This window comes from Myxine glutinosa, chromosome 9 (assembly GCF_964187855.1).
Source record: "Myxine glutinosa chromosome 9, kmMyxGlut1.1, whole genome shotgun sequence".
Classification (NCBI taxonomy): Eukaryota; Metazoa; Chordata; class Myxini; order Myxiniformes; family Myxinidae; genus Myxine; species Myxine glutinosa.
In genome coordinates, this window is record NC_136269.1 from 56,656,078 (window position 1) to 56,779,353 (window position 123,276).

The 123,276-nt window shown below is 42.5% G+C and overlaps 1 protein-coding gene across 6 annotated transcripts; it reads right to left on the reverse strand.

The window, feature by feature from the left end:
- Positions 1-29,713: 29,713 nt before the first annotated feature.
- On the reverse strand, positions 29,714-117,420 carry LOC144893616 (uncharacterized). Of its 6 annotated transcripts, none has more exons than XM_078784356.1 (6): positions 117,303-117,365; positions 115,674-115,720; positions 68,762-68,905; positions 60,616-60,687; positions 36,300-36,543; positions 29,714-31,141 (listed from the first exon to the last, which is right to left on the reverse strand). In XM_078784356.1, exons 3-6 carry the CDS (start codon positions 68,762-68,764, stop codon positions 31,107-31,109), a joined length of 354 nt encoding a protein of 117 aa, XP_078640482.1. In that variant the 5' UTR covers positions 68,765-68,905; positions 115,674-115,720; positions 117,303-117,365; the 3' UTR covers positions 29,714-31,106. The 6 variants fall into 6 exon arrangements, with proteins under 6 accessions (XP_078640482.1, XP_078640483.1, XP_078640484.1 ...); XM_078784357.1 differs by having other exon boundaries at positions 117,290-117,360; XM_078784358.1 differs by having other exon boundaries at positions 117,253-117,340.
- Positions 117,421-123,276: the final 5,856 nt, after the last annotated feature.

The window sequence follows — 123,276 nt, forward strand, 5'->3', positions numbered from 1 at the left end:
AACAGAGGTGCCCTGCCCCAGAACCTGGGGTCCATCAAGTGGTACTTGGCCGCAGAACAGCGGTCCATAAAGTGGTACATCAACGCAATGCATGCTGGTTCTGAGAATCTCGTGCGCACAATGGCCACCTCACGCACGCTCCCCTCGGCGCCCAATGGCGCACAGGTCCTCAAGTGGGAGACAAAAGGGGGGAAGACAAATGAGCGAGGGGTAAGGTCACAAGGGTACACGTCAATAAAGGCAATGCAGGGTGAAGTGCGTACGGAGAGCGAAGTGAGAAAAACTCGTCCCTAACGTACGTCACCCCCCCTGTCACCTACACTACCCTTGCCCTTACCCCATATTTACAACAATTTACACTTTTACAAATTCGTCACTACGTCTTGTCTCCCCATATTTCCTCTATACCAAATTTGTCACCACAATCCCTCTAACCAAAATTTGCCATCACCCAATTCATCATCAATCCTCATAAGGAGGAAGAGCTGGAACATCAAGCACAATGTCACACCCACGTCATGATGCGTCTCACATTCCAAACATTTGCACAGTAAAAAATAATCAAAACATGGCATGGTGTGGAGTTACCTCATCTCAGGTGAGTGGATGCAGATGGTGCGAGGAGATCCTTCATCCTAACTATCCTCTAAATGATTTTAACACACTTTACACTACCCGGGGTCTCTCCCTGCCAATCCATTGGCCACTTACACTATGGGTTCTAAAAACCAATTCCCATTGACCAAACTGTGGTGCTTCTCAATTTGGGGTCTCACTCCCCCGATTCATCTCCCGGTGCCCTCGCACAATTTCTGGGCTGCGACGTGTAGCTCTCCCAGCAGGTCTACCCGCCTGCACACCTCCACCACTGCAGTTGCCACCCGAGCTTACCTAGCTCCTCACCCTAACCTATCTAGCTGGGGAAGGCCCCTCCTGGCTCTGTCACCCCACTCGGTGCCCTCTGGCACTGGGCTACCCGGGTCCGTCCTCCGGATCCTCGGGCCCCATCCACAACAACTCTACCGGCTCCCAGAGCCCACCTGCGGCCTCACCTGGCCGACATCCTCACAGTGGTGGAGTGCCCAAACCAACTACACACACTAACAGGCTACACGCCCAGCCATTTCCACAACACTAATGCACCCATCCAAATACCATTCTTCCACCCGCACCACAGATGCCAATATCCAACCACAATTTACCTATACCCTCTACCTAACACTTACACTACCCGCCCCGGGTATTCGTGATGGGGGTCCACTCTTCCCCCATCCACACCTTCGCACCACGCACACCACTCCACAATTTCCATCATACTCACTCCAAGACCATCCATTCCAATACTCCATACCATTTATTCCATACACCCGTTCTCCATTCACCTGTCGTTGCACAACTGTGCAATCATACCTGGTGCCACCTGCACCCTCCTTTCTTCCTGGACCATTTGGTCATCACAATACACATCACCATCACTCACTCATACACTGCTCCATCCACCTGTCCAGTTGCACACCTGTGCAATCACACCTGTTCAATCACACCTGTTCAATCCTCACACACACGGCATCATCTCATCTACCTGTTACCCTGCTAACTTAGTGCTCCCCGTCTTCCCTTTAAACTAAGCACATACCACGTCATTATAATCCACACTAATCTACCTGCATCCCCACTACAGGTATCCTTGTCACTAACTAATCTTAATGTTGCCTAATGTCATCTTCTAGGGCCCTACACACAATATCCTAACCCACCCGGGCTAGTTTTCACTGCCATCAACCCCATAAGCTAGTGCTCCTTTGCCCCCCCCCCCCCTCTGTGAGGGATGGTGGATTGGCCATCCCACCACATCGGGGAGGTCCCACTATCAATTTTGCTCACCAAATTTCAACCAATCAAAAATTTTGCCAATCATCTAACTATCACTGTACCATCATCAATTTTTGCTTTTTTCTAATTTCGGGGCCAAAACACTATCCTCATCACCCGTCTACTTATTAGATCCTCTCGGTGCGCCAATTCCCTTCTAAAGCTCGGCTTCGTACAGCCGAGCAATGAATGCGGGTTGTTTTGTGCCAGCGGCTGGATACGTCCCGCATTCGGGGCAGGGACGGGGGCTTACCCGGGCCGAGATCCCACACACCACCTCGGCGTGGAGCCATCCAATGTCCTGATCTCGACCTGCCGGCACGTCTCAACAAAAAGTGGTCGCCATGACGACCCTTCCTATCGGGCTGCCCGTTCCGCCTAGTGGAGCACGGACGCGGCCGTTCCAAGCGAGGCCCAGCGTGGATCGCGTACGGCGGTCCTTTCGAACCCGCCGTGGCTCGGATCCCCGCTGGTTCTCGCGGCACGCGAAGCCCGGCACGCACCGAGGGCCCGATTCGGCTATAAGTCGCTCTAACCGCTAACCCGGTTACCGTCGATGCCTCACCTGCATGCTTACACGCATACGCTACCCCTTTCTTGCCCATACATCCAGCTGTTCCCATGCTCCTCGTCGTACCTTCTCTAACACACCCAGGTACACTCATTCCACTCACAGACTTGGTCACACACCTGACCACCGAACACTTTGGCACACATTCGTTGTTCGCACACCTCACCAACACACCTCTTCGCACCCCTTCCTCGGTCACCTCCTTTGTGACAATCACAGGTGTGCTCTCCCTCGCACACCCAACCACGTGCCTCACTACCACCTCAAGTGTGCATTCCCACACACGCTCTACCATTCCAGGTGTGCATCCTTCCATGCCAGGTGTATATCCTCGCTCACCTGTCACAACTAACTCACGCTCCGTGCCACTCTCACTACTCTCACCTCCACTCTCGGTCGCGCACTCACCCTTACTCTCGACAGCGCACTCTTTCCTCATGCACCTGTCCGTTACACACCTTTCTCGCGCACACTCTCCCGTTACACCCTCTGTAACACTCACCACAGGTGTGCATTCTTCCTTACTTTTGACAGCGCACTCTTTCCCCATGCACCCGTCCGTTACACACCTTTCTCGCGCATCCTCTTGCGCACACTCTTTCGTTACTTCCTCCGTAACACTTACCACACCGCGCTTCCATGTACTCCCTCGCACACGCGCTTCGACCAACTCACTCTTGACGGCACACTCTCCCGTTGCATCCTGTGTAACACTCCTCACTACGCGTTTCCATGTGCTCCCTCGCACATGCGCTACGACCGACTCACTCTCGACAGCACACTCACTCCTTGGCGTGCACTTTTTCCTCACACACCCCATGGTCGGACATTCTCGCACACCTCGTTTTTCGCACACCAGACCTGTCGCACACTTCACCAACGGCCTCTCACGAACACCCGGGTCCACAACAACCCCCAAGCCGACTGAAGCTCCCCTCACATCATGTACATTTCCGATTATATCGCCACTCACCTTGGCACCTCTTCGTCGCACCTCCTCTGCCACCTGCAAACTCTTTATTTGGTTAGTGAGCAGCACATCATGAGTTGAGCACCGACCTTGTACATATTCCATTACTTCCTCCTTTATCTCCCTCTTAGTTTCTGTCCGTCCCTTCTTAATTTCACTCACCTCTTCTTCCACTTCCTCTAATTTTTGCTTCACCTCTTTTATTTCCCGGTGCGTCTCCTCAAGTTCGTCCTCTAAGGCTACCGTGACCGTCTCTATGTGCATCCTCACCTGCCGGTCCTTTGTCTCCATTACCTCTGTCACCTCGTCCAACCTCATTGTCAGTCCCTCACGTACCATCTGACATTGCCTCTGTGTCGCTATCAAGTCATTTTTAATTTCTTTTTGTGTCGCCTTTAACCCTCCTAGTACTGCAGTGTTCCTTTGAACCTGCTCCACTAACTCCGTCTGTCCCTCTGTCAGCTGTTCCACCTCCTCCGTCAGATCTTCTATTCCCCCTTGTAACCTCGCCGTTCCATTTCTCACCTCTTTCTCTATACGCTTCTCACCTCGCTTTACCTCCTCGCGTAGCCCCGAAACCTCCTCACTTACACCTCGTCGTATCTCCTCTTTCATCTCCTCCCTCTCTTTTGTAGATGCTACCCTCATCTGTCCCAATTCATCCCTCTGAGCATCCAGTTTACTTTCTAACCCGATTTGCACCTCCTCTATCTGGTTCCCCATTCGTTTGATTTCCCGGGCAGATTGTTCCCCTATTTCCCGCAATTTGTCTTCCATCCTATTTTCTAACCGCATTAACCCATTTTTCACCCCCTCTAACTGATTCTCCTGGGCAGCCATTCTATTTTCCACCCCCGTTAACCCCTTCTTTACCTCTTTTATCCCGTTGTCTAACCCCTCAAATGTAGCTTCTAGCCGTTCTCCCATTTCTCCCATTTTGCCCCCCAATCGCTCACTATTAGCCCTTGCTTCGTCCCTCATTTTGTCCATAAGGGCCCCGATTTGTAGCAACAAAAGGTCCGAATCCAACGGCGGCGCTGCTACTGTCGCGGGCGCAGTCGCCGTGGCCATGTGCGAGGCGCCATTTTGCGCGCCCGTAACCTCATGCGCGAGAGCACCATTTTGTGCGCCTGATACCCCCTCAACCACCTCCTCCATATACATTACCCCGAGGTCCTGGGTTACTCCTAACCCCTCCTCTAGCTCACCCACCGGCATCCGATCGCCTTGATTGTCCATGGCGCGATCTCCAAATTCGGGTTTTATAAAACAACAAAATTTCGGCAGCTCGTAATTTTGACCAAATTTTTTCTAGACGTTTTTAAAATTTGGTTCGGCCTCGTATCCCACTCCTAGACACCAATTGTTACGGGTCGCGGACAAGATGTTACTTTGGGCCGAGCGGATGGTCAACCGCGACCGTTACAGGATCCCCGATTGGCCCGACTCCCCCAACGTTGACCAGATCGCGCCACAGATATTCAATTTGGAAACGTCTAAAGCGACCGAAAGAGAAGGAAGAGAGAAGAAGACAGAGTACGGAGGAATAACAGGATTTATTATACACACAAGCAAAAAGAAGGAGCGATCAAAGTTATTTACAAGCAATGGATGGAAGAAGCAGTCACACAGTGAATCGTTAGCTTATCTATGCAGTTTACTTAACCCCAGGACAACGATTAAGACAGACGACGTTCACACTTACATGGGGGAAATTGCAGGCAGGAATGGCGGAGGTGGGTTGCTGGAGAGGGAGGCAGGGTCAGGTCCCTGCAACCGGCAGGGCTGGAGGTAGCAGCTCCCAATTCTTCGCGTTTTTGGCGGGAAAACCCTCGGTCGCGTCGACGCTGCTGATGCTGTGGACGTCACGCGCTGGCTCGGTCACACCTGCTCCTCTCCTTCTGGTGGAGCCGTCTCCCTCCTCTCAGCGCGTCTCTCCAAAGCTTGTTTCATCTCCAAGTACCTCTCCTTTTTGGTTTGGAGCGTCTCTCATCTCTCATCTCACAGCTCACAGCTCATCTCACAGCTCATCTCTCCTCTCATCTCTCCTCTCATCTCTCCCGAAGCAGTCCCTTCCAGTCGCTTTTATTACTCGGGTCGGAATCAAGCCGCCGGCTGCGAGGGCACACCTACCGGGTCGCTCACCGCGGTGCTGGTTGGCTGTTAGGGCTGTCCGATTCCCCCTTTGTTCATGACGACGTGCCACGCCTGTGAGTTGGCGGCTCCTACCCCCCTCTTCTCCGAGATTAGCACATGGGCAATGGCGGCTTGCGGGATTGAACACCACTCGCACCGCTTTTGAAAGGAACTTTGGAGAGCGGAGATGATTGGGGAAATTGAAAGGGGCCTACGCTTATTTCGTTTGATACAATGCAGAGTCAATCTAGGGGGAAACACATATTTAGCCTACATAGAATAAGGAAATAAGCTATTTAAAAAGATATATCGTGGCTGTCTGTAGGTTCATGGAATTAACTAGGGGGACGTCTTTCGATCTTATTTACTCTACGAGGGTCAGTTAAAACACAGCAAACCAGTTCTCACATTCTTTACACTTTCCAAATTCGTTACAATATATATATATATATATATATATATATATATATATATATATATATATATATATACTGTTGCGGTTTTGAGAACCCACACTCGTGTAAATATGACATTATTAAATGGTTTAAGGTAGCACCCCTAGTTAGTCCACAAGCAAGGCCACCATAGGACTTCAGTTATTTCATTAATATGTGTATTAGATAAGGCCGTGTTTCCAATAGTTGAATCTGCGTTGTGTCAATCAAATAAGAAGTAGGCCCCATTCCGTTCAGTTTGCAACCTCCGTCCCCAAGCGATGCTATTACGTGCCCCTACAGTCAGTGCCCTATGGCTCTCCCAATTTACTTTGCGCCTTTGTTAGCAGCGTTCGCTGCCTTAGCGCTCACTCACCGCCACCATAAGCCACGCAGTGAGGCCCGGAAAAAGGGGGCGGAACGCCAAGAAGAAGGTGTGGCCACGTCATCCAGCCGTCAAAGGTGGAGCCGGTAAACCCTAACCAGCCAACCAGGGCCGAAGTGACATCGCCGACAGGCGTGGCTTTGGGCTGGCGGTGCGATCGCTTGGTTGGCTTATATAAGCGAGCGCAAAGCCCTTTCATGGGACTGGTCAGAGGCTCGCTTGTTGGAGAGGACTTGTTGGAGGCGCGCGCGTTGTAAGAGGGCTTGCGCGGAGAAGGCTTGGTGTGCATTACAGGAGACTCATGCGCCGGCGTTTGTTAAAGAGGACGTGTTGGAAGGGTGGCTTGGAGAAGGACTGAGAAGAAGAAGGGCACGCTTGTTAAAGAGGACATTGGGGAGAGAGAGGGCGTTTGGCACAAGTGTGCACATATTACATACGCAGGACACCAGCTTCCCCCCACTATATAACTGTCCGGTCGCGTTCAACTATACGCGGAGCTGCCTGCCAGGTTTCGCTCACTGGACCGGAGCCTGCACCCCATCGCCGGACCCTCTACCTGTTCCATCAACCATCTACAATCCCCGTGTGAGTGTGTATGTTTGTCCTGGGTATTAAGGATAAGACTGTTTTAAGACTGCCCTGTGTGCTGCTTCTTCCTCTTCCTATCTTGTATATTTCTTTCATTTCCTCTTCTCCTTCTTGTACAGATTGTAAATAAATTACTTGTTCTTCCTGGTTTTCCTTTTATCCGATCGCATTCGTCTTTTCTTCCATTGGGTAAATGTGGCACGATAGGAACCGCTTATAATCGGGTTTAGTCCCATTGTTAACGGCTCGGATCGCGGATCGCTGTCCGCTCGGCGTTTCCACCAATATCCGTGGTTCGAGCGGGAGTTATTTCCTCGTTTCCGGTCGGCGTTAGTAATTAGGTAGTAGTGAACCCCTCGGCCTAACAAACCCTACCTAACGCCGCGCCGGGAAGGACGTTATAACTTCCAGGACTCGGGTCGGCCAGATAAAAAGACAAGGGGATTAACCCCCCCTTGATAAGGGAGAGCTGACGACAGAGATCCACAACAATACATATAAAATGGGGGAAAATCTCTCTGTCTCTCTGTCTCTCTCTCTGTCTTTGTTTGTATGTGTTCTATGCACGGCCACATTTTTAGGATAAGGCATTCAATTAAAACATTTATAGCTGGTATACCACTTCACCCATGATTTCATCATTATCATGCATTTGTTCCCCATTGGGAGTACTTTACAATGTGCCAAGTTTCAAACTTTTCCATTCAGCGGTTTCAGAGAATTTTTTTAACTATTTGCGTTTAATCCAAGATGGCTGCCATACCACGTGACCTATGGCATCACAATTATCATAAAAACATTCCACATGAGAGTCACTCCCACCATGAAAGTTTTGCCTCAATCGGACATATGGTTGCTGAGAAAAACGAGGTTTAACCCGTACGGACGGACAACCCGAAAACATAATGCCTCCGGCTACCTTCGGGGGTGGAGGCATCAAAAAACTATTAGATCTGACAAGCTACTAGAAGAGAAGCTAAAGAAACAAGTTGAAGCTGATGTTGACAAAACTTCTGTATTTCGCACAGCGTACAAACTTTTTTTGTATACATAGTCGAGGGTCGTGGAAGAGCTCGTACTACTTGCCAAGATGAATAAGCCATACTCCGACAACAACGTTCTGATTCAACTTCAGTAACAAAATGATGTTGACATCAGAATCACTTTACACTCCAGATACACTGCAGTTAACATAAATGACCACAAGAGTTGGTTTTTTTTGTATACAAAGTCGAGGCTCGTGAAGAGCCAGCACATACTGTAGAACATATAATAAAGGGAACAGGAGACAAGAGAGGGAAAGAAAGGGAAGTACAACAACAGTGGAGAACAGGGACATCAGGAGATCTGTGGAAGGGAGAGAGCTGGGGCGGAGTACAAGGCATAAACAAGATGGACACGATTAGGACTTTCAGGAAAGAAAACGCAATTTGAAGGAAAGGAGGTAGATTTGGGGTGGATTAACAGGGGTAGAAAAGATCAAGGTTTTGGATGGGGGAAGATAAGAGATGGTGGTGAACAGCTGTTTTAAAGACCTGGAGGGAGGAGTGGGATTGAAGGGAGTGAGAGAGTTTGTTCCAGAGGCGGGAGTAAAGAGGAATGAAGGAGTGAAGGTGAGCAGAGAGTATTGATTTTGGTAGTTTCACCAGAAGAGGGTTACTGGCAGATTTTGTGCGACCTGTAGGAATATTTGGGGTACAGAGCACAGAGAGATGGGGGAGCAAGGCCGGAGAGGAGTCGGTAGAAGACAGAAAGACCACCAAACTGCCTGCGGTGAGTGAGTGAAAGGCCCTCAGAATCAGCTTCATCACCGGAGATTCCAATGATTCTGAATGTTTTCGATTCGACAGATGAGAAAAAAAACTGTCCAACACAGTTACAAACAAGGTGAAATTCAGTGCATTAACAGATGAAACAACCACTCAGTAAAAAAATCAGCGAAAGTACCAATCAGCAGAAATCATCACAACAGGTTTGCTGAGCTGCCTGCACAAGTAGGGACTAGGGGAAGACTTCATACAAGATAACCTCCTTGCCTTCACATGTGATGGGGCAAGTGTAATGATGAGAAGGAAATCTGGAGTTGCAGCCCCATCATCAGCAGATGCACCCGAACATTACTGTTGGGCACTGCCATAACCACAGACTGGAGCTGGTAGTCGGAGATGCCATAAAATAAGTGAATAGTATCAAATCATTTTAAATGATTTCTGGACATTCTCGACTCATTTCATGGCCAGTCACCAAAAATCATCGTGAATTAGCAGAAAAAGCAAAAGAGTTGAAAGTCCATCTTCTGAAGATTGGAAGGGTGCTTGACGTTCCCTGAGCTGCCAATAACTTCCGTACCATTAAAACAAATTAGAACTCTCACAGAGCACTCGCTCCACATCCACTTGTCTACTGCATCACAGGATGCAACTGGAGATGCCAAGGAAAGGTCAAAATACAAGGGGCAAATGATTCAGCTCGGTCCCTAGGATCAAAAGAGTTTCTGTGTGATCTTAGTCTAATGTATGATGTGAGGGAAGACATATCAGCTCTGTCTGCAACTTTCCAGACAGCAAAAATGACCTTGCCAAAGGCTGACAATCTGATGAAACGTACCAGCTGGTAGCTTTCTTCCATGAAAGAACAAACAGGAAACAAATTGGAAGAAGCCCTGAATATTGCAGGGAAACTGGATTTCAATTTCATTCCATTGCTTTCAAACCCACCGAGTGTCTGACATGGCCAGAATAGTAGAGTGCATACCTTCGCCAGGCATACCTCTTGTATCCATCCCAGTGATAGGCTGCATCCGGATTCGGATCTTCACCAAAATCTTTTATTATAATACAGCAAACGTATATGGTTCGCTGTGTATGTTTGTATGTTTATATGCGACGAAAACGTCTTCTTCTTCAAATAAAATTACCACCCTCTTAATTAACCCTCTTAATTGCGTTAAGACTGCTGAGACCCCTCAGACCTTTGACAACCCTTTAATTCCCCCAAGACCCTTCAGACCACTAAGACCCCTGAAGACCCAAAATACCTTGAAGACCCCCAAAGACCCAAAACACCCCGAAGACCCAAAACACCTCGAAGACCCAAAACACCCCGAAGACCCAAAACACCCCGAAGACCCAAAACACCCCGAACACCCAAAATACCATGAAGACCCAAAAGACCCCGAAGACCCAAAAATCCCCTGAAGACCCCACAGACCCAAAAGACACCGAAGACCCTTAAGACCCAAAAGCCTCTGAAGACACCAAAGACCCAAAAGAACCTTAAGACCCAAAAGCCTCTGAAGACACCAAAGACCCAAAAGACCCTGAAGACCCAAAAACATCTCAAAGACTCAAAATACCCTTAAAGGACCAGAGGATCCAAAAACCCTGAAGACCCTAATGGCCCTGAGACCCAAAACACCATGAAGACCCAAAAGACACCGAAATGGTCAAAGATGCCTACCCCTCTGAAAGGACGTGTGGTGAGGCGCGCAGAGCGCGCTGATTCACGCTAGTATAACTAATTAATCTTTGTCAAACACCCGACCTGTCCATCAAGTTCCGTTCGAATTTGTCCTCCACCATGTGAGATATCTTGTTCACAAACACACAGGGGTGAAAACAACCTCAGTTGACCTTCGGTGGTAGAGGTAATAAATTAATCGGTGGGTATAAATAAAAGTGAGTAGTAATAGGTATACGCATGTGAAAAAATAAAAATGGTAACAGAAGAAAGGAATGATACAAGGAATAGGTGTATTAAACATAGGGGCAATACACCTGGTGCTCACCTGATAGAATAAACAGTATACTGCCCTGACTAAAGGTATTTAAAACCAATTTCAAAGGTTGCTAGAAGACAGGGAAGCAAGTAGAATCATACTAACATAATCATAAGACTTTAAACAAACAAACAAAAAAATACCTATTTTGGGGAGCAATCCCCTCCCTCCACCCCTCCCACCCCGTATACCTCAATTCCGTATTCACCCCGTATACCGTAGAACCCAATTTTTCCAATACCTTGAACAAACATTGGTACATCACGGATGATGAAGGTTGTGGTGAAGTTTCATCAAAATTGTGTGTGTAGGTTCTGAGAAAAAAGCAAATACCTATTTTTGGGGGCAAGGCCCCCGTAAACCTCCAAAGGCGCAGATTTTTAAAATGCCGTGAACAAACTTCAGTACATTACGGATTGTGAAGGTTGTGGTCAAGTTTAATCGAAATTGTGTGTGCAGTTTCAGAGAAAAAAAGCAAACACCTATTTTGGGGGGCAACCCCCCCCCCCCCCCACCCCGTAAATACCCGAAAGGGGCAGATTTTTTAAATGTCGTGAACAAACTTTAGTCACAACACAACAAATATTATTTGTGCCAAATTTGGTCGCAATCCCATCAGCGGTTTCGGAGAAGAAGTTTCAAGTGTTTGACGGACTGACGAACGGACAAACAACGTGCCATCGCATAAGCTCCCCTGAATTTCGTTCCAGGTGAGGTAAAAATAAGAATATCAGTGGAAGGCATTGCACAGGAGGTTCAGTAATAGCGTGTGGGTGGGGAAATTAAAAATAAAGGAAGACGTGTTGTTGCTGAAGAATATATTTGGTATTTTAGGATACAAAAGGGAAGAGGAGAGGGATGAGGTGTTACTAAAAAAAGGAGGGTGTTACTGTACTGAGCGATTGACTCAAACGAAGTGCATATCAAAGAGTGAGACAGGCAGAAGATATAGCTTGTGGAAATGATAAATGCTGACAAAGAAGATATTTGGAGAAGTGCAGATTATGAATCATATATATATATATATATTTTTATTTTTTTTATTTTTTTTAAATAGGCAGAAATTAAATTCCTGCGTGGGGCTAGTGTGAAAAATTCTGACTCAACCCGGGACTCGAACCAGGGACCTCCATCACTTACGCGGTGACAGTCCACTGTGCTATTGAGCCAACGGAATCTCCTCAGAAATTTTCCACACTTAACACTGTGAGCTTTATAATGGCCGATGTCTTACGTGTCTGCTGGGCAGACCCCAGATGTGAGTGCATGTATATGTATGTGTAATGTGTATGCAAGCATATGTAGAAGTGCATTGGAGATTAACTCCTCTACAGTTTTTAATAAATGGGAATTAAATTCCTGCGTGGGGCTCAGTGTGAAAAACTCTGACTCAACATGGGACTCCGAACCAAGGACCTCCATTCTTGCATGCATTACTGTACTGAGCGATTGACTCAAACGAAGTGCATGTCGAAGAGTGAGACAGAGAGAAGATATAGCTTGTGGAAATGATAAATGCTGACAAAGAAGCTATTTGGAGAAGGGTAGATGAAGAATCATATATATATTGCATACAAGATGAATGAAAAACAGCAAGAAGAGGAAGGGGAAAGTGGAGATGAAACAGAAAAAGAACAAACCAACCGACAACTAACAAACAAAAAGAGGTGATGGAGAGGGGGAAATCAAAATAACCAGGAAAAGGCAGTGCTGGGGAATAAGGTCATTTGGGGTGGGAGAGATCATGAGTATGGACGGGGGATAACTCGAGGTAGTGGTGAACAGCTGTCCTGATTCCCTGGAGGGGAAGAATGGGACTGAATTTTGGGGACGTTGGTTCCACAGGTGAGAGAAAAGAGGAACAAAAATGAGTGAAGGTGAGCATTGAGCCTGGATTTTGGGAGTTTACCAAGAACAGGATTACTGGCAGACCGTGTGCGCTCCACAGAAACCTGGGAGGGACAAAGCCAAGAGAACTGAGGAAGCAATACCCAAATTAAGGAGGCGGTAGAATACACAAGGAGGCCACCAACTCGTCCGCGATGCAAAATTATCATTTAGGAACGCTCCATGTCGTCTTTTCTGTTTCCACCACAAATCACTGTGGTCACATTGGCATTTCAGCAGACATTGTCACCTGGTGGTGCTAATCTCCTCTCCAGGTGCGGTTAGAACCGGAATTTGGAACTTGGCTAGATACAAGCAACAACTGACTCATTTATAGAGGCCTGGTGAACAGATGAAGCCAAATAGAGTATGTTACAAATAGATGGATGCAGACAAAAACTGTTGTGATGTAAGCAGAGGAGTTTAGAATAAAGGTTAGGTCATACAAACAGGTATAACTTGCTATCCTTGACATTTTTATTTCCTCCATCAACATGATGATACACGAAACAACAGTTTTACCTGCCTATGTGAGCTCGCTTTCATTCTTAACTCTTCTGTTTCCATCATGCAGATTGCATGTTTCATCCATCAACACAATGGTGTCACCCATCAAATGCTCATACATCTTCCGCCACCAGCCCGACCCACACAACCTTTGAATATAATGATGATACCCCTGTCTTGTAACTGCGACTTGCTTTTCCCGATGTGAAAATTCATTGCATTGATCAAGCTACGAGTTCAAAATAGTCATCCATTAAAAAGTTGGGCAAAAAGAAATGCCTAATGCTTAAAAAGTGGGGGACTATTGTTCTTATTATTTATAACATGAACATGATGTACAACAGAAAAGGAATACGGCGAAGGGTACTTTTCTTCATTTTCCTCCAGATGTATTTGCAAGCAGGAGATACAAAGGAATTTTATACCAGACCCGGAGGTGTAACAGTTAGACTCATAAGAGCATCTGCTCTGGGTTGGGGAGGTCAGTGGTTCGAACCCTGGCCGAGTCATAGCAAAGACTTTAAAACAAGAAGGCGCTTCAATTTATATGGTGTTCAAGTATATAATTCAATTTATATAAAATAAAAGTTTTAAAGGCTGGAGAAAAAAAAGAAAAAAAAAACTTTTTCGGAAGTTCACCACTGTTGATGCAACGTCTTTTACAGCACCTTATTCAACAATTTGTTCTTCGTGTCTGTTGTTTGTGTCCTTTATAACATCCATGAAAACGAAGTTTCCTGTTTCGAATGATTTTCAATTATATTTGATTGCCAGACTGACTGACTAAAAATAATTACCTTTAGCACAACAGTAGAGAACAGGGACATCGGGAGATGTGTGGGAGGGAGAGGGATTGGGGGGAGGAGGCGTGGGAAGGGGGAGGGGGGTGGGAGAAGTATAAAACACAAGGACTTCCAGGAAAGAAGTTGGTATTTCAAAAAAGTGGATTTGGGGTGAAAATAGCGGGGGTAGAAAAGATCAAGGTTTTGGATGGGGGAAGATAAGAGATGGTGGTGAACAGCTGTTTTAAAGACCTGGAGGAAGGAGTGGGATTGAAGAGAGTGAGGGAGTTTGTTCCAGAGGCGGGAGAAAAGGGGAACGAAAGAGTGAAGTTGAGCAGAGAGTCTTGATTTTGGCAGTTTAACCATAAGAGGGTTGCAGGCAGATCTTGTACGACCTGTAGGAATATTTGGGGGACAGAGCCCAGAGAGAGCTGGGGGAGCAAGGCCGGAGAGGAGTCGGTAGAAGACGGAAAGACCACCAACCTGCCTGCGGTGAGTAAGTGAAAGGCCCTCGGAGATCGCTTCATCACGGAAGATTCCAATGTTTCTCAACGCTTTGGTTTCAACAGCGTGAAGACGAGCTAGGTTTGAGGCAGGAGCACCAGCCCAGAGGGGAGAGCAGTACTCCATTGAGCTGCGGATGAAAGCCTTGTATGTGGTGAGAAGCTCAGGTGTGCCAAGGAAGGACTTCGCACGACGGAGGATGCCCAGTAGGCGACTGGCTTTGGAGGCCAGATTTGAAATGTGGTTTTCCCAGGAAATATCATGGCAGATAGTGAGACCCAAAAGCTTGAGTGACAGAACTTCTTCGAGAGGATTATTCAGAAAGTGGATGGGAGGGTTGTCCAGTCGGTCTTTTTGGAGAGACATCGCAAGAGTGCGAGATTTGTCGAGATTAGAAGACATGTTCCACTTGTTTGCCCAGTCTGTGATTTTGTCCAGGTCTGCAGAGAGTGAGGAGGCTGCAGACTGCCGATCTGAGGGATGAGGAATGGAGCGGCAGAGAGTGGAGTCATCAGCAAAGAGATAGAGAGGATTTTCAAGACAGTCAGAGAGATCATTGATGAAGACCAGAAAAAGCACATGGCCCAGAACACTGCCTTGGGGAACTCCAGCCTGAACAGGAAGAAGAGATGAGAGAAACCCATTCAGGGCCACACGTTGACTGCGACTCGAGAGGAAGTCCGCCAGCCATGCATGGAGATTTCAATGGATACCAAAGGAGGAGAGTTTGGTGAGCAGAGCGGGGTGCCAGACCGTATCGAAGGCACGTGATATGTCAAGGGAGACAGCTCTAATTTCCTGTTTGTCATTGAGGACCTCCATCCATTGTTGAGACAGCAGAAGCAGCATGTCCAGAGTAGAGTGACGTGGTCTGAAACCAAATTGATGATCAGAGATCAAGCCATTGGAGAAGAGGAAAGATTTCATATCCGAAACAGGTAGTCCATGATCAAACAGGTAGTCCATACTCTTCCATGATCTCCACCAACTCCACATAACTCTGCAGCTCGGCGTTGCTTCCTTCCCGGTTCAACAGCTGTTAGAAATATCCTTCCCACACCTTCAGTACTGCGCCCCTCTCTGTCACTAGCCTCCACCACCATCCTTAATTACCCAACCTCTCCTCCTCCTCCCCCCCACCCCCCCATCATGTCCTTGCTACTTGCTATGCTCATCCCTGTCAAGAGTCAATTTATAGATAATCTTCCTCCCACCTCCTCTTCCAAATAATTCCTTAGTGTATCCACAGCTCTCCTTGCTGCTTTCTTCTTCTGCGCACACAGGTGAAGCAACCCCGCATCCGGCTGTCTCCCTCTATCCTTGATCTTCTCTATCCTTGATCTTCTCTATCCTCTTCCAAACCTCCTCCTTTTCACCAACTACCTTTTCTACCTCCTCAAACCGCAATACCTAGTTATATCCCTTGATGATGCACCCTTTCCCGAAATCCTTCCACACAAAACTTTTGCAATTCCCCCAAGCATCTCTCCATACTTCTTCCACTCCTCCAAACCTTCCACTTCTTCGCTAAGTATAAATGAAATAAGGCATATAAGGGTATCCTAAATATAGTGTATTCTACTAAATAATATGGTGTATTAAATAAAATAGTGCATCCTACTATATTAAACAAGAGCGAGAATTGCTTTTCAATACATGTCCCATACTGATGTGATATTTTATCCCCATCCCCATCCACTCCTTATCCCCATCCCCATCCTGTGATGTAAGTCCAAGAGAGCATAACTCTGTGAAAAATTGACGAAATGCCCTGAAACTCAAACTAGTTCTGTAACTTGTCATAATAAAGCTATGTACCACGTTTCAGTTGAATACGTTAATGGGTATGGGGAAAAAGTGTGAAAAACCACAGGTGGGATGTACAGAGAGCAAACCCTCTGGTGAAACCAGAAGGGAATTAATAAAGTTGTATGTATGTGCGCATGTATGTACATCTGAAAATAATACAAAAAATAAACAGGGTTGTTCCAATCACCACCAAATTTTGCATAAGTGTTGGTAGTAGCCAGAGAAAACACCCCCCTCCTCCTTTAAGAGCAATGTTTCGAAGCAAGCGTGCTTCCAGGTTCTTTCGTTTCGTAAAAGTCGAGCAATCATCGCTTTGGAGTTGAATTGCTTAACCCCACTTTTCACTTCACGTGTTGGGTAAAGAGGAAGAAAAAATGGAGGTGGTCAGTAATCCTGGATTTTGGGAACTTAGCCAGGTCCGGATTACTGGAAGAAGACGTGTGTCCTGCCGCAGATAGGAAGGGTCGGAGGGCTGAGAGAACAGAGGGAGCTAGGCCGAAGGAAAGATTAAAAGATCACCAATCGATCTGCAATGTGAGAGCAACATGACTTGTGCTTCTACCTGATCATCATGGAGATGCCAACAATGTTGAGATTTTTAGATTCGAAACAAACCAGCGTGATAGATGTGATGTGGGGGAGCCATCCCGTAGGGGAGATAAGTACTCCATTGATCTAGGCCAGCCCATAGGACTCTCCTCGTACAAGTTGTGAATAGTTCTGATTCTTCAAGGAATGACTTGGAACAATGGAGGATGCCCAGTGCCAGATAGCTGTCTTTGGAGACAAACTTTGATATGTCGTCAGCCTGGGAGCTGTGAGGATGATTGATGGAGCCAAGACATGCAGGAGACTGAACCTCTTCCTCTGCCTGACCGTGGAAATAGATAAGTAAATTCACTTGATAATCCTTGTGGAACAACAGGGTGAGACTGAGATTTTCCAGGATTGAAGGACATGTTCTATTTACCAGACCAGCATCTATCTATAATTCCAGTAATCTCTGTACGTTTGTACGTTTGTCTGTCTGTGACCGCTGTTTCTCGACAACCACGGGTCCGATATACTTTTAACTTGCCAGGTATATTGCTGGGGACCCGAGGATGTGCCTTTTCAAGGTTTCATATTAATCGGACAATTACTTACCGAGCTATGTCCAAAAAACGATTCAACCAATCAGAGAGCAGCGAACGATCGCGTGTGCCGGCGTTGCGAATGGACCAAACCATTCCATGTAAATAGAGGGGGGGGGGGGTTCTGTGGTCGTTGCGAATGGACGAAACCATTTCATGTAAATAGAGGGGGGGGGGATTGTCACTGTACTCGCAAGCCGTTCGCCGTTCGCTTTGGCGTTGCGAATGGACCAAACCATTTCATGTAAATAGAGGGGGGGGATATAATTTTAGATAGATATATAGTACGGGCATATATATAGTACGGGCATGCCCTAGTTTCATCAATTCCAGATCAGCAGTTAGTGATGCAGCTGCCACATTCCTGTCAGTGGGATGGGGATACTATACGGCATAATGTCAAGTCCCATGCAAAGAGGAAGAGGGGGTTCTCTACAACATCAGAGGTCGTTTTTGTAGACAGCCTTGTATGCCGCAGAGAGCTTGGCAAGCAGAACAGGATGCCAGATGGTGTTGAATGCCTGAGATTTGTCCAGGGAGATGGTCTTGACCTCTTGCTTGAGACTAAGAGCCTCTGACCATTGTTGGGAGAGAAGTTAAAGTATATTCAAAGTTGAGATGTTGGGACAGAATCCAAACTGATGGTTAGGCATCATGCGGATTTAAAAAAAACCAGGGATGATGTCAGAATCAATGATGGATTCCATTACTTTGCATATAATTAGAAGTATGTTTACTGGCCTGCAGTTGAGAGGATCTATGTTTGCACTCTCTGTGTGAATGGGAGTGGTTTATGATCTTACAGGTACAGTGCATTCAGAAAGTATTCAGACCCCTTCACTTTTTTCACATTTTATGTTGCAGCCTTATGCTGAAATCGTTTAAATTCATTTTTTCCCTCATCAATCTACACTCAATACCCCATAATGACAAAGAGAAAACAGGATTTTAGAAAGTTTTGCAAATTTATTAAAAAGAAAAAACTGAAATATCACATTTACATAAGTATTCATACCCTTTGCTATGACACTTGAAATTTAGCTCAGGTGCCTCCCATTTCTCTTGATCATCTTTGAGATGTTTCTCCACCTTGATTGGAGTCCACCTGTGGTAAATTCAATTGATTCGACATGATTTGGAAAGGCACACACCTGTCTATATCAGGTCTCACAGCTGACAATGCATATCAGAGCAAAAACCAAGCCATGAGGTCGAAGGAACTGCATGCAGAGCTCAGACAGGATTGTGTCGAGGTACAGATCTGGGGAAGCCAATAAAAAAAATCACTGCTGCATTGAAGGTTCCCAAGAGCACAGTGGCCTCCATAATTCTTAAATGGAAGAAGTTTGGAACAACCAGGACTCTTCCTAGAGCTGGCCGCCCGGCCAAACTGAGCAATCGGGGGAGAAGGGCCTTGGTAAGAGAGGTGACCAAGAACCCGATGGTCACTCTGGCTGAGCTCCAGAGATCCTGTGTGGAGATGGGAGAAACTTCCAGAAGGACAACCATCACTGCAACACTCCACCCATCTGGGCTTTATGGCAGAGTGGCCAGGCGGAAGCCAAAAAGTTCAATCTTGGTTTCATCAAACCACAAAATCTTGTTTCTCACAGTCTGAGAGTCCTTTAGGTGCTTTTTTGCAAACTCCAAGCGGGCTTTCATGTGTCTTTCACTGAGGAGAGGCTTCCGTCTGGCCACTCTGCCATAAAGCCCAGATCGGTGGAGTGTTGCAGTGATGGTTGTCCTTCTGGAAGTTTCTCCCATCTCCACACAGGATCTCTGGAGCTCAGCCAGATTGACCATTGGGTTCTTGGTCACCTCTCTTACCAAGGCCCTTCTCCCCGATTCCTCTGTTTGGCCAGGCGGCCAGCTCTCGGAAGAGTCCTGGTTGTTCCAAACTTCTTCCATTTAATAATTATGGAGGCCACTGGGCTCTAGGGAACCTTCAATGCAGCAGAAATTTTTTTGTAGGCTTCCCCAGATCTGTGCCTCGACACAATCCTGTGTCTGAGCTCTGCAGGCAGTTCCTTCGACCTCATCGCTTGGTTTTTGCTCTGATATGCATTGCCAGCTGTAAGACCTAATATAGACAGGTGTGTGCCTTTCCAAATCATGTCCAATCAATTGAATTTACCACAGGTGGACTCCAATCAAGGTGGAGAAACATCTCAAAGATGATCAAGAGAAATGGGAGGCACCTGAGCTAAATTTCAAGTGTCATAGCAAAGGGTCTGAATACTTATGTAAATGTGATATTTCAGTTTTTTCTTTTTAATAAATTTGTAAAACTTTCTAAAATCGTGTTTTCTCTTTGTCATTATCGGGTATTGAGTGTAGATTGATGAGGGGAAAAATGAATTTAAACGATTTCAGCATAAGGCTGCAACATAACAAAATGTGAAAAAAGTGAAGGGGTCTGAATACTTTCGGAAATTTTTTTTTTTTTTTTTTTTTTTTTTTTGTATACAAGATCGAGGCTCGTGAAAGAGCGAACATTAATCACACAGAAAGACAAACAGACACACAAAACAAATAACATCGGGAGCGGTAGACAAGATGGGGAGAGAGGGGGAAGGACACAAACACAACATTTGAGAGCAGGGACCGAGAGACATGGAGACATCGAGAGAACTGTGGGAGGGAGAGGGCTTTGGGGGGGGAGGCATGGGAAGGGGGGGGGGGGTGGGAGAGGTATAAAACATATGGACACTGCCAAGACTTCCAGGAAAGAAGTTGGAATTTCAAACAAGGTGGATCTGGGACAGGCAATGCACTGTAAAAAGGCAATGGTGAAGGACAGGCTGAAGAAAGCAGAGGAGAAGCAAGAGCAGCAGAAGAGGATTTGCGAATAAAGGCACCGATGACATGTTGGCCCTCCACCAATGCCAGGTTAAGGCTAGACTGAACCTTTTCTACCTTTCTCAGGTATGTTAGACAGAGTCCGGTAAATAGTGGGTACAAGGGGTAAGGTGAGAACAGAGGAGGATGGGCTTGGCACAAGAGATTTGAAGAAAAATACTGAGTTTGAGAGTTTTAGTGACTCGTCTCCAGCTTCCGGTGAGGCTGTTTGCGGTGAGGGAGTGGATGTGGATGGGGGGCACATACCAGAGACAGACATAACAATGAGCCACCTGGAACTTAAGGAAAGAGATTATTTGGAGTGTTTGTCCTTCAGATTAGCAAGATTGTTTTCTGCCTTTCCCGAGGATGGACACACACTTGTGATCTATTCAGTGACCGAAAGTTCCCCTTCGGCGGATAAGCTTTCCAAGTTGAGAAAGCAAGCTGGTTGACCACAACCCTCTCGCCACAGGATGCAGTGTACCACGGCTGATAGCATAGCTGCACACGCAATAAAGCAGAGAGAGAACGCTTTGTGAAAGTATTCCCATATTGGATCACTGGATCAGTATCAGATGGAGCAGAAATGGAAGCCCAGTCCTTTTGTCAGGTGGCAAACTTCAGCCCCTGCCAGTTTGCCTGTGTGAAGGCAGATTCTGCAATGTTGAGGTCACTCTCTCACAATAGGCAGATTGATACATGTTTTGTTAAGAATCTCAAATATATTCTCCCGATGCTCAAACTAAACCTTCCACGACTCAAACCTTTTCAATCACCCTCTCTTTACTCCTTTGTTATCCCACTGTGTTTTATCTTTTATTCTTCCTTATTTTACTCCCCTCTCCCCCCCAATTTTTCTTTCACTCTGTTTCATGATACCCGAGCCCCCCCCCACCCCCACACCCCATCCCCCTCTCCTGTCTGCTTTCTCACTTCCCTCCCTTCTCTTACCCACATTCACCCTTCCTAATTCCTCAATCCACTTTGACTCCTCCCTGCTCCACTTCCTGTCAACAACCCTTTAAAATTGCATGTCAGGAAAGAAAACTAAACATAGGGGCAATACCCCTGGCAGAATAAACAGTACACTGCACTGACTAAAGGTATTTTAAACAAATGCAATGGTTGATAGAAGACAGGGCAGCATGTAGAATCATACTAACATAATCATAAGACTTTAACTAACCAACCAAACAATAAAAAAATACCTATTTTGGGGGGCAACCCCTCCCTCCCCCAACGCCGTTGAGCAAATACCTCATCAGACCCCAATTTTTCTAATGCCTTGAACAAACATTGGTACATCACGGGTGATGAAGGCTGTGGTGAAGTTTCATCGAAATTGCGTGTGTAGTTTTTGAGAAGAAAGCAAAAATCTATTGTGGGGGGCAACCTCCTTCCTCCCCCCGTAGACGCCCAAAGGGGCAGATTTTTTTAAATGCCGTGAACAAACTTTGGTACATCACGGGTGGTGAAGGTTGTGGTCAAGTTTCACTGGAATTGTACGTGTAGTTTCAGAGAAAAAGTAAATAGCTATTTTGGGAGGTCAAACCCGCACCCACTTTGACCCCCGGTAAACCCCCTTAGATCCCAATTTTTTTTAATGCTGTTAATAAAATTTAGTCACAACACAACAAGTATAATTTGTGCCAAGTTTGGTCACAATCCTTTGAGCGGTTTCGGAGAAGAAGTTGCAAGTGTTTACGGACAACGCGCCATCGCAAAAGCTCCCCATGAACTGGTGAGCTAAAAAAAATCCTGCAAATCCATTCTATATAAACAGATATTTCATAAAAACTTTAATTTCTAATTGCTTTCACTGTCTTTGTTGAATATGTGCATGAGTATTGTCGTGTCCCCGGGGTTAAGGTCCCAAGAGGACGAATGACCAAAACGAGCTTAACTCTGAGGCGTATACCCAACTTGGTGGTATTATCTTTTCGCGCACGCGGGAAGGTTTGAGGCCTTATATGATCGGAACACACGCAGGGGTTAATCCGAACCCACAAACACAAAGACGGGACAGCAAAATCCACAATACAAGGAAAGTAAAATTCGACAAATAATGATTTAATGAATATAAATGCAGGTAACAATGAGAGGTGAGGTAAAAACTAAAATTCCTAATCGAGACGTCTCCACTCAGACTTGGATACAACAAGGGGAAAACGAAAGTAAAATAAAATAAATAATGTTTTGGTAATCAGCTGCCACTCAGCTTTGCGTCACCAAATGGCTGGTAAGGCTTGCCAGTCGCTTGTCGCCTCCAAACCACCGCGCGGGAAATGCACAAAATGGCACGGAGTGCGCTCTTCGATGTCCAGAGGAAACACGGCGTGGATCCAGTCCACCGCAGACGTCGATCCTGTGCCTTGTAGTTCAGACTGTCCCAAACCGCTGTTTCTCACCAGCCCTTTCCCAAGGGCGCACATGAACCAAACACCACATGCCAGCGGCCAATCCGGAAAAAGGATGAAATGCGACTACCTCCAACCAGTGCCAGGACAGAGAGAGACCAAGATGGCGAGACCGGATTCTCTTTTCCTGCTCTCCCGAATGTTCCACAATGACGTCACACTCTCTGTCCATTCAACGAGTGCTACTCAATCGCAAAGGCCGGGGTGTGGCCTCCCCATTACGATTCGTCGGGGGGCAGAGTCTAATCTCTTTTTGGGAATATTCGGATGACGGCGAAGGCCGTGAGACGGGGCTTGAATGACACGATCGGCAAATGTGCCGGGTGTTGGTTAGCCCTGGTGGTGTTGTGAGTGAATGAGTCAATTTACAGTGCGATCGTTGTAGTTGTAATGGCGGCCATTTTTGATGCAATAGCAACGAAGGGAAAATCACAGGGCAATTATACACTGGGGTTTATCCTTCAGCCCTACCTAATTAGCATAGCTCCACCCCTCGCATGGAGACACATATACGATCTTAATCTAAACAGATTCCCTACTTAGTTACATCGAGGTGGGCTTCTTCTTCACGTCACTCGGAGCTTTCTAATTTATGCGATTCTATCTCGGCCAAGGTAGACAACTCTTGTATGGTGCTGTTCTCTATTGCGTTCTCATCTTGTGTAATACTGCGCATTGTTATTTGCATATTCTGTATCTATTATCTTATTCTAATATCTACCATCGCTTTCTTTGTCTTGCAGATTGATTGTTCATCGTTGTTGCTAATAAACCTGCATTCAATTGATACATCCTTGTTTATGAACAATCAACTCATCTGAAGATGCCTGCTGCAGTCTGCCCCTTCCCGAGCTGTGTCTACGTTACTGACAGCACTGACAATGCCGTTGCTGCTATCCAGCTTTCCATCCACGCCATGACTCACACGTCCATTGCACCAGCAAAACCGGACAAAGTCAGCCGTCCTCGTATCCAAACCGGCGGTACCAGCGAAGATTGGCAATATTTCACCAGAAGATGGGATGGTTACAAGGCAGCGACCCAGATAATCGGCAATGATGTTCGCGTTCAACTCCTTGAATGTTGTGATGATAACCTACGACGTGACCTCCACCGCAGCAACCCACGCATTGAAATCAAGGACGAGGCAGCTATACTACAAGCCATTCGGTCCCTTGCTGTCCGAGAGGAGAATACCATGGTGTCTCGCGTAAACCTCCACAACATGCGACAGGACCGAGAAGAACCAATTCGTACCTACGCAGCCCGTCTGGCTGGTCAAGCTGAGATCTGCAAGTTTTCTGTTGTATGCTCATGCAATCCCCCTACTGATGTCAACTACACCAAGGACATGGTTCGCGATGTCCTATGTCGGGGACTCGCCGATCAAGATATACAACAGGACATTCTCGGCGATCAAAATCAGAACATGAGCTTGGAGGAAGTTCTCATTTTCGTCGAGGCCAAGGAAGCAGGGAAACGTTCCCAGAATGCCTTGCTCGATAGTGAAGGCGCTCATGGCGCAAGCCAATACAAAAACTGGAAGAACAAAAGAGCCCTGATCACTACCGACAAGCAGGCGGCCATTTGTAGTTATTGCGGCAAAACTGGTCATGGCAAACAGCCGAACATCGACCAAAGGCGTCAATTCTGCAATGCCTACGGGAAAACATGCAGTAAATGCGCCACTCGCGGCCATTTTGCACATGTCTGCCGGGGAGGCACGAAAAAGGCGGACAACAAACCTACGGACAAATCAATGGATGCTCATGATGTGGAAGAAAGCAGCCAGGTCCACGATCTCCTCTGCTCTGTCACGGAACGAGAAACGGCCATTTGGAAGCCGCAAAATAAAAGGGCCATGGCCACCTTGTCAACTCCACTACACCTCGACCACCATATATTTGACCACCTCTCTGGCTGGACCAAGAAGAAGTCTCAACCACAGCCGTACATAAAACTCATAGCACGGATCGATAAGGAATCTTATGACCATTTCGGCCAGCCACTGTCATCCCGACCAAAATCGGCCAGGCTCCAGGCCATGGCCGACACTGGCTGTCAAAGCTGCCTCACAGGACTTAATATTTTCCACAAACTCGGGCTGCGTAATGAAGACCTGTTACCTGTCAACCTGAAGATGAATGCTGTTAACAGTGGAAGGGTCCGGATTATCGGCGCCATGCTCCTACACCTGTCTGGTCGCACAGCCAATGGCGACATTATTGAAACCCGACAAATCTGCTACATCTCACCTGACACACGGAACATGTATCTCAGTCGTGAAGCATGCGTCGATCTAGGCCTCGTGTCTAGTAGCTTCCCAACCATTGGCGAATCCAACACAGTTGGTGCTGCAGTGGCAGCAGTTATCGATGCAAATTGTAACTGCCCGGAAAGATCGCTTCCCCCTACACTGCCTACATCTATCCCATTTCCGGCCACTGACGAGAACCGAGAGAGGCTGGAGAAATGGCTACTGGAGTACTACAAAAGCAGCACATTCAATGTCTGCGAACACCAGCCACTACCCCACATGGAAGGTCCGCCTCTCACACTGATGGTTGACCCCGAGGCAACACCAAAAGCGGTGCACACCCCAGTGCCTGTCCCCTTACACTGGCAGGCAGAAGTCAAAGCTGGTATCGATCGTGACATCAGGTTAGGGGTTCTGGAACCGGTGCCAATTGGTGAACCAGTGACATGGTGCAGCAGAATGGTCGTCTGTCCAAAGAAGGATGGGACCCCACGGAGGACAGTTGATCTGCAACCACTGAATGCGCACTGCACACGTGAGACCCACCACACCCAGTCACCCTTCCATCAAGCAATGGCGGTGCCACATAACACCAAAAAGACGGTAACAGACGCCTGGAATGGCTATCACAGCGTTCCAATCAGAGAATGTGACCGCCATCTGACAACGTTCATCACACCATGGGGCCGATACCGTTACTGCACCACTCCCCAAGGTTACATCGCTTCAGGTGATGGATACTCCAGACGATTTGACGAAATTGTATCGGACTTCAAAAACAAGTCCAAATGTATTGATGATACCATCATGTGGAGCGACACATTGGAAGAGAGCTTTTTTCAGGCATGCAACTGGCTCGACCTGTGCGGCCGTAATGGGATTACGCAAAATCCGACGAAATTCCATTTTGGTCAGGACACGGTCGAATTCGCTGGATTCGAGATCACCATGGACAGTGTACGACCATGCCAAAGGTATCTCCAAGCGATACAGGACTTCCCCACACCAAAAACAATTACTGACATTCGCTCCTGGTTTGGGCTAGTCAATCAGGTAACATACTGCTTCAGCATGACCGAGAGGATGCGACCTTTTCGGGACCTCCTAAAACCATGCACCCCCTTCTACTGGGATGCAACACTACAATCCTTATTCGAAGAATCAAAACGACTCATCATATCTGAAGTCGCAAATGGGGTCCGGATCTTTGACAAGGAACGGACAACATGTCTCGCAACTGACTGGTCGAAGGATGGGATTGGCTTCTGGCTCCTCCAAAAACACTGCAGATGCCCTGGTGAAACCCCACAGTGCTGCCCCGATGGCTGGAAAATCACCCTTGCTGGAGGCCGCTTCACCCATGCAGCGGAGTCGCGCTATGCTCCGATAGAGGGTGAAGCTCTAGCAGTGGCGGACAGCCTGGAAAAAGTAAAGTATTTTGTGTTGGGATGCAAGAACCTGATTATTGCCGTCGATCACAAGCCCTTAATCAAGCTTCTTGGTGACAGACGATTAGAGGACATCCATAACACGCGGCTTGCCAACTTGAAAGAAAGGACCCTAGCATATCGTTTCCGAATTATCCACATCCCGGGAAAACGACACTGCGTACCAGATGCGATTTCACGACATCCGTCGGGTGCCAGACCATCGGAACGACTGCCACTGGTGGATGACATTTCCTCCATTATGGATGTGGCCACATCGACTACACTAAGACAGCACACCTTGACTGGGCTGTGGACCACAGATGACGACACTGGCATGGAAATGGCTATTTCTATGGCAGCCATCAAGACACTCGATTCTGTGCGGTCCGTCACTTGGGACGATGTTCGGGACGAAACAGCAAGTGACACTCAGATGCTGCAGTTACTCAATTCTATTGAGCAGGGTCTACCTGCCAGTCGGGACGATTTCCCTGTGTCCATTTTGGAATACTTTCCCTTCCGTGAACACCTCTACACTATTGATGGCATAGTGGTCTACAAGGGGAGGATTATCATCCCACCGAAGCTACGGAAGCTTGTCCTTGAGAATCTTCATGCTGCTCACCAAGGAGTCACGGCTATGACCACCCGGGCCAGCAGCTCGATCTTTTGGCCTGGAATCACTCCCCAGATTCATGAGATGCGCGATCGCTGCTCACACTGCAATCGGATGGCCCCATCACAACCAAGCGCTCCACCTACAGCCTCAGCTGAACCTGCCTACCCTTTCCAGTACGTTTGTTCAGATTACTTTCATCACAAGGGTCGGAGTTATTTGGTCACCGTTGATCGTTACTCTAATTGGCCAATCATTCAGCTAACAACTGGCGGGGCACAAGGCCTAGTGAAATGTCTGCGGTCGAACTTCGCCACTTATGGTATCCCCGACGAATTGGCATCTGACTGTGGGCCAGAATTCACGGCACATGACACCCAAGACTTCTTGCGTCGGTGGGGCGTTAACCATCGGTTGTCATCCACTGCCTTCCCACACAGCAACTGTCGTGCCGAGATCGCAGTCAAAACATCGAAAAGATTGATCACCGATAACACTGGTTCCAATGGTGAACTAGACACTGATCGGTTCCAACGTGCAATACTCCAGTACCGGAATGCACCGGATCAGGACACTAGGTTGTCTCCAGCCATGATCATCTTCAAGAGGCCAGTCAAGGACTTCATACCCATCATCCCAGGCAGATACTTGCCATCGGACACCTGGCGGGAAACACGCAACAATCGTGAGGAAGCTTTGCGCATTCGGCATGCCAGGGAGATCGAAAGACTCTCTGAACACACGACAAAACTACCTCCACTGGCCATCGGGGACCATGTCCGGATCCAGAACCAGACCGGCCTGGAACCACGAAAATGGGACCGGACCGGCACCGTGATCGAGGTAAAACAATTCGATCAATACGTTGTCAAGGTGGATGGCTCCGGAAGAATCACTCTCCGGAATCGTAAGTTCCTGCGACGTTTTACGCCTTTCAGCATGACAACTCCCACTACGACTGGCAAAAGTGGCATGCTGCCAACCGTTATGCCAAGTGTTATGCCAATCGTACCGAAATACTTAATGTCTGGTACCCAACCCATCGCCGCTCCAAGAGTCTGTCTCAATCCTGTTACCACTCCCCAGAAGGGTGAACCCCAACATGTCATTGCGCCGGGCTTACCTTCACAGACACTCCGCTCCACCACCGCGATGACACCACCCGCGAGAGTCGCTAACCAACCACATGTGCAGACCACCGCCACACCTCCACGGTCACTGCCTATTTCTGCCCCCTTGACGGTTCGGGTGATGATGGACCAGCTGGAGGGGACTCCGGCGTCGGACAGGGCGATAGTGAACCACCCACCGGAGACTCCCACAATGGACCAGGAAACTACGAACTGCCCTCAGAGGACTCCGACGATTGATCGGGTGGTGACGGGCCGCCCGAAGCGAATTATCAAACCACCAGCCCGATTCAATTCAGTAGAATATCAATTATAAACTCATGTGATCCTTTTTCTCGGTCTCCAGTTTCGTTCTATTCTGTGTCACAATTGAACGTTTTTGGGAAAGGGAGATAGACAACTCTTGTATGGTGCTGTTCTCTATTGCGTTCTCATCTTGTGTAATACTGCGCATTGTTATTTGCATATTCTGTATCTATTATCTTATTCTAATATCTACCATCGCTTTCTTTGTCTTGCAGATTGATTGTTCATCGTTGTTGCTAATAAACCTGCATTCAATTGATACATCCTTGTTTACAAGGTATTTCATCCATACCCCAAAAACATAACAGTAGGCTATGTATATTAACTCCAACATGTGTTGATTCTGTATGCTGCCGTCGTGCCACTGTGAGCTGCCAATGTAATGGGATCAGATTAGACATGGGAAAGAAAAGATGTGCTTTATGCATGACTGATCCCTTCATGGTTTTTAAGTTATCCCTTTTTTTTTCTTATCAAACATAACCTCCACTATGGGGGAATGATGGGATAGTAGTGTGACACGCATGCTAAGGGTCAAATGGCTCCAATTATTTGCAATTCCTTTTGAAATCTGCAATAAATAAGTGCATCCATTGCTAGGAAGTCCATTTGGAAGAAAATTACCGTGGGGGTGGGTAGAACAGGTCGAGTTTGATTTCCCAGGACATTAGTCATTGTATTTATTGCAATACATGAGCCTGGTGTTGGCTTAACGGTTAAGGTGGCTGGCTTAGGATCTTCGGGTCTGGAGTTGGAGCCCCTGCCGTGCCCTTAAATAACACCAGGTTGGTTGACTGAACCCGTCATCCTTCTGAGATTGGCAAAATGCGCACCAGCTTACTGGAAACGGGGCACTGCATCAGCGGCACGGTCACGCCCCCAGCAATGATGCAACCAGCAGCCCAGACTGCATAAAAAAAAAAAATAATTGCAATACATGTTAATTATATAATTTATGTAAGTTAAACACAACATTGGACCAGAAAAGCTCCTGCATGAGCCTTTGGGATACGTGTATGTGGTGCTCTTCAATTAAAACTGTAATTTGTCATTTGTTACAGAAGTTTGAGTTAAAGCAACCAAAAAAGTAAAACATTACAGTCTTATGCCATAAATAATAGATAGAAACACCTTCTCCTTGTGTTCCTCATAATGGAAAATTAAGTCCTAGTTAATGGCTTCAATTCAACAGCCAAACAAGTATACACAGCCGCACTAGAAATCAGTGACAGAAATCATGCTCTAAAGGTTTAATGAAATATTATATTATATTATATATATATATATATATATATATATATATATATATACTGTATATACTATAATTCTCCTTTATCCTGATAAAGCCTCAGCCATTAAAATCTTTCATTACAAATCATTTTAATTCTGACTGAGCCTTATACAAGGAAGAAAAATATACATTAATAACATCACATCAAACTTCCTCCACCCACACAGAATAAAATGTGACTTGTCGTACATTTAATTTGCATTAAAATGAAGGAGAAGAAGAGCAGGTAGGAAACATTTATAGCAGTGATGTGTAGCAAATATCAACATTTTGGCAACTTGATTAAAATCGAAGACCGTTCCAGGAAAAAACTTTAAAAAAAGAGATAAAAGAAGAAGAAGTTAATGAATCATGGAAAAATCTGATATACAATATTGTTGTTTTCGCAAACATGTTTGGTACGTAGTATGCGGATGTATATGACTGTGCAGGATAACAGGGAAATGCGTGCAGAATTACATGTGCTCATCTAGTTCGTGCTTGTCATAAAACTGCTGTTTTGCCTTGAATCCACAGCCTTCTCACATCAGCGGCAGTGTGTAGTGCGTAGGACAGGTACAAATCTCGCCACATGTACATGGGCGGGCGAGGAGGAAGAGTGTGAGAAATCGGGAAGGCTACCCCCCTCTTGTTATTGGGCCTCGGGGGCACACCGGAGTCCCCTGCTCAACCCCACCTGGATTCTAAGGTTCACTAAGGCAAAAAGGAAAGCCTGCATCTCAGGTTTCACGTTTGTGCTGATGATCCACAAGCGGATCTGCGGTTCCAATCATCTTCACTGTGACATGAGGCATAAATTTCCAGTAAAACAGAGAATGATTAAGGGGCATATGAGGCTGGGGAATTAGAGAGGGCTGGTATAAAAGACAAGTATGGAGTACAAATGAAGAAAGATTAAAGTAGAGGGAAGTAGAAGGAAACCAAATGCACACAGTAAGAGTCGTGGCCTAGAATCGAGCCCAAATGCTAATGTAGAAAGCATGTGTGCTGGGATGTCGAGCGAACTCGGGTGCCGAGGAGGTGCCAGCCGGCCGGTGGTGTGTGTTGGTGATCTAATCAAAAGATTTTGCAATTTTTATTCAAGAATGATCAAATACGAAAGCATTTCAAACTGAACCAACGTGGAACCTTGTGCTCATCGTCGGGCAGCCTGCCTGTGCAGCATGCCTATAGTCTTCGGGTTTTTCCAACACCATTTGCAGGAAAAGACAAAGCATGTTAGTCTCATCACCCCTAAAGTGTTATCCCGGCTGTCACCAGCTTCCCACTCAACTGGCCACGGGAAAATGCGGTAATAGGTATCGGGTGACGAAATGAAAAGGGGGCAGGAAAAATGAGTGTGTTGGAGGCAGGGGGAGGTAACAACAACCAGATTGGCACGATGATTCCTGGAGGAAAACCTAGGTGCAGAGATTGGCATGGAAAAAAGATAGCGGCTGAGAGTCGACTTCTCGGCAGACGATCAATATTGCGGCTGGGCTGGGTGTTGACTCCGCTCTGCAGGAATAAACAGGAATCAGCTGGTAAAGTTAACCCAGGTTTGTGAAGTGTGCCTTATCAGGTGAGAGTCTGTTAAAAAAGCTTTAATCAACGCAATTCGCACAATCGACCAATAATGCACTCCCTCTGTTTTCACTACAATTTATTTCAGCTTTGCAACTGACTGTGCAATGAAACTGAACAGAGAAATGCAAGTATCACAAGTATCAAAATTTGTAAAAGATCATTTACTTTGACAACAAAGGCTGCACATCAGTCGACACTGGCAGGTTACCTGGGTCACTGATTGCCACACATCTCAGAGGGACCAAGATGTAATGGAAACAAGTACAAAAAGTTTTAATTAAAACAAAAGCCGCGTCGATGTTACACAATGCCTAGATGCAGCTGTGCCTATAACGTCGATGTTATAGGCACAGGACATTCCTATTGATTCGATTACTTGATGTTATTTTTGTGCAAAGTGAAAATATATCTCGGCAATTTCCCGTGTGTGGCGACGAATTTTTAATATATCTCGGCATTTTCCCGTCTGTTATTTCAGGCGGTGTATGACTGACCATGCCGCGATTTGAAAAAAATATATCTCGGCAATTTCCCTTGTGTGGCGACACGTGAACGAAGCTATGATCCTCTCTCCACATTATTGTGACGACGTATAAATGAAATATTTCATCGTGACGATTGTCATCAAATGGACGAATTTTTTATATATCTCGGCATTTTCCCGTCTGTTATTTCGGGCGGTGTATGACTGACCATGCCGCGATTTAAACAAAATATATATATATCTCGGCATTTTCCCGTCTCTTATTTCGGGCGGTGTATGACTGACCATGCCGCGATTTAAAAAAAAATATCTCAATGGACTTGAAGTTACAGGCCTTTGAGAATTCATTTCGTTCTATAAAGGGCAACTTTCATCGGATTTTCTTCCCGTTTTTTTTCAACCGAGTCTAAAACTATGTTAGCGACTGTGAAAAATGAAATGATATATCGAATTTGATTTGAAATAAAACTGTGTGAGAGAGGAAGACACCACGGGCCTACAAAACAGGCCTCAAAGCTATGCGAGTTAATAAAATGGTGGATATTTGTTTATATGAAGGCTCTCCCAGAATGGGTGGAGCTATGGTTCCCAGAATGGGTGGAGCTTTGAGGTTTTGTCTTCTCTGCAAGAACAATAAGAACAAGAAGAAGAAGAAGAACAACAACAACAACAGCAGAGGGCACTCTATGAGCAGCGTCTGCGACGCGGCTAAAAAGATGACTCACTGTAATTCGATGACGTCTGACAAATCCGTCACCACATCTTGTGGCTAGATACACTAGTCGAGGGATGCTACCGTCACTAAAAAGTAACTGAGATGTGCAACTGAGAAAAAAAATGCAGACTAAGCAAATAATGTGCTCATCAGTTTGGCAGGCCTTCTACAGTATACATATATGTGGATGGAATCAACAACCTTGATTTGAGGTATGCTAACCTCCATGGTTGGCATACCTCGATCAACATTCTGTTGATTCCATCAATTGGCATACTTATCCGTTGACACAAACCGACACCACTTGACGTTTTCCTTCCAAAAGGGTTAGTGTTGAAAAATATTCCATGAGATCTTTAATAGACAACACAAACGGGACAGCTGGCTAATACGAACACAGACGGGCTCAAGATAATTTCGGAAAAACCACCGTTGTCACATATCAGATGGTAGTTTCAGTCACTTCAATTATGCCAGGTATCAAACCCAAAATCAGACTCCAAGGCTGACCTGTGCAACAATTGATATATCCTTGCACTCTTCGGAACAAGACAATTGGTTTAAAAAGTCAAACAAGACGTACGATATATTCGCGATGCAATGCTTTGCCCATTCATTTGGCTAATTAATGTTGTCAAAGAATATTTTTAATCTCCCAGAATAACCTCGACACCCTTCTTCACCTTTCATTCTGGGGATGTGAAGAGCGTGCGTCACAGTTGAATGTGCATCATAGTCATGTGAATGGACACAAACTGTCATTTAGTCTTTAGCCCATCCCCTGCACAGCGAGAGACAGGGTTTTGCAATCACGCGGTGCACACACGTCTATCATCTATCCAGGGCATGAATGTTTTACCATTTGAGCGTTTGACATGAAATAATAATAAATTAAAAAAAAACTTTCTTATGAGAACTAGCGTGGATTGGCTGTCTATGCTCGCCTCACCACACCACACGTTGCTGCAGGGGCACAGGCTTGTTTAAACTGAGGATAATGACCTGACTGAACTCAAGTTGCTGTGTTGTCATGATTTACACCAATCATACAACTTAGTGGTCAGGGTGCTGGCTTGGGATCCTAGGATCCTGGGTTTGAATCCCGGTCGATCGCTGAATTAACACCAGGGGGGTTGACTCAGCCTGTCATCCTTCTGAGGTCGGCAAATTGAGTACCAGCTTGCTGGGATGAATGATCCCGGTGTGTACCCCGATTTAGAATAGGTACACCGTATCCCTGCGCATCGTAAGAGGCGCCCAAGGGTTGGCGTCAGGAAGGACATCCGGCCATAAAAACATTGCCTCAAACAGGGAACCATGATTGTCATGGGGCCCGCAAGGCCAACCCCCGCTTTAGCGGGGAAAAATGGCCTCAAAACGATCATTCATTCATATTTCATTCATTCATTCATTCATTCATACAACAAGAACAACAACAGGCATTTTAAGGCCATTTTCCCTGCAAGAGCGGGGGTTAGCCTTGCGGTCCTCCTGCCAATCTTCTCCATTTTGCCCTATTTTCTGCATCTCTCCTTGTTAACCCCTTTGCCCGCATTTATTCTTCCACCACCTTTAGCCAAATCTTTCTCGGTCTTCCCCGTCCTCTACTTCCTTCTACATTCATTTCCATCACTCTTCTCAACCAGTCCCTTTCATCCTTCCTCAACACATGACCAAACCATCTCAACCTGTTTCTCTTCACAGCATCTATCACAGGCTCTATTCCCATCATCTTTCACAATTCATCATTTGTCTTCCTCTTTCATAATACACAATACAATTACACAATTACAATACATAATACAATTTACACCAATCATAATACAAACAATTATTTTGCACAAATTTAATTGTAATATTGGTAATATTATTTACGGTATTTGTAATTTATTTGTAATTTGAAAAGGTCCAAGTCGTTTAAATCTCGAAATGGTCAAGCGTCCAAGCTGGTCTAATGGGTCTGAAGCATCTTACAGGTCTTCATGGTCTTTAATGGTCTTCGGGGTCTTTTTGGTCTTCGGGTTATTTTGGGTCTTGGTGATTTTAAGGGTCTTCAAAGTTCTAAGGGGTATCAGCAGTCTAAAGGGTCAATATGTATTTTCCATCAGTACGTAATTAATAGACAGGATGCAACGGGCATTCAAACAGCACGTAATTAATAGATATATAATCACACAGCTTCACAGACCATGTTTTTCGGTTTTATATATATGTATTTGAAGAAGAGGAGAATGTTATGGTCACATACATACATCTATAATTCACTATCTATAATTCCAGTAATCTCTGTGTGTTTGTTTGTACGTTTGTACGTTGTAACGTTTGTACGTTTGTTTGTCTGTGACCGCTGTTTCTCGACAACCACGGGTCCGATATACTTTAAACTTGCCAGGTATATTGCTGGGACCCGAGGATGTGCCTTTTCAAGGTTTCATATTAATCGGACAATTACTTACCGAGCTATGTCCAAAAAACGATTCAACCAATCAGAGAGCAGCGAGCTATCGCGTGTGCCGAACGTGGCGGACACACTCTGCCTCGGATGGCACATTTGAGAGCGTATTCATTTATTTCACGTTTGCAAACTATGTTGGCGCTATGTTGGCGTTAAACTATGTTTTAAAACTAATAAAAACCCCGGGGGGATTGTCACTGTACTCGCAAGCCGTTCGCCGTTCGCTTTGGCGTTGCGAATGGACCAAAACATTTCATGCACCAAACCATTTCATGTAAAGCGTTCGCCGTTCGCTTTGGCGTTGCGAATGGACCAAAACATTTCATGGGCCAAACCATTTCATGTAAATAGAGGGGGGGATATAATTTTAGATATAGATATAGTACGGGCATGCCCTAGTACATACAAAAACATATACAGATACGTTTGCTCCATTATAATAAGATATGGCGAAGACTAATTAATAAAATGTAATTTTATTATGTATATATATATATATATATATATTTTTTTTTTTTTATTTATTTATTTTTTTTTTTTTTAGCTGTTGTTTTCATCAAGTGAGTACAAAGCGGGCACGGAGGGGCTTCGAAGGCTTCGAATTTTGAAATGCTTTCTAGTTTTATTTTTATGTATAATTTATGGAATGCTCAGATTCACTGTGGAACTGTTTTGAAATGTAAACTGCAGTTATTTATTTCCTTTAAAATTTAACACATTATTTAATTGTTTTTCCCCTACAGTGTCTTACGGCTCACTTTGAAACGTGTATAAAAATGACATGGCAAGGAATGGACATTCGGGGGCACTTGAACTTCTGTGTAACCAATGGTCTGTAAAACTGACTCCCTGTGTTTATTGTGTTATGCCCCTCCCTCTAATCTTTCAAGAGCGCTGCCCATCATCACTCAGTTCTCCTATACCCACCCCTGCTTTCCTATACTCTGGCTGATGCCAACTTTCAAGCTCCTCCCTCTTGCCTCGTTCCTTTCTGCCACTCATACATTCCTTGGTGGATGTTTTTGTCTCTTCGTTCTCCTTTGATCCTATATATCTGTGAACCTGCTGTTCTCAGTCATTTTGCGCTACCATGAGCAAAGATATCTGTGGGTTATAAATATATTGGGAAATAATGAACAGATCAAAAAAGTACAAGTGATTTTAACCTGAAATAACAGGATCAGGAGTTAAGTGCTCAAATGTCAGATGGAAAACAAGCAAAGCTGAACCTTTTAAACCAAATACCATTTATGGCATTTGGGCAGGGTGGCAGGGAGAAATTGCACTTGCATACTGACAATGATATGACTCATTACTCTTGACCCACTGTGTTTGAAATCAAACTTGGAGCACCTGGTCATTTTTCAATATAAGCCCCAACTCGGATGGACATGGCACTTAATATAAGAGTAACGGCAAGTTACTTTGTACACACCGCAGTGAGCTCCTTCACTCGTGGCAGCCGCACCATCTCCGGCCTCACATGAAGCTGGAGGTGGTGGAGGCCAACGAAGCTCTCCGCTCTCCGCATCTGCCAGCTCCGGTTCCACCACAATGGCAGGGGTTGGTGGAGCAGCTACTTCAGCTGGCCAACGCAGCTCCCCACTCTCTACCTCACCAATGTCTGGCTCCACAGTAATGGCCGGAAGCCGAGAAGCATCAAGTTCGCATGGGGCACACTGTGAGGAACACAAGAAGTTGGCATAGAAAACACAAGGGCAGACACAAGAGGAATAGTGAAGGCATAAAAGGAAAATACTCTTTGCATTTTTATCAAGATAAACTCCCTCATATTCAAGAACTGCAAAGAGGTTTTTCCAGTCTCATATCATTTACAGGGTTATATACTCAAAGCTACAAGTATCCCTTCCCTTGCTTATCAAAATAAAAGCAGATGCTGCTCAAAGTGTGAGACAGTTCATTGTCATTTGTAACATCACAAAGCCTCGTTCAATGTCAAGGCTACCCGTCTGTTCTCTGTCCATGAAACTCGCATTTCTTTATTAATTAGCTGTTTATTAAGTGCAATACACCTACCCAGGAAGAAAATTCAAAACTTTGGTGGAATGAGTGTATTCTAACAAGTTTGGAGAACAGCTTACAGCCCCAAGCTGAAACTATCCCCAGTGACTTCCTTTGATATTTTCTCATTACCGTAGGATTGCGGTACTGCTGGGTGGCTCAACTCTAGAAACTACATGAAACGCAATATTAAAAAACTGCCCACCAACGCATTGCACATTGCAATGAATGCTAAACCAGTATGAACAAAAAAGGATGGAGAGAAATGTTTACGGATCAAAACCGTAAAAACCAAAATGCCAAGTTGTACAGTTTGGACTAGTGCTGTGAGCTGTGAGTTATCATTTTATTAATGAGACATATACATGCGGAAAAGTAGAACATTTAACAACATCAAAACAGGGGTAGACATTAACTTTCAAACTCGGTTGTCCCTCGGGAAATATTTCACACGTCTGATTCGCAGTATTTACGATGTGTCTGTAATTTTGGCGACTCTGTAACAATATATCTTAACTAATGCTGTTCATATGGCGATGCTTTGTTAATGCAGACTTCCATGTGAATTTATTGCTTAGCTTACTTATGAACAAATCTTGAGAAAAAAATTACTTTTACTTTTCAAAAAACAGCTTTGCATTGTACGCAACAGAGTTCAACCAATGAAAGTATCCTCCATGTGTGTGTATACGAGCCAAAATACCTGTGAGATATATGGTGCATTCCACGTTATGTTAACGTGTAACATCAAGTGTGCCATGTCTGCTGTCATCGTCGCATGGCATAACGCATATGCTTGAATGTTGCAAACTGTAGCAGTATTAAATGTAATAAATGTGTTCACTACGAAATAGTCAGCAATTCAAGATTGACTATTTTATACATTTTTCAAGAAGTTCAAGAGCTCTTCTTCATCCTGACCATTTGCATCTGCTGCATCACAAACAGACGTGGATTTTCGTGATCTCTGTCCCCTTGTCCACCACAGCTGTATAGCTCATTTTGCATCCACGGCTGCTACATTGACACCTTCCATGGATGATGTACACAGGTGATTCATGTCAGTTGTCAGAGATGATCTCCAGACTTGACACACTTAACAGCAGAAGTCCCTCCTCAAAATCGAATGGCTGATGATATTGGTAGGGTTAAAATAAAATGAATGAATGAATGATCGTTTTAAGGCCATTTTCCCCGCTGGAGCGGGGGGTAGCCTTGCGGGCCCCATGACAATCATGGTTCCCTGTTTGAGGCAATATTTTTTATGACCGGATGCCCTTCCTGACGCCAACCCTTGGTCGCCTCTTCGATGCGCAGGGATACGGTGTACCTATTCTAAACCGGGGTACACACCGGATCATTCATCCCAGCAAGCTGGTACTCAATTTGCCGACATCGGAAGGATGACAGGCTGAGTCAACCCCCCTGGCGTTAATTCAGCGATCGACCGGGATTCAAACCCAGGATCCTAGGATCCCAAGCCAGCACCCTAACCGCTAAGACGACACCAGGTTAAAATAATGTCTATAAACCCTTAACGAGGTTTTGAATGTTTTCGGAAAGGCACAGCTCTGAGCATCGAGCTATTTGGTGAGATGTACTCGCTCACATTGGCTGCTTTCACTTTAAGTGTTGAAGACAGCATTTCGTTTAGATTTCTGGCTTTTTAGGCTGCTAATTGGCTTGTTGCAGATCATATATATGCATGATACGTTTTTACCAGAAATATATAATGGTGCACAATTTTGTCCGAACAGAAATTTCACTTGTGGCATTTGGGCAGGATCGCAGATAATTGATGTTGAGCCAAAGAAAAAAGAAATGATTGTTAACAATTTAAAGATTTGCTCTGCAGTTTCCAACCAGAGTTCTCCATAAAAGCCAACAACTTACATTCAGCGACTTTACAAATCACCACATGGTGTTTTGATGGAAAAATGAAACTATAAAAGGGGGTATTCAAATGGTTCTCGGAAAGAGATACCTACAATAGTCCAATCAACACCATAAAAAAAGGAATTTTAATGTGAAAGTACAAATAAAATTGGAAAGAAAAATACCTAGAAAAGGCAAAAAAATCTCCATCTCTGTCTGTCTCTGTCTCTCTCTCTCTCTCTCTCTCTGTGTTCTATGCACAGCCACTTCTTTTAAGTTACAAACTCTAAACTCGGGCTACAAATACAACTTTGTATTGGGGGGGGGGGGGGTAACATAGGCTATGTGGCTGTGGCCTCAAGCGGGGGTGTGAGGTGTGAGGGTGAGGGGGCATACATTCTCCATGTAAATGTGTCCCGAGTAGCACTACCTAGTGGTGGCGTAGAGTATTACAATTCCATTTTTTACCTGGGCAAGCTGAGGCTAAAGCACTTTTCACACGAATAAATCAATTTTGCTAAGCAGGATGACTAATTGGGCCATCAGCGAAGCAACGGGTAGGCTCCACTGGTTATATAATGAAAAAAATAAAAAAATGTTGGATTTTCTTGGGCTATTAGTATCTCGTTAATAAAACATTATGAATACCCCTTGTACATTACCCCCAGAGAAATAAGATGAGGAAATAGGATGAGAAAAGAGGAAGATAAATAAATAGTACAATTGACAATGATTATCAAAGAGGAAGGTGACCATTTCCAAACATTTTTACTTACAAATAACAATGACTTTTGGAAGAGTTCAAAAGAAAATATAGCAACACACATATATATATATATATATATATATATATATATATATATATATATATATATATATATATATATATATATATATATATATCTATATATATCTATATATATCTATATATATCTATATATATATATATATATATATATATATATATATATATATATATATATATATACATACACATATATAAATATACATATATATATATACATATGGAAATTATATATATATACACATACACATATATAAATATACATATATATATACATATGGAAATTATATATATATATACACTACCGGTCAAAAGTTTTAGAACACCTCAATTTTTCCAGTTTTTATTGAAATTTATGCAGTTTAATGTCTCAATGTACTCTGAAATTAAGCATAGAACAAATAGACAATTGGAGAAAAAAAAGAAATCATAGAATCATTTTGTTTAACAAAATTTAACTTAAAATTTTGACTCAGCAAAGTAGCCACCTTTTGCAGATATAACCGCCGAACACACTCGTGGCATTCTTTCTACAATGGAAATCAAATATTGTTCGGGAAGTTCTTCCCAACACTGTTGCAGAAGTTCCCACAAATGTGTTGCACTTGTAGGTTGCTTTGCTTTCACCCTTCTGTCCAGTTCATCCCAAACCAGCTCGATGGGGTTTACGTCTGGAGACTGTGCTGGCCATTCCATGATTTGAAGCCTACCGTCTTCTTCTTTTCCTCGAAGGTAGTTTTGACATCGCCTGGAGGTGTGTTTAGGGTCATTATCTTGTTGTAGGATGAACGCCTGACCAACTAGGCGTATACCAGAGGGTATTGCATGGCGCTGCAAAATGCTGTGCTAGCCCTTTTGGTTCAGGGTGCCAGTCACTCTGTGCAAGTCGCCGACTCTGGATCCAGCAAAAGAGCCCCAGACCATCATGCTTCCTCCTCCATGTTTGACAGTTGGTGTCACACACTGAGGAACCATCCTTTCGCCTACTCGACGGCGTACAAAAACCCTCCATGATGAACCAAAGATTTCAAATTTTGATTCATCGGTCCATAAGACCTTCTTCGTCTTCAGTCGTCCACTGGCGGTGCTTCATGGCCCAGGCAAGCCTCTTTTTCTTATTTTGCCATCTTAGCAATGGCTTTCTTACTGCCACTCGACCTGTCAAACCTGCAGCTCGAAATCTGCTCTTCACAGTTGAAACTGAGACTTGCTTACTTCAACCAGTGTTAAGCTGTGCTTGAAGCTGTTGTCCTGTGAGCCGCCTATCACGCAAGCTGTTGACTCTCAGAAACTTGTGTTCTGATTCTGTTGTGGCTTTGGGTCTGCCAGACCTCTTCCTGTCAGAGTTTCCTCCAGTTTCCAATATACTACTTCCTGCAGTGCAATATTGTCCAAATAATGCTTCAGAGGGTGTAATAACAGTCTGTTCCAATACTGCTTTTATACACACAGGGGGTTTGTAATCAAGTAATCAGCAGAGGTTGCGACACCTGTAGGAATTGTTTGCATCAACTTTCAAGGCTTAATTTACTTACATTGCTGAAGAACAGCTGTAAGTTGTTAACCCATTACTTGTTCCTTGAAGAAGGCCTTTTTTTTTTTTTTTTACAATATAACTGTGCAATTTACATTAAATTCCCGTTTTTGCTAGCCCAAACTTCTTTTTTTACCTCGAGCAGTTTACTGCTTACCTTTGTACCATTTCAGGTTACTCACTGGACATTAAACTGTGTAAATTTCAATAAAAACTGGAAGATTGAGGTGTTATAAAACTTTTGACTGGTAGTGTATATATATAATATATGTATATATAATATATATATATATTATATATATATATATATATATATATACACAAAGAATTAAGTTAAGCACCCCAACACAACGAATTAAGGTAAGCACCCCCTAATATATATTCTTTGTGTATATGTATACATTGGCATATATTCTAAGGTATGTGAGATCAAATAATGATTGGTATGACATTAGCAATTATCCATTGATGAAATTGAGTGATCAAAGTGAAAAAAAGTGATTGGTTGAGTCAGTGATCCGATCACGTGGGTCCTACACACGTTATTGACGCAAAGATCGCTAGAGGTCTTCTCAGAACAATGACTGTACGTTAGAAAACATAAACGTCATCCACACTGTCCGTGATGGACCTATAGCTCCATACTTAAATTGAGGTGAAAATATGCCTAAAATTCCCAAAAAATTTCACCTTAAATTATTCAGAATAAAATATTGAAAACGGCATGATTGTTATGTTTTTATGTGACCATAATATCACTTCTCCAGAAAATATAGCAATATCATGGGTATATTACACTGTTTGGACGACAACAAACTTGTAATGTGCGAGGTTGTAAAAAAACGGGGGGGGTGCTTAACTTAATTCTTTGTGTATATATATATACTGAAACGCAAAAGAAACTTACCACCTTTGAAACCTTTAAATATCAACAATAACACTGCGTGTAGTAAATGGGTGAACTTATTTGTGGACAATAGTGTCCTCGCTGTCAGACAAAACGGTCACGGATGGTCACTTGAACCTTCAATGGTCACTTCATAGCACAGCTGTTGAACAGCCGTTTTGACTGTCAGTGATTAGCCAAGGGGTATGGGATGATTTTAATGAGCTGCACGTGATGTCTTAATATTGGCTTTAAAAAGGCCAGTGCAAAATGGGCATTTTGACCGAAAGATTTGACCATTTTGACCAACTTAAAAAAGACCGAAAACACAAAAGAAACTTACCACCTTTGAAACCTTTAAATCTCAACAATAACACTGCGTATAGTAAATGTGTGAACTTATTTGTGGACAATAGTGTCGTCACTGTCAGACAAAACGGTCACGGATGGTCACTTGAACCTTCAATGGTCACTTCATAGCACAGCTGTTGAACAGCCGTTTTGACTGTCAGTGATTAGCCAAGGGGTACGGGATGATTTTAATGAGCTGCACGTGATGTCTTGATATTGGCTTTAAAAAGGCCAGTGCAAAATGGGCATTTTGACTGAAAAATTTGACCATTTTGACCATTTTGACCAACTTCAAAAAGGCTGAAAACGCAAAAGAAACTTACCACTTGTTTGAAATGTAATAAAATTGTAACAGTTCAAAATAAAACAAACCAACAATTGCTAATTGAAACATTGGCATTTTATTGATGACATGTCAAGTTTTTGACCAAGATACACCATCTCATCAGTTTGTTCTGCAGTACAGAACAGCACAGGGTGCAATGTCAGTCCCCTTTCAATAGCGTGTATGGCCACCATTGTTTTGGATACAGGCAGTGCATCGTCGGCGTATACTGCCTACCAGTCTTTGGATGGATTGCTGCTGGATTCTGTCCCACTCAGTCCTCAATGTCTGAAGCAGCTCTGCCCGTGTCCTGGCCCTGCCAACTACGCGTCTCCCAAGCTCATCCCACAGGTGCTCTATGGGATTCAGGTCAGGGGAGAGCGCAGGCCACTGCATGGTGTTAATGTTCTCGCCTTGGAGAAATGCAGTGGTAAAGCGAGCAGCATGGGGACGAGCGTTGTCATGCTGAAAGGTTCTCAGTTCTGGGTGGTCTAGCAGGAATGGCAGCAGATGAGGTCGCAGGATGTTATCCACATACCGCTGGGCGTTAAGATTCCCATCCACAACCACCAGTGGCATCCTGCACCGGCCTGATATGGCGGCCCACACCATCACACTTGGGCCACCCCACCTATTGGCTTGACGCACGCAACAATCGGCATATCGCTCGCCAGTTCTTCTCCAGACACGCTCACGCCCATCAGGACTGTCCACACAGAACCTTGACTCATCGCTGAAAGCGACCTCGTTCCACTGCGCCAAGGTCCACCGCTGATGCTGCTGGCACCATCTCTGACGGTTGCGGCGATGGGCAACCGTCATCACGGGGCCTCTGTGTGGTCTTCTGGCAGTCAGACCATAGTCATGCAGTCGTCTTCGTGCAGTATCATTGGACATCCGTGGGTTTGCACGCCCCGGAGTTTCTGCCGCAGTGCGGGATGCTGGACGGAATTGATCCCGCAGGTGACTTCGGACCATCTGCCTGTCCTGCCTTGCAGTGGTGACTCTTGGCCTCCCTGATCGAGGTCTGTCATCTGCAGAGTTGTGGAGGGTGTCTCTGTCCACCAGAGCCGATATCGCCTGGTGTGAACAGCCAAGGCGACATGCCACCTCACGGTAGCTCAGTCCGCCTTGCAGCATGCCCAGGGCACGCTGCCGTTGATCCCTTGACAATCATGGCATGTTGATTGAAATGCCCATTTTGCACTGGCCTTTTTAAAGCCAATATCAAGACATCACGTGCAGCTCATTAAAATCATCCCGTACCCCTTGGCTAATCACTGACAGTCAAAACGGCTGTTCAACAGCTGTGCTATGAAGTGACCATTGAAGGTTCAAGTGACCATCCGTGACCGTTTTGTCTGACAGTGAGGACACTATTGTCCACAAATAAGTTCACACATTTACTACACGCAGTGTTATTGTTGATATTTAAAGGTTTCAAAGGTGGTAAGTTTCTTTTGCATTTCAGTATATATATATATATATATATATATATATATATATATATATATATATATATATATATATATATATATATATATATATATATATATATATACACTAGCCGAAAGCACCCGGCGTTGGCCGGGTTCTTTTTGAATGAATTTACGACTATAATTCAGCTTTTACTCGCGGCGGTAGAAGATTGACTACTATAATTCAGCTCAGCTTTTAATTGCGAAATTGGCCCAGCCCGGCCAAGGCGGCCTCGACCGGCCTTGCCACTGAGCCTATAACCTTCCCGGGGCCCGTCCCGACATTTTTAGATCTTTTTGAATGAATTTACTACTATAATTCAGCTTTTACTCGCGGCCGTAGAAGATTGACTTCTATAATTCAGCTCAGCTTTTAATTGCGAAATGGGCCGAGCCCGGCCGAGGCGGCCTCGACTGGCATCGCCACCGAGCCTAAAACCTTCGCAGGGTCCGTCCCGACATTTTTTGTGTCAGAGGTTTCCTCGACGGAAGCCTCTCCTCAGTGAAAGACACATGAAAGCCCGCTTAGAGTTTGCCAAAAAGCACCTAAAGGACTCTCAGATTGTGAGAAACAAGATTCTGTGGTCTGATGAAACCAAGATTGTACTGTTTGGCTTCCATCTGGCCACTCTGCCATAAAGCCCAGATCGGTGGAGCGTTGCAGTGATTGGTTGTCCTTCTGGAAGTTTCTCTCATCTCCACACAGGATCTCTGGAGCTCAGCCAGAGTGACCATCGGGTTCTTGGTCACCTCTTACCAAGGCCCTTCTCCCCCGATTGCTCAGTTTGGCTGGGCGGCCAGCTCTAGGAAGAGTCCTGGTTGTTCCAAACTTCTTCCATTAAGAATTATGGAGGCCACTGTGCTCTTGGGAACCTTTAATGCAGCAGAGATTTTTTTGTAGGCTTCCCCAGATCTGTGCCTCGACACAATCCTGTCTCTGAGCTCTACAGGCAGTTCCTTCGACCTCATGGCTTGGTTTTTGCTCTGATATGCATTGTCAGCTGTGAGACCTGATATAGACAGGTGTGTGCCTTTCCAAATCATGTCCAATCAATTGAATTTACCACAGGTGAACTCCAATCAAGGTGTAGAAACATCTCAAAGATGATCAAGAGAAATGGAAGGCACCTGAGCTAAATTTCAAGTGTCATAGCAAAGGGTATGAATACTTATGTCAATGTGATATTTCAGTTTTTTCTTTTTAATACATTTGCAAAACTTTCTAAAATCCTGTTTTCTCTTTGTCATTATGGGGTATTGAGTGCAGATTGATGACAGAAAAAATGAATTTAAACGATTTCAGCATAAGGCTGCAACATAACAAAATGTGAAAAAAGTGAAGGGGTCTGAATACTTTCTGAATGCACTATATATGTATATATACATATCTATATACATATATATATATATATATATATATATATATATATATATATACACATCTATATACATATATATATATGTGTATATATATATATACACAATATATATACAGTATATATATAATACATATCTATATATATATATATATATATATAATATATAATATATATATAATATATATAATATATATAATATATATATAAATCTATAATATGTAATATATATATATATATATATATATATATATATATAATATAATATAATATTATATATATATATATATATATATATATATATATATACACATTTATTTATTTATTTATTTATTTATATATTACATGGAGGCATGAAAAGTTGTCACACTCAGAATTACTTGAACAATGATTTATATCAAGTAGGAGCTGGAAGATAGTTGCCGTAAAGGTGCGTGGCTCCCAATTTCAACGCTTTATTTGGCAGTTCATTCCATCTTCATATTGTTCAAGGAAAAAAGGCATACAGTACGTCTTCAAGTTATAGTAACAGAGCTCGATGATAAATTTGTTTCGTAAAAATTTCCATTAAAAAATCAACTTTGATATTATGTGGTATTATGTGTAGATCAATGAAAAAAAAAATCTCAATTTAATTCATTTTAAATTCAGGCTGCAAGGCAACAAAATGTGAAAAAGTCAAGGGGTGTGAATGCTTTCTGAAGGTATTGTGTGTGATCAGATGAGAATGCCAAAGAGGTCAACCCACAGTGACACAATTCAATATCACTTTAAACTGTAGAAATTGATTTTTATTTATAAATGTCAACCTTTTGTGAAATATCAATGCATGTATTACTCATCCACCCTGAAGACAATGTAAGGATTATAAAACTATTTTAAAACTAGAACGGCACTCAGTAGAGAGCATACCTCCACCTGGTTGGCCATATCACTCAATGGTGAAGAATCACTTAAAAAAATTAAATAATCATATCCGAATCCATATTCAGATCTTCACCAAAATCTAATATACAGTCACGTGAAAAAGTAAGTACACCCCATGTAAAGTTTTGACTTTTTCAACATATTTCAACATACAGCTATTTGATCTTCATTTCAACAATATTGATAGATAAAGGTGATATAATATAACAAATATCATGAAACATTTACATTTTGTAGTCCACTGTATAATTTAAATAAACATAAATGCAAATTTCGCAAGTGGAAAAAGTAAGTACACCCCGACATTTATCACTACTTCAAATATGTAAAATTAGAATCATGTGCACCAGCTCAGGTGCAAATGATTAGAACATCGTTAGAGAGGATCTTGGAGGAACCTGTCTTATTTAAACCTCAGACATTTAGTTTGGTTTGCTCTTTGTTGTTGAAGTGTTCGGCGTCACCATGCCTCGATAAAAAGAGCTCTCTGAGGCCTTCAGAAAGAAGGTTATAGATGCCTAAGAGTCTGGGAAGGGATTTAAAAAGATCTCCAAACAATTTGAAATCAATCATTCGACTGTCCGGAAGATCATCTACAAGTGGAGAAGATTCCAAACAACTGCCAACTTGTTCAGGCCAGGCCGCCCCAGCAAGTTCAGCCCGAGAGCAGACCGCAAGATGCTGAAAGAAGTCTCTAAGAACCCCAGAATGTCATCACGGGACCTACAGGTAGCTCTTGCCACTGTTGATGTCAAAGTGCACGAGTCTACCATTAGAAAGAGGCTGCACAAATTTGATCTACATGGGAGGTGTGCCAGGAGGAATCCTTTGCTCTCCAGAAAGAACATCAGGGCAAGACTAAAGTTTGCCAATGAACACGTAGGCAAAGACCAGCACTTCTGGAACAATGTGCTCTGGACAGATGAGTCAAAGGTAGAGCTATTTGGCCAAAGTACCAGAAGACATATTTGGTGAAAACCAAAGACAGCATTTGACCACAAGAACGTGATACCAACTGTAAAGCATGGTGGTGGAAATATTATGGTTTGGGGCAGCTTTGCTGCATCAGGGCCTGGGCAGCTCACCATTATAGAATCCACTATGAATTCTTCATTGTACCAGAGGGTGCTTGAGGATAATGTGAGGCCATCTGTCGGAAAGTTGAAGCTCAACCGAAGGTGGACCTTGCAACATGACAATGACCCTAAACATACCAGTAAATCCACCAAGGAATGGCTGAAAAGAAAGAAATGGAGGGTTCTGGAATGGCCAAGTCAAAGCCCGAATCTAAATCCCATCGAGATGTTGTGGGGGGATTTGAAACGAGCTGTGCATGCAATAAACCCCTCGAACATCGCACTGCTGAAAGAATTCTGCATGGAGGAGTGGGCAAAAATTTCTCCCAGTCGATGTCAGAGACTGGTAGACAGTTCTAAGAAATGCCTACTTGAGGTTGTTTCGGCCAAAGGGAGCAATACCACCTATTAGAGTCAAGGGTGTACTTACTTTTTCCACATGCGAAATTTGCATTTATGTTTATTTAAATTATACAATGGACTACAAAATGTAAATGTTTCCTGATATTTGTTATATTATATCACCTTTATCTATCAATATTGTTGAAATGAATATCAAATAGCTGTATGTTGAAATATGTTGAAAAAGTCAAAACTTTACATGGGGTGTACTTACTTTTTCACTTGACTGTATTTGTCCTTGTCAGACACCCAAGCGGTCCACCAGGTTTCGTCCAAATCCGTCCATAACTTTTTGAGATATCCTGCTATGTATCGTTTTTGGCCCTATCTCCCAATGGTGAAGAATCACTGAAATAATTCTATTAGCCGCATCCGGATCTTCACCAAAATCTAATCATTTCGTCCTTGTGACTTACGCTACATCTCTGCCAAATTTCATCCGAATCCGTCCACAACTTTTTGAGATATTTTGTTCACAAACAAACAAACAAACGGACAGGCAAACAGACAGACAGGGGTGAAAACATAACCTCCATCCACCTTTGGTGGCGGAGGTAAAAATGAACAATAAAACACACACGAGCATTGTGAGGTACACTTATGTTTCCCGACGCCTTTGGTCTTGCATGAGATAAATGTGGAAGTACATGCATGCACACACACGAGTGTAATGGTTTCCTTTCATAAAGGAAGATGGCTCTTCACATGAAACATGAACATTACCTGGTAAATTTGTTTAAAGTGTAGAAGCTGCTGCCCAAACAACAACCACAGTCTAAGTAGTGTAAGCCAACTGTCCACTGCAGGATACACTGCTTAGAGTGTGGTTGTTGATATCAGTTTACACTGCTTTCAGTGTGGTTGCATGCAATGTAGATAGGTCTGCAGGAAGTGTAACCTGATATCAAGGAGTCTCCAACAAGATTAGATCACCTGCTAACCACAGTCCAGGCATGAATTTGGAATTTGTTCAGAGTGCACGTGACAGTTCACCTACTCTTCATGAAAGATGCCCCTTAAGGCTGGCAGACGGGGAAACCCAGTTTAACAATTATTTGGGGAAGGGCGCACACATTGAGGCTTTGCCCTGCATGTGAAACACCAGAATGTCAGTTTATAGCTGGGCCAACTTTCAAACCCCGCAAGACAGGTCAGAGGCGAGTGTGCGTACCTCTTGGCTATCCTGCAAGCCCATGGTGCCTGAAAACGCCAGGTATTGACCATGGAATCATTTCGTATTGCACTAGCAGAAAAAAAAACCACGCTGCTCCAATGTGTGGGTGAAGCTTTTACATCATTAGTTTCGGTTGATGAGTAAAAAAATTTTTACATCAAAAGCTCAAGCAAAAGTAAGCCACAGTTTGCGCACAAAAAGGAAATCCAATAATTCTGCATTCACATGCACTCATCAATTTTTTAATGTCTTCAGAGATTGCTTATGTTGAATGCAAAATTCACTTATATATTGTTCTCCATGATGAAAGCATCCCATCTCTTCAACAAGAACTGCAGGTGGCGAGTACTGTACCTCAAACAACAAACAACAGGTATTTTAAGGCAATTTTCCTTGCAAGAGCGGGGTTTAGCCTTGCGGTCCCCATGACAATCTTCTCCATTTTGCCCTATTTTCTGCATCTCCCCTTGTTAACCCCCTTGCCCGCACTTCTTCTTCGACCATCTTTAGCCAAGTCTTTCTCGGTCTTCCCCGTCCTCTACTTCCTTCTACATTCATTTCCATCACTCTTCTCAAGCAGTCACTTTCATCCTTCCTCAACACATGACCAAACCATCTCAACCTGTTCCTCTTCACAACATCAATCACAGGCTGTATTCCCATCATCTTTCGCAATTCATCATTTGTCTTCCTCTCTCTCAACGATACTCCACACATCCACCAAACCATTCGCATTTCCACCCTTTCCAGCCTGTGTTGCTGCTCTATGTTCATTACCCATGTCTTGCTCCCATAAATCATAACACTTCTCACACATGCAGCATACACCTTTCCCATCAGCTTCAACGACACTCCCCTCCTCGTCAGCACGCCACTCAGTTCCCGAAACTTCTTCCATGCACATCTCACTCCAGCAACCGTTGCCGAGTCTGATCCACCTTCTCTATTCAGCATGTCTCCGAGGTAGCAAAATGTTTTCACACCTTCCAGCTTCACGCTGTCTCCAAGATCCAACTCAATATTTCCTCCATCTGCAGCTCCCTCTGTGCACACCTTACACTTGAATGTAGCTGCCACACTGGTTAATGACGCTCTCAAACCACTACATTTTTTATGAACCCATTCAGCGCACATTGTACATTGAATGGAGTTCACTCCGACACCCTTCCTGCACACAGCACACGGCCACTTCCCAGTTCTTTCCACCTCACCACATGCTTTACAACTTGCCATCACCTTCGTTTTTCCGATATTCACCTTCAGACCTTTTGTCTCCATACATTCCTTCCACTTGTTCATCTTCTCCTTCAGTCCATCCATACTTTCTGCAATCAACACCAGATCATCTGCATACAACAACTCCCACGGTAAACTCTCCTTTACGTTCCGAGCCAGCACCTCCATCACAGATACAAATAGTAGTGGACTTAGTACCGACCCCTGATGCACTCCCACCTTCACCTCAAGCTCACCACTGTTCCCGTCCTTTGTCCTTACAGCTGTGCGCGCTCTTTTGTACATTGCCATCACTGTACCTCAAACACGTAGAAAAAATGATTTGGGCAAATTAATGCATAGGTTAGCTACCAATCACTCTTGGTGGAGTTGAGAACTGGAATTGAAAATGATAATAGGAAAAGTTGACAAATTTTTTTCAAATTGATGCAGATCTTTCAAACACCGCAACCCCTCCACCACCCAATCTCCATCTCATCTCATCCCCTGTTAATTTCCTCACCTAATTTATTGTAATAAAATCTCAAACTTACGCCTAATACTATACAACGACTGTAATACTTTTAACAACCCAAATTATCCCCACCTTCTTGTGGGGTCATCTTGGGAAAGATTTTGGCCCAAGTCTTTCATGGACGGGCTGGCCAGGCCCGACATTCAACTAAAGGTGGCAGAAAATAGATATTTGGCCAGGGTACTGGCGAATTATTATTAGATATTTATTTTTTATTAGATATTAGATATTTTTTATTAGATATTAATTATTTATTATTTGGAAATTAGATATTTGGCCAGGGTGCTGGCGATTTATTATTAGATATTTATTTTTATTAGATATTTGATATTTATTATTAGATATTAGATATTTATTATTTATTATTTGGAAATTAGATATTTGGCCAGGGTGCTGGTGATTTATTATTAGATATTTATTTTTATTAGATATTAGATATTTATTATTAGATATTAGATATTTAATATTTATTATTTGGAAATTAGATATTTGGTCAGGGTGCTGGTGATTTATTATTAGATATTTATTTTTATTAGATATTTATTATTAGATATTAGATATTTATTATTTATTATTTGGAAATTAGATATTTGGCCAGGGTGCTGGCGATTTATTATTAGATATTTATTTTTTATTAGATATTAGATATTTATTGTTAGATATTTATTATTTATTATTTTTTGAAATTAGATATTTGACCAGGGTACTAGCGAATTATTATTAGATATTTATTTTTTATTATATATTAGATATTTATTATTAGATATTAGATATTTATTATTTGGAAATTAGATATTTGGCCAGGGTACTGGCGATTTATTATTAGATATTTATTATTCATTAGATATTAGATATTTATTATTAGATATTTATTATTTGGAAATTAGATATTTGGCCAGGGTGCTGGCGATTTATTATTAGATATTTATTTTTATTAGATATTAGATATTTATTATTAGATATTAGATATTTAATATTTATTATTTGGAAATTTGATATTTGGCCAGGGTGCTGGCAATTTATGATTAGATATTTATTTTTATTAGATATTTATTATTAGATATTAGATATTTATTATTTGGAAATTAGATATTTGGCCAGCGTGCTGGCGAATTATTATTAGATATTAATTTTTTTATTAGATATTAGATATTTATTATTTATTATTTGGAAATTAGATATTTGGCCAGGGTACTGGTGAATTATTATTAGATATTTATTTTTTATTAGATATTAGATATTTATTATTAGATATTAGATATTTATTATTTGGAAATTAGATATTTGGCCAGGGTACTGGCGATTTATTATTACATATTTATTTTTATTAGATATTAGATATTTATTATTAGATATTAGATATTTATTATTTGGAAATTAGATATTTGGCCAGGGTACTGGTGATTTATTATTAGATATTTATTATTTATTAGATATTAGATATTTATTATTAGATATTTATTATTTGGAAATTAGATATTTGGCCAGGGTGCTGGTGATTTATTATTAGATATTTATTTTTATTAGATATTACCTATTTATTATTAGATATTAGATATTTATTATTTATTATTTGGAAATTAGATATTTGGCCAGGGTACTGGCGATTTATTATTAGATATTTATTTTTATTAGATATTAGATATTTATTATTAGATATTAGATATTTATTATTTGGAAATTGGATATTTGGCCAGGGTACTGACGATTTATTATTAGATATTTATTTTTATTAGATATTTATTATTAGATATTAGATATTTATTATTTGGAAATTATATATTTGGCCAGGGTGCTGGCAATTTATTATTAGATATTAATTTTTTTATTAGATATTAGATATTTATTATTAGATATTATATATATATTATTTATTATTTGGAAATTAGATATTTGGCCAGGGTACTGGCGATGTATTATTAGATATTTATTATTTATTATTTATTAGATATTTATTATTAGATATTAGATATTTATTATTTGGAAATTAGATATTTGGCCAGGGTGCTGGCGATTTATTATTAGATATTTATTTTTATTAGATATTAGATATTTATTATTAGATATTAGATATTTATTATTTCTTATTTGGAAATTATATATTTGACCAGGGTCCAGGCTGGTGATTTGGGGGTATTTAACGTCCACCAACAACCGGTGATGGCAGACGGGTCCCACTGGCTTAACGCACCTCCGACAGACGGGGCACACATTGATTCATCGCCCTGCACGTGAAACACCGGGATGACATTTTATAGTTGGGTCGGGATTCAAACACAAGATAGGCAACTCAAAGGTGAGTGAGCACATCTCTAAGCTATCCTGGAAAGCTTTATAAAATCTCAATGCTGTACTATAAAATGCAAAATTAAATTCCTGATCACTTTGCTGATCTTCTTGTGCTATCTCTATTTGACACTTTTTAAATCTCCAATGGCATTTATAGCAAATGCCAAAACAGCATGGCAAGTGGCAGTGATAGAAATGGTATGTGAGCCTATTCCCAACAATCACTTATTCTTCAATCTCAAATGCTAAATGAGGAAACAAACGTGTTCAACAGTTAAGAAAATATCAACCAACGTAAAAATTGTGAATCTCAGTAGATCTGAAAAATGCCAAATAGTCCATGAGTTATAACCAGAAAATCCAAATATTGGTACCATCTTGAAGGGAAAAACATGGCGTTTTATTTTAATCACATGACATCTGTAGGTGACAAAAACACGATACTGGCCATGTTAGAGTGGCAGCTGCGTGGCCAGAAAAAAAAAAAGTGGGTAAATCCAAGTCAGCATCCAAAAACCTGTGAAAACTTCACTCTTTCATTCCTCTTTTCTCCCATCTCTGGAACAAACTCCCTCACTCTCTTCAATCCCACTCATCCCTCCAGGTCTTTAAAACAGCTGTTCACCACCATCTCTTATCTTCTCCCATCCAAAACCTTGATATTTTATACCTACACCTGTTAAGGGGTTGCTATCTTTATCAAAAACTCTCTTCCTCACTCGCCCTGCACTGCACTCTCTCCACCTCACCCCCAGGAATACCTCTGGCTACGGCTTCCCCTTCGCTCCCACCTCTTGTTCATATGTGTGTTGTACCGTCCACCAAACAGTGATGACTCCATCTACATCTCGCTGTCTGATGATATGGACCAACTTCTATCTACTCATCCCAACTCTCTCTTCCTCATATGTGGTGATTTCAACTGTCATCATGCCAGTTGGCTGGGTGTGGGTACCTCTCTCACCAGCCATGGCTCCTCAGCAAAGGACTTCTGCGACTCACTGGGACTGACACAATCTGTCAATTTCCCGACCCGGATCTCAGTCAACGGAACATCTTCTCTTCTGGACTTGGTTATGACTAACTTCCCTGAAAATGTCTGCTGCTCTTCTTCTGCTCCGATCGGATCATCTGATCATGTCCTTGTTAAAGTGGACATCTCTCTGACCATCCTCAGGGAGCCTGCTCAGCGTCGACGACTCTGGCATTTCACTCAGGCCAACTGGCACGGTCTTCAAGCAGCCATCAATCATCTGGACTGGTCTCCCATCTCTACCACCTCTGACATCAACTCATCCTGGGAATTCTTCCAAAGTAAATTGCTCTCTCTCATGCACAGATTTATCCCATCTCGTCTTCAGTTGTCATACCCTTCCTCCCGTCCATGGTACACGGAATCTTGTGGTGAGGCTGTTGCCCAGAAACAACTTGCCTTCGTCTCCTGGAAAGCAAATCCAACGGAAGGAAATCTCATTTCCTTTCACAAAGCCCGAAACAAGTGTGTGTCCACCCTCAGGAGAGCCAGGAAACAATATCTCTCCGTTCTCAAGACCGAACTCTCTTATCTGTCTCCCTCTTCCAAATCCTGGTGGCATCTGGTAAAATCAGTTTCTGGTGTTTGTTCCCCCTCCATCCCCTCCCTTACCTCAAACGGCTACACAGCTGACTCCGCACGTGAAAAAGCTGAATGCCTCAACTCTGTGTTTGCCTCTAAATCTTGTGTCCCAAACCCATCCCTCTCTGTACCCACCATACCCAGTCGTACCCTGCTGCTCCTGGACTCCGTGTCCTTTCCTCCTGACAAGGTGGAAAAGTTTCTGTCAACCCTCGACTCTGATTCTGCAACTGGACCCGACGGCATCAGCCCACGGGTCCTAAAATCCTGCTCTGCTGCTCTATCTCACCCTCTCTCTGTTCTCTTCACCCTCTCTTTTGCTCAAGGTCAACTGCCATCTGCTTGGAAATCAGCCAACATCACCGCTTTGCACAAAAAAGGTGCAAAAACAGATCCTAGCAACTACAGACCAATCAGCCTTCTCCCAATTATCAGCAAAGTCATGGAATCCATCATTGCTTCGGATATGAAATCTTTCCTCTTCTCCAATGGCTTGATCTCTGATCATCAATTTGGTTTCAGACCAGGTCACTCTACTCTGGACATGCTGCTTCTGCTGTCTCAACAATGGATGGAGGTCCTCAATGCCAAACAGTAAATTAGAGCTGTCTCCCTCGACATATCACGTGCCTTCGACACGGTCTGGCACCCCGCCCTGCTCACCAAACTCTCCTCCTTTGGTATCCATGGAAATCTCCACGCATGGCTGGCGGACTTCCTCTCTAGTCGTCGTCAACGTGTGGCCCTGAATGGGTTTCTCTCATCTCCTCTTCCTGTTCAGGCTGGAGTTCCCCAAGGCAGTGTTCTGGGCCCCGTGCTTTTTCTGGTCTTCATCAATGATCTCTCTGACTCTCTCGAAAATCCTCTCTATCTCTTTGCTGATGACTCCACTCTCTGCCGCTCCATTCCTCTTCCCTCAGATCGGCAGTCTGCTGCCTCCTCACTCTCTGAAGACCTGGACAAAATCACAGACTGGTCAAACAAGTGGAACATGTCTTTCAATCCTGACAAATCTCACACTCTTACTATGTCTCTCCGAAAAGATCGACTGGACAACCCTCCCATCTACTTTCTCAACAATCCTCTCCAAGAAGTTCTGTCGCTCAAGATTTTGGGTCTCACTATCTGCCATGATCTTTCTTGGGAAAACCACATTTCCAAGCTGGCCTCCAAAGCCAGTCGCCGACTGGGCATCCTCCGTCGTGCAAAGTCCTTCCTCGGCACACCTGAGCTCCTCACCACATACAAGGCTTTCATCCGCAGCTCAATGGAATACTGTTCTCCCCTATGGGCCGGTGCTCCTGCCTCACACCTAGCTCGGCTTCACGCTGTTGAAACCAAAGCTTTCAGAATTATTGGAATCTCCCGCGATGAAGCTATCTCTGAGGGCCTTTCACTCACTCACCGCAGGCAGGTAGGTGGTCTTTCTGTCTTCTACCGACTCCTCTCCGGCCTTGCACCCCCAGCTCTCTCTGTGCTCTGTCCCCCAAATATTCCTACAGGTCGCACAAGATCTGCCAGCAACCCTCTGATGGTTAAACTGCCGAAATCTCGGCTCTCTGCTCACCTTCACTCTTTCATTCCTCTTTTCTCCCGCCTCTGGAACAAACTCCCTCACTCCCTTCAATCCCACTCCTCCCTCCAGGTCTTTAAAACAGCTGTTCACCACCATCTCTTATCTTCCCCCATCCAAAACCTTGATCTTTTCTACCCCCGCTAATTCACCCCAGATCCACCTTGTTTGAAATTCCAACTTCTTTCCTGGAAGTCCTGGCAGTGTCCATATGTTTTATACCTCTCCCACCGCCCCCTTCCCACGCCCCCCCCCCCCCCCCAAAGCCCTCGCCCTCTCTCAGATCTCTCGATGTCTCCATGTCTCTCGGTCCCTGCTCTCAAATGTTGTGTTTGTGTCCTTCCCCCTCTCTCCCCATCTTGTCTACCGCTCCCTATGTTATATGTTTTATGTGTCGGTTTGTCTTTCTGTGTGATTAATGTTCGCTCTCTCACGAGCCTCGATCTTGTATACAAAAAAAAAAAAAAAAAGTCACTCCAGAGCCACTTTTCTGAAATATTGACTTCTTTCCTTGAAGTCTTAGCAGTGTCCATGTGTTTTTCTTTTACCTCTCCCACCCCCACCCCCCTTCCCACGCCTCCTCCCCCCAAGCCCTCTCCCTCCCACAGATCTCTCGATGTCCCTGCTCTCAAATGTTGTACTTGTATGCTTCCACCTGTCTCCCCATCTTGTCTCCCGCTCCCTTTATTTCGTCTTATGTGTCCGTTTGTTGTTTTTTGTCATTAATGTTCGCTTTTTCACGAGCCTCGATCTTGTATACAACAACAACAACAACAAAAAGTAAATCTTCACCATTGGGAGATAGGGCTAAAACCAACATATAGCAAGATATCTCAAAAAGTTTTGGACGGATTTGGACGAAACTTAGTGGACAGATTGGGTGTGTGACAAGGACAAATATATTCGATTTTGGTGAATATCCGGATCCAGATCCAGCTAGTAGAATTTTTAAAGTGATTCTTCACCATCGGTAGATAGGGCCAAAAACGATACATAGCAGGATATCTCAAAAAGTTGTGGGCGAATGATTTTGATTAAATGTGATTCTGTATTGTGATTTTCTGGTCTACTCTAGGATATAAAGCGTAAACTGTTCACCTGGTGGAGGTATGATCTCTACTGAGCGCCGTCCTAGTTTGGCCTATGTTTTCACATCCCCTATCATGACCAATGTCAAAATGCTGGGTTTTGCCCCCCGCTCCCCTCCTTGCCCCAACAATTTGGTCGTTTCTCGAGGTTCATGAAATCTATGCACATTGATAACCCCGCATCTCAGGGGTGTATTGTTCAAATTTAATCAAACTTGACATGTTGCTTCATGAAGTGTAATATCCAGATGAAGTATAGAGAGAATGTCAAGTTCACATTTTGTGTAATTATGCAATCTAATTAGCATACTACAAAATATGGTAATTCCTGTTTTCCTCATCTTGATATTAGTGAATAATGAACTACGTCAAATAAATTAGTTATCAAGCATGTTGAACTAACAATTACACATTATATTGAGAAAATATGGCTAGCCTGGAAGTTCATAATCAAACAACAGGCCTCAAGCAATAGCAAATTGATGGTGGAGACTCATGATTATTTGGTTATGAAGAAACTTTTCAGGTTCATTTCATTGACGTTGATTCATTTCAAATTGATTTAGGCCTGTGATTTGATTTCATTTGTTTTCTTCTGCTTCCCTCACTTATCTCTTTTGATGAACGTTCTGTAGATGTCTGGTGATGACGTCCAAGGAGAACCTCAATGTCACGTGGCTAGTAAGGTAAAGTTCATCAGGTTTGCGTGCTACATCATGCAGATTCAGTGTGGCACCTTCACCTTCCTGTTACGTACTCAACATCAAATTGAGAGATTGAAAAAGCTTAAAGAGATTCATGATTGGCTTTCCCAGCCTTCGGGTTCTAATCTGCGAATGGGAGAAGTCTGCGAACCGATTCCAAATGAATGCTCAGATGACCATGGCTATCATTGAGACTGCCATCGGAATAGATGATAAGGTATTGCACAAATGTAAAATCCTGAAATTAGGTTACCTGTGCAAGCACTATGTATACGTCTGTGATCACATGACTTGGCACATCCTTTCCAACGTTGATCATCGTGGATGTAAATTAAAGAGTAAGCTAGAGAAGCATGGTGTCTATGGAAACAAGCTGACATTTCGCAAACTGGACTACAAACGGAGGCTTCAGAGCTTCTATTGTGCAGCTCAAGTATCAGTGTTTTTTTTTGTTTTTTTTCAAAAAGTCAAAGTTTTCAAAAAGAAAGTTTTCAAAAAGTTTTTCAAACTCAAAGTTTACAAAAAAAAAAAAAAAAAGCATCAGTGTTGATGAAGCCTTTTCTTCTTGCAGAAACACGCTGTACAAATTATAGCGCAAGTAGATTCTTGAACTCAGACATCCTCTTGATTGAAAAATACTGCACTGAATTTTCAATGTTTGCGATGTATGTCCATGTTCTCTGCTGTTGTACTTGTGTGCTTCCCTCTCTCTCCCCATCTTGTCTCCCGCTCCCTTTATTGTATGTTTTGTGTGTCCGTTTGTCTTTTTTGTGATTGATGTTAGCTCTTACACGAGCCTCGATCTTGTAAAAAAAAACAAAAAAAAAACATTTGTTTTTTAAAAGCTGTCCTTCCCCTTCCCTTGATGTCACTCACAGTTCTACTCTGCTGTTGTTACTTCCCCCTTTCCATGTTGTTCCCTTCCCTTCTGCTCTAGCTTTTCCGCAAGCCTTGATCATGTACACAAAAGAAGGGAAAAAAAGCAGTTATATAACAGGAGTCATTACAATTAGGTGGTCATATGTCTGACGGGATGGTGCATTGGTTAGTGCACTTGCCTTGGAGCTGTTTGATTCGAGTCTGGGTTTGATTTCTGACCGGACGACAACCCGTGGTATTGGTGTTGTTTCATGGTTAGGTTGTTGGATCACAAAGTGTGTAGTCGCTTGAAGGGATGTTAAGCTGAGTATTCCATCTCCTTGTTGGATATAAAATATCCCACGTATCATTTATTTAGCGAAGTGTTTAGCGACGAAGAGGGGAGTTATCACAGGCATTCTCAACAAATTGCAAATACCTGCCACCTTTAGTGGAATCTGAAGCCTGGCCAACCAGATGGTGAAAAACTTGGGCCAAAAACTTTCCATGGCTAATCCAATAGGAATGTGAAAAAAACTGGAGGCATTAAAGAAGTACTAATAGGAGGATATAGGGTGGTCAAATTCAACAGTCTCTCTTTGTTCCGTGTCGCATCAAGTTGGGCTCTGTGGCTCTTAGCACGCACACTTGGCCGCAGTCTTTCATGAACTGGTCCGTCAGGATTGAGGTTTGAATCAAGCTGGTGGGAATTTGAAATTCCACCATGGTCCAGGTGATACCTTGCTGCCTGTTGTCGAAAGAGGCCAACATCTACCAACTAGAACGCCACTCAGTAGTGTTCTAGTTGGTAGATGCGCCACGTTCTAGTTGGTAGATGCGTAGAACGCCACCCAAAAAAATTTCCCCAAAAAATTCCTGGATCCGGAATAATATCCTGAGCTTCACCAAAAACTAATCAATTCTTCCTTATCCCAAGGGCAATCATCCCACCAACTTTCATCCAAATCCGTTCAGAACTTTTCCAGATATCTTGTCCACAAACACACGAACACACACACACACACGGACACGAGTGAATGCATTACTCCCTGGCGGGAGTAACTAATGCTAAATGAAGGACCCTCAGCATGAGGTCATCTTGAGAGGTGATGCGCTTTGTGATGCAATGCCCTGCCTGCAAAGCACCAGCCAGACAGTTTCTAGTCAAGTTGGGAACCCAGCGCAGACAAGACAACTCAAAAGTGCGCGCACTATTTCCGCACCATCTCGTCTGACCGGTAAAGACGACACTCAAAACTTACAAAGAATCTAGATATTGCCTGAAATTCTCGTCAAAAATATTATTATTCTAATTATTCTTGTGAAATATGCCATTGGATTATTTTTGCCATCCATGAGTTAGAGCACAGCAAGTGAAACAGTTAAAAACAAAAATGAAAAGCCATGGAATTAATGGAATCAAGCTAAAGTCGATAAAGTAAGGCAGCATGTTTTTACTCCTTCGACATAAACCATTCAATGTCACATACAACACGACAAATAAGTACTGCACACAGATCCCCCAATATTAAATTGTCATTGTTTTTGTATATGGCAATCTGTGCTTTTATTGCCATTTTGATTTCATATCTTCCCCCTAACCACCATCTCTCAGTCATGCTGCTCCATTCAACCAAGCAAACCTGAAAGGGCTGTCTTCCCTGCAGAGAAGAATCTTCCATTCCAACTCTGGGCCCGTCAGCGACACCTGCAATCTGCCAATATAAAAACAGCCAGGACAACATGTTCAGCCAGTTTAAATGGGAAATCGAGGTCAAATAGAGGTCATACTATTCCGCATCAAGTTGTTCCACGTATGAAATATAATTACTGTATTACAAGACGTGGCTCTTGGTCATGGTGTGGGAAGTTAAAGATTACAAGACGTGGTTAAAGATTACAATTACAAGACGTGGCTCTTGGTCATGGTGTGGGAAGTTAAATACAATATTTTCACCTGAAGTATAGACTCAAACTACCGAAAAGTAAAAAAAAACAAAAAAAAACCTTGCCTTTTGATGTCTATCATCAAGGTGTACTTTTCTTTTTGATCTATTTTTCACTTCCTGAAATTTATGGCATGCGCTTCTGTGACCCATCCGAGAAGCAAATATAAATATGACAGTTTTTTAAATTTATTTTGTATATAGTCGAGAGACTCGTGGATGGTTCGGCTGTATGCGACGTGATTTGTGCCTCACTGCTCCACCAGATAAGGAGGTATAAATCAGTATTAAACAGACTAGGTTTGCATGGCCATAGGTAAACAATTATTAGTCTACCAGCCAAATCTGAATTCAGCATCCTTGCACAAGTGGCCGAGTATAAAAATGCCAATGATGCCAGCTGTTGTCGGGGTCTATGTGGGCCATCACCAGGGTGGATGTGGGGTCTCAAAGTGGTGCAATTATTTCTTACAGAACCGTTTCCAAGGTCACCACCAAAGATTAATACATTTGTTCTAACTTAGAACTTTCTTAATATAGAAGCTAGAAACACAGTTCTGCTGTTGAATGAAAGGTCTGATCATCCACTACACAACGATGTCCTTTATTGCTATTGTGCAGATAATTTGCATACAATTAAGACGTCACAAACATGCAAAATAGTCTTTAAAAATTTTTCCACGTTTTATATATACAAGAATATTATTTCTTTTTTTATAATCTAGATATATGATTATTTTTGATAATCTAGATATATTTGCTACTCAATGACACTATAATGTGCTGCAAAGATAAACCAAAAAATGCACTGCGATTATATAAAATCATACTAAAATACGCAACTTGGTGTCTGTCTGTCTGTCTGATGATTTTTTGACCGCGATACATTCCGTCGTTACTTATCCAATCTCAACCAAACTTGACAGGATGACTAAGGGTTGCACAATGAAGGTTGTAGCGCATTCATTTGCTCCCCTCCCCAAGGGGGTTTTCTCCCCCGAGCGGGTTTTCCCCACCATTGCCGTCAATGGGGTTGCACGTTGAGGTGTATATCCATGTTAAGTTAGCTTTATCATGGCGTTTTTTCCAAGGCCGCTTCTAATAACAAAACAAATGATAATAGCATAATATTAATGTTATTACAAAACAATATTAATAGCCGGCGAAGCCGGTGTTGTCAATAAACGAGTACGTATTATGTTGAAAACCTGATTATGCCTTGGCTCGAGAATCCGAAGCGCAGTGGGCGCAGCCATCTTGCGGAGGCGGAAGTATGCATAACAAATTTAAAACGTTCATTAGGAGTTTCTTTCACCCGTCGTCGTTTGATTCACAATCTTATGCACCTCCGATGTATTAATAAAATAATTTAAGACAAACATCGGCCCGCACGGGCCTGGTTATCTTCAACAAAACGCGTCACCAAACACCGGACCCAATGAGAGTCGAGCATTTGCAAAAATATTTCTAAAATGAAAGCGCTCACTGGATGGAGTGCTGGAGACAGCCATCGACCGGATGCGGAAGTTTGCATAAAACAATTGCGAAAAAGTTCAATAGGAGTTTGTTTCACCCGTCGTTCTTTGATTCACAATCTCATGAAACCTCTAATTAGTAATTAAAATACGTTAAGACCAACCTCATTATCTTCAACGAAAATCGTCATCAAACACCAGAACCAATTATTATTACGCGTTTCGGACGGTGAAAACGGCGTCAAATATTCTAAAATTGACGAAGAATTATTTTTTAGAAATCTCACGGCCGTACGGGATAGTTTTTCACGGCCAGAAATATGGTATAAGCGGTTTACATATTTAGTTTAGAAATACGGATAGTTTTTCACGGCCGGAAATATCCGAAGTTGAGATGGAATTCACCGAATTAATCACTGCAAGCTAACGTCTTCTGGTGGACGAAGCTGCCGTGCCCGGAGAGTCAGAGAACCAGCCCTGGCGCCTGACAGTGACTGAAGTTAGAAGACTACACACTTACTGTGAAAACGTATGTTAAGCCCAGTTAAAAATAGACCTTAAGCTAGCACATCGTATAGTTACTTCCTTAAGCTTCTTGTGACATTTATTGTATTGTATGCAGGTATTGCCATTGGGGAGGACTGTCTGCTCTTCTCTTTTACCAAGTCTTACCAGGTATGGTACCTACTACACCTACCTACTACCAACTACCTACCTACCTACTACCAACTACCTAACCTACTGATGCTATGGTGATGGGTAAAATAGTGGCAAGAGGTATGCAGGTATTGGGGAGGACTGTCTGCTCTTCTCTTTTACCAAGTCTTACCATGTATGGTACCTACTACACCTACCTACTACCAACTACCTACCTACCTACCTACTACCAACTACCTAACCTACTGATGCCATGGTGATGGGTAAAATAGTGGCAAGAGGTATGCAGGTATTGGGGAGGACTGTCTGCTGTTCTCTTTTACCAAGTCTTACCAGGTACGGTACCTACTACACCTACCTACTACCAACTACCTACCTACTACCAACTACCTACCTACCTACTACCAACTACCTAACCTACTGATGCCATGGTGATGGGTAAAATAGTGGCAAGAGGTTTTGGCTTCGCCGGCTCATTGCGGCTTTGCAGTCGGTACTAGTACCAATAATATCCCACCTCCCCAAAGGGTTTTTCCTCCTGGAACAAACGTAGATTTAACGTTTATAAATAGCTTATCATGCCGTTTTCATGGGAGCAACGGCCCAATGGCCTCTACCTGCAGTAAAAAAAAATTATAAACCACAAACACATTATTAGCTTTTTAAAGAGTCACTAATGCTGTTTATGACACTAAATAAAGAAATTTGGAGGAATCTCACCACCCGTGAGGTAAGTTTTACTTACAGAACTGAGTGAAGATGTACTGTACTCTATATACACCACAAGGGTTGGGTTAATAACATGGCTCTTCCTGCCACTAACGTGGTGCTTTTTGAAAAAAACTTTTGAAACTCGGTCCTGCTGTTAAACACGAAACTGAAAGGGAGGAAGCCCAGGTTGTGCTCATTTGCCAAGCAGCTAGCTAGCACTTGCCAAGCCAGCCATTTCTTAACGGTTTTGAATGGAGTGCTTGCTCGAATGCTTAAACCACTTGGCGATCTCTCCACAAGAAACTTGGTAAATGAACACACACCCAATGTTCTTGAGACCCGACCATAGATCGACTGTAATCTATATACCCCAAAGAGGAATGACCCTTCCTGCCGCTCCCGTAGTGAGCGAGTGTACTCGTGTAAAAAAAAAAATTTAAGGACTATTTTGCATGTTTGTGACATCATAATTGAATGCAAATTAGCTCCACAATAGCAGTAAAGGACACCATTGTGTAGACGAGGGTCTGACATTTCATTCAACACCAGAATTGTGTTTCTAGCTTCTATGATCATAATAAAGTTCGATGAGTTAGAACGAATTTAGTATTTTTGGTGGTTACCATGGAAACGGTTCTGTAAAGGATTATTGCACCACTTTCAGACCCTACATCCACCCTGGTGATGGTCCACATAGACTCCCCTAACAGCTGGTACCATTGGCATTTTTCTACCCGACCACTTGTGCTAACTCCTTAAAATAGGCCTCTTTTCAGATTTGGCTGGTACACAATATGTGGTGTGTCATCTTGATGAGCTCATAACAAGAGCGAAACCACTGTTGACATCTCCACTGTCTTTAGTTGAGACCTTTAAATCCTCTGTCTTTAAAATAGACTCGAGTGCGCTCTGCTGAAGCCATGCAGGTCAGAGGCAAAGTGGGACACGTGCACATGGCGTGTAAAGCGGTAATGCATTTATCGGGTCAGAAGGGTTCCATTTTGGTTTATAAATACAGGCGATGTCCCTTGACCTCTGACGGGACTCGATGTATATATATATATATATATATATATATATATATATATATATATATATATATATATATATATATATATACATATATATATATATATATATATATATATATATATATATATATATATATATATATACATATATATATGACGATTCTTTTTCACATCATGATGATGTATATGGCTGCCGAAGCAGTTTCCTGGCTATTGGGCGCAATCCTGGACAGGTCGCCACTCCGATACAGGATACTCGAATTGCTAATTCATCCCAGTAAGCTGGTACTCATTTTGCCAATTTGAAAGAATAACAGTTTGAGTCAGAATGACAGGCTTTAACTCAAGGCCCTAGGATCTTAAGCCAGCCACATTAACCGTTAAGTCAACACCAGGCTTACAGCTAATTCATTGGCTATAACTATTCAACACTTGTCAATTAAGGCAAAAAATCAATAAAACAGGGCGAAATAAACATCAAACTGAGAAAAGGTTAGAACGAGTGGCAAGGTGCTAAAAATATGTCACAAAACAGCCCGAGGGCCACGTTCCCATAGTTTCCATGGTTTGAAGACTTCATAAATGCCAACGTGGGCATGAACAATGGTATCCAGAACAAATTCTCCACTTGGACAATGCATTCATCCAGCTTGTGCTGGATGAGGTGTTCTGGATAATAAAGATGATGCTTTATTTCCAACATATTTGATTATGAAAACACTTATTGATTATGTGTATACAGTCGTGGCCAAAAATATTGGCACCCTTGCACTTTTTTCAAATAACTCACAATTTTCTCTAAAAATATGCTGAAATTGACAAAAGTATTTGGCCTCCACAATTCTTGATTTCACTGTTAATATTACAGAACCTTTCTTTTTGATTCAGAACTCATATCCTTTTAAATCAGAAAATAAAAAGAAATGGATTGACAAAATTATTGACACCCTCGACTTAAGATTTGGTAGCACAACCTTTGGACAAAATAACTGCAGTGAAGTGCTTCCTATAGCCATGAATGAGCTTCCGACACCTCTCTACTAGCAGTTTGGCCCACTCTTCTTGTGCAAACTGCTCCAGTTCTCCCACATTTAAAGTGTGCCTTCTCCCAACTGCTGTTTTCAGAACTCCACAGGTGTTCAATGGGATTTAGATCTGGACTCATTGCTGATCACTTCAGAACAGTCCAGTGTTTGGTCTTGAACCATTCCTGGGTGCTTTTTGAAGTGTGTTTGGGGTCATTGTCCTGCTGCAAGATCCATGACCTTCGATGGAGATGCAGCTTTCTGACACTAGGTTGAACATTCTGCTCCAAAATGCCTTGATAATCTCCTGATTTCATGATGCCATGCACACATGCAAGGCACCCAGTGGCAGAGGCAGCACAGTAACCCCAAAACGTCACTGAACTTCCTCCATTTTGACTGTAGGGAAAGTGTTCTTTTCTTTGAAGGCTTCATTTTGTTTTCTGTAAACATAGAGATGATGTGCTTTACCAAAAAGCTCGAATTTGGTCTCATCTGTCAACAGGACATTCCCCCAAAAGGATTTTGGCTTGTTCAGGTGTGTTTTGGCAAACTCCAGTCAGGCTTTCTCAGCAGTGGGGTCCTCCTAGTTCTCCTGTCATAGAACCCCCTTTCATTGAGTTGGCGACCGATGGTGCGAGTTGAAATTGTTGTACCTTGTGTCTGAAGGACAACTTGAATCTGTTTGGAAATTGATTGAGGTGATTTATCCAATGATTGAGGTGATTGAAAGGACACTCCTTCGCTGCAATCGTCGATCAAGTTTTCTCTTGCGGCCACATCGAGGGAGGTTGGCTACAGTGCCAGGGGCCTGAAACTTCCTGATAACATTGCGTGCTGTGGACACAGGAACATCGAGGTCTCTGGAGATGGACTTGTAGCCTTGAGATTGTCCATGCTTGGCTACAATCTTGTGTCTGATCTCCTCAGACAATTCTCTGGTTTTCTTTCTTTGCTCCATGCTCATTGCGATACACACAGTGAAACAAAATAGCAAAATGACTCTTTTTCTCCATTCAAACTGGTTGAATGAGTGATTTTTATATTGCAGGCACCTGCAACACACCACAGGTGAGTTCAATTCCAAAGTAAAGGAGAATCACCTGCTTGAAATCTAATTATTTCTAACAACTTCTAAAAGGTGCCAATAATATTATCCGGACCATTTTAAGATTTATGTGTGGAAAAGCTAAGATTTCGTAATATTTTCAGATTTTTTGTTTTGTTCCACTGCAAACGAAAGAAATACATATGTGGATGCCAAAAGATTTTTTTATTTCAACAATTTTCTGGAAGAAATGGCGCATTATTTGAAAAAAGTGCAAGGGTGCCAATATTTTTGGCCACGACAGTATGTTTAGCTGTTTTAAGTGCACAGCTCTTCTTTCTTTAGAATGTCTATTTACAGACAGCACAGTTCTTCAAACGGCATTGTGTTGCGAAAAATATTCTATCCATATACTTTTAAAGACATTCAAGGACGACGGAGGCAACCTTCATTATTTAGTGCAAATGGTGAAATCAAATTGCTATGTGTGGTTCGTTTTCGTGAAAAAAATGTTGTCTTTGTTAAAAGTAGCACCTGAAGGTTACGTGTGCACCTGCCTTTTTATCATCCCACTGATGGGCTCATCGAGCAAGATGGATGGTCAAAAAGTGATTGGAATGAGGTACTCACACGAGTCCAAGAAATGGCAATGTTTGTATTTTTCAATTTACACGTGTATTAATTAGCAATAAATTATTAAAAAGTTACTTTATTTATAGATATGTCTCGGTATACTTTTTGACCTTTCGTGAACTATTGTGAGTATTTCGTTCAAATAAATAACCTTTTCAACGCTCTACGTAGGAAAGTGAGATGACATAATATTTTGCAGAACAACTGCCTTGACCCTTCTTCGGTGATGGGCCCAGTTGGCGAAGTGCCCATGTTCTCAAATCCTGCTCTGCCGATCTTGCTGCCTCTCTACCTGTCAGTCCTCTTTGGCCGCATCCCCTCTGCATGGACGTCAGCAAACAACAATCATATCCACAAAAATGGTGCATAAACAAACCCTACCAACTATAAGCCAGTGAGGTTGCGTGCCATCGTTGCTTCTGATGTCAAGTCCATCCTGTTTTTAAAACAACCTGATCTTTGACCATCACTTTAGATGCTGTCCCAGGCGCTCAACTCTGAATGTTTCTGTTGCTCTCACATCATTGGCTGGAGGCCCTCAATATCAAACAAGAGGTTAGGACCTTTTCCCTGGACATATCACAGGTGTTCGACGCAGTGGCATCCTGCTTTGCTTGCCAATCTCGCTGCCTGGGGCATGGAAGGGCATCTTCATTACTGGATTTCTGACTTCCTCCTTTCATATGCAGTCTATGTATTACCATCAATGGAAACCTCTTTTTTCTCTCCTAATGGAGGATGGAGTTCTCCAAGGCAGTGTTTTGGGTCCAGTCTTATTCCGGATCGATACAAATGACCTCTTGATGCTCTGGAAAATCCTCTCTTCCCTTGTATAGACAACTGCACATTGCATCATGCAATGCGCCCATCCCCAACAGCGGCTGCGTCCGTCTGTCTTTGTTTCTTTCTTTCTTTCTTTCTTTCTCTTTCTCTTTCTCTTTCTCTTTCTCTTTCTCTTTCTCTTTCTCTCTCTCTCTCTCTCTCTCTCTCTCTCTCTCTCTCTCTCTCTCTCTCTCCTTCTCCCTGTTTGTTCCTTCCCTTGATGTTTGTCCCACTGTCAGTTCTACCCAGCTCTTCCATGGCCCTCACTCCTGCAAATAAAAATAAAACTGGTCTTGCTTCAGCTGAGCAGCATTTTCCCCTCCACAAATTATTTTGAAGTTTGCTACGTGAGAACAAAGAACAAAGAGGGTTTAGCCCTGCAGCCAGGAAAAACAGTAGAGAAAAAAAACAAGATGGGGCAAGACGCACGCCAATGCTCACCATGGCGGCAGTGTGATGGTTCTACACCGTCAATGTGGATACAACGTGATGTGGCAGACCCTGTCTATGATCGCTCTCCACAACAATGTGACGGTGGTGAAACGAGATGATGCAGTCGGCACTGTAATGATTCCAAGTGTCCTCCTGCAAGCAAATTAGCCAAAACAGCATTGATATTTAGAAACTTTCCTCTTAGCTGCATTAAACCACATTCAATTCACCGTATGTTCATGTTACATATAGTCGTGCCCGAGTCAAAAGCAGACTGGCCTTACTAATTGGAAAGATGAAGATTTTCCAAACGCTCTTAACATGGTATTGCTAAGTGCAAATGGCAAAGTGAAGTGTGCGCTTTGCAATCACAGATAAAGAAAAATAATTACTGCCCACATAGGGATAAGTGCAATTTTCCCAAAAACTAGGCCACACAAAAACCTGTAATTTGAAAGTTGTGTGTTGGAGATTCAACCCAATATTTTTTTTCTAACCAGAAATCGAAAAGAATAACTGGAATGATTCAGTCAGATCCTAAGAAATACAATGTACGAGGGTTGATCAAACTAATCCGTAGCCCAAAATCAAAATGGAAGTAAAAAATTAAAACATAACATCCAGCAAGGCAAACACAAAACATATTGCTGGTGTAAAAATTAAATAAAGTTGAAGGTTATTGGAGACATAGGACCGTCTCCCTGGATATATTTCTGGCATTCTGCGCAGACAGACATCCTGCTTTGCTTGCCAAGGTCTCTGCCTGTGGCAAAGAAGGCGTCTTCATTCTTATATTTCTGACTTCCTCCACTCATAGAGCCTCTCCTCTCCCATCAATGGAACCTCTCCCCTCCCATCAATGGAACCTCTCCCCTCCCATCAATGGAGCCTCTCCTCTCCCATCATGGAGCCTCAACTCTCCCATCATGGAGCCTCTCCTCTCCCATCAATGGAGCCTCTCCTTTCCAATCAAAGGAGCCTCTCCTCTCCCATCAATGGAGCCTCTCCCCTCCCATCAATGGAGCCTTTCCCCTCCCATCAATGGAACCTTTCCTCTCCCATCAATGGAGCCTCTCCTCTCCCATCATGGAGCCTCTCCTCTCCCATCAATGGAGCCTCTCCTCTCCCATCAATGGAGCCTCTCCTCTCCCATCAATGGAGCCTCTCCTCTCCCATCAATTGAACCTCTCCTCTCCTCTCCTCTCCCATCAATGGAACCTCTCCTCTCCCATCAATGGAGCCTCTCCTCTCCCATCAATGGAGCCACTCCTCTCCCATCAATGGAGCCTCTCCTCTCTCATCATGGAGCCTCTCCTCTCTCATCATGGAGCCTCTCCTCTCCCATCAATGGAACCTCTCCTCTCCCATCAATGGAACCCTCTGCAATCCTCTCTCCCACTCGGTCTTGGAAAATCCTCTCTTCCCTTGTATAGACAACTGCACATTGCATCATGCAATGCGCCCATCCAATCTCAACTTATCCAATTGTATGACCATGCATTGTGGCCCTTCGGGGGCATGATGCATGTGTTTGAATGACCATGTGCTTCCCCCTCGGGGTTGAGGCGCATGTGTATTCTGTTACGTGGTCCCCTCGGTGACTACCTGGTCTCGGTGACCCCCGGACCGTGAGAGGACCTTCGCCAGAAAGTAGTATTATATGTATGCGCTTTCGCAACGCAATCCCTATGAATTCCACCCAAGAGAAACTGATGTGCAATGATATATTTCCAGGGTAAGGATATCATACGATTTCAATGATACAATCACGGATATTCCCCGAGCAATCAACAACAAACAACCATCAACAATTCCCAATCCACAATCAATTCCCTATATGATTAAGATGGCCATCTTATATATGTGTGTCCACTTCTGTACTCACGACCCCCTTTTGGTCTCTGCCCCTCACAATGTCTCTGGGCCCCTCCTGACCGATATGCTGGTCAGCGTCGCCGCACTCGGGCGGTTGAACGAACCCCGGGTGGACGTGTTTCCACCGGGCATGTATCGTACCAGGCACCGCGGCTGCAGCCCCTCGTGGCCACGCGAAGCGGGTACGGTAAAGCAAGCCAAAAGCCCCACGCCGCTTGCAAGGCGTGTTAGGCCCCAACGTGCGACCCGTACGCGTCTGTTTAGACGGTGCCGCGAACGGTGCCAGACGCGGGGTCGATGCACGGCCCCACGTCAACTTGACGTCTCCACCGGGTAGGTACACGTCCCGGTAACTCCTCTCGCCAGACGGGCTTCGGACCGCCGCTTTTCCACGCAGCGCAAGGTCGATCCCACCTTGTGTCGGAGCGGGGCGAGGAAGAAAAAGAATACCCGTCGCTTTTCTTCCTCGTGTCTTTTCTTCTTCCGTTTCCGGTCACTTCCGTTTCCGGACACTTTTTCAGAAGGGCTCCTGACCCTCCAACCACAACAACCCTTAATCTACTACGCATGGATAAGCAAAGACCTGAATGGTAATTCACATACATTCACATAAATATGTAACACTCCCCCCCTTCAAGAAAGAAAGTTCGAACCCAGCGAAAACTTTCTTTGCCGGCCAATTTGGAGAAACCAACCAGATAACTCAACCCCCCCCCCCCCCCCAGATTAACTCAATCTGGACAAAGCGTCCGCCACGACATTGTCCCGGCCCCGTACATGTTCAATTTCCAAGTTGAACCCCTGCAAAGCCAAACTCCATCTCATCAACCTCTGATTTTTATTTTTCATTCTTTGAATGAAGGTTAAGGGGTTGTGATCCGTAAAGACCTTTATGGGAAAGGACGTGATTCCTATATACACCTCATAATGTTGAAGCCCTAGCAGGAGAGCCAGGGTCTCTTTCTCCACGGTGGCATAATTTGCCTGATGTTTATTGAACTTTTTGGAGTAGTAGCACACGGGGTGGTCCACCCCATCCTCATCTTCCTGTAACAAGACCGCTCCAGCCCCCACATCGCTTGCATCTACGGCCAACTTGAAAGGTGCCTGAAAGTCCGGAGCGGTTAGGACCGGAGAACTCATTAGTATCGCTTTGACATGGGCAAAGGCCGCCTGACATTTGCCATCCCAAACGAATGGGGTCTCCTTTCTCAACAAACTCGTTAAAGGGGCTACCACATCCGAAAAATTCTTACAGAACCGCCGGTACCACCCCGCCATACCTAAGAATCTCATCAGCTCTTTCTTCCCCTTTGGGACTTGGAAGCGATCGATAGCTTCTACCTTGGCGGTCACTGGTTGTACTTGACCCTGCCCTACTACATGGTCGAGGAACACTACCTGTGCTCTTACAAATTCACTCTTGGCTAAGTTGATGGTCAGACCTGCCTCGGACATCGTCTGAAAAAATGCATGGATTTGCTTAATGTGGTCTTCCATGGTCATGGTGTGGATGATTACATCATCCAGATATGCCTCCACCCCCTCCAGGTCTGCAATGAGCCTATTAATCAGTCGTTGAAATGTAGCCGGCCCGTTCTTCAACCCAAAAGGGAGGACCTTGTACTGATATAACCCATTCGGAGTGACCAAAGCTGAGATTTCTTTGGCTCTATCAGTAAGAGGGATCTGCCAATACCCTTTCAGCAAGTCAAATTTGGTAACAAATTTAGCTGGGCCTATTCGATCAATACAGTCGTCAATCCTCGGGAGCGGATAGGAGTCGGTCTTGGTCACTGCATTCACCCGTTTTAAATCTGTACAACACCGGAAGCTGCCATCGGGTTTCGGAACCAACACACATGGGGAGCTCCATTCACTGTTGCTTGGTTCGATGATGTCATTGTCCAACATATATTGCATCTCCTTCCGAAGATACTCCATCTTCACCGGCTTCATCCGATAGGGGTGTTTTTTCACTGGAGTGGCCTCCCCCACCTCGATATCATGATATACTAAGTCCGTACGACCAGGTACATCTGTGAACAAATGTTTAAATTCGAACATTAGGCTGGACAGTTGTCCTTGCTGTTCCCTTGTTAAATGACCTAACTTCTCATCCAAATGACTCAACACTTCGGTGTTCGTCAATTTGGGGCAGGCCTGGTCATCCAAGTTATCAAACTTCACACCGGCGTTTCCGTCCATTTTCACCGGTACGACCGGTGAGACAGGAACTACGTCTTCCACCGGTTCCCTCTCATGATATTTCTTCAGTCGGTTGACATGACACAACTGTCGCTTTTTTCGTCGGTCGGGAGTGGTCACCACGTAGTCTGTCTCATTCACCCTCTCCTCCACTGCATAAGGACCGAAATATCTAGCCTGGAGGGGCTGACCTGGAACGGGCAGCAATACTAACACCCGGTCCTGAGGACTGAAATTCCTTATCTGCGAGGTCTTGTCATGTCTCTCCTTCATTTTCCCCTGGGCCCTTCTCGAGTTCCGTCGTGCCACCTCACACGCCTTTGCCAATCGGTGTTTCACTGTGGACACATACTCCACCATCGGTGTCCGGGACTCCTGTAGTAACCACTGTTCTTTCACCAATTTCAACGGTCCCCGCACTGCGTGTCCAAACACCAGTTCAAACGGACTGAATCCCAAGGAATCCTGCACGGACTCCCTCGCCGCAAACAACAATAAGGGTATCCCTTCATCCCAATCCTTGGCACATTCAAAACAATATGTTCGGATCATATTCTTTAAAGTCTGGTGAAACCTTTCCAGGGCCCCTTGGCTCTCGGGATGGTAGGCGCTGGATCTTACTTGTTCCACCCCCAACAGGTGTACCACTTGCTGGAACAGTGTGGACATGAAATTGGACCCCTGATCCGATTGGATGACCTTAGGTAGACCAACCCAAGTGAAAAATTTAATCAAGGCCTTTGCAATAACTGCCGCCGTTATTTTCCTCAGAGGCACTGCCTCGGGGAACCTGGTGGACGCGCACATGATGGTCAGTAAGTATTGATGTCCATCTTTGGTTTTGGGTAAAGGGCCCACACAGTCCACAATGACTCGGCTGAATGGCTCTTCAAAAGCTGGAATTGGCTTTAACGGGGCGGGTGGGATTTTTTGATTCGGCTTTCCCACCAGCTGACAAGAATGGCAGGACTTGCAGAACTCCGCCACATCCCGTCGCAGTCCCGGCCAGAAAAAATGTACCAATATCCTGTCACAGGTCTTGTTCACTCCCAGGTGCCCGGCCCAAGGGGTCTCATGTGCCAAACTCAAGATCTCCTTCCGGTACAGCGGTGGCACCACAATCTGATAGTGAACTTTCCACTCATCGTCTGCGGGCACCTCCGGGGGCCTCCATTTCCTCATTAGGGTTTCCCCCTTCATGAAATACCCCACAGGTATCTTCGTAGCCTCTTCTTCCGTAACGGCTTTCTCAATTAACCTCTGGATCTCCGAGTCTTCGTGTTGTTCTTCCACTAGTCTCCTTCGGACCAGCGCGGTTTGCTCCACTTCGTTCTCCGCGGTCTCCGACGGACACTCCACGTCCCCTTGCGTTCCAGACGCTACCATTTCTCGAAATTCCTGGGAATCCCTCCCCTGGTTATTTCCCTTTTCCGAGTTGTCTTCCCGTACCTCTAAGGGTTCCAACTCCCCCTCTCTTTCTTCCTCCTTCTCTTCCGCGTGCTTTCTACCCATAGCCCGAGTCACTGCACAGGATGGAAAGATACCCGGAATCTCCATCTCTAACCGAGTGGTGTTATTTTTCTTACTGGGCTTGTCCACCATTATTGGATTACCCGAAACTCGCCCCCCGGCCAAATCATTCCCGATAATAAAAGAGATTCCCTCCACAGGAAGGGTGGCTTGTAAGCCTACGGTGACCGGCCCGGATACCAACTCAGAACTCAACTGGATGACATGAAGAGGAGCTTTAACATAGCCCCCGACCCCCTGTAAAAGCACACTAACCCCAGTTGCCGTCTTCTCCGACAATGGCAAAATGCCCTCCAGCATCAACGATTGGTGGGCTCCTGTGTCCCTCACTACCCTAACTGGCTTCTGGTTACTCGGGTCGCCATCCAGCGACACGAACCCCTCTGAAATGAAATGTTTGTAGCCCTCCTGAACAAGGTTCTCCCGGGACGCCGTACCTTTGACAGGGGAATCTTCCCCCAGCTCTGCTCTCCAAGAATGATTTCTCACACTTGCCAGTGCATTCGGAGTCGCACTAGACTGATTCCGTTCCGGGTTCTCCCTTTTCCGGAGGTAACATTGGGACATCAAGTGTCCAGTTTTATGGCAAAAAGCACAAGTAGGCCCGGGGGAGAACCTCGGGGTCGGCCTTGAGCCCCCCGAAAAATAAGTTTGTCTTGGGCCCGTAGCCCTCGGATTTCTAACAGTTGGGGTATCATAGTTGTCCCCATAATCATCTCGAGGCCGCCGCCATGTAAGGTCGTTCTCCGCACCGGGTGTTCCATAACTCCCCTGCTGAAGTCTAGGCGAGGAGTTAGGTTTGTGGACCCCTATTCGGTGGGTTAAGGCATAATCATCTGCCATGGTGGCTGCGTCCCACAACTTTGGTACTTTCTTTTCCTGCAGGTACACTTTGATGTCCTCGTGGACACACTGCTGGAATTCCTCCACCAGGATCAAGTCCCGCAATGTTTCGAAGTCTTTCCCGACTCCTTTTGACTCACACCACCGATCAAACATGTTTTCTTTCACTCTGGCAAACTCCACATGGGTCTCACTCTCCCTCTTCCTGGCATTCCTGAATTTTTGCCTGTAAGCTTCCGGAACCAACTCATAGGCTTTGAGGATGTGCTTCTTCAGTACCTCATAATCTGCACATTGGTCCATTGGTAGCGCCGAATAAATTTCCTGACCTTTCCCCACCAGCACACTTTGCACGAGTATGGTCCAGGCCTCCTCCGGCCAGTTTAATTGTCGAGCCACTTTCTCAAAGTGTGGAAAAAATTTCGCGACTTCCTTTTCACTGAACGGTGGAACCAGCCTCACATGTCTGCCCACATCCCAGGTTTTCTGGTTAGGTGTCGACCCCGTCAGCAAGGGTGGTGCCTCTCCCCGTTCTCTCATTAACTCCAGCTCCTTGAATTTGATTTCTTGCTGAAGCTCCATGTCACGTTCCTTTAATTCCCTTTCCGCTTTTCTCTCCTCTGCTTCGAGGTCCCTTGCAGCTCTCCTCTCCTCTGCTTTTCTCCCTTCTAACCTTTCCTGGAGTTCTCGTTCCACTCTCCTTTCCTCTGCTTGCTTCTCTTCTCTCCTCGCTTCTGCTTTCCTTTCTTCTTCTTTTAACCTTTCCTGGAGTTCTCGTTCCACTCTCCTTTCCTCTGCTTGTTTCTCTTCTCTCCTCTCTTCTGCTTTCCTTTCCTCTTCTGATCTTTCCTTTTCTGCTTTCCTTTCTTCTTCTGCTCTTTCCTTTTCTGCTTTCCTTTCTTCTTCTGCTCTTTCCTTTTCTGCTTTCCTTTCTTCTTCTGCTCTTTCCTTTTCTGCTTTCCTTTCTTCTTCTGCTCTTTCCTTTTCTGCTTTCCTTTCTTCTTCTTTAATCCGTTCCTGGCTCCGTAATTGCAACTCCAGTTTCCGGAGCTCAACATCTTCTGGTTCTTCGGGTAGCCACTCCCAGGCTAACTCGTCCCATGTTCCTAATCCCACCATAGATTGTATCACCGTGGCCTGCAACTCCGCCTTCCTCAAATTAGTTCGGACCTCCAAGTTAAAATGTTTGGCCAATTTCAAGAGGTCCGACTTTAGTAACGCTCGGAACTGTGCCTCACTCGGTGTTACCGCAAAGTTCTGTGCCACAAACGCCATGGTGACTATCGTTAACACCTGTTAACCTTCACCCAAGACTTTACCCCAATTTTCCCAAAAATTTTCCAATTAACACTTAATTAATAAATTTTAATTAATAAAAATATTATTTTATTATTTTATACAATTTTAGATCCCGGACGAAGACCCAATTGCGAAACCGCAAATCGTAATTTGGACGAGCCCCCAATTCTGTTACGTGGTCCCCTCGGTGACTACCTGGTCTCGGTGACCCCCGGACCGTGAGAGGACCTTCGCCAGAAAGTAGTATTATATGTATGCGCTTTCGCAACGCAATCCCTATGAATTCCACCCAAGAGAAACTGATGTGCAATGATATATTTCCAGGGTAAGGATATCATACGATTTCAATGATACAATCACGGATATTCCCCGAGCAATCAACAACAAACAACCATCAACAATTCCCAATCCACAATCAATTCCCTATATGATTAAGATGGCCATCTTATATATGTGTGTCCACTTCTGTACTCACGACCCCCTTTTGGTCTCTGCCCCTCACAATGTCTCTGGGCCCCTCCTGACCGATATGCTGGTCGGCGTCGCCGCACTCGGGCGGTTGAACGAACCCCGGGTGGACGTGTTTCCACCGGGCAGGTATCGTACCAGGCACCGCGGCTGCAGCCCCTCGTGGCCACGCGAAGCGGGTACGGTAAAGCAAGCCAAAAGCCCCACGCCGCTTGCAAGGCGTGTTAGGCCCCAACGTGCGACCCGTACGCGTCTGTTTAGACGGTGCCGCGAACGGTGCCAGACGCGGGGTCGATGCACGGCCCCACGTCAACTTGACGTCTCCACCGGGTAGGTACACGTCCCGGTAACTCCTCTCGCCAGACGGGCTTCGGACCGCCGCTTTTCCACGCAGCGCAAGGTCGATCCCACCTTGCGTCGGAGCGGGGCGAGGAAGAAAAAGAATACCCGTCGCTTTTCTTCCTCGTGTCTTTTCTTCTTCCGTTTCCGGTCACTTCCGTTTCCGGACACTTTTTCAGAAGGGCTCCTGACCCTCCAACCACAACAACCCTTAATCTACTACGCATGGATAAGCAAAGACCTGAATGGTAATTCACATACATTCACATAAATATGTAACAATTGTTATGGGGACAGCCTTGTTGACGTTGTGCCTTGGCCATGGGGTCAAGGTGCACGTCCGAGGCTGTTCGAATGTTTGACTTTTTACCTTTTTTCACAAGCAAAAAAGGCAGGCCTTGACTGGGCCCTAAAACAGTCAATAAGCCCGAAATCTGGATTGGCGGCTCTGCTTGATGTTTAGCCTATGGGGACCAATGAATAAATCTCTGTCTGTCGACAGAGTGGCCGAGCTGAGGCCTCCGGGTCGGAGGTGACGCTTTGGTCTAGGACTTCGGTCCACAGGAGATCGGGACAGCGCTCGTCACGCTGTTATGTCGTTGAATATATATATATATATATATATACATACACATTATATAGTGTGTGTTCCAAAATAAACAGTTCACTCGAAATATAATAACTCTCGTGCAAAAAGAAAAGTCTTCCAGACAAAAGTATTGTGACGGTTGTGAACACTGTGAGCTCGGGATCTAACTTTGTGAACCCATCCCCCCAACCCCTCTCTGTGCAGGTAAAAGCATAAACACACCATTCACTGGCATCCACATCATTACATATTCACACACATTGCTTCAACACAATTCCCTGTACCAACGTTTGCACGCCACGGCTCTGGGTTAATGCATAGTGCCGCAGAGCAGAATACAGTGCCACGGGGTACCAGTGACAAAGATTCTAGAAGATGTCAGACCACTCAATCCCCTGCCTCCCACCCCACCCCCATCATGTGACACAGCTGGAACAATCATGAGATGCCATGGAAGGACTGGGAGGAGGTTTGTGTGTACCCACAGCAGAATGAGTATTAAAAGAGATGGACCAGAGATATCTCGCTCTCTCACAGGGAGGACATGAGACAAGCAACAGAGAGAGCCGTTCTTCCCTCCCAAGATTTCCCCGCTTTCATTTACACATCCTGCTTTTCACATTTCATACATTTTCCATGCACGTTCTCTTCTCTTTCTTTTCACTTTTGCTCCCGTTAGTTTTCTCGCGGCGACTTCGACCTGATCCGACCACCCCGAGTGACGTTTTCAGCACCACAATCAGGACAACGCCGCCTCCGAATGCAAATTCCCTGAAATCCAGCTCACAGTATGGACCCAGATCATCCGAGCTCTGCCACACAAAAGGCGCAAGACGAGCGAGTTCAGGCGCCGGGCCGTGGCAAAGTCGCTCCAACCAGATTGACTGCAAGGTCGCTCAGGACATGCCAAAAGTCCCACTCTTTTCTCTACCCTCAATCTCTTCATTTTCTTTCCCACGAAACCCAATCTCCCTGTCATTCCTCATGGATCCAATAGTGTACTCTGTGCTAAGTGATTGTTCGCAAGTGCAATGGTAGCCCACATAACGCGTCATGTGGCGTTGGTTCGCTCGGCCAAATAAATAACTGCCACATAGTTGCCGGCATGGTTCCGTCTGCCACGTTTGACTCACTGGCCCGGTAAACCGACTCTTGGCATGAAGATCTGGCCCGAGTTAAGGGTTGCATCTGGCCGGCGCCCGTGGTCTCATGGAACACGTCGCTTTCTTGTAGTTATCCAGAGGTAACTGGAGAAGTCCGCATGGACTTCTGAGTTTATTGCAATGTCCCTCTCTCTCTCTTTGTAAGTGAGTTATTCCTTGCATTCTGTTCTAACCTGTTCATACTCTTCTCATTGCAGGAAAGCACAGAAACATGGGTGTTGTTTTGTAATTTCTCATCATGATGCACAGCAGTATAACATAATCTTTACTCCCGCCAGGGAATCGCTCCAACCAGATTGACTGCAAGGTCGCTCAGGACATACCAAAAGTCCCACTCTTTTCTCTACCCTCAATCTCTTCATTTTCTTTCCCACGAAACCCAATCTCCCTGTCATTCCTCATGGATCCAATAGTGTACTCCCGTTTGCATTCACTCATGTGCTCATTCACTCATAGTGCATTCACTCATGTCCGTGTGTGTGTGTTCGTGTGTTTGTCAACAAGATATCTGGAAAAGTTCTGAATGGATTTGGATGAAAATTGGTGGGATTATTGACCTTGGGATAAGGAAGAATTGATTAGTTTTTGGTGAAGCTCAGGATATTATTCCGGATCCAGGAATTTTTTTGGGAATTTTTTTTGCGAAAGATTTTTTCTGTTTTACTGCATTAAAGGTTTTATTCTCATTCTTAAATGATGTTTTTCTCCTCTAATTCCGAGATATATCAAAATAAATTCTCTGACAGCTAGGGCTTACTTTCTTTTTCATTTATTGTTTTGGGGAGAGGGGATGTTAAACAAAACGTATTATTCCAACTAAACCCACGGCGGGAGTATGCAGTCTACTGAGTGGCGTTCTAGTTAGAATATGGAATGCTAATAAAGTGTAAAAAACACCTACTTAGTGATAACTCCTTGAGTAATCTGCATTATGAATTATAGAAATTATGTGATGTGCTTAGATATACTTAAAAGGAATAAGGCTTACATTTACAATCTGTGCAACAATGTTATACAATGTCACTTGAAAGAAACCCTGAAACTATTCCTTCCCGACAAACGGATGCCTGAATTCGTTGTCTGAAATGCTTATCTTTATGGGTTATGCTGAGATGTGAACCAGATGATTTTTGCACTTGCTTATCTGAATCCTTGACCTCTTGTTCGAACCCCAATCGCTCATTCGGACACCCCAAAGCCCAGAAGAATTTCTTTGTCTCAACAAAACACTATAAAAGACAAGATTCAGACCGAATCGACAGAAGACCTGCTCGATATGTCGTTTGGAGTCCTGTTTGAGTGCGCCGGCATAGTATACTGTTTAACTGTGTTGTAACCTTTATTATATTCGAGTGAGGCTTCTCCTTTGAATTAAATCTTGACATTGTTCTTGAGGTGTGGACATTCTATTTAGTGTACACCCTTCTACGACACAATACAACAGTATTTATTGTGAAATACAACAGACATAGTGGGTATCTCCACTAAGTCAATAATCTCTGCACTGCAGGTAAACAAGGATACATTTTAATTTTAACAAACACATGAAGCACAAGTATTTCATTCATTCATTGCACTGTCACTTTTGAAACACCAAATGCTAGTAAGGTACCCATGCTATGCACAGGTGTCAAAATCAAATGTCAGGCATGAATAGCCGGTTTGTGAAGAACTTGGGTTGGGAGGGGAGGGAGGGGGAAGGGGAGATGGGGAGGGGAAGGGGTCGTGGGGAATGGCGAATCCTAAACCATGAACCAATAAATTCCATATCCCTGTGCCACCTTCAGTGGAATGTCAGGCATTGATAGCTGGTTTGTGAAGGACTTGGGCAAAACAATTACTGCCACTGATTGTTTCGATATACTACGTACAAATGCCGAATCCACAAATGTCACACATGGAAACCCTCACATAGTTTCCTCCTTCTCCTTCAAACAAAATCACTATATTTTCCTTCCAAACTGCATCATTCCAATCACAAACAAGAATAAAAAAAGACAAAATGTCATTGCCCCTGTGGTTTTAGCAATTCTGCTGTAAGGAGTTAAAGGCTGTCAGTCGCAGCCATCTTTGGTCGGATTACAAACAAAATTTTCTGCATATGTATACTCTCATGAATTGTCTTTTGCCATGTTTGAACAAAATCGGTCCAAGCATGTTGAGAAATGGTTGGGGACACATTTAAGTAACAAAATGGCCACCAGTCGGCCATCTTTGACCTGATCTCAAAATAACATGACGGGCATATGTAAGCCATCATTCATAATCTGTGTGCCAAATTTGTTCAACAGGGGTAAATGCATGTCCAAGAAATGGTTGACGGCGTGTTGAACCTCGGGACTTTTTTTACAAACTAAAATGGTCACCAGTCGGCCATCTTTGATCGCATCGCGAAACCATCATGTGTTCCATCATGTATTATCTATTTGCCAAGTATGAACAAAATAGGTCCATACATCTCCGAGATATGGTTTAAACACTCAATAGACATTGAACTTGATGGAAATGTTAGGCTAAGGATCATAGAGGGGTATCCAGGTATGCAAGTATACCATAGGCAGCACAAAGAGATTAGAGGACAGTGAAGTAATTAGAGGACAGTAACAATGATAGAGGATGGTGAAGTAATTCGAGGACAGTAAAAAGGAGATTAGAGGACAGTGAAGTAATTAGAGGACAGTAACAATGATAGAGGATGGTGAAGTAATTAGAAGACAGTAACAAGGAGATTAGAGGATGGTGAAGTAATTAGAGGATAGTAACAATGAGATTACAGGATGGTGAAGTAATCAGAGGACAGTAACAATGAGATTACAGGATGGTGAAGTAATCAGAGGACAGTAACAATGAGATTACAGGATGGTGAAGTAATCAGAGGACAGTAACAAGAAGATTAGAGGATGGTGAAGTAATCAGAGGACAGTAACAATGAGATTACAGGATGGTGAAGTAATCAGAGGACAGTAACAATGAGATTACAGGATGGTGAAGTAATCAGAGGACAGTAAAAAGGAGATTAGAGGATGGTGAAGTAATCAGAGGACAGTAACAATGAGATTAGAGGATGGTGAAGTAATTAGAGGACAGTAACAATGATATTAGAGGATGGTGAAGTAATAAGAGGACAGTAACAATGATAGAGGATGGTGAAGTAATTCGAGGATCGTAACAAGGAGATTAGAGGATGGTGAAGTAATTAGAGGTCAGTAAAAATGATAGAGGACGGTGAAGTAATTCGAGGATCGTAACAAGGAGATTAGAGGATGGTGAAGGAATTAGAGGACAGTAACAAGGAGATTAGAGGATGGTGAAGTAATTAGAGGACAGTAACAAGGAGATTAGAGGATGGTGAAGTAATTAGAGGACAGTAACAAGGAGATTAGAGAATGGTGAAGTAATAAGAGAATAGTAACAAGGAGATTAGAGGATGGTGAAGTAATTAGAGGATAGTAACAAGGAGATTAGAGGACGGTGAAGTAATTAGAGGATCGTAACAAGGAGATTAGAGGACGGTGAAGTAATTAGAGGATAGTAACAAGGAGATTAGAGGATGGTGAATTAATTAGAGGATAGTAACAAGGAGATTAGAGGACGGTGAAGTAATTAGAGGATCGTAACAAGGAGATTAGAGGACGGTGAAGTAATTAGAGGATAGTAACAAGGAGATTAGAGGACGGTGAAGTAATTAGAGGATAGCAACAAGGAGATTAGAGGATGGTGAAGTAATTAGAGGACAGTAACAAGGAGATTAGAGGATGGTGAAGTAATTAGAGGATAGCAACAAGGAGATTAGAGGACGGTGAAGTAATTAGAGGATAGTAACAAGGAGATTAGAGGATGGTGAAGTAATTAGAGGATAGTAACAAGGAGATTACAGGAAGGTGAAGTAATTAGAAGACAGTAACAAGGATATTAGAGGATGGTGAAGTAATTCGAGGATAGTAACAAGGAGATTAGAGGATGGTGAAGTAATTAGAGGATAGTAACAAGGAGATTAGAGGATGGTGAAGTAATTCGAGGATAGTAACAAGGAGATTAGAGGATGGTGAAGTAATTCGAGGATAGTAACAAGGATATTAGAGGATGGTGAAGTAATTAGAGGATAGTAACAAGGAGATTAGGGGATGGTGAAGTAATTAGAGGACAGTATCAAGGAGATTAGGGGATGGTGAAGTAATTCGAGGATAGTAACAAGGATATTAGAGGATGGTGAAGTAATTCGAGGATAGTAACAAGGAGATTAGAGGATGGTGAAGTAATTCGAGGATAGTAACAAGGATATTAGAGGATGGTGAAGTAATTAGAGGACAGTAACAAGGAGATTAGAGGATGGTGAAGTAATTCGAGGATAGTAACAAGGAGATTAGAGGATGGTGAAGTAATTCGAGGATAGTAACAAGGAGATTAGGGGATGGTGAAGTAATTAGAGGACAGTATCAAGGAGATTCGAGGATGGTGAAGTAATTCGAGGATAGTAACAAGGAGATTAGAGGATGGTGAAGTAATTAGAAGACAGGAACAAGGAGATTAGAGCATGGTGAAGTAATTAGAAGACAGTAACAAGGAGATTACAGGATGGTGAAGTAATTCGAGGATAGTAACAAGGATATTAGAGGATGGTGAAGTAATTAGAGGACAGTAACAAGGATATTAGAGGATGGTGAAGTAATTAGAGGACAGTAACAAGGATATTAGAGGATGGTGAAGTAATTAGAGGACAGTGACTAGGATATTAGAGGATGGTGAAGTAATTAGAGGACAGTAACAAGGATATTAGAGGATGGTGAAGTAATTAGAGGACAGTAACAAGGAGATTAGAGGATGGTGAAATAATTAGAGGACAGTAACAAGGAGATTAGAGGATGGTGAAGTAATTAGAGGACAGTAACAAGGATATTAGAGGATGGTGAAGTTATTCGAGGACAGTAACAAGGAGATTAGAGGATGGTGAAGTAATTAGAGGACAGTGACAAGGATATTAGAGGATGGTGAAGTAATTCAAGGACAGTAACAAGGAGATTAGAGGATGGTGAAGTAATTAGAGGACAGTAACAAAGATATTAGGGGATGGTGAAGTAATTAGAGGACAGTAACAAGGAGATAAGAGGATGGTGAAGTAATTAGAGGATAGTAACAAGGAGATTAGAGGATGGTGAAGTAATTAGAGGATAGTAACAAGGAGATTAGAGGACGGTGAAGTAATTAGAGGATCGTAACAAGGAGATTAGAGGACGGTGAAGTAATTAGAGGATAGTAACAAGGAGATTAGAGGACGGTGAAGTAATTAGAGGATAGCAACAAGGAGATTAGAGGATGGTGAAGTAATTAGAGGACAGTAACAAGGAGATTAGAGGATGGTGAAGTAATTAGAGGATAGCAACAAGGAGATTAGAGGACGGTGAAGTAATTAGAGGATAGTAACAAGGAGATTAGAGGATGGTGAAGTAATTAGAGGATAGTAACAAGGAGATTACAGGAAGGTGAAGTAATTAGAAGACAGTAACAAGGATATTAGAGGATGGTGAAGTAATTCGAGGATAGTAACAAGGAGATTAGAGGATGGTGAAGTAATTACAGGATAGTAACAAGGAGATTAGAGGATGGTGAAGTAATTCGAGGATAGTAACAAGGAGATTAGAGGATGGTGAAGTAATTCGAGGATAGTAACAAGGATATTAGAGGATGGTGAAGTAATTAGAGGATAGTAACAAGGAGATTAGGGGATGGTGAAGTAATTAGAGGACAGTATCAAGGAGATTAGGGGATGGTGAAGTAATTCGAGGATAGTAACAAGGATATTAGAGGATGGTGAAGTAATTCGAGGATAGTAACAAGGAGATTAGAGGATGGTGAAGTAATTCGAGGATAGTAACAAGGATATTAGAGGATGGTGAAGTAATTAGAGGACAGTAACAAGGAGATTAGAGGATGGTGAAGTAATTCGAGGATAGTAACAAGGAGATTAGAGGATGGTGAAGTAATTCGAGGATAGTAACAAGGAGATTAGGGGATGGTGAAGTAATTAGAGGACAGTATCAAGGAGATTCGAGGATGGTGAAGTAATTCGAGGATAGTAACAAGGAGATTAGAGGATGGTGAAGTAATTAGAAGACAGGAACAAGGAGATTAGAGCATGGTGAAGTAATTAGAAGACAGTAACAAGGAGATTACAGGATGGTGAAGTAATTCGAGGATAGTAACAAGGATATTAGAGGATGGTGAAGTAATTAGAGGACAGTAACAAGGATATTAGAGGATGGTGAAGTAATTAGAGGACAGTAACAAGGATATTAGAGGATGGTGAAGTAATTAGAGGACAGTGACTAGGATATTAGAGGATGGTGAAGTAATTAGAGGACAGTAACAAGGATATTAGAGGATGGTGAAGTAATTAGAGGACAGTAACAAGGAGATTAGAGGATGGTGAAATAATTAGAGGACAGTAACAAGGAGATTAGAGGATGGTGAAGTAATTAGAGGACAGTAACAAGGATATTAGAGGATGGTGAAGTTATTCGAGGACAGTAACAAGGAGATTAGAGGATGGTGAAGTAATTAGAGGACAGTGACAAGGATATTAGAGGATGGTGAAGTAATTCAAGGACAGTAACAAGGAGATTAGAGGATGGTGAAGTAATTAGAGGACAGTAACAAAGATATTAGGGGATGGTGAAGTAATTAGAGGACAGTAACAAGGAGATAAGAGGATGGTGAAGTAATTAGAGGACAGTAACAAGGAGATTAGAGGATGGTGAAGTAATTCAAGGACAGCAACAAGGAGATTAGAGGATGGTGAAGTAATTAGACAGTAACAAGGAGATTAGAGGATGGTGAAGTAATTAGAGGACAGTAACAATGATATTAGAGGATGGTGAAGTAATAAGAGGACAGTAACAATGATAGAGGATGGTGAAGTAATTCGAGGATCGTAACAAGGAGATTAGAGGATGGTGAAGTAATTAGAGGTCAGTAAAAATGATAGAGGACGGTGAAGTAATTCGAGGATCGTAACAAGGAGATTAGAGGATGGTGAAGGAATTAGAGGACAGTAACAAGGAGATTAGAGGATGGTGAAGTAATTAGAGGACAGTAACAAGGAGATTAGAGGATGGTGAAGTAATTAGAGGACAGTAACAAGGAGATTAGAGAATGGTGAAGTAATAAGAGAATAGTAACAAGGAGATTAGAGGATGGTGAAGTAATTAGAGGATAGTAACAAGGATATTAGAGGAAGGTGAAGTAATTAGAAGACAGTAACAAGGATATTAGAGGATGGTGAAGTAATTCGAGGATAGTAACAAGGAGATTAGAGGATGGTGAAGTAATTAGAGGATAGTAACAAGGAGATTAGAGGATGGTGAAGTAATTCGAGGATAGTAACAAGGAGATTAGAGGATGGTGAAGTAATTCGAGGATAGTAACAAGGATATTAGAGGATGGTGAAATAATTAGAGGATAGTAACAAGGAGATTAGGGGATGGTGAAGTAATTAGAGGACAGTAACAAGGAGATTAGAGGATGGTGAAGTAATTCGAGGATAGTAACAAGGAGATTAGAGGATGGTGAAGTAATTCGAGGATAGTAACAAGGAGATTAGGGGATGGTGAAGTAATTAGAGGACAGTATCAAGGACATTCGAGGATGGTGAAGTAATTCGAGGATAGTAACAAGGAGATTAGAGGATGGTGAAGTAATTAGAAGACAGGAACAAGGAGATTAGAGCATGGTGAAGTAATTAGAAGACAGTAACAAGGAGATTACAGGATGGTGAAGTAATTCGAGGATAGTAACAAGGATATTAGAGGATGGTGAAGTAATTAGAGGACAGTAACAAGGATATTAGAGGATGGTGAAGTAATTAGAGGACAGTAACAAGGATATTAGAGGATGGTGAAGTAATTAGAGGACAGTGACTAGGATATTAGAGGATGGTGAAGTAATTAGAGGACAGTAACAAGGATATTAGAGGATGGTGAAGTAATTAGAGGACAGTAACAAGGAGATTAGAGGATGGTGAAGTAATTAGAGGACAGTAACAAGGATATTAGAGGATGGTGAAGTTATTCGAGGACAGTAACAAGGAGATTAGAGGATGGTGAAATAATTAGAGGACAGTAACAAGGAGATTAGAGGATGGTGAAGTAATTAGAGGACAGTAACAAGGATATTAGAGGATGGTGAAGTTATTCGAGGACAGTAACAAGGAGATTAGAGGATGGTGAAGTAATTAGAGGACAGTAACAAAGATATTAGGGGATGGTGAAGTAATTAGAGGACAGTAACAAGGAGATAAGAGGATGGTGAAGTAATTAGAGGACAGTAACAAGGAGATTAGAGGATGGTGAAGTAATTCAAGGACAGCAACAAGGAGATTAGAGGATGGTGAAGTAATTAGACAGTAACAAGGAGATTAGAGGATGGTGAAGTAATTAGAAGACAGTAACAAGGAGATTAGAGGATGGTGAAGTAATTAAGAGGACAGTAACAAGGAGATTAGAGGATGGTGAAGTAATAAGAGGACAGTAACAATGAGATTAGAGGATGGTGAAGTAATTACAGGACAGTAACAAGGATATTCTAGGATGGTGAAGTAATAAGAGGACAGTAACAAGGAGATTGGAGGATGGTGAAGTAAGAAGAGGACAGTAACAATGAGATTAGAGGATGGTGAAGTAATAAGAGGACAGTAACAAGGAGATTACAGGACGGTGAAGTAATTAGAGGATAGTAACAAGGGGATTAGAGGATGGTGAAGTAATTCGAGGATAGTAACAAGGAGATTAGAGGATGGTGAAGTAATTCGAGGATAGTAACAAGGAGATTAGAGGATGGCGAAGTAATTCGAGGATAGTAACAAGGAGATTAGAGGATGGTGAAGTAATTCGAGGATAGTAACAAGGGGATTAGAGGATGGTGAAGTAATTCGAGGATAGTAACAAGGGGATTAGAGGATGGTGAAGTAATTCGAGGATAGTAACAAGGAGATTAGAGGATGGTGAAGTAATAAGACGACAGCAACAAGGAGATTAGAGGGGTGAAGTAATTAGAGGACAGTAACAAGGAGATTACAGGACGGTGAAGTAATTAGAGGATAGTAACAAGGATATTAGGGGAGGGTGAAGTAATTAGAGGATAGTAACAAGGATATTAGAGGATGGTGAAGTAATGAGAGGATAGTAACAAGGATATTAGGGGAGGGTGAAGTAATTAGAGGATAGTAACAAGGATATTAGAGGATGGTGAAGTAATGAGAGGATAGTAACAAGGATATTAGAGGATGGTGAAGTAATGAGAGGATAGTAACAAGGATATTAGGGGAGGGTGAAGTAATTCGAGGATAGTAACAAGGATATTAGGGGATGGTGAAGTAATTCGAGGATAGTAACAAGGAGATTAGAGGATGGTGAAGTAATAAGACGACAGCAACAAGGAGATTAGAGGGGTGAAGTAATTAGAGGACAGTAACAAGGAGATTACAGGACGGTGAAGTAATTAGAGGATAGTAACAAGGATATTAGGGGAGGGTGAAGTAATTAGAGGATAGTAACAAGGATATTAGAGGATGGTGAAGTAATGAGAGGATAGTAACAAGGATATTAGGGGAGGGTGAAGTAATTAGAGGATAGTAACAAGGATATTAGAGGATGGTGAAGTAATGAGAGGATAGTAACAAGGATATTAGGGGAGGGTGAAGTAATTCGAGGATAGTAACAAGGATATTAGGGGATGGTGAAGTAATTCGAGGATAGTAACAAGGAGATTAGAGGATGGTGAAGTAATAAGACGACAGCAACAAGGAGATTAGAGGGGTGAAGTAATTAGAGGACAGTAACAAGGAGATTACAGGACGGTGAAGTAATTAGAGGATAGTAACAAGGATATTAGGGGAGGGTGAAGTAATTAGAGGATAGTAACAAGGATATTAGAGGATGGTGAAGTAATGAGAGGATAGTAACAAGGATATTAGGGGAGGGTGAAGTAATTAGAGGATAGTAACAAGGATATTAGAGGATGGTGAAGTAATGAGAGGATAGTAACAAGGATATTAGAGGATGGTGAAGTAATGAGAGGATAGTAACAAGGATATTAGGGGAGGGTGAAGTAATTCGAGGATAGTAACAAGGATATTAGGGGATGGTGAAGTAATGAGAGGATAGTAACAAGGATATTAGGGGAGGGTGAAGTAATTAGAGGATAGTAACAAGGAGATTAGAGGATGGTGAAGTAATTAGAGGATAGTAACAAGGATATTAGAGTATGGTGAAGTAATTAGAGGATAGTAACAAGGAGATTAGAGGATGGTGAAGTAATTAGAGGATAGCAACAAGGAGATTAGAGGATGGTGAAGTAACTAGAGGACAGTAACAAGGAGATTAGAGGATGGCGAAGTAATTAGAAGACAGTAACAAGGAGATTACAGGATGGTGAAGTAATTTGAGGATAGTAACAAGGAGATTAGAAGATTGTGAAGTAATTCGAGGACAGTAACAAGGATATTAGAGGATGGTGAAGTAATTAGAGGATAGTAACAAGGAGATTAGAGGATGGTGAAGTAATTAGAGGATAGTACCAAGGAGATTAGAGGATGGTGAAGTAATTCGAGGACAGTAACAAGGAGATTAGAGGACGGTGAAGTAATTAGAGGACAGTAACAAGGAGATTAGAGGATGGTGAAGTAATTAGAGGACAGTAACAAGGAGATTAGAGAATGGTGAAGTAATAAGAGAATAGTAACAAGGAGATTAGAGGATGGTGAAGTAATTAGAGGATAGTAACAAGGAGATTAGAGGACGGTGAAGTAATTAGAGGATCGTAACAAGGAGATTAGAGGACGGTGAAGTAATTACAGGATAGTAACAAGGAGATTAGAGGATGGTGAAGTAATTAGAGGATAGCAACAAGGAGATTAGAGGATGGTGAAGTAATTAGAGGACAGTAACAAGGAGATTAGAGGATGGTGAAGTAATTAGAGGATAGTAACAAGGAGATTAGAGGACGGTGAAGTAATTAGAGGATAGTAACAAGGAGATTAGAGGATGGTGAAGTAATTAGAGGATAGTAACAAGGAGATTACAGGAAGGTGAAGTAATTAGAAGACAGTAACAAGGATATTAGAGGATGGTGAAGTAATTAGAGGATAGTAACAAGGAGATTAGAGGATGGTGAAGTAATTCGAGGATAGTAACAAGGAGATTAGAGGATGGTGAAGTAATTAGAGGATAGTAACAAGGAGATTAGGGGATGGTGAAGTAATTAGAGGACAGTAACAAGGAGATTAGAGGATGGTGAAGTAATTTGAGGATAGTAACAAGGAGATTAGAGGATGGTGAAGTAATTCGAGGATAGTAACAAGGATATTAGAGGATGGTGAAGTAATTAGAGGATAGTAACAAGGAGATTAGGGGATGGTGAAGTAATTAGAGGACAGTATCAAGGAGATTCGAGGATGGTGAAGTAATTCGAGGATAGTAACAAGGAGATTAGAGGATGGTGAAATAATTAGAAGACAGGAACAAGGAGATTAGAGCATGGTGAAGTAATTAGAAGACAGTAACAAGGAGATTACAGGATGGTGAAGTAATTCGAGGATAGTAACAAGGATATTAGAGGATGGTGAAGTAATTAGAGGACAGTGACTAGGATATTAGAGGATGGTGAAGTAATTAGAGGACAGTAACAAGGATATTAGAGGATGGTGAAGTAATTAGAGGACAGTAACAAGGAGATTAGAGGATGGTGAAATAATTAGAGGACAGTAACAAGGAGATTAGAGGATGGTGAAGTAATTAGAGGACAGTAACAAGGATATTAGAGGATGGTGAAGTAATTAGAGGACAGTAACAAGGATATTAGAGGATGGTGAAGTAATTAGAGGATAGTATCAAGGAGATTAGAGGATGGTGAAGTAATTAGAGGACAGTAACAAGGATATTAGAGGATGGTGAAGTAATTAGAGGACAGTAACAAGGAGATTAGAGGAGGGTGAAGTAATTAGAGGACAGTAACAAGGATATTAGAGGATGGTGAAGTAATTAGAGGATAGTATCAAGGAGATTAGAGGATGGTGAAGTAATTAGAGGACAGTAACAAGGAGATTAGAGGATGGTGAAGTAATTAGAGGACAGTGACAAGGATATTAGAGGATGGTGAAGTAATTAGAGGACAGTAACAAGGATATTAGAGGATGGTGAAGTAATTAGAGGATAGTATCAAGGAGATTAGAGGATGGTGAAGTAATTAGAGGACAGTAACAAGGATATTAGAGGATGGTGAAGTAATTAGAGGACAGTAACAAGGAGATTAGAGGAGGGTGAAGTAATTAGAGGATTATAACAAGGAGATGAGAGGATGGTGAAGTAATTAGAGGATAGTTACAAGGATATTAGGGGAGGGTGAAGTAATTAGAGGATAGTAACAAGGAGATTAGAGGATGGTGAAGTAATTAGAGGATAGTAACAAGGAGATTAGAGGATGGTGAAGTAATTAGAGGACAGTAACAAGGATATTAAAGGATGGTGAAGTAATTAGAAGACAGTAACAAGGATATTAGCGGATGGTGAATTAATTAGAAGACATTAACAAGGATATTAGAGGATGGTGAAGTAATTAGAGGACAGTAGCAAGGATATTAGAGGATGTTGAAGTAATTAGAGGACAGTAACAAGGAGATTAGAGGATGGTGAAGTAATTAGAGGACAGTAACAAGGATATTAGAGGATGGTGAAGTAATTAGAAGACAGTAACACGGAGATTAGAGTATGGTGAAGTAATTAGAGGATTATATCAAGGAGATTAGAGGATGGTGAAGTAATTAGAGGATAGTACCAAGGAGATTAGAGGATGGTGAATTAATTTTTTTTTTTTTTTGTATACAAGATCGAGGCTCGTGAAAGAGCGAAAGAGTGAAAGAGAGTAATTAGAGGACAGTAACAAGGAGATTAGAGGATGGTGAAGTAATTAGAAGACAGTAACAAGGAGATTAGAGGATGGTGAAGTAATTAGAGGATAGTAACAAGGATATTAGAGGATGGTGAAGTAATTTGAGGACAGTAACAAGGATATTAGAGTATGGTGAAGTAATTGGAGGACAGTAAAAAGGAGATTAGAGGATGGTGAAGTAATTAGAAGACAGTAACAATGAGATTAGAGGATGGTGAAGTAATTAGAGGACAGTAAGAATGATATTAGAGGATGGTGAAGTAATTAGAGGACAGTCACCATGATATTAGAGGATGGTGAAGTAATTAGAAGACAGTAACAAGGAGATTAGAGTATGGTGAAGTAATTAGAGGATAGTAACAAGGAGATTAGAGGATGGTGAAGTAATTAGAGGATAGTAACAAGGAGATTAGAGGATGGTGAAGTAATTAGAAGACAGCAACAAGGAGATTAGAGGATGGTGAAGTAATTAGAAGACAGTAACAAGGAGATTAGAGGATGGTGAAGTAATTAGAAGACAGTAACAAGGAGATTAGAGAATGGTGAAGTAATGAGAGGATAGTAACAAGGATATTAGAGGATGGTGAAGTAATGAGAGGATAGTAACAAGGATATTAGGGGAGGGTGAAGTAATTCGAGGATAGTAACAAGGATATTAGGGGATGGTGAAGTAATTCGAGGATAGTAACAAGGAGATTAGAGGATGGTGAAGTAATAAGACGACAGCAACAAGGAGATTAGAGGGGTGAAGTAATTAGAGGACAGTAACAAGGAGATTACAGGACGGTGAAGTAATTAGAGGATAGTAACAAGGATATTAGGGGAGGGTGAAGTAATTAGAGGATAGTAACAAGGATATTAGAGGATGGTGAAGTAATGAGAGGATAGTAACAAGGATATTAGGGGAGGGTGAAGTAATTAGAGGATAGTAACAAGGATATTAGAGGATGGTGAAGTAATGAGAGGATAGTAACAAGGATATTAGAGGATGGTGAAGTAATGAGAGGATAGTAACAAGGATATTAGGGGAGGGTGAAGTAATTCGAGGATAGTAACAAGGATATTAGGGGATGGTGAAGTAATGAGAGGATAGTAACAAGGATATTAGGGGAGGGTGAAGTAATTAGAGGATAGTAACAAGGAGATTAGAGGATGGTGAAGTAATTAGAGGATAGTAACAAGGATATTAGAGTATGGTGAAGTAATTAGAGGATAGTAACAAGGAGATTAGAGGATGGTGAAGTAATTAGAGGATAGCAACAAGGAGATTAGAGGATGGTGAAGTAACTAGAGGACAGTAACAAGGAGATTAGAGGATGGCGAAGTAATTAGAAGACAGTAACAAGGAGATTACAGGATGGTGAAGTAATTTGAGGATAGTAACAAGGAGATTAGAAGATTGTGAAGTAATTCGAGGACAGTAACAAGGATATTAGAGGATGGTGAAGTAATTAGAGGATAGTAACAAGGAGATTAGAGGATGGTGAAGTAATTAGAGGATAGTACCAAGGAGATTAGAGGATGGTGAAGTAATTCGAGGACAGTAACAAGGAGATTAGAGGACGGTGAAGTAATTATAGGACAGTAACAAGGAGATTAGAGGATGGTGAAGTAATTAGAGGACAGTAACAAGGAGATTAGAGAATGGTGAAGTAATAAGAGAATAGTAACAAGGAGATTAGAGGATGGTGAAGTAATTAGAGGATAGTAACAAGGAGATTAGAGGACGGTGAAGTAATTATAGGATCGTAACAAGGAGATTAGAGGACGGTGAAGTAATTACAGGATAGTAACAAGGAGATTAGAGGATGGTGAAGTAATTAGAGGATAGCAACAAGGAGATTAGAGGATGGTGAAGTAATTAGAGGACAGTAACAAGGAGATTAGAGGATGGTGAAGTAATTAGAGGATAGTAACAAGGAGATTAGAGGACGGTGAAGTAATTAGAGGATAGTAACAAGGAGATTAGAGGATGGTGAAGTAATTAGAGGATAGTAACAAGGAGATTACAGGAAGGTGAAGTAATTAGAAGACAGTAACAAGGATATTAGAGGATGGTGAAGTAATTAGAGGATAGTAACAAGGAGATTAGAGGATGGTGAAGTAATTCGAGGATAGTAACAAGGAGATTAGAGGATGGTGAAGTAATTAGAGGATAGTAACAAGGAGATTAGGGGATGGTGAAGTAATTAGAGGACAGTAACAAGGAGATTAGAGGATGGTGAAGTAATTTGAGGATAGTAACAAGGAGATTAGAGGATGGTGAAGTAATTCGAGGATAGTAACAAGGATATTAGAGGATGGTGAAGTAATTAGAGGATAGTAACAAGGAGATTAGGGGATGGTGAAGTAATTAGAGGACAGTATCAAGGAGATTCGAGGATGGTGAAGTAATTCGAGGATAGTAACAAGGAGATTAGAGGATGGTGAAATAATTAGAAGACAGGAACAAGGAGATTAGAGCATGGTGAAGTAATTAGAAGACAGTAACAAGGAGATTACAGGATGGTGAAGTAATTCGAGGATAGTAACAAGGATATTAGAGGATGGTGAAGTAATTAGAGGACAGTGACTAGGATATTAGAGGATGGTGAAGTAATTAGAGGACAGTAACAAGGATATTAGAGGATGGTGAAGTAATTTGAGGACAGTAACAAGGAGATTAGAGGATGGTGAAATAATTAGAGGACAGTAACAAGGAGATTAGAGGATGGTGAAGTAATTAGAGGACAGTAACAAGGATATTAGAGGATGGTGAAGTAATTAGAGGACAGTAACAAGGATATTAGAGGATGGTGAAGTAAATAGAGGATAGTATCAAGGAGATTAGAGGATGGTGAAGTAATTAGAGGACAGTAACAAGGATATTAGAGGATGGTGAAGTAATTAGAGGACAGTAACAAGGAGATTAGAGGAGGGTGAAGTAATTAGAGGACAGTAACAAGGATATTAGAGGATGGTGAAGTAATTAGAGGATAGTATCAAGGAGATTAGAGGATGGTGAAGTAATTAGAGGACAGTAACAAGGAGATTAGAGGATGGTGAAGTAATTAGAGGACAGTGACAAGGATATTAGAGGATGGTGAAGTAATTAGAGGACAGTAACAAGGATATTAGAGGATGGTGAAGTAATTAGAGGATAGTATCAAGGAGATTAGAGGATGGTGAAGTAATTAGAGGACAGTAACAAGGATATTAGAGGATGGTGAAGTAATTAGAGGACAGTAACAAGGAGATTAGAGGAGGGTGAAGTAATTAGAGGATTATAACAAGGAGATTAGAGGATGGTGAAGTAATTAGAGGATAGTTACAAGGATATTAGGGGAGGGTGAAGTAATTAGAGGATAGTAACAAGGATATTAGAGGATGGTGAAGTAATTAGAGGATAGTAACAAGGAGATTAGAGGATGGTGAAGTAATTAGAGGACAGTAACAAGGATATTAAAGGATGGTGAAGTAATTAGAAGACAGTAACAAGGATATTAGCGGATGGTGAATTAATTAGAAGACATTAACAAGGATATTAGAGGATGGTGAAGTAATTAGAGGACAGTAGCAAGGATATTAGAGGATGTTGAAGTAATTAGAGGACAGTAACAAGGAGATTAGAGGATGGTGGAGTAATTAGAGGACAGTAACAAGGATATTAGAGGATGGTGAAGTAATTAGAAGACAGTAACACGGAGATTAGAGTATGGTGAAGTAATTAGAGGATTATATCAAGGAGATTAGAGGATGGTGAAGTAATTAGAGGATAGTACCAAGGAGATTAGAGGATGGTGAATTAATTTTTTTTTTTTTTTTTTTTTTGTATACAAGATCGAGGCTCGTGAAAGAGCGAAAGAGTGAAAGAGAGTAATTAGAGGACAGTAACAAGGAGATTAGAGGATGGTGAAGTAATTAGAAGACAGTAACAAGGAGATTAGAGGATGGTGAAGTAATTAGAGGATAGTAACAAGGATATTAGAGGATGGTGAAGTAATTCGAGGACAGTAACAAGGATATTAGAGTATGGTGAAGTAATTGGAGGACAGTAAAAAGGAGATTAGAGGATGGTGAAGTAATTAGAAGACAGTAACAATGAGATTAGAGGATGGTGAAGTAATTAGAGGACAGTAAGAATGATATTAGAGGATGGTGAAGTAATTAGAGGACAGTCACCATGATATTAGAGGATGGTGAAGTAATTAGAAGACAGTAACAAGGAGATTAGAGTATGGTGAAGTAATTAGAGGATAGTAACAAGGAGATTAGAGGATGGTGAAGTAATTAGAGGATAGTAACAAGGAGATTAGAGGATGGTGAAGTAATTAGAAGACAGCAACAAGGAGATTAGAGGATGGTGAAGTAATTAGAAGACAGTAACAAGGAGATTAGAGGATGGTGAAGTAATTAGAAGACAGTAACAAGGAGATTAGAGGATGGTGAAGTAATTAGAGGACAGTAACAAGGATATTAGAGGATGGTGAAGTAATTCAAGGACAGTAACAAGGATATTAGAGTATGGTGAAGTAATTGGAGGACAGTAACAAGGATATTAGAGGATGGTGAAGTAATTCGAGGACAGTAACAAGGATATTAGAGTATGGTGAAGTAATTAGAGGGCAGTAACAAGGAGATTAGAGGATGGTGAGTTAATTAGAGGATAGTAACAAGGAGATTAGAGGATGGTGAAGTAATTAGAAGACAGTAACAAGGAGATTAGAGGATGGTGAAGTAATTAGAAGACAGTAACAAGGAGATTAGAGGATGGTGAAGTAATTAGAGGATAGTAACATGGATATTAGAGGATGGTGAAGTAATTCGAGGACAGTAACAAGGATATTAGAGTATGGTGAAGTAATTGGAGGACAGTAAAAAGGAGATTAGAGGATGGTGAAGTAATTAGAAGACAGTAACATGGATATTAGAGGATGGTGAAGTAATGAGAGGATAGTAACAAGGATATTAGAGGATGGTGAAGTAATGAGAGGATAGTAACAAGGATATTAGGGGAGGGTGAAGTAATTCGAGGATAGTAACAAGGATATTAGGGGATGGTGAAGTAATTAGAGGATAGTAACAAGGAGATTAGAGGATGGTGAAGTAGTTAGAGGATAATAACAAGGAGATTAGAGAACGGTGAAGTAATTAGAGGATAGTAACAAGGATATTGGAGTATGGTGAAGTAATTAGAGGATAGTAACAAGGATATTAGGGGAGGGTGAAGTAATTAGAGGATAGTAACAAGGATATTAGAGGATGGTGAAGTAATGAGAGGATAGTAACAAGGATATTAGGGGAGGGTGAAGTAATTAGAGGATAGTAACAAGGAGATTAGAGGATGGTGAAGTAATTAGAGGATAGTAACAAGGAGATTAGAGGATGGTGAAGTAATTAGAGGATAGCAACAAGGAGATTAGAGGATGGTGAAGTAACTAGAGGACAGTAACAAGGAGATTAGAGGATGGTGAAGTAATTAGAAGACAGTAACAAGGAGATTACAGGATGGTGAAGTAATTTGAGGATAGTAACAAGGAGATTAGAAGATTGTGAAGTAATTCGAGGACAGTAACAAGGATATTAGAGGATGGTGAAGTAATTAGAGGATAGTAACAAGGAGATTAGAGGATGGTGAAGTAATTTGAGGAAAGTAACAAGGAGATTAGAGGACGGTGAAGTAATTAGAGGACAGTAACAAGGAGATTAGAGGATGGTGAAGTAATTAGAGGACAGTAACAAGGAGATTAGAGAATGGTGAAGTAATAAGAGAATAGTAACAAGGAGATTAGAGGATGGTGAAGTAATTAGAGGATAGTAACAAGGAGATTAGAGGACGGTGAAGTAATTAGAGGATCGTAACAAGGAGATTAGAGGACGGTGAAGTAATTAGAGGATAGTAACAAGGAGATTAGAGAATGGTGAAGTAATTCGAGGATAGTAACAAGGAGATTACAGGAAGGTGAAGTAATTAGAAGACAGTAACAAGGATATTAGAGGATGGTGAAGTAATTAGAGGATAGTAACAAGGAGATTAGAGGATGGTGAAGTAATTTGAGGATAGTAACAAGGAGATTAGAGGATGGTGAAGTAATTAGAGGATAGTAACAAGGAGATTAGGGGATGGTGAAGTAATTAGAGGACAGTAACAAGGAGATTAGAGGATGGTGAAGTAATTGGAGGACAGTAAAAATGAGATTAGAGGATGGTGAAGTAATTAGAGGACAGTAAGAATGATATTAGAGGATGGTGAAGTAATTAGAGGACAGTCACCATGATATTAGAGGATGGTGAAGTAATTAGAAGACAGTAACAAGGAGATTAGAGTATGGTGAAGTAATTAGAGGATAGTAACAAGGAGATTAGAGGATGGTGAAGTAATTAGAGGATAGTAACAAGGAGATTAGAGGATGGTGAAGTAATTAGAAGACAGCAACAAGGAGATTAGAGGATGGTGAAGTAATTAGAAGACAGTAACAAGGAGATTAGAGGATGGTGAAGTAATTAGAGGATAGTAACAAGGATATTAGAGGATGGTGAAGTAATTCGAGGACAGTAACAAGGATATTAGAGTTTGGTGAAGTAATTGGAGGACAGTAAAAAGGAGATTAGAGGATGGTGAAGTAATTAGAAGACAGTAACAATGAGATTAGAGGATGGTGAAGTAATTAGAGGACAGTAAGAATGATATTAGAGGATGGTGAAGTAATTAGAGGACAGTCACCATGATATTAGAGGATGGTGAAGTAATTAGAAGACAGTAACAAGGAGATTAGAGTATGGTGAAGTAATTAGAGGATAGTAACAAGGAGATTAGAGGATGGTGAAGTAATTAGAGGATAGTAACAAGGAGATTAGAGGATGGTGAAGTAATTAGAAGACAGCAACAAGGAGATTAGAGGATGGTGAAGTAATTAGAAGACAGTAACAAGGAGATTAGAGGATGGTGAAGTAATTAGAAGACAGTAACAAGGAGATTAGAGGATGGTGAAGTAATTAGAGGACAGTAACAAGGATATTAGAGGATGGTGAAGTAATTCGAGGACAGTAACAAGGATATTAGAGTATGGTGAAGTAATTGGAGGACAGTAACAAGGATATTAGAGGATGGTGAAGTAATTCGAGGACAGTAACAAGGATATTAGAGTATGGTGAAGTAATTAGAGGGTAGTAACAAGGATATTAGAGGATGGTGAAGTAATTAGAAGACAGTAACAAGGAGATTAGAGGATGGTGAAGTAATTAGAAGACAGTAACAAGGATATTAGAGGATGATGAAGTAATTAGAAGACAGTAACAAGGATATTAGAGGATGGTGAAGTAATTAGAAGACAGTAACAAGGAGATTAGAGGATGGTGAAGTAATTAGAAGACAGTAACAAGGAGATTAGAGGATGGTGAAGTAATTAGAGGACAGTAACAAGGATATTAGAGGATGGTGAAGTAATTAGAGGACAGTAGCAAGGATATTAGAGGATGGTGAAGTAATAAGAGGATAGTAACAAGGAGATTAGAGGATGGTGAAGTAATTAGAGGATAGTTACAAGGATATTAGGGGAGGGTGAAGTAATTAGAGGATAGTAACAAAGAGATTAGAGGATGGTGAAGTAATTAGAGGATAGTAACAAGGAGATTAGAGGATGGTGAAGTAATTAGAGGACAGTAACAAGGATATTAAAGGATGGTGAAGTAATTAGAAGACATTAACAAGGATATTAGTGGATGGTGAAGTAATTAGAAGACATTAACAAGGATATTAGAGGATGGTGAAGTAATTAGAGGACAGTAACAAGGAGATTAGAGGATGGTGAAGTAATTAGAGGACAGTAACAAGGAGATTAGAGGATGGTGAAGTAATTAGAGGACAGTAACAAGGATATTAGAGGATGGTGAAGTAATTAGAAGACAGTAACAAGGAGATTAGAGTATGGTGAAGTAATTAGAGGATTATATCAAGGAGATGAGAGGATGGTGAAGTAATTAGAGGATAGTAACAAGGAGATTAGAGGATGGTGAGTTAATTAGAGGATAGTAACAAGGAGATTAGAGGATGTTGAAGTAATTAGAAGACAGTAACAAGGAGATTAGAGGATGGTGAAGTAATTAGAAGACAGTAACAAGGAGATTAGAGGATGGTGAAGTAATTCGAGGACAGTAACAAGGATATTAGAGTATGGTGAAGTAATTGGAGGACAGTAAAAAGGAGATTAGATGATGGTGAAGTAATTAGAAGACAGTAACAATGAGATTAGAGGATGGTGAAGTAATTAGAGGACAGTAAGAATGATATTAGAGGATGGTGAAGTAATTAGAGGACAGTCACCATGATATTAGAGGATGGTGAAGTAATTAGAAGACAGTAACAAGGAGATTAGAGTATGGTGAAGTAATTCGAGGATAGTAACAAGGAGATTAGAGGATGGTGAAGTAATTAGAAGACAGTAACAAGGAGATTAGAGGATGGTGAAGTAATTAGAGGATAGTAACAAGGACATTAGAGGATGGTGAAGTAATTAGAAGACAGCAACAAGGAGATTAGAGGATGGTGAAGTAATTAGAGGACAGTAACAAGGATATTAGAGGATGGTGAAGTAATTGGAGGACAGTAACAAGGATATTAGAGGATGGTGAAGTAATTCGAGGACAGTAACAAGGATATTAGAGTATGGTGAAGTAATTAGAGGGCAGTAACAAGGATATTAGAGGATGGTGAAGTAATTAGAAGACAGTAACAAGGAGATTAGAGGATGGTGAAGTAATTAGAAGACAGTAACAAGGATATTAGAGGATGGTGAAGTAATTAGAAGACAGTAACAAGGATATTAGAGGATGGTGAAGTAATTAGAAGACAGTAACAAGGAGATTAGAGGATGGTGAAGTAATTAGAAGACAGTAACAAGGAGATTAGAGGATGGTGAAGTAATTAGAGGACAGTAACAAGGATATTAGAGGATGGTGAAGTAATTCGAGGACAGTAACAAGGATATTAGAGTATGGTGAAGTAATTAGAGGGCAGTAACAATGATATTAGAGGATGGTGAAGTAATTAGAAGACAGCAACAAGGAGATTAGAGGATGGTGAAGTAATTCGAGGATAGTACCAAGGAGATTAGAGGATGGTGAAGTAATTAGAAGACAGTAACAAGGAGATTAGAGGATGGTGAAGTAATTGGAGGACAGTAACAAGGATATAAGAGGATGGTGAAGCAATTAGAGGACAGTAACAATGATATTAGAGGATGGTGAAGTAATTAGAAGACAGTAACAAGGAGATTAGAGTATGGTGAAGTAATTGGAGGACAGTAACAAGGATATTAGAGGATGGTGAAGTAATTAGAAGACAGTAACAAGGAGGTTAGAGGATGGTGAAGTAATTAGAGGATAGTAACAAGGAGATTAGAGGATGGTGAAGAAATTAGAAGACAGTAACAAGGAGATTAGAGGATGGTGAAGTAATTAGAAGACAGTAACAAGGAGATTAGAGGATGGTGAAGTAATTAGAGGACAGTAACAAGGATATTAGAGGATGGTGAAGTAATTCGAGGATAGTAACAAGGAGATTAGAGGATGGTGAAGTAATTAGAGGACAGTAACAAGGAGATTAGAGGATGGTGAAGTAATTAGAGGACAGTAACAAGGAGATTAGAGGATGGTGAAGTAATTAGAGGACAGTAACAAGGATATTAGAGGATGGTGAAGTAATTCGAGGATAGTAACAAGGAGATTAGAGGATGGTGAAGTAATTAGAGGACAGTAACAAGGAGATTAGAGGATGGTGAAGTAGTTCGAGGATAGTAACAAGGAGATTAGAGGATGGTGAAGTAATTCGAGGACAGTAACAAGGATATTAGAGGATGGTGAAGTAATTCGAGGACAGTAACAAGGAGATTAGAGGATGGTGAATAATTTGAGGACAGTAACAAGGATATTAGAGGATGGTGAAGTAATTCGAGGATAGTATCAAGGAGATTCGAGGATGGTGAATAATTTGAGGACAGTAACAAGGATTTTAGAGGATGGTGAAGTAATTAGAAGACAGTAACAAGGATATTAGAGGATGGTGAAGTAATTAGAGGATTGTAACAAGGAGATTAGAGGATGGTGAAGTAATTAGAAGACAGTAACAAGGACATTAGAGGATGGTGAAGTAATTAGATGATTGTAACAAGGAGATTAGAGGATGGTGACGTAATTAAAAGACAGTAACAAGGAGATTAGAGGATGGTGAAGTAATTAGAGGATAGTACCAAGGAGATTAGAGGATGGTGAAGTAATTCTAGGATAGTAACAAGGAGATTAGAGGATGGTGAAGTAATTCTAGGATAGTAACAAGGACATTAGAGGATGGTGAAGTAATTAGACGATTGTAACAAGGAGATTAGAGGATGGTGAAGTAATTAGAAGACAGTAACAAGGAGATTAGAGGATGGTGAAGTAATTAGAGGATAGTAACAAGGATATTAGGGGATGGTGAAGTAATTAGAAGACAGTAACACGGAGATTAGAGGATGGTGAAGTAATTAGAGGATAGTAACAAGGAGATTAGAGGATGGTGAAGTAATTAGAGGATAGTAACAAGGAGATAAGAGGATGGTGAAGTAATTAGAGGACAGTAACAAGGAGATTAGAGGACGGTGAAGTAATTAGACAGTAACAAGGAGATTAGAGGATGGTGAAGTAATTAGAAGACAGTAACAAGGAGATTAGAGGATGGTGAAGTAATAAGAGGACAGTAACAAGGAGATTGGAGGATGGTGAAGTAAGAAGAGGACAGTAACAATGAGATTAGAGGATGGTGAAGTAATAAGACGACAGTAACAATGAGAGTAGAGGATGGTGAAGTAATTAGAGGACACTAACAAGGAGATTACAGGACGGTGAAGTAATTAGAGGATAGTAACAAGGAGATTAGAGGACGGTGAAGTAATTAGAGGATAGTAACAAGGATATTAGAGGATGGTGAAGTAATTAGAGGACAGTAACAAGGAGATTAGAGGATGGTGAAGTAATTAGAGGATAGTAACAAGGATATTAGGGGAGGGTGAAGTAATTAGAGGATAGTAACAAGGATATTAGAGGATGGTGAAGTAATGAGAGGATAGTAACAAGGATATTAGGGGAGGGTGAAGTAATTAGAGGATAGTAACAAGGAGATTAGAGGATGGTGAAGTAATTAGAGGACAGTAACAAGGAGATTAGAGGATGGTAAAGTAATTAGAAGACAGAAACAAGGAGATTACAGGATGGTGAAGTAATTCGAGGATAGTAACAAGGATATTAGAGGATGGTGAAGTAATTAGAGGACAGTAACAAGGAGATTAGAGGATGGTGAAGTAATTCGAGGATAGTACCAAGGAGATTAGAGGATGGTGAAGTAATTCGAGGACAGTAACAAGGAGATTAGAGGACGGTGAAGTAATTAGAGGACAGTAACAAGGAGATTAGAGGATGGTGAAGTAATTAGAGGACAGTAACAAGGAGATTAGAGGATGGTGAAGTAATAAGAGGATAGTAACAAGGAGATTAGAGGATGGTGAAGTAATTAGAGGATAGTAACAAGGAGATTAGAAGATGGTGAAGTAATAAGAGGATAGTAACAAGGAGATTAGAGGATGGTGAAGTAATAAGAGGATCGTAACAAGGAGATTAGAGGATGGTGAAGTAATTAGAGGATAGCAACAAGGAGATTAGAGGACGGTGAAGTAATTAGAGGACAGTAACAAGGAGATTAGAGGACGGTGAAGTAATTAGAGGATAGCAACAAGGAGATTAGAGGACGGTGAAGTAATTAGAAGACAGTAACAAGGATATTAGAGGATGGTGAAGTAATTAGAGGATAGTAACAAGGAGATTAGATGACGGTGAAGTAATTAGAGGATAGTAACAAGGAGATTAGAAGATGGTGAAGTAATTAGAGGATAGCAACAAGGAGATTAGAGGACTGTGAAGTAATTAGAGGACAGTAACAAGGAGATTAGAGGACGGTGAAGTAATTAGAGGACAGTAACAAGGAGATTAGAGGACGGTGAAGTAATTAGAGGATAGTAACAAGGAGATTAGAGGACGGTGAAGTAATTAGAGGATAGTAACAAGGAGATTAGAGGATGGTGAAGTAATTAGAAGACAGTAACAAGGATATTAGAGGATGGTGAAGTAATTAGAGGATAGTAACAAGGAGATTAGAGGATGGTGAAGTAATTCGAGGATAGTAACAAGGAGATTAGAGGATGGTGAAGTAATTAGAGGATAGTAACAAGGAGATTAGGGGATGGTGAAGTAATTAGAGGACAGTAACAAGGAGATTAGAGGATGGTGAAGTAATTTGAGGATAGTAACAAGGAGATTAGAGGATGGTGAAGTAATTCGAGGATAGTAACAAGGATATTAGAGGATGGTGAAGTAATTAGAAGACAGGAACAAGGAGATTAGAGCATGGTGAAGTAAGTAGAAGACAGTAACAAGGAGATTAGAGGACGGTGAAGTAATTAGAAGACAGTAACAAGGAGATTCGAGGATGGTGAAGTAATTTGAGGATAGTAACAAGGAGATTAGAGGATGGTGAAGTAATTAGAAGACAGTAACAAGGAGATTAGAGGATGGTGAAGTAATTAGAGGATAGTAACAAGGAGATTAGAGGATGGTGAAGTAATTAGAAGACAGTAACAAGGATATTAGAGTATGGTGAAGTAATTAGAGGACAGTAACAAGGATATAAGAGGATGGTGAAGTAATTAGAGGACAGTATCAAGGATATTAGAGGATGGTGAAGTAATTAGAGGACAGTAACAAGGATATAAGAGGATGGTGAAGTAATTAGAGGACAGTATCAAGGATATTAGAGGATGGTGAAGTAATTAGAGGACAGTAACAAGGATATTAGAGGATGGTGAAGTAATTAGAAGACAGTAACAAGGAGATTAGAGGATGGTGAAGTAATTCGAGGACAGTAACAAGGAGATTAGAGGACGGTGAAGTAATTAGAGGACAGTAACAAGGAGATTAGAGGATGGTGAAGTAATTAGAGGACAGTAACAAGGAGATTAGAGGATGGTGAAGTAATAAGAGGATAGTAACAAGGAGATTAGAGGATGGTGAAGTAATTAGAGGATAGTAACAAGGAGATTAGAAGATGGTGAAGTAATAAGAGGATAGTAACAAGGAGATTAGAGGATGGTGAAGTAATAAGAGGATCGTAACAAGGAGATTAGAGGATGGTGAAGTAATTAGAGGATAGCAACAAGGAGATTAGAGGACGGTGAAGTAATTAGAGGACAGTAACAAGGAGATTAGAGGACGGTGAAGTAATTAGAGGATAGCAACAAGGAGATTAGAGGACGGTGAAGTAATTAGAAGACAGTAACAAGGATATTAGAGGATGGTGAAGTAATTAGAGGATAGTAACAAGGAGATTAGATGACGGTGAAGTAATTAGAGGATAGTAACAAGGAGATTAGAAGATGGTGAAGTAATTAGAGGATAGCAACAAGGAGATTAGAGGACTGTGAAGTAATTAGAGGACAGTAACAAGGAGATTAGAGGACGGTGAAGTAATTAGAGGATAGCAACAAGGAGATTAGAGGATGGTGAAGTAATTAGAGGACAGTAACAAGGAGATTAGAGGACGGTGAAGTAATTAGAGGATAGTAACAAGGAGATTAGAGGACGGTGAAGTAATTAGAGGATAGTAACAAGGAGATTAGAGGATGGTGAAGTAATTAGAAGACAGTAACAAGGATATTAGAGGATGGTGAAGTAATTAGAGGATAGTAACAAGGAGATTAGAGGATGGTGAAGTAATTCGAGGATAGTAACAAGGAGATTAGAGGATGGTGAAGTAATTAGAGGATAGTAACAAGGAGATTAGGGGATGGTGAAGTAATTAGAGGACAGTAACAAGGAGATTAGAGGATGGTGAAGTAATTTGAGGATAGTAACAAGGAGATTAGAGGATGGTGAAGTAATTCGAGGATAGTAACAAGGATATTAGAGGATGGTGAAGTAATTAGAAGACAGGAACAAGGAGATTAGAGCATGGTGAAGTAAGTAGAAGACAGTAACAAGGAGATTAGAGGACGGTGAAGTAATTAGAAGACAGTAACAAGGAGATTCGAGGATGGTGAAGTAATTTGAGGATAGTAACAAGGAGATTAGAGGATGGTGAAGTAATTAGAGGATAGTAACAAGGAGATTAGAGGATGGTGAAGTAATTAGAAGACAGTAACAAGGATATTAGAGTATGGTGAAGTAATTAGAGGACAGTAACAAGGATATAAGAGGATGGTGAAGTAATTAGAGGACAGTATCAAGGATATTAGAGGATGGTGAAGTAATTAGAGGACAGTAACAAGGATATAAGAGGATGGTGAAGTAATTAGAGGACAGTATCAAGGATATTAGAGGATGGTGAAGTAATTAGAGGACAGTAACAAGGATATTAGAGGATGGTGAAGTAATTAGAAGACAGTAACAAGGAGATTAGAAGACAGTGGAATAATTCTGAGTTATGTGCTCAGATGGAAATGCCACACAGGCTAACACAGTAACATATTTTTAACCGAGGTTGTACGCCAGCTTGAGTCTAGACATACAAGGTGATAGGTCAGTAAGATACAGACCAATGTCTCATTTTGGACCCCAATTATAACATGGCATTGAGGCTTTTTTAATTTTTGCAATGAGCTTCTATATCATTCCAAGCGATAACATTAAATGACAACACAATGGGTGGAAAAAAATATGACAGTATTCCTTGTGAAAAATAAATCTCCCTGAAATCGGAGGTCTTTCAATTCCCCAAAGACAGAGCAATTGATTATATTATAAGTAATAAAAACATTTTTTTAATGTAAAGGGATGTCGGAATATTACTCCAATAAGTATGGAGACAAGGTGGGGATGATCACAAGAAATGATGATGTGAAACCATCCCTACATATTTATTTGAACGATGGTTGTCCCGAGAAAAGACAAAGCTATATCGAATGTGCGCATACGCACACACACACATGGATGCACACACTAACAGTGTCTTTTTGAAATTGGCAGTCATCTTGAAATTGGTTTCCGTCAATTTCGAGCAGAACAGCTTGTCCGATTAAATCCATTTTTGCAGTGTGTGTTGGGGTTGAGTAGAGGAAGGTTCATGGGCGCGCTGCGATTTTCAATATGGCCGCCACGGCAGCCATCTTTAAATTGGTTTACGTCAATTTCAAGCAGAACGGCTTGTCCGATTAAATCCATTTTTGCAGTGTGTGTTGGGGATGAGTAGAGGAAGGTTCCTTTCGAAAATGGGCACGCTGCGATTTTCAATATGGCCGCCACGGCAGCCATCTTGAAATTGGTTTACGTCAATTTCAAGCAGAACGGCTTGTCCGATTAAATCCATTTTTGCAGTGTGTGTTGGGGATGAGTAGAGGAAGGTTCCTTTCGAAAATGGGCACGCTGCGATTTTCAATATGGCCGCCACGGCAGCCATCTTGAAATTGGTTTCCACCATGCATGGGCTGAGGGGTTACACCTGCCTTGCGGTGCTATTTATTGTAGATATACTTGTATATAGATGTTCTACTACAAATTTACAAATTTTGTAGTACAAACTTTATAGACATGCTCACCAGTGGCGTACTGAGGGTGTCTGGTGCTGGGGGGGGGGGGGGGGGGAAACCTAATTTTGTGCCCCCCCTCCACCCCCGCCTCCTCCTCCCTGCTTCCACTTCTCTCCCCCAAATGTCCAACCCCAATCGCCATAGGGCATAGACATAGGGAAACTAGGATCTTTACATTAAAATATCTATTAAGGCTGTTCAACAAGTTCAGGCTGTTCTTTATGATGCTAGATGCCCACGTGATGTGCTGATGTAGCGAATTTGTCGCTGAGAAACCATGACTCGAGAAGGTTCTGGATCATGTGGTTCGCTTTTACCTTGACACCATGACTGGAGAAGGTTCGTGATCACATGCGTCCCATGTGGAGCACTGGTACCTCACTATTATTTTATTTTCATAAATACAACACTGAAGAACAAAGGATTTCCCGAGGCATGACATTATTTGATGTCACATTGCCACGCATAGTACAACGACACCGAGACAAATGTGTCGAGTAGGGTGAATTGGTCTGTTGACTAATCCGGGCATTCCGTGACAGTTGCAGACGACATGGGAGCGATTGCTTGTCCCACGGCCATGAAAGATCAAATCGCAAACTGCCCCTTTTGTTGAGAGATGGTGATTCAACTCTTTCCCAAATGTATTCCTTTACACCAGGAGCAAACCACTTTTGTCTATGTCTAAGATGACCACTTGGCTCTTGCCAAAACTGAGACCATGCAGGTTCAAGTGTGTATATACAACAGAGTTCAAAGCCTCTTCATTAGCTGGACGACGATGTTGGTTCATACGGGCCATAAGAGTTTGCGGAGTTTCACCTGTGTCGGTCTCAGTACATGATGGGCCTCCACATCTGATGCCATACACCAGGTCGTGTTTCCTATCCTTCTGGATCTTGCCCTTCACCTGAAAGAACTGTCTGCGTGGAATTCAGTGTGGTTTATCTGATGTAGCAATGCCAAACTTGGAGAAGAATCCACTCACTTTCTCAGACAGCCCAGCCACATACGGAATGGTCGGTCATTCGTGTCATGTTTTCTTGATCCATGTCCTGTTGTTGCTCACCGGACGTGACGTTTTTCCTTTCAAAAAAGACCAACCGGGGTAACCACACTTACTGAGAGTACTCCTGCCGTTCTCCTTCTCGAATGATTTCCCCTCGTGTGTGGTCGGAATAGTGTCTGCCCGATGGAAAAGAGTGTGAATGACCGATAATTTATGGATCAATGGGTGGTGTGAATCAAACTGCAAATAATGGTTGGTACATATGGATTTCCTGTAAACCCAAAAATCCACGCGGACATCGCCATTCACGTGAACCCTGCAATCAATAAAGACAAACTGATCATAGGTGTATGATTATTGTGTGAACTGGATGTCCTCGTCCACACGGTTCAGGTAATTAAAGTCTTGCTGTTCACTTCTTTCTAACTACAAGCGGTGTCATCTACAGTGCATTCAGAAAGTATTCAGACCCCTTCAATTTTTTCACATTTTGTTATGTTGCAGCCTAGCCTTATGCTTTCATCCGCAGCTCAATGGAATACTGTTCTCCCCTATGGGCCGGTGCTCCTGCCTCACACCTAGCTCGGCTTTACGCTGTTGAAACCAAAACATTCAGAATTATTGGAATCTCCCGCGATGAAGCTATCTCTGAGGGCCTTTCACTCACTCACCGCAGGCAGGTAGGTGGTCTTTCTGTCTTCTCCCGACTCCTCTCCGGCCTTGCTCCCCCAGCTCTCTCTGTGCTCTGTCCCCCAAATATTCCTACAGGTCGCACAAGATCTGCCAGCAACCCTCTGATGGTTAAACTGCCGAAATCTCGGCTCTCTGCTCACCTTCACTCTTTCATTCCTCTTTTCTCCCGCCTCTGGAACAAACTCCCTCACTCCCTTCAATCCCACTCCTCCCTCCAGGTCTTTAAAACAGCTGTTCACCACCATCTCTTATCTTCCCCCATCCAAAACCTTGATCTTTTCTACCCCCGCTAATTCACCCCAGATCCACCTTGTTTGAAATTCCAACTTCTTTCCTGGAAGTCCTGGCAGTGTCCATATGTTTTATACCTCTCCCACCGCCCCCCCCCCCTTCCCATGCCCCCACCCCCCAAAGCCCTTTCCCTCTCACAGATCTCTCGATGTCTCCATGTCTCTCGGTCCCTGCTCTCAAATGTTGTGTTTGTGTCCTTCCCCCTCTCTCCCCATCTTGTCTACCGCTCCCGATGTTATATGTTTTATGTGTCGGTTTGTCTTTCTGTGTGATTAATGTTCGCTCTTTCACGAGCCTCGATCTTGTATACAACAACAACAAAAAAAAAAAAAACGTTTAAATTCATTTTTCCCCTCATCAATCTACACTCAATACCCCATAATGACAAAGAGAAAACAGGGTTTTAGAAAGTTTTGCAAATTTATTAAAAATAAAAAACTGAAATATCACAATGACATAATGAATTCAGACCCTTAAGGGTGTAGTACTGGTGAAAAATTGAGAAAACTACATAGGTACCTTTGAGAGGCCTTTACACAAAAACAAAGTCAAGTTAATATCTAATTTTCAGTTTTTCTTGAAAGATATAATCTTGGCTTTAACTCAGACCAGTTTCAACGCTTCTTTGTCATATTACATGCATATAATTTGCATAAATTAGACCGTCAATAAAAAACAAGGAAAAACAAAGAACACATTTCTACTTCTATCTTCTATGTCACCTATCATTCTTTTCACACAAAACTTGGTACATGTATTATACATGTGTTACTCTACTACCTGATGAGAGGATTTTGTGAAATTATGTCAAATGTTCACTAATTAGCTAATTATGCCAATTACCAGATAAAACTTGGTTGTCCTTCAATAAATCCACAATGGCTACTCCTATAAACAAAAGCCTTCATCATTTTACAGGAAGTGATATTCTGAATATCCTGTCCAAATTTCAGCCCAAAAGAATGATGCATTTCCCAAGTTATAACAAATTTCATGCAAAATATTATATTGAATTGAAATTTGCATTTTTCAATAATTAGGGGTACTTCTATGACCTCTAATAGCATGATTCTTGTTTATAAGACTATAAGGAAACTGTTCAGCTAAAAAATATATAAAAAATAAAAAAAATCACCTGTTCACCAGTACTACACCCTTAACTCAGTACTTAGTTGAAGCACCTTTGGCAGCGATTTACAGCCTCGAGTCTTCTTGGGTATGACGCGACAAGCTTTGCACACCTGGATTTGGGGATTTTCTGCCATTCTTCTCTGCAGATCCTCTCAAGCTCTGTCAGGTTGGATGGGGACCGTCGGTGGACAGCCATTTTCATGTCTCTCCAGAGATGTTCGATTGGGTTCAAGTCAGGGCTCTGGCTGGGCCACTCAAGGACCTTCACAGAGGTGTCCCTAAGCCACTCCTGCGTTGTCTTGGCTGTGTGCACCGGGTCATTGTCCTGTTGGAAGGTGAACCTTCGGCCCAGTCTGAAGTCCTGAGCGCTCTGTTTCAGGTTTTCATTAAGGATATCTCTGTACTTTGCTCCGTTCGTTGTTCCCTCAACCCTGAGCAGTCCCCCAGTCCCTGCTGCTGAAAAACACCCCCACAGCATGACGCTGCCACCACCATGCTTCACCGTTGGGATGGTACTGGGCAGGTGATGAGCGGTGCCTGGTTTCCTCCAGACATGATGCTTAGAATTGAGGCCAAGCAGTTCAATCTTGGTTTCATCAGACCACAGAATCTTGTTTCTCACAGTCTGAGAGTCCTTTAGGTGCTCTTTTGCAAACTCCAAGCGGGCTTTCATGTGTCTTTCACTGAGGAGAGGCTTCCGTCTGGCCACTTTGCCATAAAGCCCAGATCGGTGGAGTGTTGCAGTGATGGTTGTCCTTCTGGAAGTTTCTCCCATCTCCACACAGGATCTCTGGAGCTCAGCCAGAGTGACCATCGGGTTCTTGGTCACCTCTCTTACCAAGGCCCTTCTCCCCGATTGCTCAGTTTGGCCGGGCGGCCAGCTCATGGAAGAGTCCTGGTTGTTCCAAACTTCTTCCATTTAAGAATTATGGAGGCCACTGGGCTCTAGGGAACCTTCAATGCAGCAGAAATTTTTTTGTAAGCTTCCCCAGATCTGTGCCTCGACACAATCCTGTCTCTGAGCTCTGCAGGCAGTTCCTTCGACCTCATTGCTTGGTTTTTGCTCTGATATGCATTGTCAGCTGTGAGACCTTATATGGAAAGGTGTGTGCCTTTCAAATCATGTCCAACCAATTGAATTTACAACAGGTGGACTCCAATGAAGGTGTAGAAACATCTCAAAGATGATCAAGAGAAATGGGAGGCACCTGAGCTAAATTTCAAATGTCATAGCAAAGGGTATGAATATTTATGTAAATGTGATATTTCAGTTTTTTCTTTTTAATAAATTTGCAAAACTTTCTAAAATCCTGTTTTCTCTTTGTCATTATCGGGTATTGAGTGTAGATTGATGAGGGAAAAAATGAATTTAAACGATTTCAGCATAAGGCTGCAACATAAAATGTGAAAAAAGTGAAGGGGTCTGAATACTTTCTGAATGCACTGTACATACCTCAACCATAACCTAGTTTTGGAACCACGGTCATTTTCCAGCACAACACTTTCAAACTTTTCCATATACAAATGAACAACAACTGGTGAGATGGTGCAGTCCATAGCACAACCATGTAGTTGTCTGAAAAACTGGTTTCTGTACGTGAAATAGGTCGAGTCCAAGCATAGAGACACCAGATCCACAATCTGATCCACATGGAGGTTCGTACATTCCTTCAGAGTTCTGTCCTTATCAAGGCATTCACGAACTACAGCCACAGCATCCGTTGTCGGGATGGAGGAGAAAAGAGCACTGACATCATGAAAAACAATGGACTCATCCTCCTCCACAATAAGATTTTTGGTCTTCAAAACAAAATCTTCAGTATTACACACATGAATGAAGATCAGACAAACCAACCATGGGGCCAATTATCCTTCCGACAAAGCAGTGTGGACTCTTGCACATGTAATTTGGCTGAATTTGATGCACGAAAGGTTCCAGTTGTCTATCGGCTTCACCGACAGGAAAATCCTTTTTTTTTTTCAATTTTACCGAAATACTTTTTTTATTTCAAATATTCTCCCCTTCTCTCACTGGTGTTGCCCCATTATGAATGAATGAATCCTTCGTTAATTCAAATATGTGTTGTGCACACTGGGCAATAAGGGTGTCCCAGTCCCACAGCACAACATTTAATTGTCATATAAACCCGTACACACGAAATTGGGAATCGGTACAATCAAGACACCATTGAAATTGACCTATGCTTCAGCAATCACTTCAGCAATCACTTCAGCAATTAACTATGCAAAGACTTGAGTACCACACGGATGCCTCCTCGTTTGGAGGTGATGTGTTGGTATAATTTATGCACATGACGTCAGCGTCATGTCATAGGGTTAGTGTGCTTCTTTGGTTAAATTTAATATTTTTGACTGCAAACCTCCTAGCTGTTGTGAGCAGGACAGAGACAATGTGTCAGCGTGGCAGGTGAAACTTGTTGCTAACAGGTTGTGCAGCAATTGCTGGGGTGAGACTCAATGTGTGCCTTGTTTCCTAGTCAAGTTAGGGGGTTCAATCTGTATGTATGTATATATATATATATATATATATATATATATATATATATATATATATATATATATATATATATATATATATATATATATATATGTATATGTATATATATATATATATATATATATATGTATATATATATATATATATATATATATATGTATATATATATGTATATATATATATATGTATATATATATGTATATATATATATGTATATATATATATACAGACACAGACTTGGCATTTAATATGGAATATTTTTTTGTGGGGGTGAACTTACTTTTCAAGATGACTTAGAACCAAAAGTTCATTGGAATTATGTTGAAATTATTCTAGATTTTGTTAATGTGACCATTAAAAGAAACAACAACCACATTTGACATTTTGAAGCAAATAAATTGATCCTTGAAAGTGATGTAAACTGATATCGAACTCAATTCATGGACAGTACGGTGTTAAACTTCTGTGCGTTTTCCAGAAGTATCTCTTTATTTTGCACATTAGCCAATAAAATTTTCAACAAAAACAAAAGCTAAATTACGACTGGGATTACGGACAGTAAAATTACAGTTCAGTACTTCGTGTAACCCCCACGAGCATTCAGGAGAGCACGTACACGTTGAGGCATGCTGTTCACGAGATTTGCCAAGGTTTGGACAGGAATCGCTTGCCATGCAGTTAAAATAGCCTGCTGCAATTCACGCACAGAGGTCGGCTGCTGGTCCAAGTTGTCGATTTGACGCGTTAATTCTGCCCACAAGTTCTCTATCGGATTCATATCCGGGGACATGGCAGGCCACTCCATATGCTCTACACCACGGTCAGCAAGAAAGTGTTGGATCATGCGAGCACGATGAGGCCGTGCATTGTCATCTTGGAAGACAAAGTTTCCTCGAAAGGCTGCACGAACAAATGGAAGCAATGTTTCTTCCAGAATGACCCTGTGCTTGAACTGGTTCAGGTTTCCATTCAGAACAACCAGTTCAGTTTTGCCCCCTGCATTAAAAGCAGCCCAAACGGTCACCCCACCACCTCCAGCTTGGACTCTTGGCACTATACAATCTTCGTTGTAGGCTTCATGCACTTGTCTGCGCACTCGGACGCGGCCATCTTGACGATAGACCAGAAATCTAGACTCGTCACTGAAGATCACGTGATTCCAGTGTCCTGGCTGCCATTGACGGTGCTCTCTGGCCCACTGCAATCGGCGCTGGCGGTGTTGTCTGGTCAGACGTGGCTTTCTCAGGGGACGCCTGGCACGATAGCCTGCTTGAACCAGTCGTCGGTTGACTAGCCTTCTGGATACAGGCACATTTGTCAGTTGCTGCCACTCAGCCCGAAGCCGATTAGCTGACTTGGTATGGCCATTGCGGACTAACCGGTGCAGCTGGTGATCATCCCTCCTTGTAGTTCTGCGGGGACGTCCTGGCCTCGGTATTGGAGTAGGGACACCCCTCTGAGCATTTCGTTTCAGGATCTTTGACACCTGACCTTGAGTGATGCCATACTGCCAAGCAATAGCACGCTGTTTCATGCCGGAATTTCGTAAAGCCACCACTAAATGACAAACAGCATTGTCGAGTTGACGGACCATCTCCAGGGAAAGTGGCAATAACTTTTATAGACGTGCAGCAGTTGTTTTCCACTAATACAGAACACAACAACCCTTATATACCCGATTGTGAAGCCAATCGTCCAATGGTCCTGTCCGTACATTTTGTCACGCCACCTGTGATATAATCCTGCTATTGACTTCTTGCTGTGACAGACAATCAGTGACATGGTTCTTTTAACAAAGAAATCATCGAAGCGTAAAAGAAACTCACCAGATTGATATACCAAGTTCAGAAATTAAACCCAAGTCAAGAAGAAAAAAAATTCCATATTAAATGCCAAGTCTGTATATATATAATATATATATATATATATTATATATATATTGTAAATGATAGCACACTGAGCAGTAAAATAATTAAAAATTCTTTATTAATAGCCTGACGTTTCAAGAACAAACTAGTTCTCTTCCTCAGAGGCGTTGAGTGTGGTGTTAAGCATTAAGTTCCGTTGGGGACGGTTCACGTGATGGATTGGTCCAAGTCCTTGCCAATCACAGGGCTTCCCTGCATTCAAATGACTGCCGTTTTTGATGTTGTAATTGATTGTGTAGTGCAAGTCGGTGTAAGACGTTGTAATCGGGTGGCTCAGAGAGCCCTCACCAAGAGGCCAATGGCAACCCAGGCCAGCCACCCTAACCGTAAAGCCAACACCAATCTTAGGGGAGTCATCAATCAAAATATACATAAGTTTGTACAATGTAATTAGCTACCCGTAGTATATGAATGCAGTTCACATGAAACATGAGAAATACTTGGTCAACTTATTTAAAATGCAGAAGGCGCTGGCCAGACGGAAACCACACACAAGCAACATATGGAGTGTAACCTGGTGTCAAGGAACCTCCAAGAAGACCAGACCACTTCCGACCTTCACTTCAGGTAGGAATGATGAATATAGTAGAAGCAGCCGATAGGAGAGGGGGGGGGGGCGGGGGGGAGGAGGGGGAGAGTTTTATTATTGTCCTTATTCAAATGTGCAATTTAAAATACCTTTTGCTGTGTAATTCATAACCCTCTCCCACCTGGAGTGGAGCTACATGATACACATTTACATAGTGAATTCGCCTTCCCCTCTTTCCCCCAACCCTCCCAGAGCACCACTAAAGATTTAAAAAAAAAACCCATGCACGAATTGGGGTCATTGTTGATCCGATGTAGCAAATCTGGATGTAATCGGGTAGAACTGTAGGAGTATCGTCACACTTCAAGTGCATATGTGTGCATCTGTGTGTGCGTCTGTATGTGCGTCTGTGTGTGCATGTGTATGTGTGCGTGTGCGTGTGTGTGCGTGTGTGTGTGTGTGTGTGTGTGCATGTGTGTATGTGTATGTGTGTATGTGTATGTATGTATGTGTATGTATGTGTGTATGTGTGTGTGCATGTGTGTATGTGTGTGTATGTGTGTGCATGTGTGTGTATGCATGTGTGTGTATGCATGTGTGTGTGTGCACGTGTGTGTATGCATGTGTGTGTATGCATGTGTGTGTATGCATGTGTGTGTGCATGTGTGTGCATGTGTGTGTATGCATGTGTGTGTATGCATGTGTGTGTATGCATGTGTGTGTGCATGTGTGTGTGTGCATGTGTGTATGGATGTGTGTGTGTGCATGTGTGTGTGTGCATGTGTGTGTGTGCATGTGTGTGTGTGTGCATGTGTGTATACATGTGTTTGTGTGCATGTGTGCGTGCATGTGTGTGTGCATGCGTGTGTGTGCATGCGTGTGTGTGCATGCGTGTGTGTGTGTGCATGTGTGTGTGTGCATGTGTGTGTGTGTGTGTGTGTGTGCGTGTGTGTGTGCGTGTGTGTGTGTGCATGTGTGTGTGTGCATGTGTGTGCTTCCCAATGTTTTCATCGCAAAGAATGAGCAGATTGTTGACTCTTGTGCAAGACCCATATAAATGCAAATGTCAAAGAAAGGTCGTGAAGGCATACACAGACATGCGGTGGGACGGACAGGAATAGTGGCTATAGGGTCTATAATAGTATGTGATGTGTATGTGTGTGTATGTATATGTGTGCGTGGTATGTGTGTATATGCGTATGTATATGTGTGTGCGTGTGTGTGCATATGTGCATATGTATGCATGTACATGCGTGTGTGTGTCTTTGAACGGACAGCTGCCTCAATCCCCCACGCGTTTCATCGCTGTGCTCGTGGTTGCGAGTCTGTCTCTCCACAATTTAAATCATCAAATTCATGCTCAAGACAGACAAGCCAGAATATGTTATACAATATGCAATAAGACATTACCGACAGACACCGACCCTTGTCGATAAAAACACAAGCGACATGCAGGAGAGGAAGAAAAAGAAGAATCAAGATCGGTGAATAAGAAACCCTCAAAACGTGTATGAGAGAAAAAACAAAAGAGAAAAACGAGGAGGGATGAATATTCTGAACATACAATCGATAAGGGAGAAACGCGGGAGCCGGAGCTGCACCTGGTCTTGGTACCTTGTTCAGTGTTCGCTTCACGACGTCTCCAGGACTGTAACTTACTCTCCCCTCCCCTATTTTATTTTATTTTATTACATCTTCCCTCGCTCGGCTGTGACACGTCACGCGGGTCGCCGCAAAATCCGGAGCGGATTTCCAACGGAGACTGGAGCAAAGCCCGGACAGGAGTCCTTTCTCCACATCCTAATGAAAAATGCAATTTGACCACAATCTGTTTCTCAATTGCAGCTGTAAGTAAAAAAAATATTTAAAGGCTTGTTTGAAGCAAGTAGGCCGACGACGGAATTGCTTTGTATATGGCATATAAAGCATCAACGACAATATACATTATATTGTATATTGTCAACGACAATATACTCTCCCCTCTGGGCTGGTGCTCCTGCCTCACACCCAGCTCGTCTTCACGCTGTTCAAACCAAAGCGTTCAGAATCATTGGAATCTCCCACGATTAAGCTAACTCCAAGGGCCTTTCACTTACTCACCACAGGCAGGTTGGTGGTCTTTCCGTCTTCTACTGACTCCTCTCTGGCCTTGCCCCCCCCCCCCCCAGCTCTCTCTGGGCTCTGTCCCCCAAATATTCCAACAGGTCGCACAAGATCTGCCTGCAACCCTCTTATGGTTAAACTGCCAAAATCAAGACACTCTGCTCACCTTCACTCCTTCATTCCTCTTTTCTCCCGCTTCTGGAACAAACTGCCTCACTCTCTTCAATCCCACTCCTCCCTCCAGGTCTTTAAAACAGCTGTTCACCACCATCTCTTATCTTCCCCCATCCAAAACCTTGATCTTTTCTACCCCCGCTAATTCACCCCAAATCCACTTTTTTGAAATACCAACTTCTTTCCTGCAAATCTTTGGTGTCCTTGTATTTTATACTTCTCCCACCCCCCCCCCCTTCCCACGCCTCCTCCCCCCAAGCCCTCTCCCTCCCACACATCTCCCGATGTCCCTGCTCTCAAATGTTGTGTTTGTGTGCTTCCCCTTCTCTCCCCATCTTGTCTACCGCTCCCTCTTTTTATATATTTTGTTTGTCTGTTTGAGTTGTTTGTGTGATAAATGTTAGCACTTTCACGAGCGTCGATTCTGTATAAATAAAATAAATAAATAATAATAAAAAAATATATATACAGTCACGTGAAAAAGTAAGTACACCCCATGGAAAGTTTTGACTTTTTCAACATATTTAAACATACAGCTATTTGATCTTCATTTCAACAATATTGACAGATAAAGGTGATATAATATAACAAATATCATGAAAAATTTACATTTTGTAGTCCATTGTATAATTTAAATAAACATAAATGCAAATTTCGCATGTGGAAAAAGTAAGTACACCCTTGGCGCTAATAAGTGGTATTGCCCCCTTTGGCAAAAACAACCTCAAGTAGGTGTTTCTTATAACTGTCTACCAGTCTCTGACATCGACTGGGAGAAATTTTTGCCCACTCCTCCATGCAGAATTCTTTCAGCTGTGCGATGTTTGAGGGGTTTCTTGCATGCACAGCCTGTTTCAAATCCACCCACAACATCTCGATGGGATTTAGATTCGGGCTTTGACTTGGCCATTCCAGAACCCTCCATTTCTTTCTTTTCAGCCATTCCTTGGTGGATTTACCGGTATGTTTAAGGTCATTGTCATGTAGCAAGGTCCACCTTCGGTTGAGCTTCAACTTTCCGACAGATGGCCTCACATTATCCTCAAGCACCCTCTGGTACAATGAAGAATTCATAGTGGATTCTATGATGGTGAGCTGCCCAGGCCCTGATGCAGCAAAGCTGCCCCAAACCATAATATTTCCACCACCATGCTTTACAGTTGGTATCAGGTTCTTGTGGTCAAATGCTGTCTTTAGTTTTCGCCAAACATGTCTTCTGGTACTGTGGCCAAATAGCTCTACCTTTCACTCATCTGTCCAGAGCACATTGTTCCAGAAGTGCTGGTCTTTGCCTAGGTGTTAATTGGCAAGCTTTAGTCTTGCCCTGATGTTCTTTCTGGACATCAAAGGTTTCCTCCTGGCACACCTCCCATGTAGATAAATTTTGTGCAGCCTCTTTCTAATGGTAGACTCATGCACTTTGACATCAACAGTGGCAAGATATACCTGTAGGTCCCATGATGACATTCTGGGGTTCTTAGAGACTTCTTTCAGCATCTTGCGGTCTGCTCTCAGGCTGGACTTGCTGGGGCGGGCTGGCCTGAACAAGTTGGCATTTGTTTGGAATCTTCTCCACTTGTCGATGATCTTCCGGACAGTCGAATGATTGATTTCAAATTGTTTGGAGATCTTTTTAAATCCCTTCCCAGACTCGTAGGCATTTATAACCTTCTTTCTGAAGGCCCCAGAGAGCTCTTTTGATCTTGGCATGGTGAAGCCGCACACTTCAACAACAAAGAGCAAACCAAACTAAATGTCTGAGGTTTAAATAAGACAGGTTCCTCCAAGATCCTCTCTCATGATGTTCTAATCATTTGGACCTGAGCTGGTGCACCTGATTCTAATTTTAGGTATTTGAAGTAGTGATAAATGTAGGGGTGTATTTACTTTTTCCACATGCGGAATTTGCATTTATGTTTATTTAAATTATACAATGGAGTACAAAATGTAAATGTTTCATGATATTTGTTATGTTATATCACCTTTATCTATCAATATTGTTTAAATGAAGATCAAATAGCTGTATGTTGAAATATGTTGAAAAAGTCAAAACTTTACATGGGGTGTACTTACTTTTTCACGTGACTGTATATATATACATATATATATGTATACACTATACATATATATATATAATATATATATATATATATATATAACTTTTATATTGTTGCGGATCTGCCGCCGGCCTTCTCCCCTTATCAAGGGGGGATTAGTCCCCTTGTCTTGACTGACCTGGCGCGACCCGAGACCTATCACGTCTCTTCCGGACAGTGCTAAATCGGGTTTCAGGACCAAATTCGCTGTTACCAAATACTAGCGCTGCCCTGAAACGAGGAGATAAGCCTCGCACGAACCACGTGTGTTGATGATACGCCGAGCGGTTTGCACACACGTGATTCGCGCTATTCTTAATTACTAGACCCCGATTCAAGCGGTTTTATTCGTACCACGCTTAGTCAATGGCGAAATCACAAAGACGATCGAATCAGAAGGAAGAACAGAATCTATTTACACTATACAATGGTAGAACAAGCAGAGACACAGAGCAATCCTTAAAAACAGTCTTACTTAATACCCAGGACAAACGGGCCGTCTCACACACACACTCACACGGGGATTGCAGATGACAGGATGATGTTCAGCGCATCCAGGGATGGCTCTCGTGCAGCTTCCTCCGGTCCCTGGCACGTCCCATGTAGATGGATGCAGGAGAAGGCAGGAGCGCGTAGCGTGTCGCCTGAACGGAGCGGGTTATCACGGGGCGAATGGTAGAGGGCGGACTTTGGCGCGGCTGGCTGCTATTCACTCGCGGCTATGGCCGCGTTTTCTCGCGTGGCTGAAAAGCGCTATACGCATTACCGGCGTGTCTGGCTGCACCCGCGTACATGTACGGTTCAAAGTTCAACAACGGCGAGTGATGCACGTTCTTCTCTCTCTGCGTTCCGCCTCCGGATCAGCTCTGCGAGTCCTATCGCGCCACTGGTGCAAGTCCTGTCCTTCAAGTCCTTTTGCCACTGCCGTGTGCACGCGAGTCCTTTCATCAAGCTCCCTCTCCGCAAGTTCTCTCGAGGGCTTTGCGCAGCGGGTTATATAGACCCGCCCCGCGAACCTTCTGGAACTCACCAATCGCGCTTCACCATACCGCCATCGCCTCTGCCGCTCCCGACCTCAACGCCGCCCCCACCTTTTTGGGCCGACCTCGTGTTACTCAACTAGTGGTCAGCCAAATGGGGCACGGGATGGATTACGCCCATAGAGGTAGATTGGAGAGTGGACGCAAAATGAATGGAATGGCTTACTCTTCTGTCTTTACACAACGCAGGTACGAAGAGGGGAAATGGCCTATTCTTACACATACTAATACATAACTATACTACAAATGGGCCTATATGTTGCTGGCCTCCATTTTCTATGTGGGGCTACCCTTTAACCTTTAATGACTTCAATGATATATATATATATATATATATATATATATATATATATATATATATATATATATATATATATATATATATATATATATATATATATATATAGATATATATATATATATATATAGATATATATATATATATATATATATATATATATATATATATATATATATATATATATATATATATATTATATATATATATATTATATATATATATATATATATATATATATAGATATATACACATACATACAGTCACGTGAAAAAGTAAGTACACCACATGTAAAGTTTTGACTTTTTCAACATATTTCAACATACAGCTATTTGATCTTCATTTCAACAATAATGATAGTCCATTGTGATATAATATAACAGGTGATATAATATAACAAATGTCATGAAACATTTACATTTTGTAGTCCATTGTATAATTCAAATAAACATAAATGCAAATTTCGCATGTGGAAAAAGTAAGTACACCCCAACATTGATCACGACTTCAAATACCTAATATTAGAATCAGGTGCACCAGCTCAGGTGCAAATGATTAGAACATCGTCAGAGAGGATCTTGGAGGAACCTGTCTTATTTAAACCTCAGACATTTAGTTTGGTTTGCTCTTTGTTGTTGAAGTGTGCGGCGTCACCATGCCTTGATCAAAAAAGCTCTCTGAGGCCTTCAGAAAGGAGGTTATAGATGCCTACGAGTCTGGGAAGGGATTAAAAAAGATCTCCAAACAATTTGAAAAGAATCATTCGACTGTCCAGAAGATCATCTACAAGTGGAGAAGATTCCAAACAACTGCCAACTTGTTCAGGCCAGGCCGCCCCAGCAAGTTCAGCCCGAGAGCAGACCGCAAGATGCTGAAAGAAGTCTCGAAGAACCCCAGATTGTCATCACGGGACCTACAGGTAGCTCTAGCCACTGTTGATGTCAAAGTGCACGAGTCTACCATTAGAAAGACGCTGCACAAATTTGATGTACATGGGAGGTGTGCCAGGAGGAAACCTTTGCTGTCCAGAAAGAACATCAGGGCAAGACTAAAGTTTGCCAATGAACATCGAGGCAAAGACCAGCACTTCTGGAACAATGTGCTCTGGACAGATGAGTCAAAAGTAGAGCTATTTGGCCACAGTACCAGAAGACATGTTTGGCAAAAACGAAAGACAGCATTTGACCACAAGAACCTGATACCAACTGTAAAGCATGGTGGTGGAAATATTATGGTTTGGGGCAGCTTTGCTGCATTAGGGCCTGGGCAGCTCACCATCATAGAATCCACGATGAATTCTTCATTGTACCAGAGGGTGCTTGAGGATAATGTGAGGCCATCTGTCGGAGAGTTGAAGCTCAACCGAAGGTGGACCTTGCAACATGACAATGACCCTAAACATACCAGTGAATTCACCAAGGAATGGCTGAAAAGAAAGAAATGGAGGGTTCTGGAATGGCCCAGTCAAAGCCCGGATCTAAATCCCATCGAGATGTTGTGGGGCGATTTGAAACGAGCTGTGCATGCAAGAAACCCCTCAAACATCGCACAGCTGAAAGAATTCTGCATGGAGGAGTGGGCAAAAAATTTCTCCCAGTCAATGTCAGAGACTGGTAGACAGTTATAAGAAACGCCTACTTGAGGTTGTTTCTGCCAAAGGGGGAAATACCACCTATTAGAGCCAAGGGTGTACTTACTTTTTCCACATGCAAAATTTGCATTTATGTTTATTTAAATTATACAATGGACTACAAAATGTAAATGTTTCATGATATTTGTTATATTATATCACCTTTATCTATCGATATTGTTGAAATGAAGATCAAAAAACTATGTTGAAATATGCTGAAAAAGTCAAAACTTTACATGGGGTGTAC

Bases quoted from the DNA above. Each gene is read 5' to 3' on its own strand.
- LOC144893616 (XM_078784352.1), bottom strand. The intron at 36,544-60,615 runs GTTTGCTTGGTT...TGTTCCTCACAG, and splicing joins AGGGAAGACAGCCCTTTCAG to TGTGCCCCATGCGAACTTGA. The intron at 31,142-36,299 runs GTGTGTACAAAG...TTATTCCTGCAG, and splicing joins GAGTGAAGGAGCTCACTGCG to AGCGGAGTCAACACCCAGCC.